The sequence below is a fragment of the Ochotona princeps genome, chromosome 21, assembly GCF_030435755.1.
Source record: "Ochotona princeps isolate mOchPri1 chromosome 21, mOchPri1.hap1, whole genome shotgun sequence".
NCBI classification, from domain to species: Eukaryota; Metazoa; Chordata; class Mammalia; order Lagomorpha; family Ochotonidae; genus Ochotona; species Ochotona princeps.
In genome coordinates this window covers 40,527,775-40,666,533 of record NC_080852.1, presented here as the reverse complement: position 1 = coordinate 40,666,533, position 138,759 = coordinate 40,527,775, and the positions used below count along the sequence as shown (strand labels likewise).

Here is a 138,759-nt window from a genome sequence, read left to right as displayed (position 1 = left end):
GTGAGAGGTTGGGGTGTCAGCGAACAGAGAGCAACTCCATCACACAGCTCATAGCAGGGCAGAATTTAAAACATCCAGATTGTTTATTTCTGGAGCTCTTCATTTCACATTTTTAGACCACGATGGGCCATAGTGAACTGAAGCCTCAGAACGCAGAACGGGACGGGGAGGGGAGGGTACTGGAACGGCTCAATTAGCTAATGCTCAGTCTGCAAGCGCCGGGATCCCATACGGGCACTGCTTCATGTCCCAGCCGCTCCACTTCCCATCCAGCTCCCTGCATATAACCCGGGAGAGCAGTGGACCATCGGGGAAAGCTCGGACCCCTGCCCCCACGTGGGAGACCTGGAAGAGCCTTCCGCTCCAACAGCTGCAGCCATGTGGGGAATGAACCAGTGGATGGGCCATCTTTCTGTCTCTCCTTCTCATTGTAAATCTGCCTTCCAATAAATTTCTAAAAGCAAAAGGTGAAATAGGATAAAAGGGGGCGGGGCACAACACAATATGTTTCAGGGCTGGAGTGGCCTGTCTCGGCCCCCGTTTTCTGCTTGGTATACTTAGCACAGACTGGCATTAAGCAGGCCCTAAATGCCCACCAGTTACTGGCTGCTTTTTTCCCTGAAGGGTACCTAGGCAACTGCCTATCACTGGGGTTATGTGTGACTTCTTACGTGTTCCTTGGGTTAATTTAGTTGTTTTTCTAGTTTGTTTTTTTCACTTTGAGGTTTAGCTCCCGACTTTATCTGTATTGACATTTGTATATAATGCTGAGTTTCCCTCTGATTCCTCTGTGATGCGGGAAACTCTCACGCATACTGGGAGTGCTTCAGTCATTATCATTGTCAGAGATGCTGCTGTTGCAATTCTTGCTCCTACTTTTACCTGTGTTGATGAGAGAATGTTTAGTTGTTGCCTACACAGGTCTTGGAAATATCTCAGGTTCTGTGTATCTTCCCGCCCCTGCAAGGCTGCAGCTCCCACTGCTGAGTGTGACGGCCAGGGCCAGGCAGGGTTGTAACATCAGAGCCGAGCCAACCGAAAGCCAGGAGCCAGGAGCTTCTTCTAGGTCTAACATACGGGTGCAGGGTCCCAAGGCTGTGGGCTGTCCTCCACTGCTTTCCCAGGCCACAAGCAGGGAGCTGGATGGGAAGTGGAGCTGCCAGGATTAGAACCGGCCCCCATATGGGATCCTGTCGTGTGCAAGGTGAGGGTTTAGGCACTGAACTATGGTGCTGACTTACCTTGCCAGTCCCCTCCCCGCAAAATTTAAAAAAAAAACTTAAGAAAATGGGGAGCAGGGGGATCAGAGAGAAACAGTCCCAGGAGACATCAGACTTGAAGAACTCCGTGGAGCTGGAAAACACAGGAAATGCAGGAATAGCCACAGGTGCTCGTGGAAAGCTGGGCTGCACACGCAGGACAGGCCCTGGAGCTGAGGCTGATGGGCTCAGGTGTACAGCTTCCCAAACCCCCTGAGCAGCACCCTCTCCTGCCTCCCCACCAGCCACCGCGAGCTCACCGACAGCGCACGCCGCCAAGCCTCTGGTTTCTTGCCACTTACGCAGATGAGTGTGGTGTCTGCAGCTTCCATTCCTGTCTTTCATAACTCTGTTTAAAACAAAATCTTTGTACTTTTATCTCTCCTCTTTATTAAGATACCACTACAATAAAACTCACATTTCAGGCTCGGTAAGGTCTGACAGCTGAACAGCCCTGTGGCCCTAGACACTTCCATCACCAAAATCCTCCGTCCCAGGCTCCTCTCCAGGCTTACCCTCCCGCTCCGACGTCCACATCACAGATTAGTTCTGCCCGCGCTGGGACTCGCTGTGGATGGAGTGTGTGGCAGTGTGTGTCGGCTCATTTAACAGGCCTGACACTTTTGCTAAACAACATTTCCCCAGGATTATGCTCCCTGAGCACAGAGAGGAACTCTGTGGGACAGTTATACCAGCATGGCTGCAAATGAATGTTTGGCTTCTGTATGAGTCCTTATGAGAGTAAAACAGAACTGCACATGCGGGCAGGAAAGGGGGTGGAAAGCAGAACAAATGCCATGGTGTGGAACGGCATCAAAGCCATCATTGTGCAGCCACAGAGGGCACTGTGCCGACAGGTGCAACACTGGCTGCAGACAGGTGTCTGTGCAGGCGTACTCACAGCTGTCCCCTCAGCTCAGGCCACGGCCAAGACGGAAGCAGTGTCCCTCCCACAGCCAGGGTGAAGGTCAAGGGAGCCCAGGGTGCACCATAAGCCTCCCCTGCTGCCCAGCCAGGACACCTGAAAGTGTGCTGACATGGCTCTCAGCACCAGCACCAGGTGCCAACTGCACTCAATGGAAAACGCCAGGATGAATCAAGACAGTACGAGACTCGGGTTTCTCACTATTTGTAACTCCCAAAATTATAGATTTAGTGTTGAGTGAAAAGCAAGATTTTTTAAAACCAAGTTTTAATGAATTAATAAAAGTGCGATAAATGACCATAGAAAATTCACCATTTCACAACCACCATGGTAATAATTTGCCACCGCTGGGAGGAATGTTGCTGAAATACAGGATAGTCCCATGACCTCACATAAAATGACTTTCTGAATATATAGTGAAATTGTATACTTTTTTAAATAAAGAATTTTAATTTTACTTGGAAAATCAGAGAGAGGAGAAACAGACAGGGTGATCTTCCATCTTCTGGTTCACTCCACAAATAACTGCAACAGTCAGAGCTAAACCAATCTGAAGCCAGTAGCTAGGAGCTTCCTCCAGGTCTCCCAAGTGAGTGCAGGGGCCCAAGGACCTGGGCCATCCTCTGCTGCTTTCCCAGGTCATAATCAGGAAGCTGGATCAAGAAGCGGAGCGGCTGGGACACAGACCAGCGCCCGTGTGCGATGCCAGCACTGTAGGTAGGACTGCTGCGCTGTGCCAGTCCCAGAGGTGAACAACAGTGACCAACTAGTAACACAAGCAGGGATGCGCGGAGAGGTGCGGCGTACTCCTGCAAGGAGGGAACCAGAGTTCCAAATTCAAGGACAAGTGGCAAAACAACTGAACTGGGACTCCAAAGATACCAGAGAATTGGAAGTGACAGAGAAGGAAGCTAAAGAACGAAGCCAACAGCAGGCGAGAGCTCACCCTTCATGGCACCTCCGAGCAGAGCAAGCAGAGGAGCCCTTAAACCCCTGGGGGAACCCACATGGGACGCAGCCGGGCAAAGTGTGGCACTGTGGAGAGACATTCCAAGTTCAATCCCCGCTGTGGCCATGCGGGAGGACGTGCTGGCTCCCGACAACTGGAATGCCCTCAACCTACAACCCACCCAGAACCAAAGAACCAACGGGTCTAGGACTCTGCTAAATGCTGTGACTGCGAGTGGGGCCCCTGTCTGTGTGTCCACACATGCACCAAGGGTCTTCCAAACACAGATGAGGTACACAATGACTATGCGTGGGTTTCTGAGATTTTCACACCAAAGAACACCTCTCTTTGTCATTCAATTTGTTAACAGACTTTCCTAAGTCCTTTGGTGTGCAAGTATGTAAGGAGAGGAAGCACTAATGTGTTCATGGGAAAAAGTGAGTCGCTGAATCTGAAGAATGAATGTTGTTGGGATGACTTTTTTAACTCTTGTAGTTTTGAAATTTTTCCAAATAAAAACCTGAGAAAAACGACACTAGAGACTTCACAAAGTATTTTCCATTTGATGCAGATCTGGGGAAGTTTAGACCAACTATACCTGGTGCCAGTCATGACCACAGACAAGACCACCCTGAGACAAAATCCTGCAATTTCAATGCCACCCCAAGAATGCCTTTCAGGATGGGAGGCATCTTTCGGGGCTCTCTTGGGGCTCCAAATCAGGAGACCCTTTCTTCAGCCAGAGGAGACAAGCAGAACCAGGCCGGCTGGGAAGGGGCCCCACTCGCAGTCACAGCATTTAGCAGACTCCAGTCCAGTGTCCAGGGGATGCTGTGTTTGTTGACTGGTGGACGCCGTCACTTTCCCTGGCATGCTAGGTCAGAATGCCCTGAACCCGAAGCAGTGTAGTGAGCAGGACGCCCAGGAGCCCAGCCAGCAGGGGCAGCAGCTGGCCCGAGGCCCAGTTTGAGCTGCAGGCAGGAGAGGCTGTGCCTGAAGGCCCCTCGAGCTGGGACAGCCCTGGAGAGCAGCTCCTTCACAACAACCTTGGGCTCCTGGCTCTTTGCTTCTAAGTGCAAGACCCTGTCTCCTGTCACAGAGTAGCCTCCATCTGCTTCATCACATGACCCAGGCACAGGGACGTCACCCTCTGCCAGGTGCTTCCCTACCTGGGCTGTCCCTCCTGCCTTGGCTCAGTGGACACTGGAGGCCAAGCTTGAGCAAGCTCCTGCTTCCCTCCCGGCACAGGGAGATCCAAGGCCCCCCAGGGCCTCATCGCACAGCTCCCCAGGCCTCCTTCTAGATGGCCTGCCATGGATCCCCGCACTCTCCAAGGCAGCACTTGGCTGAGCAGGAGCACAAGGCAAGGCCAGTGACTGACTGTCCTACGCAGCAGACACCTGCCCCGGGCACCTGGGGAGCCAGCTGGGGCAGAAGCTCTGGGCCCTGCTCTGCTCGGAGGCACCAGACATGACCTTCACCACTCCACGGCATGTTCTTCCTGAACAGGTGGGGAAATCAGGCCATTTACAGAGCTGTTAGTGCCTTTCACAAGCTGCAGAAGAGGGAGGGTGTGCATGTGTGTGAACTTGTAAATGCTTTCTGCTCTGTGTGCTTGTGTGTGTAAAGTTGCATGCACTGTGTTGTGTGTGTGTGTGATTTTGTATTGCTGTGTATGACTGCACTTTGTGCCATCTCTGCAGGGCTACCCTGGGCCCCTGACCCATATGTGTAGTCACCCGGCTTTCAAAAGTCTGTTCCCACTAGTGCAAGAACACTTGAGACAGCTGAGCGAGTCTCCCAGTGGCCTTGTTGTCAAATCAGAGCATGCGCTAATAGCCCCTGTGTGGACACATACCCCAGTGTGTTGTGGGTATCATTTCCGTAGCTTACCAGCCAAGGAACATCACGGCTGCCTTTGAAAGCTCCTTGTCTGATCCTCTCGGAATCCCCAAAAAACTAGAGCTGCTTTTCCTATTCTGCGGCCAGCACACCAACACTCAGGGCTCACCTGCACTGAGTCCTCCTAACAGCTGCTCCTGCAGGCGGTGTCTAGCAGAGGGACATTGCATTCAGAGGGGCTCACCTGCACTGAGTCCTCCTAACAGCTGCCCCTGCAGGCGGTGTCTAGCAGAGGGACACTGCACTCAGAGGGGCTCACCTGCACTGAGTCCTCCTAACAGCTGCCCCTGCAGGCGGTGTCTAGCAGAGGGACATTGCATTCAGAGGGGCTCACCTGCACTGAGTCCTCCTAACAGCTGCCCCTGCAGGCGGTGTCTAGCAGAGGGACACTGCACTCAGAGGGGCTCACCTGCACTGAGTCCTCCTAACAGCTGCCCCTGCAGGCGGTGTCTAGCAGAGGGACACTGCATTCAGAGGGGCTTCCCTCGTCACGCATTTGGTGATGTTTAACTGAGTGTCTGATGGTGCGTGGCTCCTGCGGGGTGCTGCAGACCGAAGGCACCCCACAGAGCTCCTCCTGCAGCAGGCAGCCAGCATGCAGGCAGCCAGCAGGCGTGTTTCCACGGCCACTGGCCCTCTTGAGCAGTAGTTCCCAGACTGCCCCAGAAACTTACAGGTGCAGAAGCCCCTGTCTGCTGCCAGCCCTGCAGGTACCGTCAGCTCAGTCTCCTTGCATCCCTGGCATACTGCAAGTGTCTAATTACCGTTGGGTGACTCATCCAGGGGCAAAGCTACAAGCAGGAAGCGAAGAAAAACTTCAAATCCTTCCTCGGTTCAGGTGCTCGAGGGCTTGGTACAACCTGCAGGCGAATCTGAAACCAGAATAGCAACCAGCAAAGAAATTCTACCAGTCAGCAAAGAGAAGTTTTCAAAATAATGAGTCCATGCCACATAATAGCACACGAAGGCAGTTCTCAGCCAGTAGCCCCAGTCACCCCGTGAGATGCTGGTGGGTGCTTCCTTGGGGCTGGCACTGTGGCACAGCAGGATCAGCCGCCGCCCGCAACAGTGGCATCCCACAAGATGGTGTTGACGGGAGGCTCCCGGCTCAGCCTGGCCCAGCCTGTGGCCATTTAGTGGTGGAACCAGCAGATGGAGGAGGGATCTCCTCTTTCCCTCAGTGCCTTTCGAATAAACCAGCTAACCTTTTAGGAAAAAAAAGAACTATTTTTTAACAAAATAAAAAGCAAGTCCATGATCCAGCACATGTAGGGAAGGCACAGTTAAACAGGGCTTCTTCCTGGCAGACGCCCTCACAGCCCTCACTGGAAGTATGCGCAACACTGAGCAACGGTTTCCAAAGCCACGGGACAGGGTGGCAGGGAGACGGGGTCCAGGATGAGCGGCAGGGCTAGGAACAAACTAAAGCCCTGAGGCTTCTGGGATATCACCTTGAAGGAAGTGTGGCCATGGGCAAATGCACCAATGCAGCCTGAGACCAGGGCTCTGTCACTTCTGCACCTGGCACCCTGCCTGTCTGCACCCAGAACCCCTGAGGGCATAGACCCAATGGGCACCAGCACCAATGCAGCCCGAGACCAGGGTTCTGTCACTTCTGCACCTGGCACCCTGCCTGCCTGTGCCTGAACCGCGAGATCACTGACCCACAGACTTGGCGCCGAGTGGGCAGAGGGTCTTGTCAGGACAACCTCTTGCAGGTGATGACATTAGGTCTGAACCCTCTTTCTTCTGTTTCTCAGTGATTCCACATCAACTTCCATTCCTGCAGGGCCCTTGACTGGGCAGACCAGCCAGCACCTTCAAACAGGGGCACGGAAAGGAACCTACATAAACTTGGTGAGCCTAGCCCGGAAGAAACTGCTCGTGACCTGTTCTTCATTGCTGGGAACAACAGACTGAAAGAAAGTCAGTAAAAGATTCTAGGGTGAGAAGTAGGACTCAGTGAGATGGAAAGATGGACAGACAGGTGGACCGAAAGATTGTGAATGAACAGAGATGGATGGACGGACAGCTGGACAGGCAGGCGGACAAATGGATGGGTAGATGGCTGGCTGGAAGGAAGGCTGAACGGCTGGACGGCTGGCTGCAGAGGAGTTGAGGAAGGAGGTACAGAACCAGCAGCTGTAAATGGGATGGGTCGCTGGCCTCTCCCTAGAGCATCTCCAGCCGTGTGTCGGCCTGGGCCTTGGCTGCTTCGCATGTGCACAGTCCCCTGGTGACGTCCCTCCTGACACACAACCCTGTTTGATCTTGAAGTGGTGACTCACGCTGGGTGGGGCCGGCAGGCAAGCACAGCCTGTGCCCTGTCCACTCCCCCCTCTAGTTCTAGTCCCTGGAAAGCACCATCTCACAGCACCGGTGGCATCACCATGCTCAGGGACCCAAAGACTCCGAGGAGTTGGTATGTCTGTGACCTTGAGGCCCTTGCTTGAAAGCAAAAGTTCAGAAAGCATACTAAAATGCATGGCTTTTTAATTCCGCACTGCCATGACGAGCGTGTCTACCAAAACATTTGGTAATAAAGTTTTACTTATTTACTAATTAGATTATACTAAAAGCAACTGAGCCTAAAACCATTGCATATTATAGTGTGCATTGTGTGAGAATTAGCGTGAAGGAGCCTTCACTGTGGCCTGGCAGGTAAGGCATCCCACGTGGACACTGGTTTGAGACCTGGCTGCTCTACTTCTGATCCGACTCCCTGAAGATGCACTGTGAAAACAGAATATGGCCCTAGTGCCTGGGCCTCTACCCAAGAGGGAGACCTGGAAGAGGCTGCTGGCTCCCGGTCTCAGACCGGCCCAGCCTTAAGTGATAAGTCCATCTGAGAAGGGAAGCAATGAATGGAAATCTCTCCCTCTCCACCCTTCCCCTGTAATTCTGCCTTTCAGATAAACAAATAAATGACCATCGGGGCTGAGACATCTAGGTTCCAAAGGGTAGACCTGAGACACAGTGGACACAGGAAGCTGAATCACCAAGACTGGAAGCCGCCCAGCTGGCCCCATGCCAAGCGCCAAGGTCCCAACACCACCCCGGTAATACTGACGACCACTCCGTGAGTGGAATTACAGAAGACCCAGTCTCTGGGCACACCGCAGCCCTTCCTGGTGACTCTCAGCCTGCAGCCATGACGCTCGGTGACCACACCTGCTGCTGGACTGCACCAGGCCCTGCCCTCCTCAGGCCTTTGCTCTGGCTGCGCCCTCAGTCTGCAGCACCCATCTGCTAGATAATCATTGGCAGCTCCTTGTCACCCCTGGCTCTCAGCCTGACTGCTCCATTACAGGAAGGCCTCGTGCCCTCCACGCCTCTCACCCTGAGTTCCTGTCCTAGCACGTGGCTCTTTCTGCAAGGCAGCTGCCATGTGACTTGCTGACTCATTAACGGTGCCTTCCGTCTGACAGGAGAGAGACCCTGTTTGTATCTCCAGCAGCAGGTACAGTGCGACACAGGGAGGCAGTGGCCATTAGCTGAACTATGTCCGCTGCTCACCCTTCCGCGCCAACACTGAAGCCTGACCACCAGTGGGTGCCATCTGTAGAGGGAATCAGGGTTAGAGAGGTCACGACAGTGGAGTCTCCAGGGATGGCATCAGTGTCACCCCCTGCTGGGGTGGACACAGTGGGGAGCTCCCTGCTATCGGGGGAGGTGCTGGAAGCACAGTGGTCCCCAGGGCTGTGAGCAGGGTGTCACATGTCACATGCTCGGCCTCATGACGCAGACCCAGCAAAACCCACGCCGTCACTCTTCCCCATTGACAGGGATACCCAGGGCACAGTCCCCATGCGCTGCGCGTCACCAGCTCAGAGAATCTTCACCAGCAGACCTACCAAAAGCCATTTTTGTTTGTTAAGCACTAGCCTAAGAGCTTGTGCCTCACAGACAAAAAGCCACGAGGCTCTGAGCATTCCCATGGGGGGTGTGAGGCTCCATGGGCCGGGTCTCTACCTGCGGACCCCGCATGCTTGCATGCTGTGGCAGGAGCGCACTCGGAGAGTTCTGGGCGGCCTGCTGGGGCCACTCACAGCTCCTGGGACACAGACTCACAGGCCACAGACTCACTCACCTTGCACAGAGCCACAGACTAACACCTGAATTGTACTTATTTATTAAGATTAGGTTAGATGGACTTCAGGAGGAGTTCCTCAACCTTGGAGCAACAAAATCCACAGCATCCCAGAACTACTGGAACCACGTAAGCAGCACCCTCAGAGCACGCTCCACATCAGGGACCCCAGGACGACACCAAGTGGCAGTGCCCCATCCCCAGGTGCAGTTAGGGAATGGCCTCTCCCCTTCTCTCCTCCCCACTCCCAGATGCAGGAAGGAAAAAAGCACTGGAAATAATTGTCTCATCTGCTTTCTCCCATTCCTCGACCCTCTCCACCCTAATCAATCAGTGGTCCATATGAGTGTACACTTTTCTCAATTGTGTAAACATCATCAAAAATAAAATAAATATATTTTTAAAAAGAAAGTTGTTTTAGGTTATTCCAGGAAATGCCATTGTTTGAGGGGAGGTAAAATTGTTCTTACAAAGAATAAATAATATTAATGGACCTTTAATGACTCCTTAGCATGCACCATACAGTGGGGAAACTATTTTAAATTAATTGTTTCATCCTGACAATGAACCTATGAAATGCAGTCCTCTGTGGCCCCATTTCACAGGGCAGCAGACTGAGACATGGAGCAAGAAGGCAAGTTGTGCCAATAATATCTGAATAAATGTGGTTTAAATACTTGAGAACAAATTATTTTCCAACGAACACATCCTTGGTTCGGGTGCCCTGAGCAAGGTAATTTGAGGCAATCCTTATCTATACATTGCACAGTGACCCTCAAGCCCCAGCTGCTCACACATCTCCAGCTCCAGGAGGGTACAGGCTGAGCCTCCAGGACACACAGATCCAGAACCTGCACCTGGCTCCCGGAACTCCGCAGAGGAGGGGTGAAGCCTCCGGAACGTTCTACAGCCAGAACAGTACAGTCCTGCACTCTGGCAGGCCCCAACCCCAAAGCAGCATTGTGCGCACAGTGCTGGCCAGGGCTTCTGACAGACTCCGCCCCATCACTGATTGTCCTCTAAGTGCATCCACAAATGCACACCACCGCTGTCTGAGTTCCGCTAATCTCAGCAAAGCACAGAGAGGCAGTTTCTGTGAATTTCTGACCTCCCTGGACCCTCCCCAGAGGGCTCTGTCCCCCAGACCTTGTTGCAGATGTCCACTGTGCCACCAAGTACACACTGGTGTGGACATCACAGGGACCCACTGCTGGCATCTAGGGCTGCCACATGCCAACTGCTCCCCCAGTCCCCTCTGGTGAACAAGACAAACTGGGCGCTGGAAGGCAAGGGTGGCCGGTGGGAACAGACAACCATGCAGGGCTGGTTTCCCATGGCTGTCAGCTGTTCCACATGGAGGGCCAGGCCCCTGCAGGCCCCCGCAATCCCCCAAACTCTCCCCTATCCTTCCCTCCCTCAGAGCTCAGGCAGGCCTGGTGCCCTAGCCCACACACACTGCCCCAGCACCCAGCTGTAGCCACTTCAAGAAATGCCCAAGCAACTCTCAAGGCAGGTACCTGGATGACTGTGCCAGGGGCCTGCAACACCAACCCACCCGTGCCTCTGCACCTGCTGCCTGGAAGCACCTCCCAGCTCCTTCTAGAACATTCCACATCGCTGGTCTTACTTCAGTCACTTAAAGTCTTGCCTGCATGATAAAAGTCCATTGCCCCTGCCAGCTCAACACTGACCTCCCGCCACCAGTGGTATCTGGGAGCTGGCTGGAGATGCAAGACAAGCCCCCCGTGACAGAATCTGAAACTCAACAAGCATCACGGACCATGCGCAGGACAACGCACGCCAGGGCCCCAGGCACGCCTCGGTCAGTACCTCAGAGCCGCGTGGCTCGTGGCCCTGCCAGCCTGTCCTGCGCCACCTCTCCAGTGTCCACTGCCTCCTGCCGAACCCCTCCGAGCTACGCATCCGAGGGGGCCAGGTGCTTGTTCCCATCCCAAGGGCCCAAGAGTGCCGAGTAAATGGCCCTGAAGAAAGTGACCAGCTCTCCAGGGAGACACCCCAACACTCTGCTCACCTGTCCAGGAGGCAGGAGGAGCCGGCGGCTGAGTGCAGCAGGGCAGCGGCCATGAAGGTCGGAGCGGAGCGCAGGGCCGGACCAGCTTCCGGGGTCAAAGGGCAGAGGGCAGGGCTCAGGGCTGAGCCCCCTCTGCTGAGTCGGAATGGGCAAGCCCACCTGGGCCCTAACAGCCCTCAGCTGCCTCTGATGGCCTGCAAGTCTGCAAGTCTCAGCAGCGCTTGGCCGGCTGTGCCCAAGGGGGCCCTCAGCCCACCAAGTCCAGTCACTCTGGAGGAATGCCCTGGCTGAGGGCACAGCACCCTGCCCCTCCTCCCGGGAACAGTGCGCAGTCCGGCAGAGAGAAGCCCCCACCCCTGGTGTCTGCGGCCATAGGGACAGACCCAGAGGCGTGACACACACCCACCACACCCTCACAGCCACACACACACACACACACACCATTCCCAACCCCAGCACCACACACACACACTCACCTCACCACAGCCCCACATCACACACCCCACCACACACACACACAACCCCCTCAACCCCCCACACCCATACCCATACCCACACACACCCCACCATATGCCCCCACACACACACACACGAGGAACAGGCGTGTGGAGAAAGCTGCCTGCACAGAAGCAGAGAAGGGAGTGGTGGTCTGGGAGAGGGCAGTGTGGAGCTAGGACAAGCCACAGCTGGCAGAAGCCCACCCCCAGTTCTCCCTGCCCGGGTCTGCAGGTCACAGCCAGGTAGTATGGGTTTCCTAAAACCAGGGCACCAGCCTGCAGGCCACCAGGACGCTGGCCTCACACACGTGGTCACCATCAGCCCATCTGTCTTCAGCGTGAGCAACAGTGAGCAGACTCCGGTAACTCGCGCACGAAGCCGACACAAGCTCGCGGGCAGTCGTGCTGCCCAGCCCCCACGTGGGGAGCCCCAGCCCACGCAGGAGCACCTGCCCCTTCTCGGATTAACTATCACGTGCTTCAGGTTCTGCCTTCCTGCACACAAAACACCCAGCATGCAGTGCCAAGGAGTGCAAGAGGCACCTTGTGGTTCAGATACTACAGCAGAAGCAACCCAAAGCCCACTGGGTGCCCACTGACGTATTAAAGCACAAAATGCCTGTGAACTGAGGGTTGCGTCGCGGTCTCCTGTGAGAACCCACTGGAGAGGCGCGTCCTCACTTGTCGCACACGGGCTCGCTCCTGGGCTCCTGGTGCAGCCCACACACCTCAGGGGCAGTGAGAGCACCAGGCGTTGCCCACCCGTCCACCTGGGTGAAAGAACGGCTCTGGAACAGCCACTGGAAACAGACAAGAAAGGCAGCGACCGCAAAGGTGGGAACCGATGGGACCGTAAAACAAAGTACGGACGCAAATGAGGCATGAAAGTGAGAACAGAAACAAAGAACAAACAGGATTAGGAGACATAAATAACTATATGGGGGATTAACCCCTGTGGATAACTATATCAAAGGTAAAAATGCCATACACTGGATTTAAAATTTTAAAGACTTGCTTTGGGACTGGCATTGTGGCACAGCACATGAAGTGGCCACTGACACTGGCATCCCATCGAGGCGCTGGTTGGAGTCCTGGCTGTTCTTCCTCTGTCCAGCTCCCTGGACAGTGTGCCTGGGAGGCCCACTGGGCTCCTGTACCCACTCAGGAGCTGAGGACGCCCCGGCTCTGGTTTAGTCCTGCCCTGGTCATCACGACCCTCTGCGGAGTGAAACAAACTCATGAAAGATGGTGTCTCCCTGTCTCATCCCCCGCCCCAAATAAAATAAAATTTTAAAATGTGCTCTTCACAAATATAAAATTCAATTCTAGAGCCCCAGGTTGAGAGCAGAAGGGTAGGAAAAAACACGACACAAGCATTACCTACAGGAAAGGAGCTTGGTTCTAACACCAAAGGAGACCTCGGGATTAGTGTATCAGTGAAGATAAAAGGGCAATGTACTGAAGATGAAAAAACCAGGAAGACCAACAGATCCCAAATGTGAACGAAGCTCAGAACACAGCTGCAAAACGCACAAAGCTAAAGTTGACAGAAACAGACCAATTTACCTGGGCATATCTGAACATTCTTGTGTCAGTAATGGATAGGACACATAAGAAGAGATATCAGGAACACTCTATTACATTTAAACAGCACTGGCGTTTTATAAAACTAATTTGTAAACCCACATGGAACATTCATTGAGACTGACTATATGCTGGGCAACAAGAGAAGTTTTAACAAACACCTAAGAAACGAACCCAACAGAACAACTCTTGTGACCCAACAGTAACAAATTAGAACTCAATAATTCCTGAAACCACATGCTTATTTGAACAGCTGAGATTTAAAAAAAAAAAAAAATAAGGAAAACATAAAATCCAGTAGGAGTGCAGGCAGACTGGCTCACTCTTACAACTAACGACACCAAACAGTGCAGCTGATTCCAGAAAACAGCTGCCGCCTTTGTAAAGCACACAGAGCCGCACACACAGCCCACCGAGCTCCCAGGCACCTCGACACCCGGTTCCCACACAAGCGGCCTGAGCAGCCTGATTTCAACAAGCCCAATGTTGCAATAGCTCAAAAGTGCTTCAGTAGATGGTGGATTAGACAAGCGCAGGGCATACATGCATGGGCGACTACGGCACATCAAAAACTCCTGCTGTTTATACACAAAACTGCTTGACTAGATCCCACAGGAATCATGCCAGGTTGAAAGTGAGGCGCTGGCATCCCCGTCCGAGGGTCTGGGTCTGACCCTGGCCCAGGCTGGCACTCCAGCTCCCTGCTCTGGCCACCCTGGAAGGAAGCTGAGGCAGCTCAGGTGCTCGGGTCCCTGCCAGCCATGTGGGAGACCTGGACTCTACTTCTGGGCTGCTGGCTTTGGCTGGTCCAGGCCTTGGCTGCCCCAGGCATTTGGTGCAATGAGCAGTGATTGGGAGGTCCTGGCTTCTCTCTCTTTCCAATAAATAGAATCAGTTTATTAGAGAATTTCATTGGACCCAGCCCAGTAGCCTAGTAGATAAATTCTCACCTTGCATGCACCAGGATCCCATATGGGTGCTGGGTCAGGTCCCAGCTACTCCACTTCCCTTCCAGCTCCCTGCTTGTGGCCTGGGAAAACAGTCGAGGATGGCCCAAAGACTTGGGAGCCTGCACCTGCATGGGAGTACTGGAAGAAGCTCCTGATTCCTGGTTTCTGATCAGCTCAGGTCCGGCCACTGCTGCCACTTGGGGAGTGAACCAGCAGATGGAAGATCTTTCTTTCTGTCTCTCTTTATCTCTATAAGTCTGCCTTTCAAATAAAGATAAATAAATCGTTGAAAACAAGAATTTCCTTTAAAAGTCAATCCCAAAAAGTCGACTACAAGCTGAATGATTCCATGGACAGAACATTCTTAAAACGATAAAATCACAGCAATGGAAACTTCTGGTTGCCTGGAGCTCATGGTAGGAGACAGGTAAGGAGACAGGTGTTACTGTAAGGGGATGGCAACAGGGAATTCTGATGTGGTGCAAACACTATGCATCTTGATTGTGGTGGCAGTTACACTAATGACACAGAGCTGAGACTACATATAATACAGTTACACTAATGACACAGAGCTGAGACTACATATAACACAGTTACACTAATGACACAGAGCTGAGACTACATATAACACACAGTTACGCTAATGACACAGAGCTGAGACTACATATAACAGTTACGCTAATGACACAGAGCTGAGACTACATATAACACAGTTACGCTAATGACACAGAGCTGAGACTACGTATAACGCAGTTACACTAATGACACAGAGCTGAGACTACATATAACGCAGTTACACTAATGACACAGAGCTGAGACTACATATAACACAGTTACACTAATGACACAGAGCTGAGACTACATATAACACACAGTTACACTAATGACACAGAGCTGAGACTACATATAACACAGTTACACTAATGACACAGAGCTAAGACTGCACGGAACACACACACAAGCCCATGTGGATTGTATCAACACCGACTGCCCTGTGTTGAGGCTGCATAGCTGTTACACTGCTGTGTTACCACTGGGGGAAAATGAATAAGCGACAGATGAATTTCTCTACTGTTTTTATAACTTCCTGTGGCTTTATAATTACTTGAAAATTAAATGAGAAATATCACTTGGAAAAATCACAAATGTTTGCAAATTAAACAATATTCTTCTAAATAACCCAAGAATCAAACACGATGAATATTAGAAATTATTTCAATCTGAATAAGAAAAACACAACTAAATATTGCCGCATTCTATGAAAGCAGTGCTTAAAGTCGTTAGCTTTAAGCATTTTGTTACATAAGCAATAGGGAAATTTAAAATAAACATTACCCTGTGTGAGAAACTAGAAAAAGTAGAGCAAACTCAATATAAAATAAGAAGAAAATTAGAGAAAAATTAATGAAATGTACCAGAATAGAAAATCAAACTTTAGATCTTTGTAAAGATCAATAAAAATGATAAAAGTGTTTGTCAAGACAATCAAGGAAAAAAGAGAAGCATGAATTAACAAAACCTACGTTTCAGAGTGAAAAGGTGCCTGCCACTAACGACATGACAGGTCTGGCTAATGTCCTGCTTGCCTCACTGCCCGCCTCACTGCCCGCCTCTCTGCCCGCCTCTCTGCCCACCCAGCCTCCTGCTCCTGGGAGACAGCAGGTGAGGCTGCAACGCTCAGTGCTCCCCGAGCTCGGGGTGCCTGGCCTCAGTGAGGTCTAGCCCGACTACATGGGCAAGTGGAGAATAAACAGCAGATGGAAGATCTGTGTGTGTGCGAATGTGTCTGCCTTTCAAAGTGAAAACAAAATTTTTAATTAACTGCATTTCTGTATACACTCAATAAACTGAATAATGAAAAACTATTACAGTTAGGTTCAAAAAATGAAAGAGCTGGAGATAAACCTAACAACAAAATAAATATGTATACAAACTCTCCTAAAAATCAAACCCTCCTGAAACCAAAGCAAGGGACAAGTCGTCCCATGCACATAAACAGGAACAGGTGCTCTTGTTCAAGCCTCAGCGCGTCCTGAGTGGAAGACTCAACCTGATTCCTATTAAAATCTTAACAAGCATCTCTGGAGAAAGAAAAATAAGTTGAATCTAAAATGTTTACGGTAACACAAAGGCCCTAAAACAACTAAATTAAGCTTCAAAAAGAGCAAAGTTGGAAGAGTTACACCAACCAGTTTCTCCACTTGCATAAAATCCAGCAGTCAGGAAGCGAGGAGTGGTGGCACCGTGCTGGACCATAAACCACAAACAGAGCCACACACACAGCCGATTTTCAGCAACTGAGGAACAAAACACTGCATCTCCAATTTTCCTGCAAGGCATAAACAAAAACTACTTCAAAACAGATTATAGACCTAAATGCTAGATTAATATCTATCAATTGTCTAGGGAAAAAAACACAATAAAATATCTTTATGATTTGAGTCAAACTTTTCTTGAAAAAGTTACATACACATATAAGCTATCAAAGAAACCACAGACAAAGCAGAACTGATCTCAATTAAAAATTGTACTCATTAAAAGGCATGCTTCATGAAACCCTACATCTGTCACAGGATTTGCAAATGGAATATGCAAGTCAGTCCAACAACTCCACAAGAAAAAGGTGAGGCTGCCTGAGCCAACAAAGTTGGGAGCATTTCTATAAGTAAAAGCAGTGAACCATCCAGTTTAAAAATCAAGCAAAACATTTGGACAAAGACCTCCTGAAAGGCGACGTACCAGGGCCAGTTAACATGAAACACTGCTCAGCTTCCCTTGTCACCAGGGACGTGTGCATTAAAATAATCTCATCCTGAATCATTCAGTCTCCCGGCTAAACTCTTTTCCCATTCTTGCTACACTGAACCCTGGAGAGGGTGAGCACCCCTGCCACTCACAGCTCACCCAGGAGATGCGTATTGGCCACATAGACTTTGACGTTAAACACACACTCGACCTGTGCCATTCATGGCAGTAACCTGCACCCAAAAGTTATTAGCAAGGTTCAATCACAACCATCATAAACCATCACAGCCAGACACCATGCCAACGTCTTCCAAGCAGGGACCAGATAAACTGTGCTGTACCTGCGTGTGCGCACACATCCACAGGAAAGCCCAGGACCCGCCAGGTTCATCCAGGTGAAAACCATCAGGATATGACTGTGGGGTGCGGCCCACCGAGGCCCACCCCGAGCACCCTCTTGGGGAGGAACTACAGGACGCTCTCTCTGCTGGAGCCTTGTGGCACTAGCTCTGTGTCTTCCCTCTCCAGAGACGCCACCTGCGCGTGAGGCTTTGTTTTGGGGGAAGGTTTTCATCGTCTTATTTTACCCGCCAATATATTTTCATGGGCAGCTGCCAGGCCATTTACATTCTTTATTTCTGTACCTTGCTTTGGGTAATGGCTATTTAGATGTACACAAACATTTAGGATCTGTGAGTTTTACTACGTGTCTCTACTGCAATAAAACAATAAAGCACAGTTACTTTTTACCAGCAGCAGAGTGGCTGTACAGTGTGCAACAAAGGCAGACACAGCCACACGCCTTGCAGGATAGGACACCGAGCCGTCCACTCCACCAGCACACAGGCCACAACTCATCCCTGGTGTGGAGCAAGCCGGGGCATCGTTAAACCCCTCAGCCCTCATGGTTTCCTTTCAGTCCAACACAGGCGATCAGAAATACCGGAATTCCTATGTCAGGGGAAATACTGCGGTGACAATGCTCCTAGCTCACACTGGACTGGCTTCTCCAGGGTCATCTGACCTCTTTTAAAAATGACAGGAGGTCCCTCAGGGGTACAGGAGGGAGGGAGGGTGGTGGAGGGCTGCAGCCCAACCAAACCTCCACTGCCCCAGGTTTCATGGTCTTAACATGTGTGTGCGCACGCCAAGCCATGATAAAAACTGCTTCGGACGGGAAGATATGATTAGAATGTTGGAGAACCCACCAACAGGCAGCAAGAGACCCGGAGGCCAGAACACATGCCTGGGGCTACTGCCCCTCCCCGCTGCTCCACTGGTAGGGCTGGGAGTCATGGGCGGGTGGGGTGGGGACGGGCAGTAGCAGCACCAAGTCCCCACCCTGTTCTGCAGAACAGAGAGGATTACATTGTGCCAGGACCGCCCAGCCTGGCGCTCAGGGGTCACTTAGGGACCATGGGAACGGCTCTCCTTGGGCCTCGGGGCTGAGCAATGCACATTCCCTGCACCCCGATCAGGTCGCCAGGGACAGTCCTGCTGTCCAGTGATGCTGGGGGCTGGCCCCTGATTCATCCCAACCCACACAAGCCTCTCCCCACATCACCTTCCAGGAGTGCTTGGCACTTGGCGAGTCCGCGAAGCGAACACCGACTCCTGCCTTATTGAAGCTGGTAGAGCATCACGTGAAGGACCCCAAGTCCTCGGGCTCCTCTGAAAACCAGCAGGCGCCCAGCTCCACAGGTGTGTCCACAGGAGCAGGCGCCGCACGGAAGCAGCATGATAGCTAGATAGCTCGGGTGCAAAGACATGTGACAGGGCAGGAACTGTTTTGTTTACACTGATTTGCAAAATAGCTTTAAGCTATGGAGAGGACAGTGTGGGCTGGTTGTCAAAGCTTGGAAGCACATTTGCAGCAGAAAAGCTGCGAGCATTATCCAGGGCTCCCAACTGCAGCGCAGGTGACAGCCAAAGGACGTGGTCACCTGAGACTCGAGGCCGGCGGCGGCGCGTGGCTCCCCTGCCCCGCCCCCGGTTCGCTGCGCCTGGGACGCGGCACGGAGCGGCCACCCTGTGCAGCACGCAGCCGGGGATGCAACCCCTGCCTCCACGCCGGAGCCCGCAGCACCGGCCGCAGGCGGTTTCCCACGCCGGCTAGGGGAGCTGGGCGCCGAGGAAGAGTGCCCGGCAGCGCCAGCTCCCCGCGGCCACCAGCAGGAAGCGCGCGACGCTCCGGGGAGGGGGCCGTGGCAAAGCGTGAATCCGCTTCTCCAGGTCGTCGAGGACAGCACCGGCGGCAACCCGTCCACGTGCGGAACGGCAGGCGCACAGCCCGCCGCGACCGTCCCCGGCCGGCCCCGCAATGCACACCCCGTGGGGTTGTAGCTGCAGCGGACGCCGGGCTACCCGACCGGCACGCACGCCGCTTCCTCTGCGCAGGGGACTAGAGAAGCATTAGACACCAGCCCACACCTTCCCTTGCTCGACTGGCTCCTTTCCCTGTCACCGGTAGTCCCGAGGTCACTCCCACACCCTCCGCCCTGCCGGTCCCCGTCCGGTCCAGGGCGGGGTGGGTGTTTGTCCCCAGGCAGCGTCCCCCCGCGACACGCAGTGCGACTGGCGAGGGGCTGCTGCCCGCAGGCCGAGCGGCCGGGGTTCCAGGCGCGCGCGTCCCGACCGGGTCCCCGAGCCAGCGCAGGGCGCGGCCGGGCCACGTGAAGCACCAGGGCCTGGGCGCAGGGCCGGCGCCGCCGCGGTTGTGTAACACCGCAGCCGGCGGGCAGGCGACCCGGGCGCGCGGAGGCAGAGCACGCGGGCACAGCGCCCAGTGTCCTCCTGCGCTCGGTCGGCGGCGCGGGGGCACCCGCAGCGGGGCTCCCGGGGAGGCGAGGGGGCTGGGGGGCCGCGGCGCGCCCTGGGCTCACGCCCGGCGGGTCAGGTGCGCGCGGCGTGCTCGGCGGCGGCCTCGGCTGCCCCCGCGCCGGGCCGCCCGCCCGCTTCCCATGGGGTGACATCCGCCCCGCCCTCGGTCCCTCCCCGAGGCGGGCAATTCCTGGACGCAGGGGCCCGGGCCGTGGGGGCAGGGACGCGGCGCGGAAAGCGAGCCCGGCCTCGGGGGAGGGCAGGGGGCCGGGCGACTCCCTGGGCTGCGCGCCGGGCGGGGGAGGAGGAAGAGGGCCGGGCCGCCGGGCGCGCACAAGGGATATTCCTCTCCCGGCTTGAGTCAGACGCGGGCGGATCCGTCCTCCCCCGGCCCCTCCCAGGAGACGGGAACTTACTTCATTTCCCTGGGGCAGGTTCGCCCACGTTGCCAGCCCCTCCCCCACCGCCTTCCGCGCCCCCCACCCCGCGGGGCCGTAGCCGGCCACGCCGCCGCCCCCCGCTTCGGGGAAAGGAGGCCGCAGCCGCAGACACCTGGGGGCCGCGGGGGAGGGGGCTCCCTGGCCGCCGCCAAGCGCCGGCCGACTCGTGAGACTCACGTGATGGAGGCGGGGGAGGGCGGGCAGGTCGCTCCTTCCCTCCCCGGCAGCGGCCAGACGTGCCTGGAGTCACAGGGTAGAACACGTAGCTCCAACCCACCCACTCGCTCCCATTTAACCCAGCCCGCAGCCGCTCCACTACTCCGCAGCTCGCCCCCCCACCCCGCCCCGCTCCTCATTCACTCGGCTCGCGCGGCGCGGACGGCACGGGGAGCACTCACTGCGGGGCTGCGCCACGAGCCGGAGACCCGGGCCATGCACGCCCCCAACTGAAAGCAGCGCGGCCGAGACCCTGCGCAGAGACCCTCGAGCCCAGCTCCTGGACGCTCTCGGCCGGACGCCCCGCTAGACGCAGACAGCCCGCAGCGCGCAGTGGCCCCGGCTCGCCGCGCCATGGAGAGGATCCCCAGCGCGCAGCCGCCTCCTGCCTGCCTGCCCAAAGCGCCCGGGCTGGAGCCCGGAGACCTCCCCGGGTAAGTGGGCACTCCCCGGGTGCGCATCCCGCGGAGGGCGCCTGCAATCCCAGGGCACGCCGAGTCATGACCACCCCTTCCCGGCCCCTCTGCGCAGGATGGATTTCGCCCACATGTACCAAGTGTACAGGTCGAAGCGGGGACTGAAGCGGGGAGAGGACAGCAAGGTGAGCGCACCCCGGGGACCCCGCTGCAGTCTCTTGCGTGCGCCGACTTCCCGAGCAAAGTTTTCTGGCTCTGGGGAGGCGAGCGGGTGGGCTCGGTACTGCTGCGGAGCTACGTGGGGAGGACGAAGCAGGAGGCTTCCTTGGAGGGAGACCCCCCGCTGGTGCGCCCGGCGGGACTGTGCGTGCGCGCAGGGCAGCGCTTCCCCTCAGCCCGGAGCTCACCGCCCGTCACCTGTGCGCCTCGCAGGAGACCTACAAGCTGCCTCATCGGCTCATTGAGAAGAAGAGACGTGACCGGATTAACGAGTGCATCGCGCAGCTCAAGGACCTGCTGCCCGAACACCTCAAACTTACAGTAAGCGCGCAGCTGGAGTCGCTCCAACCCCGCCGCTCTGCCCCGGGGCAGCGGGGGTCACTCGCCACCTGCAGGCCCTGAGCAGAAGTACAGACCCGAGCCGGTTCCCCGCGGCCGAACGGAGTGGGAGGGGAGTGGGGCAGCCGTCCCTGCGGCCCCCCAGACAGGCCAGGGCCCTCGGAGCCCCCAGAGGCCGCCCTGACCGCAGGCGGCCATACTTTTTAGCGTTGGAGACTTTCTGCCGGTGGCTTGCAGGCGCCGAAAAAGAGAAAAGAATTAAACCTCATTTCCCTTCTTGGCATTTTATTTTTCTCAAATCAGGGGACTTGTCTGTGGACAGTCCTTTGTGGACAGTAGCCTTTTGGCTCGGCAGCCTTTGCTTGGGAAAAGGAGGGCGGGGGGAAGCTCAGCTGGGTCCTGGGTGTGGGGGAACCTGCTGGCTGCAGGAATACCAGGTTCTCCTCGGGCAGCTTGCATCCAGTGTGGAGTGAGCATGAGTGGTCCCTGTCTTCATAAAACCGTAGTCTAAGCCCCTAAAACTACACATAGCCCCCCAGGATGGGTTCCCGTTCCTTTACTTCAACTCCCCTCGGTGCCCAGAAAGGTCCTTGAGGAGGGACTTGGGTGTCGTCCCCGCGAACACCCTCTCTCTTCTGGTTGCAGACTCTGGGCCACTTGGAGAAGGCGGTGGTGCTGGAGCTGACCCTGAAGCACGTGAAAGCCCTGACTAGCCTGATCGAGCAGCAGCAGCAGAAGATCCTGGCCCTGCAGAGCGGTTTCCAGGCTGGTGAGTGCCAGCGTGAGGCTCGGGAGGAAGAGGGCACCCACCTGACACTAGGTGCATGCACACCTGGGCTTTCCTGGGACTTCAGGCTTTTCCCGGGGGCTGCCTCTGCACCACCTGACGTGGACAGCAATCCGTCGAGGGCATTTGGCTGCAGAGGCCAGTTCCGGGAGTCTTCCCCACAGCCTGGGCAGACACCAGGGCTTGGGACCTGCATGGAGGGTGTTTCCCACCTGTGCCCCTGGGTCTCCACTTGGGCCAGGTTGCAGGGACAGCGCTGGAGTTTGCCTGGTCACTTGCTTCCTTATGCTATAATCCCGACCGTGTTTGGTGTGATTCCCTGAGCAGCCACTAGGTTATCCTGGGGAATTGCACAATGCTGGTTGGTTTATACTGAGTTCCAGAGAAACCACTCACCTTGCGTTCTCCCGGCTGTTCCCAGAGAACCCCATGGACTGGGGAGAAGTCTCCTACCCACTCTGTCTGGTATACCTCCGAGCCTTGCTTTGCAAGGCCGAGGTGACAGGAATCTCACAAACCCAGGGAGGGTTGCTGGCTGTAATTCTTGTTTAAAATGCAGGGATGATATGCCTGCTTTCAAGGGGCAGCATGAATAAAAGACGTGGAAAAGGCTCAGAGGCCTAGTTCAAGGGAGTGGCGTGCCAGCACCTTGTCTGAGGCGCTGTAGGAGAGGGAGAGGTCGCTGCTTGGTCTTCGTGCATTTTGCAGGCTCTGTGCCCTCCGTGTTTACTTGGGTGAGATTGCCACACACGCTAACCCTCGGGCTTGTAAAGACCCTGGAGTGATGGCCACCCTGTGCCTTGCCGCGCACACCAGCAGGAGCAGCCAAACTCTCCCGTGAATCGAGATGTCCTGATGTGAAGTCATGTTCTCTGACTTGCAGCGGGGTGGATCTTTCTGCTTTTCTAATTCTCAGAGCACCGTCCTCACAGGCGGGAGCACACCTGAAGAGGTGCTGCCTTCCTGAATCCCTACACGCGTGCACACACACACACCCGTACCCGTCCCACCTTCTGAAGCGTTTCTTTCCGATGTGTTCCCCAGGTGAGCTGTCGGGGCGGAGTGTCGAAGCAGGCCAGGAGATGTTCTGTTCAGGCTTCCAGACCTGCGCCCGGGAGGTGCTGCAGTACCTGGCCAACCACGAGCACGCCCGGGACCTGAGGTCCTCCCAGCTGGTCGCCCACCTGCATCGCGTGGTCTCCGAGCTGCTGCAGCCTGGCCCTCCCAGGAAGCCAGCCGAGCCAGCTCCCAAGGCTGTGGACTTCAAGGAGAAGCCGGCGTCCCTGGCTGCTGGCTCAGAAGGCCCCGGAAAGAACTGTGTCCCTGTCATCCAGCGGACATTTGCGCCATCGAGCGGCGAGCAGAGCGGCAGTGACACAGACACGGACAGCGGCTACGGAGGCGAGTCGGAAAAGATGGACAGGCGAGGTGTGCAGCCCCACACGGGCAGCGGCCGCCACGGACGCGGGTTTGCTGCAGGGGAGAGGGTCAGCGCCATCAAGCAGGAGTGTGAGGAGCCACCCACCAAAAAGAGCCGCCTGCAGTTCTCGGACGATGAGGGCCCCTTTGGCAGCAGTGGGGACCTCCTGGGCTCGCCCTTCCTCGGCCCGCACCCACACCAGCCCCCCTTCTGCTTGCCCTTCTACCTGATCCCCCCATCGGCCACCGCCTACCTGCCCATGCTGGAGAAGTGCTGGTACCCCACCTCGGTGCCTGTGCTGTACCCTGGGCTCAACGCCTCAGCCGCTGCTCTCTCCAGCTTCGTAAACCCCGACAAGCTGCCTGCACCCCTGCTGCTCCCACAGAGACTCCCCTCGCCCCTGCCAGCCCACCCCGCTGTGGACTCTTCGGCCCTGCGCAAGCCCTGAAACAGATCCCGCCCTTAAACTTGGAAACCAAAGACTGAGCTCCCCAGTCCCCGGCGGAGGGATGTGGGACCTGCCGCTTCGCCGTCCTTCCACCTTCCTTTCAAAAACTCACAGTCCAGTCTTGGGGAGTGCCGCCCGGGCATCTCGGGGCGTAGAGGGGATCCAGGGTGAGTGCACACGTGTGTGCTTGTGTGTGAGTGCAGGACAGGAAAGCACCCTGTGGCACAGGGAAGATGGGCTGGGCTCTCGCCCCCAGGGGGAGGGTGGGGGCGTGAAGGCAGCACCCTCTTGCACACAGAGCTCCCACCACTGGTGCTGGGCGCCACACCTCAGCCTGGGAGCCCAGTCACTGGCCTCGAGGACAAGGTATTTGGCACAGGGCTTTCCAGAGTGTGGCTTCCACCCGAACCCACACCCAGGACCCCACCCTTCCCCCTCGCGGCTGACGTGACTCAGCAGGCAGCTGCACACCTCAGACCCGACTCCCTGCTGCTGCAGGGAGGGTCGCCAACATTGGCACCGCACGGGGTGATGTCGCAGACACTGGCACCACTTGGTGGTGGTCTGGGGTGGTGTTGCCTGCCCCACCTCAGATGAACACACAGAATGTAGCTACCTACTCAGGCTGTCCTCACCACTGGGCTGCCAGGGCTCTCAGGGCCGCCCCTGTGTACCAGCTGAGCTTCAGGGGCATGGGGTGGGGGAACCCTGGACCCAGGCACCGCCGCTGGCTCTCGCTGCCCAGGGAACCGGCACAGGGCCCAAGAGGTGCCCCCTGGTGCACACGGCCCGGTGACAGTGCTACCGTTAAGCAGAGCTGGGTCCAGGTTCCCAGTCTGTCCCAAACCCTCATAACCAAGCTTAGGCTTAGCCAAGCCCTGGCATGGCACCACCTTTGGGGCTGGTGACACAGGGAGGGTCCTCCTTCTGAAGAGGACCCTGTCCCCCTTGAAAAAAGTGTGGCTTTAGGGCCAGAGCACCTGTTGTGACTGGGCCAGCCAGCACCCCACCCAGCTGCTCAGGAATGCACTATATGCTTGGTCTGATCGCTCATGTTCTAACTTGTTTTTATTTTGGTATACAGTTGTTGCCTTTATTTGTAAAGCTGTTATATATTCTATAAACATTTAAGAGGAAAGTCTCCAATGTTTATAATTACTTGATCTACAAGGTAAGAAAAGTGAATGTTGCTGTTTTTCAAAGAGCAATAGTGGTTTTTCCTCTCGGAAGAGGGTACAGTGTTTGTTTTAAAGCCTTCCGAAAGGTGTGAAAATGTAAATATTTTTATCTACGCGTAAACGTTAAGAAGTCCTTTAGAAACACTTAATAAAACAATCCTTTTCCTGTGGAAGAGAGAGACGATCTCTGGGTGAACTGATTTGCTCGCCGAGCCGCATCCTGGCCCACAGTGCATTTTACTGATTTTCTTCAACATCCTGTGTGCCTTGGTTGGACTAAGGGGAGGCATCATAATTTGGTTAGTGTTGGTTAGTTTTTCTTCTTCACTTGTGTATGCCTGGGCTTTGCGCTTGCTCTGTCCCCTCCAGGGCAGCTGGGGCTGGGTCACACGGGAGTGGGCAGGGGGCGCCTGCTGTGAGGGGCTGGGCCGTGCGTAGTGGAATCCAGGCATGGCTGCACGGCAGGGACCGGTGCCGCCTCCCGTCCTGGAGTCGCCAGGGGCAGCATTCCATCACTGTTCTCTGCATCCTGTGCGTGTGAGCGTGAATGAACATGGGCGTTCCATCGCCAAACTGTCTAACTGAAGCGGATATCCCAGGGGAACTGAGAGGGAGTGACCAGTCCCGTCCTGAGGTCTCTTCTCACCTGCAGAACACATCTGCCCAACAGAGCTGCGGCCACGAGCCTGGCCCTGCCTGCTGCAGCCCTGCTCCCCAGCTTCCAGAACCTTCAGAGTCCGGGGCCCCTGCAGGGAAGTGGTTCCCACCTATTGCATCCACACACCTGCCCTGTCCTTGGGGGCCAGCAAATAGAGTGGGCTGCGTGCAAGGGCAGTGTGGTGCCCTGTGCTGGGTGTCAGGCCTGCCCACACCTCTTTCCCACCACACAGACACAGGCTGCCTGGGCCCTGAGGCAGGCAGGTGGCCCGTTTCCTAAGCGCTGCCTCCGTTCCGGCCGCCTGCGGCGTGGCGGGGGGAGCAGCCAGACCTCTCCACCGAGGAAATCGGTGAAGCCCAGACAAGTCAGCTTCCTGCTGCTGACAGAAGCTGCTGTTGAAATCCAGGCCAGGCTCCTTGCTAGGCCCTGAGTCAAGGAGGGCCGCGGGGACAGAGGAAGTGGCTGGAGCCACCTGAGCTAAAATAAGCTGCGAGGGTTCCAGGCGCAGTCAACCCAGAGTGCCCCTGCGGAGCCGGGCCTGGCCACGGCCGCTGGTCTCCTCCTCGCAGCTGTTGCTCTGCCCCCTAGGCCCCCACCACAGCACCCTTGACCCGGCTCCCAGCCCCATGGGGCGGGGGTGGGGAGCTCAACCCCCCCACACCTCTCCCCTAGGGACCCAGGGCCCTGTTCCCTCGGGGTGGGGCAGGGGTGTGGGAACAGGGCAGACGGGCGCGGCAGGGGACCCGGGAGGTCTCACCCAGCGCTGACCTGCCTCGCCAGTGGACACACGTCACGTTTCCGACTGCAGCCCTTTCATGCGCGGCCCGCGGCTAAATGCGGCTGCCGGTTCCTGGAAGCAGACGTGCCTGGCACAGTGTCAGCAGAAACCTGATCCCATGGCGAGGCTGGGCACAGCCCCCAGAAGCAGGGCCTGGCAGCAGCTGGTGGCCCGGGACCAGGGACAAGGAGAGCAGGAGGGGGGAGGTACAGGGCCAGGGCTCCCTGTGGCTAGTACCCAGTACAGGCTCAGAGAGGGCAGTTGGCTTGCCCAAGGTCACACAGCATTAGCAGGAGGCAGGGTTTTTTAACGGGGGTGGAGGCCAGAGAGGTGTGACAGTGTTGAGGAACTGCTACTGGCCTGAGCAGCTCTGGGACCCACGTGACCTGTGTGTGAAAGACGGGGGAGGATGTAGCCGCCAACCCCAGCGTGAAGTTGTTTGCTCCCCTACAGCCTGACTAGCACCCCATCCCCAGCCAGAAGCACCCCTTCTTTAGAGACCACCCTCCTGGGAGGCCCAGGACGCCGGCACCTATGTCCCAGGTCCCTCTGTGCCAGGGCTCCAGACCTGGGCGTGGCAGGGTGGGCAGCCCAGGCACCGCGACAGGGTGCTTGGGGCAGGGCGGGAGTGAGGCCTGGAGGAGGCCCAGGCAGGAACCCAGCTCCCCCTCTCCCCGCCTCCACCACATGTCCCTGCTGTCCACCCGCAGGCCTGGTCCCTCCCTCTAGCTGCTGACGCCCACCCCAGGGTAACGAGAGTCCTGGGTTTCAGGCTAGAGCTCACCTCAGGCCCGCACAAGGGACAGAAAAAGTTTCTCCTGCAGCAGGGCTGGGGGTACTGCTGCGGGGTGTCTGGGGCTGGTATGGCAGAGCTGGGTACAGACAGGAACCCCACTGCCAGCAAAACCAAGCCTGGAAGGCACCAGCAAGCATGGGCACTGCCTACCCCTCCATGGCCGCCATCCCCAGGCCCAGAGCGGGGCTGTGGCCATGCACAGCCACCCGTGTTTAGTCCAGGCCATCTGTTTGGGCCAGAGAGCACCACAGAACATGAGTCGGCTCGGGCGCTCCCTTTGGCAGCAGACGCAGCAGAAGGTCCGTCCCGTGGCAGGGCCCTCCAGTCTTGTGACACGGCTGGACTGGGGCCCAGGAGGCTTCCTCTGCTGCTGACCGCCTGGGCCTGGCTTCCCAACAGAGGCCGAGGTGGGGCGGGAGCGTCACCGTGTGGTTAGGCTGGCCAGGGGGCCAGGGCAGCTTTACCTGCTGCACCTCTACACGGGCTCTGCTCTCCTACCCCTACCCCTGTGGGGACAGGACAGAGACCTGGGCTGGCTGACCAATACATGGTTTGGGAGCTGAATTTCAAGGGTGAGATGTATGTGAGGGTCTGGGGAGAGAGAGGGCAAACCGCCCTGTTTCCAGGAAGAAATACATGCTTCTCTTGCTTCAAATAAAGTAGCTAACGTGTTGTGTCTTTCCACAGCTGGAAAGTGGACAGAAGTGGCAAAGGAAGACCCAACCTAGAGACCAGCCAAGGCCCTGAAGAAGCGTTCCTCCTGAGGAGAGGCACACGAATGCTAACTGCAGCGACCGCTGGGTCCGCAGAGCTGACGCGAGTGAGAAGGGGGAGAGTGGAAAGGCTCCAACTCGGGGCGCAGGGGGGAGGTGGGACCGTGGGGGTGGTCGCTATGGATAGCAGCTGGGCGAGCCTTCAGAGGCTGCACAGAGCATCCAATGGCCAAGGGATTGCACACACGAACTCCCACCCATGGGCTGACACAGGTGGCGGTCACCCCCGTGTCCAGGAGCAGGTCACTGGACGGACACACTATGGTGTCCCACAATGGGACTGGCTGTGCAGGGCACCAACTCACCTCAAGACTGCTCTGTAGAGTGCCAGGAGCCGGGGGAAGGCTACATACCGTGTGATGGCACCTGTGGACAGAGTGGCCGAAGGGACAGAGAGGGACTTGGGAGCAGACTGCATGTGTGAGGGAGCCGCGCCCTCCCTTCTCTGCTCTGTTCCTGCTCTCACCCCTCCAGGTCCCCCTGGGCTGCCCTTCCCCCCAGAGACCAGCAGGTCATCCTCAAACAAAGAATAGCATGGGTGCAAAAAAACAAAAAACAAAACAAAACGGTTTTTTGAAAGCCACAGATTTACAGACAGAAAAAGTGTGAGCGGAGCAAGCTGCCATGTGCTGGTTTTCTCCCCAGATGGCTGTAGCAGCCAGGGCTGGGAGCCTAGCTGAAGCCAGCAGCCTCCGTCTGGGTCTCCCACGTGTGACTGTCCACTGCTTTCCCAGGTGTGTCAATGTGGAGCTGGACTGGAAGTGGAAGGACTGGGGTTTGAGCTGAGCTGGCTGCCCTACAGGCAGTTGGCACTGCAGGCTGTGGCTGAACCCACTACACCACAACGCCAGCCCCGGGGATGCTCTTAGATGCCCTCTGCCTCAACTGCTTCGGTGTAAGGTGAGCACCAGAGTCCCCAAGTCCCTGAGTTGTGGCGGGGATCAAGTGGCTGCACCTGAGACTCCCAGAGCTGTCTGGCCCGGAGCCAGGGGAGCTCACACGTGTTGTTATCACGATCATGATTAACTGGATCGGATTTACATAAGGAAAAGGCCCAGCAGCCAGTTGAGCCAGACGTTAACCTTGAAGAACTCTCGCGCTCCGCTCCTGTGCTTCCTTGTCTAGTCTGGTGGCGGGCACGTGTTGTCTCGGTTATGGGCGATCCATCACAGCACAGGATGCAGAGCTCTGCACGCAGCTGGGACTCCGCCCCCAGGGCCCCCGGGGATGTGATGTGGCAGGGAGACGCAGGAGGTTCCTTCAGCTTTGTCAGTTCAGCCTTGGGCAGGGCCAGGTCTCGCCCTCTGTCCTGTTCCTGGAAGGGCTGGACAAGGCCCCTTTCTGCTTGTGTTCCCAGCAGGGACCTCTGCACTCAGACAGAACTGAAATGTTGCAGGCACAGAGCCAGTACACTCCGCGGGCTGGGGGGCTCTGGAGACAGAGCCCCCGGCTCAGCCTCTGGGCTGCCCTCAGTGCCCAGAAATCCAATTCTTCCTGAGAGAAATGAAAATCTGCTGGACGTCCCTGGGGGAGGCGTGCTGCTGGCCTCTCTGTGTCCTCAGCTCACCCAGTGGAAACCTTGGGATGCTACAGCGCCTGCCATGAGGGCTACCAGGTCAGACACAAGGGAGCCGCTCAGACCCTGATGGGAAGAAGGGAAGAAGTTGACACTGGAGTGCCCGTGAGGGACCCAGCATCCTTTGTAGGACACGGAGGGAGAGCCTCGTCCCTGCCCACCAGGTCCCTGCCCGCCAGGTCCCTGCCCACCAGGTCCCGCGCCTGTGATCTCGTGCAGCCGCGGTGAGGCTGAGTCACCCAAGGGCACACTGCTAGCAGATGGCCCAGACAGGACAAGTGCAGATGCATGACTCACAAGTCCTTGTTGGAGAGCGCTGGGCGTGGAAACAGACCCAGACAGGAGGAGGGCAGAGCCATACAGCCCCCTCCCCCCCGCCAGGACGCCAAGTGATCTGCCCGTGTTACACTACACAGGATGAGCTCTGGAGCAAGGGCTGGGCCCTCTCAGGGCTCCTCCGCATTCACTGCCAGGGTTCCCACCCAGAGGGAGGGACTCTGCCCGTGGAAGGTCACAGCAGGCCACTGTAGGCCGGTGCAGCCGTGGCCAGCAGCCTGGGCTCCCCATCCCCGTGGCTCCTCTCAGACGCAGGCTTTGCAGGCATGGCAGCTGCTTTCCAGGCGTGTTCCGGGCACCGGGGTGTGCAGGAGTGAGTCAGACTGTCACGGGGAGAAGGTGCTCACCAGCCTCCACGTCACCCTCTCCACTCAGCCCTTGTCCTGGGCCACCCAGATGAGCAGAAGCAGAGGTCCCAGGGGACCAGAAGGGTCACAGCTCCCAGGCCAGGCAGGCATGGCAGCCCCGGGTGCCTGGAGCCCTGGAGCTGGGGGCAATTGGCCTCCTCCCACCTCCCACTGCTTTCTTGAAAGACGAGGCCTGCAGGTTGGAGAGGGAAGCGAGCTGCATTTTAAACCAAGTGTCTTTACCTGCCCTGAACCTCTGCGGGCCTGCTGCCAGGGTCAGGTTTCCGAGCCGTTCACCTGGGACTACCTTTTCCCTTCTCCCGCGGCCTAGCCAGGGTAGGTCTTCCCATGGGAGCAGGAGAGGCCAGTGCCACTGGGCAAAGCTGGCGATGGGCAGGAGCAAGACCCCTGGGCGTGACCTTAACTGTTCCACCCCTATCCCCGACAGGTCTGTCAATCACCAGGCACCGACACACCCGTCACCTTGTCTGCATCCAGGACTAGGGCCTGGACAGAGGGTCCCATTCCTGTCCCCAGAAGCTGGCAGTCTGCGTGGGGACACAGACAGCCCCGTCGACACCAACAGTGCCCAGGAAGGAAGGCAGGTCAGGAGGGCACATCAGGGCAGGGACTGCTGTTCTGTGCTGGGGCGCGCACTGGGCCCCTTGACAGACGCTGCAGTCCCAGCCCCAGTACCTACCTAGGAGAATTTCCCCGGACGTAGGGGCTCCATGGGGGTCACCAGGGAGCGGGTCCTGACCCTGGCAGAAGGAAATTCAGACAGATTGGGGAGAGACACTTCCTGGCCAAGCACAGTCCGAGATGGTAGCCAACCCAGAGCCCAGGTAGAGTATGTTGAGACAGCCATGGATGGCATAGGTAGCCCAGGAGCAGCCAGCCCAGCCAGCCAGCAGTCTGGTGGGGGACGCCACCTCAAGATGCTGAGACCTTGAGGTGTAAGACCCCCTGGGGGCAGCTCTGGCAAGTGGGTCCTGCAATGGGAGAATGAGGCAGGAGTGAGAAAGGCCATCCTTTTGTAACACACTCCAAAATTCCTCTGTCTTGAATGAGGGGAAGCAGGTCCTCCGGCAATGATAAAAGCAGCAATAAAAATAACAAGCACCTACCCAGGCACAGAAGGTACAGATAAGCCCGGGGGTGGGGGGATGTGGTCAGGGAGGAGCAGGCTTGGAGCCTGCCTCCCTAGCAGACAGGGTAGCTGCCCTACAACCTGGCCTGAGCCGTGTGACTTCAGACAAATCGCTTTCTGCCCCTGCACCTGTGTTCCCACCTCCTCCATGATCCAGAACATTCTGTGATGCCGTAACTAGCCTCCTGAGTGTGCAGGGCAGGATGAGCTGACAGTCTCCCAGGCCCATTCCCTTCTCTGAGGCCAGGGTCCGCGTCAGCCACCTTAGCGCTCCCACCCAGCAAGGTGGAGAGGAGCTGATGGCCCTGCAACTGTGAAAGTTCTGACTTCAGGGACGCTCTGGCCACCTTCCGTTCTGTAGCCAGCCTCACGGCAAGGCAGGCTCCTCGTCACCTTTCTTCTCACAGAACTGCCCAGGATGGTGGTCCAGGTCCTATCGGACGCCGCCTGTAAGACCAAGCAGTCGAGACCACCCAGCCGTACCTGAATCAAGTCAAGACTGGGAACAGATTTCTGGAGACCAGGGCTAGCCGGGCCACTGACAAGAGGTCTGCTGGGGGGTTATGTTCCCCACAGCCCCCACTGCCAGGGAAACAACCTCCGGGGTCTTTCCAGAAGGGTTGGAGAGACACATCCCTTCAGAAATGGCCATTAGACAAGAGTGCTCCTGCACTCCTGGACACTGCAGGATGCCAGCGCTCCTGGGAGGGTCTGTGTTATCCCTGGGACTCCCGGGGACACTTCACACACGCGCACGCGCACACATGACCTCATTTCCTCCTCAAGGCACCTGGGGTGGGGGCAGGACTGTGAGAAGGAGGCGTGGGGAGCTGTCCAGAGTCACAGCGCAGCGTCACACCCTCAGTGCCTGGACACACATGCCCCCTGGGACCCAAGAGCTTCACTCTCTGAATCCATTAAGCACCTACTGTGTGCCTAGGGACATGGCAGGACTGCAGAAGACAAACGCCCCGTGCTCCCAGGACTTCCATTACAGCTGGAGACCACTGTCTCCGTGGCTGGGTGACAGCCTGGTGAGCCCCCAAAGCCATGCATTGCTGGGGTTTCTATCAATGCTGTCACTCACAGCATAGTCCCAGATGAGGCTGGCATGTGGCTGCAGCAAGCTGAGTTACTGGCACCAGCAGCCCACGGGAGCTGCAGTTCAAATCCCAACTGCTCCACGTCCCATCCAGCTCCCTGCGACTGGCCTGGGAAAGCAGCAGAAGGTGACCCAAATGCCTGGGCCCCAGTACCCATGTGGGAGATGTCCTGGCATTCCAGAGTCCTGGCTTCCGCCTGGACCAGCCAGAGCTCTTGCGGGCATTTGGAGAGTGAACCAGTAATTGGAAAATCTCTCTCTCTCTTGCTCTCTCTCTGTCCCTGCATTGCCCTCTCTGTAACTCTGACTTTCTGATAACTGAATACATCTTAAGAGATGATAAAGGAAGGAACTCACATTCCTGGGAAGCTACATAAGGTCAGCTGCTGGTGTTTTTCCCCGGGCAGGTATGCGTGGAGCCCACCTTTGTGTAAAGGATGCTGTCCTGGGGGTGTGCCCACTGGTCTCCTTGCCCTGTGGCAGGTGCTGAGGGAGGCGGGAGCTGCACTACCAAAGCACCAGAGGCCAGGCTGGCCACACGAGACCAGAGGGAGAGCTGGGGTCAGCGATGACCTCTGCCCTCCTGGTGATCTCTGAGTGAGAGTCCCAGAGCACAGGTTTCACCCATCCGTGGGACACGGAACCAGCCGGCACCAAGCTCCTCCATGAGGCGGAAGGACACAGGCCCTGGCCATGCAGGAAGGTCTCTGAGAGCCCAAAGGATGCCATGACATCACAGCTATGCGTGTGGGTTTGGATTCGCCTCCCCAGTCCCACTTCTGCCTGAGTTCTCCCACTATTTTTTTTAAGATGTTTTCATTTTCATTGCAAAGTCAGACATACAGAGAGGAGGAGAGACAGAGAAGATCTTCCATCCGATGATTCATTCCCCAAGTGACCACAACGGCCAGAGCTGAGCTGATCTGAAGCCAGGAGCCAGGAGCTTCTTCTGGGTCTCCCACATGGGTGCAGGGTCCCAGGCCTCAGGCCATCCTCAACTGCTTTCCCAGGCCACAAGCAGGGAGCTGGATGGAAAGTGGAGCAGCTGGGACCTGACCCAACACTCAAATGAAATCCTGGTGCGTTCGAGGCAAGGACTTTAGCCGCTAGGCCACCATGCTGGGCTTCTCCCACCTTTCTACCTCCTGTGCCCTGGAAGCCTCTCAGCCACGTTCTTTGAGATTCCAGCTGCAAGGGGCCACAGGGCCCTGATTGGGTCACCCACGTGGAATAATTAAAAAGCACCTTAATGATTCCCTAGACAGAGTTCAGTGGCAGCCGGAAGAACACAAACACCTGGTACACTGCCAACATCTGCCGTCCACTGAGAAGCCAGGGCAGGCACCTGTGCCCTGGTTAGCACACCTGCCTCCTACATTGGGTGTCTGGCTGCTGCGAGCCGGTGTGCCCCCTCCCTTTCAGATAAGCTGGGGGGATGCGTTTCTGGTCCATGGCGCAGCTGGAGCTCCCTGCAGCCCTCTGTTTCCATGAAGCGGGCCATGCTTACTGAACATGAACACGGGGCAGGGCGACTCCACACCAGGAAGAACAAGGGAAGTTTTGCCTGGCACAGGGTGTCTTCTGGAGCCTCAACAATCCTCCCAGGATCAGTCTCCCCAGCCAGCCCACATATGGGAAGTGAGACCCCCACCCCTGCCCCTCAACAGACAGCCCAGGGAGCAGGCAGCCTCTTGCTAACTTGTGGTCCCGCAGGCAGAAAAAGGGAAGTTCGTTCACCGATAACCATCGCCATGAACTGCTCACCCTCCGCCAGCCCGGCCAGTTTACAGGAAGGCTTGACCCTATTTCTACATCCTGAGTGCTGAGAGATTTCATCACCAGGTCAGACACAACAGAGAGCTGGACGGCAAGGTTCAGCGACAAATGGCATTGGCTGTGGGGTGGCAGCAGAGACACCTGCTCAGCCGTGTGTCTGTTCCTTTATCACACATGCTGATTCCTGCCCAGCCCGGTGTGCTGGGCGAAGAGGAGGGAGTGGTGACAGAGCGTGTGTGATAGACACTGGTTTCTGAACAATCACTCCAAAAGGCGGTGTGCCAGCCTCGCTGTGAGTGTGGCGAGGAACCAGCTCTGGTTCTCAGCCCGCCCCTCCCTGAGCCTCCAGTTCCCCATCTCTAAAATGGAACTACAGTGACCGAGTTTCCACCTCCACAAGAGTTTGCTGCTGCTTGGCCAGGTGCCACTTGGACCCATCCCTGAGCCCCTTCCCTGAGCCGTTGGTGGGAAGACGCGTGTAAGGTTGCCCGCGAGAACCCGGGGCTGCTGTCAGGAATGTCTGCTGCTCACACAACTCCAAGAAAGCTGGCGAGGAGGGGCCCAGGAAGCTGTGGAGGGACAGTGTCCCCAGGCTTCTGTGGGTGAGGGTGGGGTGCAGGAAGGGAGAGGACCCAGAGGTTCTAGGGCAGGAGGCTGAGCTGGGCTAGCCATGTCCTGGTCTTCTGACCTGTACCTGTCCCCGGGGCTGACTGTCACATCCCCGGAGTTCATCCCCTCAGGCCCAGACAGGCTCCTGAGCTGGTGGCCAAAGTGGCCCTTTCTGTCCTGTGACACACTGTGCACAGAGGGGACACCAAGGCATCACCCTGCCCGAGCCTGCTCCCAGCCAAGACCAAGGCCTGGGCCAGAAGGTCAGAGTCTGACTTGGCCACGGAGACCTGGACTGCCTGCTTCCATGCAGCTGCTGCTACCAACCTGACCGCAGCTCCTGGCCAGCCTGCCCCAGTTCCCACCTTGCCTGCTTCCCGCTCTGCGAACCTCCAACATCCCCCCATTCTGGTCCCCACCCCCCAGGTTCCCTGACTGCTACCCAATCTTGCTACTGCATCACCTCCTAAAACACACCTTTCCACCCCTTCTGCAGCCTCACTCTCAACTCCAAGCCCACCACCCTTGCTTCACTCATCTCCCCTTCCCCCACCCCAGGCTTCCTCCCCTCCAGTCAGCCTGACCTCGGCCGCGTTCCACCTGCCTCCTGCCCAGGAACTCGCACAGGTGCACCTGCGGCCACCACCCAGGCTCTGACCATGTCACATGACAGGGCCTCACAGATGCTGGCCGAATCCAGGGAAAGACAAAAGGATGCGGGCTGGATCTCAGATTCCCTGTCAGTCAGACACACTGGTCATTCTTCACATCCAACCAGAGCTGACGGGCCACTGTGGCAGCTCGTGCCCTTCTTCCTATGTGAGGAGGCCAGGTCACACTGCATTCTGTGGCTGTCGTAGCTGCAGTGAAAGGAGAGAAGGGAGGTGGCTGGAGGCACAGTGACAGACACCGAGAGCTCACCTCTGCTGGCGCACAGTAGCTGGCGTGGGACAGGAGCTGGGAACTCCATCCGGGTCTCCCATCCAAAACCTGGGCCACTGCCTGCTGCCTTCCCAGCTGCCTTAGCAGGCAGTCAGGTGGGAAGCAGAGGTGAGACACAATTTCTGGCACCCCGACATCACATGTGGGTGCTTTAGGCCGTGGCTTAACCCACTGTGCCCAATTGCTGCCCCGTCCCCCACCCAAGAACTGCTTCTAAGAGGGAGATGAATGGGCACAAGGCTGCCAATGACCGCGGGCTTGTAGTGGGCCGGACCCTCAAATCTGAAGCCATTGGAGCCAGGGTAGATGCCTCTAGCCGAGTATCAAGGATCCTGGAGCTGGAGGAGGGGGGCGGCAACGGGCAGCTGGGTGCAGAGGGCAGCTTTGCGAGAGCATGCACGGCCAGTCTTGTCCTCTGGAGTCACCTCTGGCTCCACTCACCCCGCCAGGGTGGCTGTCATGGCTACCTATTCTCTGGTAACAGCTGCGGGGCCGCAGGGACTTCCCGGCTCCAGCAGGCAGCACAGTGGGAGCTGAGGCATCCTTAACCTAGACAGGCTGTGGTGCAGACTCCGGCCCAGGAAGCCCCCCGGCCTTCAGGGGGCTTGTGTCTGCTGGGCCCACCCCGGCTTCAGCCAAGGGCCTGCAGCGTGCCCAGAACCAGGACAGCCACATCAGCCTGGCGACAGGCTTCCCTCTGGGCAAGTTCTGTTCTGCTCTGCCCAAGGGGGTCACAGGGGCTGGCAGGGATCCCAGCCCCAAGGCTTGATTCGGACATGGCCTGTCCTGCTGCCTTATGTGCCAAGGGGATGCTGGGAGGGTTAAACGGCACAGTGGGTGACATGGTGCTGTGAACACCTGGGGGGGCAAGTGGTCCTTCTCTGTGCACACAGCCTAGAGCTCAGGGTACGAGCATGGATGAGGCAAATGGGTCAACAGCCATTGCCGTGCCTTTCTGCAGCCCCAGCATCCACAGTTGATGGGTGTGGTTATGTGGGTTGCTCACTGCCCAAGAGCACTGAGCATTACCAGGGGCTGAAGTCCAGACTGGGATCTGGCCCACAAGCAGGGGTCTGCAGGATTGAGTCTTCCCAGAGCACCTCCTGGTTCCACAGACGTATGTCTATATCCCCTGACCAGACACACAGCCCTGGAGTCTGAGCGGTCAACCTGGGCATGACAGGGTACATCCCCACACATAGTGCACACACACCTGCTCCCTCCCCACAGGCATACTGCATGACCCAAGCTCCCTGAAGAAACCACGTCCACTTGGTCTCCACGCACGCTGCCCCAGAATGACTCCTCCAGGGTTGGGTCAGCAGAGTTCAGCAGCCTGTGCGACTCCTCCGTGAAGTCTCCCAGGAAGCCTAGGCCCCCTCCATACCCCAGCACATCTTGCTCACTCTTGGCCCCCTGCCCTGCGCCCGCTCCGTCTGAAATCCCTGACTCACAGGTCTCGCGTAGCTGGCCATTCGCTGCCCTCCCTCCCCTGCGGGACAAGGGGAACCAGAGATGGCCACCATGTCTGCGGGAACTTTCTGCTTGTGCATACGCAGGGAGGCAGCAGGTGCTGGCGCGTGGGTCATGCCAGCCACACTGGCGGCCTGGATAGAGTTGCTCAGCTCCTGCTCTCGGCCTGGCACCTGAGCATTAGCTGCTATCTGAGCCAACAAATGTAGATGTCGCTTTCTCTCTGCTGTTCAAATAAGTGAAAGTGAATTTTAAATACTACTATTTATAGATTTATTTATTTATTTTCTTAAAGTCAGAGTGAGAGACAGAGATCCTCTAACTGCTGGTTTAATCCTCAGATGGCCACAATGACCAGGACAAAACCAGGAGCCAGGAGCCTCTTCCAAGTGTCCCACGTGGGTGCAGGTTCTCCTCTGCTTTCCCAGGCCACGAGCAGGGAGCTGGATGGGAAGTGGGGCAGCCAGGAATTGAACTGGCTCCCGTACGGGATGCCGGCACTGCAGGCAGTGGCTTTACCCCCTCTGCACAATGCTGACCTCAAAATTTTAAAAACTACAAAGCTTGCTTCAGGCTGTACACACCTCACACGTGTGCAACAGAGGAGCTGCACGCTTTGACCTGAGGCCCATCCCTGAGCTGTCTGAGGGTTAAAACAAAAACATTTACAAATCCTCAAAGAAACGCTAAACACTCTGGTCCCCAGGGTTTGGCTAGCAGCTGAGCACCATGCCCACCCATCTGTCGTTTCCTCAGTCTGCCTGCCGTGTGCTAACGGCTGTCCGTGTGAGTGGCCGTGGCTGGCACAGGGAAGGCAGCAGAGAGCAGGAGCCGCTGCGGCCGAGGAGCCCCAGCTGGGCGCCGCTTGTCATGTGCCTGCAGTCTGGACTTGCCTATGTGCTGGGAACTCCCCTGCTGGGAACACTTCCAAGAGGTTCCCCAAGTCTTGCTTGGGTGAAGGTGAACCCCTCATGGCTCCCGAATCTGCCAGCAACCAGCACATCGGGACCCTGGCTCTCTGGGATCTATGGGGCAGGGGTGCCCAGGTGGCACTGGACAGCTGTGAGCACGTGCAGCCACTGTGAGCAGTGCCAGCTCATTCATTTTGAATTCCTAATTGCTTTGCAGAGACCATGTACTTCATGCTGTGACTCCAGGGCTACCAAGTCACCCATGCTACCGTCAACCCACATAGGACTGGATTCCTTTCGATAACAAAGCCAACTTTCCCTAATTACTCCTTCTCAAACAAGCCGGGCTCACTCCAGGGAAAGCATGTTTTTAATTTAGGAAGGAAATACTGCTCAATGCCATCACCAGGACTCATGGGGTCACACTCAGGCGCCGGGCAGAGCCACCCCCTCCCCAGGGGTGGGCTCATCCTGGGGTTGAAGGAGTGGCAATTGCGGGACCAAGCTTGGGATGGGCGGGACCTGTCACTGCTGGTGGCGCAGCCAGCCCAGGCACAGCTGGTGCACCGCAGCGCCAGAGCAGTGCCGCTCAGGAAGGGAGGGGCCTGTGTGGGAGGCAGCACTTCTGCCTGAGGGTAAGGACTGGCCTCTCTGGTTCCCGGGTCATCGCAGCTCCTGGGAGCCAACCCCAAAGACCGCAAGCCCTTGGCTGTGGGAGACAGTGTAAGGACCACCTCATAGATGGAAAAAGTGCGGCCCGGCCTGGGCTTGAAGGAGGCGGTGGCTTCTAAGAATCAGAGGGTTTCCTCCAGGAGCCTTCCCCACCCTCAGCTTGCAGGGACCCCTCCTCGGGGAATGGTGGGGGTGGGGGCCAAGGCCTCGGCTCCCCTGCCTTTTCTGTGAACTCCACCCTCCGCCCTCGCACCGCCTTGGCCATGACCTTGCCCTGGAAGGTCGCGCCGGGATGGGGGCCCACGCCTCTCACCTCAGCTAGTTCCTTCTCTTCTTTCCTGCACCGTGGGGTTCGTGTTTCACTTCTGCCCGGCCGGGGTGGAGCTGAGCCAAGCATCTCATTTCTGACAACTGTGGCGGGCCTGGCGGGCAGTGGGGCTCTGGTTCTGGTCCTGCTGTCGGGTGGGTGCCTGCACCTGGCCAGCCAGGCTTCCTCCCCCAGGCCCTGGGGAGCTCACAGCCGCTCCCAGGGCGGGGAAGCTGACCTCCCCCGGCCCCCCCACCGCCGTTCCCCTGACGCCGTGAGAAAGGCCAGCTGCACCCAGTGTCTTCTAGGTACAGAGGCCTCGTGGGACTCCCCTCTGGGAGACGGAGGCTCAGGTGGCTGAGGGTGGAGGCAGGGTTAGAGCCCAGGCATCCCCACCGCGGGTCCCTATGGCATCTGCAAAGGTCACAGTCAAGTGGATTTAAAACGAGAGCTGGAGGTAGGCGCTTGGCCTGGTGGCTGGGGTGCCAGCAACCCCGGGCTCTGCACCTGCTCCCGTGCCTGCCTCCAGCTTCCTGCCAAGGAGGCAGGCAGGTGATGGGTCAGGGGATCAGGTCCCTTGCTGCCCACAGGGGAAGCCTGGAGAGTCCGCAGCTCCCTGCCAGTTCCCAGTCACTGTAAGTCAAGCAGAGATGCGACACGTTCTCTGTCATTCTGTCTCCCAAACAAAAAAAAAATGTTTTTAATTGAAAGTATGATTTTCTTTTGGTGCAAATCGATTTCTGAAACTCAGGTAGCTTTTTTTTATGGGTGCCTTCCACCCATAAAAAAAAAAATAGCATCAGAATAAACTTGAGGGCCCAGCACAGTAGCCTAGCAGTTAAAATCCTTGCATTGCAAGCTCTGGGGTCCCATATGTGTGCTGGCTCTAATCCTGGCGGCCCTCTTGCCTTCCAGCTCCCTGCTTGTGGCCTGGGAAAGCAGTCGAGGAAAGCCCAAGGCTTTGGGACCCTGCACCCGCGTGGGAGACCCGGAAGAGGTTCCGAGCTCCTGGCTTCATATTGGCGCAGCACCAGCCCATTGCGGCCACTTGGGGAGTGAATCATCGGACGGTAGATCTTTCCTCTCTGTCTCTCCTCCTCTCTGAATACCTGATTTTCCAATAAAAACATAAAATAAATCTTTAAAAAAATAGATAAAGGGCCCGGCGGCGTGGCCTAGCGGCTAAAGTCCTCGCCTTGAACGCCCCGGGATCCCATATGGGCGCCGGTTCTAGTCCCGGCAGCTCCACTTCCCATCCAGCTCCCTGCTTGTGGCCTGGGAAAGCAGTTGAGGACGGCCCAATGCTTTGGGACCCTGCACCCACGTGGGAGACCCGGAAGAGGTTCCAGGTTCCCGGCTTCGGATCGGTGCGCACCGGCCCTTTGCAGCTCACTTGGGGAGTGAATCATTGGACGGAAGATCTTCCTCTCTGTCTCTCCTCCTCTGTGTATATCTGGCTGTAATAAAATGAATAAATCTTTAAAGAAAAAATAGATAAATGAACTTGGATTCCTACTCTTGGAGATGTTGTGGAGCTCCTTGGTTCTCCCTGGCCCCACCCTGGGTCTGAGTGGCAACTGCAGGTGCAGGCCTGATGCCCTGTGGGCTCCATGGGAGCAGGTGCTGTCCCTGGGCAGTGGCCTGTTTGGCCAGTGCTGGGGTCACCATGGCAGTCTGCTCAGCCTCCTGCCCTGCCAGGACTTACTGTGGGGAAGGGCACAGTGGCTGACCCCATCCCCAGGGCTGGACCAGCAGCTCCTGCAGGCACACCAGGCCCAGACAGCAGAGGCCCCGGGGTGACCTGCAGTGTCCTCCTGTGCCCGCCCGCTGTCCTGCTTTCTTCTGATAACAGCAGCAGCTGCCAGGTCTGTGGGCAGCAAGAGGCCCCCGGGGGCTGGCAGGGCGGGTGGGGCCGTGACTCATAGCCGCCAGCCAGCCTGTGTCTGGGCGGGGTGGGGTGGAGAGCAGGAACTCCTGTGAGCCAGCCCAAGTGGGAGGAGGAGAGGGAGGGAGGCAGAGTGGGAGGGGAAAAGACAGGCAGGGAAGGAGAGGGAGGAGAGAGAGAGGGATGTGAAGGTTGGGGTCTCCCCTGCCCACCCCAGACAGAAGGGCCCCGCACAAGTGTGTCAGTCCAACCCCAGCGTCAGGAGGCACGGCATAGGCAGCCGAGGCTGGCTGGGGTTCCCATTGCCTGGCAGACATCCCTGCCTCAGTTTCCCCATCGCTTGGTCACAGGACTCTGGAAACTGGGGTGTCCCTGCTGAGTTTCTTCCACAGATTCCTTCCAGTCCCTCGGGGTATGCACTTCCACTTCCAAGATCAACTCAGCTTTCACTTCTGTCTTCAGGGAACCACCTGTACAGAGAGCTGGCCATGGGGGGGGGGCACCCAGACGTGACCGAGACCCCAGGGTCCCAGGCTCTGTTGGGGGAGTTAGTAACGGTCTCTGCCTCTGAGAGGGGCTGAAAGAGCTCAGCAGCAGCGCCACTCCCAGTCACAGGTGGCCACCTTCCAAGAACAACCAGAAGCCCACGTTGCTTGTGCAAAGTGGCCCAGCCGTTACAGGAAGCTTGCCATTGTCCAGACTTTAGAAGGCCTCATTGTGGGTGTTGAGCACACCACTCTCGCTTCAAAGTTCAAATCTGAAATTTCCCAAAGTGCCCTTGGGCCCAGCTCAGGCACACCAGCACTTGGCTTGGGTCAGCGGGTGGTCCGTGGCTGACCTCAGCATAGAGGAAGCGGCTGCGTGGAGAGTAAGGAACAGTGACTGTGTGGGCGATAAGGGTGGGGACCGGCTCAGGCGGGGTCAGGAGCTGGTGGGAGGCACCAGGGAGGCCTTCCTGGAGGAGGGCTGCAGCCCTGCCTGCCAGATGATTCCAGAAATGGCAGCAGGGCTGGTGGGAGCCTTCTTCCTCGTTGCTTCCCGGGCATGGGGTGTTTTTGGAAACACTGTGGGATTCACCAGCAACAGGATGGGCTGGGCCCCGGCATGTCTTTCTCCAGCACACAGGTTAGGTAAGCTGCCAAGCACGTGCAGTTAGCAGGTGCCACATAAGCATTTGCACACAGCTCTAGGGACTCCGTAGATGCCACTGGGAGGCAGGACCACAAAAGAGCAGGCACGGGTGGCAGCAGAACTAGATGTGCAAACGGGCATCCAGGGCTGTGGGCAAGGTGCCACTGTGGACACCCAGCCACATCCCACCTCAGAGCCCTAGAGCTGAGCCAGGCTCCACTTTCCATCCAGCTGCCTGTCAACACACACCCTGGAAGCAGCAGCGGTTAACCACGGGACAGCAGCAGGGCGTTCCCCGCTCAGCCTAGCCTAGCCCCCACTTCTAAAGGCAGCTGCGGAGTGAATTAGTGGCTCTGTCTTCCAAATAAATGAAACAATACAGCAGAGCTTTTTAAAATCTGAAGCTGGCCACTGCGCCTGAGGCCTGGACTGCCTGCCCTGCGGGGGTTGGGGGTGAGGTACTGCCTCTCAGGCTGGGGTGCAGGAGGTAGGCACAGTGCCCTGGGCCACACCCAGGAGCTCAGCTGGCCCTAGAAGACCAGAGGTGAGAGTTACACAGGGAGAAGGATCAGTGGAACTTCGACTCCCCCCCTTGGCCTCTCTCCACCTCTCAGGAAGCCAGCGGGGCTTTCTCCTTCTCCTAGCTGCAGTGGACTCCCAGGCCCAGCCCAGGGGTCCCCACACCTGCAACAGGGTCCCGCCCAAGGAGTGGCCTGCCGGAAGAGGAAAAGGCCCAGATCGTTGGCTCCCAGACTTAATGTGAACAGTGGGGACGCACGCGCCTGGTCCCAACCCTTGCACACCCTGGGAGGACCCAGTTGTTCTATTGGCCTCACCCTCCCACCCTCTGGCCTCTGGTGAAGGGAGAGGCCCAGGAGGTGGCTCTCTTGGCAAGAAATCCTGGGCCTGGGCTCCCTGATCGGTCCCAATTGGGGGTTAGGGGCTGGTGCAGCCCTCTGAACCCCCTCCCCGACTGGTGCATCAGGCACCGAACGCTGAGCAGTTGGTCAGCCAGGCAGGTGGTATATGCTTCCCAGGTTCAGGTGTGAGCGGGCAAGGCCACCTGCTGAGACCCTAGTGTGCCTGTGGGTGTAGTTCTCACCTCACTTCAGGCTGTGGGGGTCTCATTGGATTCCTGGCTGCTGACTGGCTCATGTGGTCAGGGGACACTCACGCAGGCACAAAGATTTCAGAGACCATGGGATGCCTATCGGCATTTGGGTCAGAGTCACCCCTAGTTGTGCTAGGGGACATGGAAGGGACGGGGGCACAGCTGGGGTGGGCCTGCCTGCCAGATGCCAGCAGCGCCCACCAGCAAAGAAGAGCTAGCCAGACACGGCTCCAGTTGTTGCCTCACCTCCCTTGGGGTCTGAGACCACAGCCGTTCACGAAATATGTAAAAGTAAACCACACACATAACCTTACATTTTCTAGTAGCCACATTAAAAAAAAAAAAAGGAAGAGGAAATTTGCAGGAAACCATTTTGTTACAGATACATTTTATTTTGCCCCCAAAGATCAGTACTCCAACACCCTAAATGGTATGCAAAGGAAGGGATGATGCCCTGTTCCCAGCCCATGAGCGGTCCAACCAGAACAGCATAGCTTCCAGTCGGGCAGGACCCCACGGCCATCCCAAGACCTGCCCCCTGCAGGCCCCGCAGTGCCCACCCTACCATGAGAGCCCCGGGCTTGGACATCAGAAGGTGGCTTGGTGAGAGACTCGATGTGTGCCTGTGTGTGAGCCCGTGGGTCTCAGTCTCCCCAGTTGTGTAAGGGGCCTCATCCATGCTGCCTCTCAGAGCTAACAGCACTGCATCCCCTCAGCTTGCCCAGCGCCCCACAGTTCTACCTCCTGGGTGCTGAGGCCCTGGGTCGGGAGGGGTGGCTAGCAGCTTACTACCAGAACACTGGCCCAAGGGGAGACCCGGAGGCAAGGGCCAGCTGGGCAGAGAGCAGGCCTGGGGAGAGGCCTTCTCTTCAGCGGGGCAAGTGGGTGCACACAGTACCCGCAGCAGCTGGGGCAGCGTGCCTGCAGCCCGGGTGGGCTTCCTGGTCCCAGGCTCAGAACATGTGAGAGAAATGTCTGTCACAGAGCTGGAGGGGCCCCTCCCTCACAGGGCCTCCTGCCCAGGCACCCTGGCAGCCCATCCCTGCACTTCCAGTCCCAACATGTCGAAGGGGAAGGTGTGTGTCGGCAAACCACAGGCTGGGCCTGGCATTCCACTTCCTCTGCCTCTTTTATCAGGCCCTGGGTGGCTCCCCTGGGCAGGCAGGTGGCCCAGGTGAGCCAGAGGTCAAGCAGGGCTGCAGCCCCAGCCTTGGGACAAAAGGTGCCCCCTCCCCCTGAAGGACACACAGGCAAAACAAAGCCAGGGCCAGAGCCTGCCGAGGGGCACGGAGAACCCCCACTTGCTTCCCCTTCCAAGTGAGCCAGCCAACGCTGGCCAAGAGAGATGCTGGGGTGGCGGTCATTCCACCAGGGTGAGGCTTCACACACCAAAATCCAGAGTGCACCACGGTGACCACTCCAGCCCCAGAGGCGGAGTGCGGAGGCGGCACAGGGCAGGGATCCCGGGAAGGCAAAGCCAAGGCCCCAGGAAGGAGCCTGTCGCCACCTGACACACGGTGGGCGTTTTCCCCGCTGCTCAGCCTCTCCTCTCTGGCTTCCATTCTGCAGGAAGGGACACCTGGAGCGACCTGCCTGCCTCACACAGCCAGCTCTGCACACACTCCACCGCCCACTGACTCACCGAGCTGCACAGTGTGCAAACCCATGGACCTTGCCTCCCACTGGGAGGGACACCTGCTGTGTGGGCCTGCCTAGCAACCACTGGGTTTCCTTCTACAAACAGCACCTGTCCCTGCCTGCAAGGTTCCCACGGCTCTCCCCCAACCCTGCTCCTAGGGGTAGATGTCTGACCCACCCTAGGCCAGACCCAATCTGGTCTGGCTTTCCCATGGGGTTGCAGCCTCAGACTGCTGCAGGGGGTGATGCCTGGCTATCCTCCGCCTCAGAAGGCAGAGCCAACAGGAGGGTGACAGATGCCCGACACCTTCTCGTGGGCACCTGGACACGGCTGTGCCTGAAGCGGTTAACCGGGTAGTCTCCTCCCCTCTAGTTCATTTGAATCCAGTGTCTTGTCTTGCAACCAAGAGTCTTTACTGACTAATTCAAGGCTTGTCTGACACCCAGGTTCTTGTATCTTAAACCATACCAGGTTGACTCAACAGCGCAGAGATGAAAAAGACAAAACAAATACAGCAAATACTTTCTCTTTCTGGCTTCCTTTCCTCTTACACAGACTCACCTCTGCTAACAACCGCTGAGTGTGCAAGCGTGTCTGAGAAAGTCCTCCAAACGCCCGCTTACTCATGACCTGGTGCCCCATTCCTGGTGTCGCCGCCACTGCTGTCCACAAAACACACAGCCAGTTACATTTTTTAAAGAAAAAATTTATTGGTCTGAAAGGCAGAGTGACACAGAGAGTGGCAGAGACAGACAGCCGGGACGGGAGCTCCCGCCTGTTGGTGCACTCCCCAAACGGCCACAACAGCTGGGACTGAGCCGCCGCCGAAGCCAGAAGCCTGGAACTGCACCTGCACGTCCCTCCCACGCAGGCAGCAGGGGTTCAAGCCTTAGGGACATCCTGCTCTCCCGCTTTGCCCAGTGCAGTAGCAGAGCAGCCAAGACTTGAACCAACATCCCCAGGGGATGCCAGTGTGCCAGGGTTGCAGGTCCCATCAGGTTCCTGTGCCGTGACAGAATCAGCGAGAGCTCAGTGTCAAAGGGAACAGTCTCTGCTGGACGCCTCCAAAGACGCCAGCCATCCCACCATGCGCTGGTCTCCGGGGTTGTCTGCAGATGGTCAAGATAAGAAACAGCCCCAGCACCTCCGGGATGCTTGGCATTCCAGTCACCCCTCTGCTTTGCAGGGAGACCTGGACTTCAAGTCTTACAGGAAGACCAGGCCCTGGCCGGCCAGCTCCACAGCGGCCAGCCTTGGCTGCGGTCCTGGGCCTTCACAACCGCCCTGGGGGCGTCAAGCCTCTGAGTCACCCACAGGAAAGCCTCCCGCTGAGGCTCACAGCCGTGAAGCCAGCTGGTGACCTGGCCGCCTCCAGCCATGAGGCAGACACTACCCCACAAGCGACCTGACCTGCCAAACGCGTGACTCACCTTCCCAGGCCAGATCCTGCTTGGCGGGAACACCTGAGGAACGCCAGGCTCCTGGGTGCAGTGAAAACGCACGGTTGAGAGCTAGTTCTGCAGGGGGTGGCAGCCCTGGGACACGTCAAACAATGGTGGTGGACTCGGCCAATATACCAGTGAGCGCCTGGAGAAGTGGCCATGGCAGCTTTAACACCTTAGGTGCCTCCGCCCCTGGGCTCGCTCGGGCTCCAAGAGCCTGTGCATTAACCCCAAACGGACGTTCTGTACCCATCGAGCACCAGCTCCTAAAGTGCTCAAGGGCCCGGGTCAGGAGTCAAATGCGGTTCACTTGGCAGCGGTCTCCCACTCTAAGTGCCCTTCCTGCTAAGCCGGAGGGTGAGCGCAGGGCCCCCTGGGCGCGCACGGCCCCTGACGCCCCGGGGATTCACGGGGAGAAGCTGCAGGTGAGGGAAAGCCAGGCGAGCCGTCCCCCCCACGCCCCCGCAGCCCTTATTTCTCAAGGGTTTTCCTGAGCCGGCCCCCACGCCCAACCCGCAAGCACGTTCTTGCACCTCCAGAACTGCCGCGTCTGCTGTGCAGGGCGCTCCCGGGGCTGAGTCCAGACGCGTGGGTTCCTTGGGTCACCTCCGGGGCTGCGAGGCTGATGGGTCGCCATGGCAACGGGGGGGTCATCCAGCGCAGCCGCCCACTTTCCGCCCCCCAGCAGCCCAGGCGGGCTGGGCCGGCTCGGGGCTTCCTCGGGCTGCGGCTTCCGTCCCCTTCCGGTCGCCCTGCCCGGCTCTCCCAGCCCGAGCCAGCAGCTCCAGGGCGGCTCCCGCCCACGGGCCCCGGGGGAAGTGCGTCGGCCTGCGCCGGCGGTCCTCCCCTGCTCCCCAGGCTCGGCGCCCAGGGGTCCCCGGTGCGCCCGCGCCCCCGAGCCGCACCTTGCGTCTGGCGAGGAGGCCGCGGCCCGCCGGGAGGTCTCCATCGCCCTCTGCTGGGCCGCCCTGAGGCTGCCTGCGAAAGTCCTGCTGGGCACCCGGGCGGGACAGCGTCTCCCCGCAAAGCAGTGGGGGGGAAACGAAACTCGGAAAGAACGAGGAATCCAGCGGCCACCCCATACGCCTGCACTGCTGGGCCTCCGGAGCCACAACTGGGGAATGGCGGGGTGCACGGGTCATTGACGCGGGCCTCTGAGGGCTGCATTCACTCAAGGCAGGCTGTGTTACTGCCACACATGGTCTTGTGCCACAGGTTTACTGTTTTAAGTGAATTACACACGTATTAAGAGTCATCAGTCACCTTTATTGGTAAAGCCCAATGGACTGTGCGTTCTGGGACCCGAAGCTGGACCGAGGCCTCCCTGTGGTCATGTCACCCTGTGACTGCAGCCCGGTTCTACTCTGCCCGCCCCGACCCTCCCTCCGCTGAAAGCAGTTGGGGTGCAGAGCTGTTCCAGCCTGTGCCCCCTCAGGGTGCCTGTGCCTTGTGGCATGGTGGGGAATCAAGGAAAATGGGTGGACAGCAGCTGACAGCATCAGGGAGAGGTGAGGAATAGCGCAGCCAGGGCTGCCTTTGGGAACAGTCCGAGTTTCCAGTTGCCCGGGCCACAGCAGTTCTGGGAGCGGGCACTAAGTCAGGTCCAGTGGGGGCTGGCTGGTTGAGCTTGCAGAGACGCTCTGCTGACTCAGCGGCTCTGCCCGCATCTGCTCCAGGCGCGCCCAATCGCTTGGATGGTGGGAATTTCAGTTTGTCTTGAAAAACCTGTGCTGGAGTGGGAGGGTGGGAGGCATAGCTCTAAATATGCCACCCAGCAATTTCACCATGCGTTGGAAAATACATTTAAAACCAAACTACTTGTAGCTGCTTCTGCTATCTAAATCGGGGCTGGCAGCGTCATTTACAGCAGTGGAAAATGAATCTCTAACCTGGGTCTTTCCACTCGCGGAAGGGAAGGAGGGCTGACGTCAGCCAAGCTCGGCTCAGGGGCTTCTGCGGCCAGAGGACGTAGCTGGGTCGTGCAGTCCAGGCCTGGGGGCACCCTGGCTGAGTGGGGCCCCGGTGCTGCAAAGTCCGTGGTATGGGTTCTCAACATCGAAGCACAGGCCCTGGGTCCAATGGGCCTCACTGGACTTGTGCCTGGGCTGTTAGTCCTGAGCAGGCAGCCTGGTACAGGGCTGTGCCTGAGCAGGAAGGAGTGTTGAGATGGGAGAGGGGACATTCAGTGGGCCTGCCTGGGCTTGTGCCCGGGCAGCCAGCCCTGAGCGGGAAGGAGTGTTGAGATGGGAGAGGGGACATTCAGTGGGCCTCCCTGGGCTTGTGCCCGGGCAGCCAGCCCTGAGCGGGAAGGAGTGTTGAGGTGGGAGAGGGGATATGCAGAAGACAAGACCAGAACAGGAGTGACACACTTGACAGGCCAGCGACCTGGGAAGCGGCTGGGGCCTGAGCAAGGGGACAGGAAATGGTTTCTGGTTCCAGAGGCGGGGGTGGGGGCAGGGACTGTCCCTCCCGCAAGCCAGGGGCTTTCTGTGGGCACTGAGGGAAGCAGCAGAGGAGGCAGCAGTGGCCCAGCACCTGGTGTCATCCTAGGGTACCGGTTGGTGGCTCGCCCGGTTAAGCTGCTGCCTGCAGTGCCAGCATCCCCTATCAGCTCTGGCTCAGGTCCTGCCTGCCCCACTTCTGGCCCAGCCGCCCGCTAATGCAACTGCGAACAGCAATGGAAGCTGGTCCAAGTACGTGGGCTCCTGCCACCCACATGGGAAACCATAGGAGTGAACTAGTCAATGGAAACTCTGTTGCTCACCTTTCAAATATTCAAATATTCAAGAGTCCCTAACCTTCCCTGGGCCTCTGCTTCATTATATTGATCTTTTGGGAGGAAGAAACCATCTTACCTTATTTGAAAGGCAGATCTGTCGTTAGCTGGCTCACTCCCCAAAACATGTACAACAACTGAGGCCGGGCCGGACCAAGGCCAGGAGCTGGGAACTGAATCTAGGTAGCCCATGTGAGTGGCAGGTACCTGCTGCCTCCCCGGGTCTGCAGGAGCAGGAAGCTGGAATCAGAAGTAGAACTGGACCTCAAAATCTGAGCACTCCATGAGCTGGGAAGCAGGTGACCCGAGTGGGGTCTTGACGATAGCCCCAAACATGTGCCAGCTAGCACGAGCCCTGGACCACCAGGAGAGCAGAGCTAGCATGGCGTAACTAGCTGAGAACACTCCGATGATGGTATCCTCACAGTAGTGGCCGTATACTGCCAGCCCCACTAGAGAGGGGATGAGAGTCCCAGAGGGAGAAAGGACCGTGGCCCAGGTTGCTTGGCTGGCAGCTGGCCGCACCAGGCTGGATGGCTCTGCACATCGCGGCCTGAAGCGCTCTGTGGCACGGTATCGTAGCACTTGCTCTGCACGAACCAAGGGAGAGCCTTTGTCACTGCTGCCTTGCACGGTGCACAGCAGGCTGGTGTACCGCAGACCCGCTGCACAGCATTCTGGTCTCTCCTTCGGCAGGCCACTTCGTGAATGCCTTAGTGATGGCCAGCTCCGTGTTGTGAAAGGGACAGAACTCAGAGGAGGGCCTCAGAGCAGGACCCAGGCTCTGGCACCCTCACAGAGGTGGCAAAGCCCTGGACAGATGTCTGTCCCAGGGCTCATGGGGCAGGCTCTCTCCTCGCAGGCATTGTGGGGGCGTGGCAGAGAGGAGGCACAAAGACCACCAGAGAGCTGACCCTGGGCTGGTAGAGGCTGAGTCGTGTTCCGACGCCTGTAACTGCACACAGAACATGCCAGCATGGGTACAGAAAGCAGCCGAGGCCACTCCGTGTGTGTGCGTGTGTGACCACTCTGTGTGTGTGCCTGTGTGGCCGCACGAGCTACCTCAAACATGCCAGTGGGAGAATCCAGTGGAAAGGAGTTCATGTTGTGGGAGAAAAAAAAAAAGCTTGATGGATTTAGAAACATTTTTGGCACCAGCACTGGGGTAGGCTCGTGGCCCGGGAGTTAGGACACCCACATCTTACGTCTGAGTCCTTGGCTTCAAGTCCCAAGTCTGGCTCTTACTCAGGTTTCCTGTTGATGGGGACCCTGGAGCCACTGCGGCTGCTGTGGTTCTGGGTCCCTGCTGCCCAGGCGGGAGACCCGGGATGCGTTCCCGGCCCCTGGCTGTGGCCGGGCCCCGCCATGGCTGTTGTTAGTGGGAGCAAAGATAAATCTGCCTTTGCTACTCTGCTTTCAAATGCATCTTGTAAAAAAAAAATTGCCCCCAAATAAATTCTTTCTCTTAATCCCATTTTCCCACAAACTAGAGCCCCCTCATCTGCCTGTACATGGACGCACCCAGATGGACATCACAGACTTGCATGCTTGTGCGTGTAAGCTCCAGTGAGACAGTCAGCACACACTTTCTCACACTCTGATTCGATTTCTGCCACCGGAAACATGCGTGATGCCATCCCCACACTCAGGACAAGTGGCCTGTCACTGGCAAGGTTACCTCACGTCCTACCGCCCATGTCTCCTAGCCCCTCATACCTCAGCAACCACGGACCCGCCTCTTGTCCCACTTTCTGGGGCTCTGCTGGCACTTCCTGGCACTGTGCAGCTCACTGTGTTCCATAAGTGACATCGCAGAGCCTGCCCACTTCCAGCTGGCCGCTCGTGTGCGTCACGGCCGTGAGCTTCCTCGCTGGGGCTTGCGTGCACAGCTCTTCCTTTCCCTTGCTGAATCGTGGCCCATACTGGTTTGAGGCCGAGAGAGCTGGGCTTTTGGCTAGACTGTGGGAGCTGGAAGGTCAGCCATGCTACACACATGGGGGTGGCCACGGAAGAGGAGCCACTGGACGTGACCCAGTTTCCCAGTCCTCCGTGACCGCATCTGTGAAATGGGTTAGCAGTGCAGTGCCCTGGGTGGGCATGCTCCACGTGTATGCCATAGAATGGTTGCTCAGTGCAAGCTACCTAAAACATCGCTGGTCACATCTGGCAGTTCCAAAGACCCCTGTCACACACAGCTGTGGACCACCTGTGTGTCCCAGAGGTCCGAGTGCCTGCAGGGGACAGTATGGCCCAGGCACTTCGTCTCTTGGCCCCCCGGATGTCCTCAGGCACCCACAGTGGGGTTGGGGCAATGGGGAAGTAGCCAGCAACCCACTGCCCTGAGGAATAGGGGACAACAGCCAGCAGCTCAGGCAGACACTCAGATGATGGCCCTGTCTGCAGCGCCTGGCCATGTGTTGCGGCAGCATGCACTCAGCAAGACCTGGCGAGGACACGGAGGCCTGCCTGGGCCGACCGCAGAGACAGCCGGTCTGCAGGAGTGCTCTGCGCGATGCTATCTGCCCCAGCTCCACGTTATCATCCTGCAGGGCAGACGCTGTGTCGCCAGGACAGCCGTGTCTTCTTGCTGGAAACTCCCCTCGGGCCCAGCCTGCGCCCAGTCCTTCCAGCAGCACCTGCATGGAGTTTTATTTGTGTTTGCAAGCAGGTCTCTCTGGACTCAATACCCTTCCATGTTTCTTCTGTCTTAAATATAGAGCTACTTTTTTATTTGGAAGGTGGAGTGACAGATAGAGGAAGAGAGACAGATGGAGATTGGTCTGTACCTGCTGCCTCACTCCCCACACTCCTGCAATGGTCAGGACTGGGCGCAGTCCTGGGAGCCGGGAGCTCCACGGGATCTCCCACACCGGGACAGGGCGCCAAGTCCTTAGGCCATCTTCTGCCACCTTCCCAGGTGAATTTACTGGGAGCTGGATCGGAAGTGGAGTGGCCAGGACTCGAGTGATGCCACACAATGCCATTATTTCAGTGGAGCGAAGGGATTCTCCATGGGCTGTGAAGGCCTGCACAGGGGAGCACAGGTGGGGGAGCCCTGCTGTGTTCCCATAACCTCTCCTTGCTCCTGAGTCTTTGTCCTGAGTCCCTCCTTACACAGCGCCTGGAACCACACGCACGCCACCCACTTGAGGCTCCCAGGAACAGCGGGCCCAGGAGCTGGGGCCAGCTCTGGCAGGCCATGTTGGGTTGAATTCACTGCAGCTCGTCCCAAGACATGGCAGGACTCCAGGGAAGCTGAGGGCCTACACACACACACACACACTCAGAGAGGTCTGGAAAAGCAGGGAAGAGCCCCAGGCATGGTCAGCTTGCTGGGGTCAGGGAGGAATTTGGGCTGGCAGGCCAGATGGGAATAGAGACCTGCTGGCCTCCAGGAGCATGGAGCAGGGGACCAGGGGACAGGGCCTGGGGGTCCCTGCTCTCCCAGTTGCGACAGTGCTTCCTTGTCCCTGTGCCCTGGGCTTGGGCTCCTGGAGACGAGAGGAAGCTCTTGCTATGTCAAACACAGATATCTGTCTCAGCCTTCTTCCTTTGCTTCCAGGCCACTGACCTGAATGAGCTCGGGCTCGGGCTGGGCCTGGGTGAGTCAGAGCTGTGTCTGTGTACAGACCTCTCAGAGCCCTTTTGGGTTCGAAGTGTCAAGACTTGTCTCGATTTGGCTAAGGTGAGAAGCTTGCAGTGCTGCTGAGCAGGGGAAGGGAAGAGGAGCTGTGATGACCGTGACTCCGAGGCCAGAGGCTGCCCCCACCCCATCGGTCAGAATGGGGGCCCAGTTTTGCTTGCCCCTCCTGCCGGTGGGCCTTGGCAGCCGCTGCACCTCTCCAGAAGGCACCTGCTGGCTCTCAGCACCCATGTGGACCACAGATGAGCCCAGCAGTGGCCATGCCCTCTGCAGTGGAGGACTGGGGCTGGACTGGGTCCCACACAGCTCCCAACACCCAGGGACCAACATGCTTCCCCAGGCTGGAAAAGGCAGGACACCCAAGCAGAGGCCCCATCCCAGGAAATCAAGCCCAGAAAACTTGAGTGAGAATCTTTGGCCTTCACCCAGGGAGGAGTTCGTGTTCAGAGAGTATTGATTTTAGCTTCAACTCGATGTGCTTTGCCACTGGAAACAGTCCCAACGATCCCTCACAAATATAGCTTGTGTATCATCAGCACGTTCATTAACTTTTCCAGAACCTCACAATCAGATCTACCAGAGCAGGGCCTAAGAGAATAGTGGGCGGGACGGCTTCACACACACCGTGTGATGACCAGGGCACGTGGGCGGGGGGGGGGGGGGGCGGCTCAAACCTGCAGAGTCTTGCAAGAATTCAGATCCAGGTGGATACCGAGCCCAGTGGGTTGAGCCCCTGCTTGCAACGCTAGCATTCCATGTGGCTGCCAGTTTGAGTCCCAGCCACTTCACTTCCAATCTAGCTCCCCACTAATGGCCTGGAAAAGCTGTGAAGAAAGGCCTACATGCTTGGACCCCTGCATGGGCAGAATGGATAAAGTTCCTGGCTCCTGGCTTCAGCCTGGCTCAGCCTCAGGTTCTTACGTCCACTTGTAAGGTGAGCCAGTGGATGGAAGATCTCTCTGTCTCTCCCTCTTTCTCACTCTGCCTTTGAAATAAGTAAATAAACTTAGTTTGAAACTATACAGGTCTCCCACCCGAGGCTGTGCGCTGTCATGCCTCCCTTTGCAGGGCTCCGGGGCTGCTCTGTGTACCTGCAGCTTCCTGAGGCGAGCGTGTGGGGGAAGCTAGACTCGGGCTCAGCGCCCGGGGCTCACACCCACGCACTCCCATAGAGGCTGCGTATCCACTGGGTCAGACTCCCCCATCTCCTCACTTCTCTATGATTACTGGATTCGGACGCTGCAGACCACTCTGAGAAACACTGGTCCAGCTGCCTGATGTTGGACATCAGGTAGTACTGCTTACACTCCCAGGAAGCTTGGTGGACTCAAGTATTTACATAAGACTGACTGAATCCCCTCCCCCCCCAAAAAGATTCATTTGAGCCCACCAATGAGAGTCAAGAAATGAGGTGGATTTTGAGCCCCCAGGCTGTGGTCTGCAGGAAAGTGATTGCTTCCAGGGCCTCTGGCAAAAATCTCAGGGAAGCCTCTGACTGGCAAGTCCAGGCCACATGATGACCCCCAGGCAGAAGCTAGAGGCAATGACAGGGTGTTGTTGTGGGGTGGGAGGAAGATGCTGGCCAATCAGAGCCAAGAATGACTGCCACTTCCAAGCAAGGTGCTTTGTGAGGGTCTCCTGCTGAACTGGAAAGACAATGAACTGTCATCGCCTGACAGATCTGAGCGTCATCCAAGGCCCAGCCCAACTGGACCCTGGGGGAACCAAAGCAGCAGGTCTGAGCTGGAATGATGCCCCGTGGCTAAACACACAGCCTGTGTGTCCCCCCAGAAACTGACCGTCTGTTCTGTCCTGCCTCTGCAGACATCCCGGGTCACGCGCTTCGCCTTGCCTCCCAGTCATCTCGCATGTGGCTGATTCTGCATGTCACTACTAGTTCCTTCATACAGACTCATAGTCTAAACAGCCTTGACCACTAGGGAATGAATTCAAAGGAAGAGTTTTAGGGGCAAAGGCTATGGTTTGACTCAGCAGTAGCAGCTGCCACCTACTGACCACCCACAGGGTCAGCACTGCCCTCAGCAACTCTCACGCTGCCGTCCTTGGGTCTCCACAACAACCCTGGGGCGGGGTGTGAGGCAAGATAGTGTCCACTGCCCAGGGATGGGCACAGACCAGGCCCTGAGCACATGCATGGATCAGGTCACCCCTGACAAAGGGAAACGAGCCTTGCAGGTGTGGAATTCAGCGGCTCACTCGCTGACCCTGAGATGAGAAGATGATCTTGGGTGATTGACATGAAATCCCAAGTGCTTGTGAAATGGCAGAGGCAGGTGCGAGTCAGGAAGGAGAGAAGTGAGGACGCAGCTGCAGTGTGGCAAGGTCACCAGGGAACTGCAGCCAGAAGGGGCTATGGCCCTTGACCTCAGCCTCCTGGGACTCAGGTTGGGAGACTCTGGAACTGCTGCTCGCATGGGTGTGCTGGGTGAAGCACCTGCCTTCAGGGTCGTGAGCTACAACAGCCACAGGGACCCAAGGACCATGGAGGTGGCCGCCAGACACCCAGCAGACTGGGAGAGCGTGTCTGTGGAATACGGAGTGACTTGCTCACAGCATAGCTGGAACCTGAGTTTGGGCAGATTTGACTTTCCAGCTCAAGCTCTGTGCCTGTGGGCTGGGTTATCCCAGTACTGTGTGTGCGAGCGAATCCTGCCGTGCACAACACAGATGCCCAGGCCCATGTGCCTGGTCCTAGGGGACTCCGGGAACCTGGAGTAGGACAAGCTCAACAGGAATTATCAGGTGCCAGGCACTTCCCATAGGTGCTCTTAGCTCCTGGAGGAGACTCAGCAATGAAGCAACAGGTAAGCTCGTTTTGGAACCAGAGAACTACCCATGAATAGGGTTTTTTTTTTTTTTAAATAATATGCCTTTTCTGGGGCTAGTGCCATGGTATGCAGGTAAAACACTACCTCTGATGCCAGCATGCCATGTGAGCACTGGGTAGAGTCCTGGCTGCTCCACTCTGGATCACCTTCCTGCTGACACACCAGGGGAAGCAGTGGAGGATGGCCCACGTGCTGGGGACTCCCAATCCACCGAAGAGACCTAGCTGGAGTTCCAGGCTCCTGGCTCCTGCCTGGCCAAACTCCTGCGTTTGGGGAGTAAGCCAAAGGATGGATGAGCTCGTGTGCTCTCTCTCCCCTCCTCTCTCTGTCACTCTGCCTTTCAAATAGATAAAATAAATCTCCAAAATCATACTGTGCATTTTTTTAACTATCTGAAGACAATTCATGCAGGGAACCCAGAAAGCTAGTTTTGTGCCATGGTGAATGCGCCCCTGGCTTCCATCTGCCCAAGGCCATTGGAAGCCTCTCCCTGCACTCTCCTGACGAGGAAGGGTGAGCCAGGCGGCTGGGCCAAATCTGCCCCTAACTTCTGTGCTGCTGGTGTAAGCCCAGAACCTTAGGGCGAGCTGCTGTGAGCTGATAGGACCCCCAAAGGGCCTCAGTGGAAAGCAGTGACGTCCAATGGGCCTGAAGCGCTGTCCCTCATGGTCCCAGGACACCAGCACGCATCAAGGGACAGCCACACCAAGGACAGAACCCCACCCTGAAGCCTCCTTGCCTGTGGCCCTCGAGATTGCCATGCCTTTGGTGTTTGGGTGGCCACTCCCAGAAAGGAAGCTGACTTTGCTGGCCCTGAAGCCCAGCCCCATGCTGGTCCATTGCCCAGGCCCCTGCGTTGGCTGGCAGTGCCTGCCACGGAGTTGCCTCGCTCAGCCCAGGTGCCAAGCTCACTGCTTGTCGGCCGCAGGGGCCTCTGTAGTCTGGGAGGCTGTACTTCCAGATGGCTCAGGTAGGGCAAGGAGCAAAGGTGTGGCCGGCCACAAGGGCAGGGACAAGCTCTTACCTGCAAATCACACGGCTCTCACATGCATTGCCTCGGCCAGAGGAACCTTCCTGCAAAGCAGGCCCACTGAGTGTCACCCAGCCCGGGCCCAGACAGAGTGGGTGTGTGGAGGTGAGGAGCCCTGGCAAGCCACTGCCACGTTGCTGCTGCCGCCTGCAAGTACAGACAGCTCTTTCTTGAAGCCATGTCAGGCTCTCGCCAGCTGGAGCCCTTCCGGGGCACCCCAGTTCCTCCCGTGTTCTGCATGGCCTGCTCCTGCGGCTTCTTTCCCTATGTCCCGCGCAGAGGACAACACCTGGTGACAGAAAGGAACGCGCGCCTGTCTCGTTTCTGTTTCTCCACGGCACAGCTGTGTCCTGTGCTCTAATCAGGAGAGCAGGATCGTGGGGCTTTATTCTAGGGGCCTGGCCGCCTGCTCCCCAGCATAAAGCCTAGAGGAAAGAGAACCAGAGGGGTGTCAAGTCGTAGCTGAGCAGAAGGCACAGCGTCCCTGCCCCCAGCCTGGACACTTGCTGGTCCTCGGACCCCAAGGTCCCACTGCCGCCCTTGGTCTGTGCACTCCCACAATGGAGCATCCATAGTAACTGTTTCTAAATCGCCTTTGGGGAAGGAAGGGCAGGAAGGGGTGGGTCTTAGCCTTGGGTTGCCCTCCATCAGCCCTGGCCCAAACAAGATTTCCCAGATTAGACTGGTCTGCCACTGACTCCCGCCCTGACATCAGCCTCAAGTTGCTTTGAGCAGTGGACACTCCCCTCTCTGAGGCAACTCGATGAAGGAACAGCTGGCCTCGCTGGGAGAGGACGTGGCAGGCCGAAGCAGCTCTTCCTGGCTCTCCCAGGACCCTCCTCCAGCCTCTGGCGTGGCTAGCCACGCCTGCCTAGGAAACACACGCCTCCTCTTGGGCTTGCTGGGAGAGGCCCTGGCAAGCCACAGGGCTGCAGGTGGAGGGATGGGCTCTTAGGAGGGAGACCCCGGGGGTGGCAGAAGAGAAACGCCCCCTGGCTAGCGGCTCTGCAGACTCCAGATCACTGCTCGGGATGCTTGGGTCCCACTGTCACAGTGTCTAGGTCCAGCCCTGCCTCCTTCACGTCACATCCCAGCTGCCTGCTAATAATGAAGTCTGGGAGGCAGCAGGTGCCTAAGTGCTTGGGTCCAGTGGGAGAGCAGATGGGCGCTCATGGCTCCCGGCTTTGGCCGGGCTGAGCTCTGCGGGCTGTGGATCTTTGGGGAGTGAACCAGCGGATGGAAGATTGATCTCTCTGCCTTTTAAATAAGTCAAATGGAAATAAATAGCTAGAATTCTTCCAGGTGGCTGCGCACAGGCCCACTCAGCCCAGAACACACACCAGTATATGGGGCAGCCGGGAGTTAAACTGGGGCCTAACTGGCCGCACGCCCAGAGCTGCCTCCAGCCACGTGAGGTCCCCTCACGGCCCCGGGTTCTGAGGGGACTCCCAGCTGGCCGACTGTAAGGGCTGGAGGAGGCCAGTGATGGAGAGCCGTGCCTGGGACGGACATACGCGTGCAGTCGCTCCCTGTCCGGGTTTTTCAGAGGAGCCATGCTCCACCCCCGTGCCCGAGGTCGCTTCAGCTCAGCAGGTTTAGAAACAGAAAGACTTAACACTTGACTCTCGGCTCGTGTGCGTCACACCAGCCTCGAGTGGGGAAATGGCCTTGTTCCAGGAACCAGTCTCAGAAGTCAGCATGTCACATCCCAGCTGCACCTGAAATCCTGCTTGGGCTGCTGTGACTACTCTGCCTACAATGCCAGCACCCCTTTTGGCTGTAAGTTCGAGTCCCAGCTATTCCCACTTCTAATCCAGCTCCCTGCTGATGACCTGGGAAGGCAGCAGAGGACGGCCCAAATGCTTGGGGCCCTGCACCCATGGGAGACCTGGAAGAAGCTCCTGACTCCTGGCTTCACCTGGCTCTGCCCAGGCTGTTACAGCCCTCTGGGGAATTGAACTAGCAGACGGAAGACCTTTCTGAGCCTGTGAAATGGGCAGTCACCATAGCTCCCATGGCACAGTGAGGGCCTGAGGCGCCACTGAGCTCACTGAACTCTGTGTAACTTTCAAACAAATCAATGCATCTTTCTGTAAAAGGAGCCCCTGTGACGGTGTAGGGAGGACAGATGGTGCCTGTGGGCCAGGACCGGCTCAGGTGCCCCTGTCCACAGAGCAGCTGCCTGAGCGCTGGCCCCTGAGCAGAGGTTTCTTCCTGAGTGAGAGCCCCCAGCTGGAGCCACGCTGTCCACCTCACAGCGGGGCATTGCTGCCGTCTCTGCGTGAATTGTCACAGCCCCCACACGCAGCAGGCGTCTTCGCCACAGGTCAGCGCAAGCAGGTGGACACCAGGCTTCCCTTGTGCCCACACCGCTTAGTCCCAAAGAGAATCTGGAAGCTGTATGGGTTGGTGAGGCCTCAGTTTTCCGCATCTGTGGGGTGGAGGCCATTGCAGAGTGTGTTCCATGGAGCTGTCAAGGTTATGTGGACATGGTGTGTGTGAAGCACTGAACAGCAGAGCTGTGGTCTCCTGAGTAGCTCAAGCCTGGGCAGGGGTGAACAGCACTCCAGGGCTCGGGGGACCTCAGGTGGCTGAGCATCGCGTTGGAGGATGAAGTGATCCCTGAAAACCAACACTGGCTTCTGGCATGTGACACTGAAAACAGGACTCAGCCGGCTAGCTTGGCCGGAAGTGGGAGCTGCGCTGTGGAGGAGGGAGGAAGTTGGTTGGTGGCTCCTGTGTCTGCCTGGTTCCAGCAGCAAGCATGCTGGAGGGGAAAGGCTCCTGGGCACAGCCCACAGCACCCCGCTGGGCGGCAGGGAAGGGGACCACCATGTCCTTGACGCCTTGGCCGTGGTCACCCAGGAGGCCAGCCGCCCCTCTGCTCCCTACTGGTTTCCTTCCACGGACACTGCAACTTTCCCCAGGACCCCATCCTGGCTCTGTGACCTCAGCACAGGTTCTGCGTCCTCCATGTGCCAGTCCCTACGTGCTGCCCACCAGCCCCCTCTCTGCTTGCGGCTCATGGCAACCGCCTTGCCGGGCTGCCCATACTTAGCCCGTCTGGCTCCAGTCCATGCTCGAGTGTCTGTGCGGTGGTGGTGAGACCCTGCTCTGCAGCCGCTCAAACGTCACCCACTGTGAGCTCAGTGGGACCTCAGGGCCTCGCTGTGTCCTGGGAACTGTGGTGACTGCCCATTTTACAGAAGAGGATGGTGGGTTGCTCTCAGCTTGAATGGTGGGCCCAGGGTCGCGCTTCTAGTCATCAGGGGAGCCACATTATAGCTGCTGTGACTCTCCGGCCCAGAGCCGCAGTCAGGGCAGGCCTTTCTGGGGGCAAAACCCCGGAATTCATACCTGAGGTCGTGCAAAGGTCCTGGGGCAGGAGAGGGCCCCGAAGGGGCCATTGAAGATGCCAGGGCTCAGTCCCCAGCCAGGGAGGCCTCAGGCATCAGTGGTTGGGTAACAGGGTCCCAGGAGCTGCTTCAAGCAGGTTGAGTTTCAGCCTCAGGCGACAGAATTGTTCTTCCTCGGGTTTTCAAAACTCTCTGGCTACTGTGTGGAGTTGAGGTGAGGAAATGACACAAGTGACCGTGGATGGATGGATGCCTGCCGGCATGAGGAAGGAGCTAGCGAATGTGTGCATGTGTCTCCCAGGGGTAGAGCCTGCAGGAGGAGCAGGTGGAGTGACAGCGAGCAGGGAAGCGGATGGAGGCCCTGGGAGAGGCGTGAACCCCTTGGGCTGGCTCCTTTGGAAAGTGCACGCTCAACCAGTGAAGATACACCCATAGGTGTAGCAGCAGAGGGGGCTGTCTTTTCCAGCAGGAATCCCCTCCCAGAGCAATGGCAGAAGGAACTCAGGGCAGAGGAGGGAGAGGGAGAGAGGGAGGGGAGAGCCTGCAGGGGAGGGAGAGGGGAGAGAAGCAGGGCAGAGTCTGCAGGGGGGAGGGAGAGCCTGCTGCCTGCAGGTGCCTCTGTGAGCCTACAGTTGCGTGCTGAGCACACATGGGCCTTGCACGCCACCTGCTGGCCACTTCCTGGCCTTGTCCAGCACGCCCCTACCTCTGTTCAGCCTGACAGGTGACGCTTGCACCTTAGATTTTCAGCCTTGCTGTGCTGCGACAGCAGCAACACCTTTGGTACAACCTGCCCTTGGCCTTCCACCCCAAATCCCAGGGGACCAACGCGTGGGTTGAACGCCCTCCTCTGCCAGAGTAGGGTAAGCACAGCGGGTTCTCGGGGTGACTGGGGAGTCTCAGCCCCTGGGATTGGGGACTAGCCCAGGCTAAGCAAACAGAGCCAGGCAGGTTCTGGGGCGGGTGGGGAGGGGTTTTGCTTCTGCAGGGACCTGGGCCTGGGCATGCGCTGTGTGACCTTGAGGGACTTGACCCCTCCGAGCCACTGTGTGTTCAGCGGTGGCACAGACACCCTGAGGTGTCTGTGAGTGGAAGCAGACCCACCCCCAGGGCCCGGCTGACAGAGGACAGGACGGCATTGTGCTGCACCTGGGCACCAGCATCCTACAGGAGTACAGGTTGGAGTCCCGAATGCCCCACTTCCAATCCAGCTCCCTGCTAACGCGCTTGGGGAACAGCAGAGTGTGCCCTGACAACTGTAGTCCCTTTACCTGCAAAGGTCTGAATGGACTTTTTGGCCTTGCCCAGCCATGACCACTGCAGCCATGTGTGAAGTGAACTGGCAGAGGAAGCTCTCTCTCGCTCTCTCTCTCGCTCGCTCGCTCTGTAACTGCCTTCTAAGTAAAATTTTTGGATAGTACGGGAAAGTGGCTATGTTCAGTCGCACTTTCTTCAAGATTTCTTCATTTGTTTGAATGAATTACAGAGAGAGAGGAAGACACACAGATATCTTCCATCCACTGGTTTGCTCCCCAAATAGCTGCGGGGGAATCGAAGCCAAGAGCCAGGAGCTTCTTCGGGTCTCCCACAAGGGCAGCAGGGACCCAGGCACTTGGGCCGTCAGCTGCTGCCTCCTGAGGTGTACGTTAGCAAGAAGCTGGATTGGAAGCGAAGCAGTGTGACCAGAACCAGGCATGCCATTACAGGGCTAAGGGTGTTGCAGGAGCAGCCCACCTGTCCCCTGCCTCCCCAGCCACCAAGGCAGCGTGGGGCCTGCTATTTTGCAGGTCCCGACAATATCAAGGAGAACAAAGTCCTGACTTAGTGGAACATTCCACTCGAGCACAGGCAGAGGATAATTTGCACTGTCAGTGCAAAGTTCACCAGGGGGAAATGTGCTCAGAGGCGGGGAGATAGAGCGGAGACGCGAGCTGATTGGAGGGCGTTGGTGAGTGACAGGTGAGGAAGGGCTGTCAGGCTTCCTTCTCAGCCCAGGCCTGTGGCGCCCACTTCACAGGAAGGACATGGGGGCCTGAGGAGTTGACCTGGAGTTGACCTGGCTCCACGGCACAGCTGAGTCCTGGGCCCCTGGTCTCCCTGTGAGGAGCTACCGGGGGTGCTGCTGGGGTCTGGCACCAGAGGACGCCCCTCTCTGCTGGCGTCCAGCACCAGAGGACGCCCCTCTCTACTGGTGTCCAGCACCAGAGGACCCTCCTCTCTGCTGGCGTCCGGCACCAGAGGACCCTCCTCTCTGCTGGAGCCCAGTAGAGAGGAAGAAGCAGAGGACCCTCCTCTCTACTGGGGTCTGGCACCAGAGGACCCCCCTATGCTGCTGGGGTCCAGCAGCAGAGGACCCTCCTCTCTGCTGGAGCCCAGTAGAGAGGAAGAAGCAGAGGACCCTCCTCTCTACTGGGGTCTGGCACCAGAGGACCCCCCTATGCTGCTGGGGTCCAGCAGCAGAGGACCCTCCTCTCTGCTGGTGTCCGGCACCAGAGGACCCTCCTCTCTGCTGGAGCCCAGTAGAGAGGAAGAAGCAGAGGACCCTCCTCTCTGCTGGTGTCCAGCAGCAAAGGACCCTCCTCTCTGCTGGGGTACGGCAGCAGAGGACCCTCCTCTGCTGGTGGGTTCCGGCACCAGAGGACCCCCCTCTCTGCTGGTGTCCAGCAGCAAAGGACCCTCCTCTCTGCTGGGGTCCAGCAGCAGAGGACCCTCCACTGCAGCTGGGGTATGACTGCAGAGGACCTTCCTCTGCTGCTGGTGTCCGGTAGCAGAGGACCCTCCACTGCAGCTGGACCCCAGCAGAGAGGAAGCAGCAGCACCCAGACACAGCTGGCAGGCTGCTTACGTGTGGGTCTGGGCTGCTTTAGGAAAGCCGCAGTTACTAGTGATGGCTGATGGCGACATTGACAGCTGTGACTTCCTGAGCACCTACTGCGTGCCAGCCAGGTGCTTGTCATCCAGACTAACTGCCATGCTGCTAATGACAGGGACGCCGGGGCTTCCTAGGGTCTGGCTTGCTCAGCAGAGACAGAATCATACCCCCTACCACAACGGTGCTCACAGTACTGTCGGTACGACTTTCCCAAGAGCTCACTGTGTTTGATGTCACTAACACAAAACACATAAGCACATACATCTGTTTGTATAATGCGAGGAAATGTGCAGGTGTCTGGGGGTGACGCGGCCCCTTGGGGCACCCACACCCCGTGTCAGATAATGTCCTCAGCTCCCAATCCTTCCAACCCACACCCCGAGAGGCAGCAGCAGGTGAGCGCCCCAAGTCCCTGGGCGCCAGCCAGCTCAGATTGGGTTTGAGCCCCACATTCCCGATTTGGCCTGGCCTAGGCCCACCTACTGTGGGCACTGGGGGAGTGAACCAGAAGAGAGGAGTTCTGTGTGTCTGTGTTTTTGGCCATTTAAAAAATTTTTAAAGGATTTTATGTTTTATTAGATATACAGAGAGGAGGAGAGACAAAGATCTTCCATGCTTTGATTCACTCCCCAAGTGGCTGCAACAGCCGGAGCTGAGCCAATCCAAAGCCAGGAACCAGGAGCCTCTTTCAGGTCTCCCACATGGGTGCAGTGTCCCAAGGCTTTGGGCCGTCCTTAACTGCTTTCCCAGACCACCAGCAGGGAGCTGGAAGGAAACAGGGTTGCTAGACTTAGAACCGACACCCATATGGGATCCCAGTTCGTTCAAGGCAGGGACTTTAGTTGCTAGGCTGCTGGACCAGGTCCAGAAAAACTGGCCCCTTGTCTGCATCCCTAAATCAGGGGAATTCAAGTATTGGCCTGATGGGCAGGATAAGACATGGTTGAAGAGTCAGCTCTGGTATGCGGGCTATCTCAGATGCAGCGCAAGCAGCTGCAGTGGAAGTGGGTGGGCCCGCTGTACACGGCCTCCAGCCCCGTGGCACCGGCGGGGAAGGAGATGGGACTGGGTGCTGCTGGTCCTCCCTCCCCCTGCCTCACGCCTTGGCCTGCCCACATTGTTTGGCAGGGAGCCGGGTAGGATGAGAAGCAGCAGGACTCGAGAAAGCTCCACTCCAGCATGGGATCCTGGTGTCCCAGGTGGTGGTTTGACCCACACTGCTGTAACACCTGCTCTATGATCCTCCACCACCTACAGGACTGAGCACAGGAAGCCAGGCAAGGAGTGGGTTAAAAAGATGGATGAGACACAAATGAGGAAACTTGCAGCCACAAGTTCTCGGAAAATAACCCAGAGTCTGTTTCGGTGTAATAATTTTTTGAAATCCACACATGTGCAGGGCCTTCCGACAGCTCATGGAAAATGCTGCATATTTTACGGAAAAACTTTCCCATGCATGGATCTCAGAAGGGTCTGTACCGAGACTCCTTTGTCAGTCCTTGTCTGTCCGGTCCATTTCCCACAAGCTTTCCGCCGTGTCTCCCCTCCAGCGCCCAGGCCTGCCTCCACCGCACCCTCTGATCCTCCAAGCCGCTGCTCAGGGGGCCACTTGGCCCGTCGTGGCCCTTACATTAGTGGCTCTGGACATCTGCCCCTTGCTTCGGGTGGACATTCAGATCATAAACTTGCATAGTTGTGTTACGGGGTGCAGGCGAGAACACAGAAATGTCTAAGGTTTATTAAGGAGTCTTTATTAGCCAAGCTTGGTGATAACAGAGCATACTAGAAATAGCAAATCACAAGTTTATACGGTGATCCAACCAAACATAACCCCAAGAGGAACAAATGGTCATTACCCTCAAGTCCATCCGTTAAGCTGAAGACCTATATCCCAGCTTCCAACAATATCAGTTATCCTAAGAGATGTGCAACAAATAGCCTGGACACACCTACAAAGCTGCAGACACTCACCTTTCCCTGGCTTCTCTGCCCACATTCCATCACTGCTAGGCCTCACCTCTCCTGGAACTCCTGACAGCACACAAACCAGAAACAACATTGCTATATCCATTGTCCCACCTAAGCCGCACACAGGGACCATGCTCTGGGGATTACCTGTCCTGGGTCAGGCAAGAGTCAAGGTGTCAGAGTAATGGAAACACCTGACCAGAAAGAGAGCGAGCCCCCTCCCCCTGCTTCAGGGGCCTTTTAAAGGGGCTTGTGAGGGGAGAGGTTACACAACAATGCAATACAGTCTCCTCTCAGATAGGTGAGTCACAGGTGGGCAGGGGGGAGTGGCTGAGGATGGAATTAACATTCCATTGCTGTTAGGACCCACCTTCAGGACGGAGGGCAGGGACACAGCCATATTTCATTTGCCCACTGTCAGTGGGTACTGGCTGTCACTGGCTGCACCCATAACAGCTGCTGAGAGGGGGAGCTGGCACACGGCTGCACGCGGTGCTGTGATGGTGGTGTGACAGACGACACAGGGTGAGCCTCGTGTAACCTGTGGGCTTCAGTGGACTAAAACACGGTCACATGGTGGACCACTGGGTCAAACATGACAGAGGAAAGGACAAGAGGACACTTTGCATTCTGCTCAGTTTTCTAAAACTTCCCTTAAAATGGGTCTTTTTGTTAGAGACAGGGACCTTCCACCTTCTGGGTCACTCCCAGGATGGCCAGGGTGGACCAGGAGCTAGCAGCTTCTTTGGGGTCTCCCACATGCAGGCAGGGGCCCAAGCACCTGTGTTGCTGCCCTGCAGTGACGGACTTACTGCCCGGAGCCACTAACACGCGTGGACTCTGACTGATGGTCGCAAGCCAAGGTTTATTAGTGACATCAGACTTTATACAACGAAGGTCATATGGGGTAAGGGAGGAGGTGTTGAACTTACAGCAAAACCCATCAGCTGTTTCTATACCTTTGATTTGTATATTCCACTCAGCTGTTCTCATACAAATGACATCCATTTAGTTCTAGGAATGGTACACGCTCAGTTGTTCTCACACAAATGACGTCCAATCAGTTATACAAAAGCAATCCATTCAGCTGTTCTCATGCAAATGTTATCCAATCCATTGTAATCCTGTGCTCACTGACCTCCTAGGGTCAGTGCCCTTCTACATACCTGGGCATTTCTCCACTGCTTCCTCTGGCACATTGGCAGGGAGCTGGATCCCAAGTCAGCAGCCAGGACATGAGATGCCAGCACAGCATACAGCCACTTCACTCACTGCGTCACAGTGCTGGCCCCCAAAAGGCTACTTTTGAAAAATTTATCTCCCTTATCGTGCAGGAAGTCCAGGCTGCCGTATGGGAAGACTAGAAACAGGAGGGCCCTTCCACAGTGCCGTCCCTGATGTGGGCAAGGCAGGGCTTCAAGGAGGGCTAAGGAGCTGAGGACAACCAGTGCCCATGGCCATCCCCTCCTGGCCAGCGCTCATGCTGCGTGCCCATGCCCGTCCCCTCCTGGCCAGTGCCCACGCTGCGTGCCCATGTCCTTCTCCCTGCTGATCCCACAGGGCTGAAGGCTGGCACACCACACAGCAGCTGAGTCTTGCTCTCCATCAGGGTCCGGATCAGGACCCTTGGGAGATGCCCCAACCTGCACCGCAGCCCTCCATAAGGCCGCCCACTGTGACTCCTAAGTTGGACCTCTGTCTGAGTTTTTGGGCTGTACTCTCGGTTTAGCTGGGGGTCTCTGGGGCTGCAGCCCCATCACACCTGGAGATGAGGGTGGGGGCCGCGCAGCTGTTCAGAGCGGAGGTCAGGCCTCGGCTCTGGCCAGCATTTAACCCCTGCAGGTGCAGCTGATCCACCCAGCCCCTACACCCCTCATCGCGCCAATTTCCTTCTCTGCATGTCTTTGGTGATGGGCTTGTCACTGAACAGCGTTGGCTCCTCCAGGAAACGGGCACTATCCTCCAGAAAGGACATGCTGGCCACCTGCTCCCTCCTCTGCCCGGCTGCAGCGGGCACGGGTGGCAGGCCGGGTTCTCGCCTACACCAAGGCCTGCATTGACTGGCCTGTGTGTGGGTCTTGCCTGAGTTCTCCCAGGGCCATTGCTTGCAGGATGACGGGTTAGGGCTGCGACCCGGCTAGTGGCTGCAGGCTCCCGCCCACCCCGGGTGCCCTCCCGCAGCCCATGGCGCGCCGAAGCCCACCCAGGGTCCCGGGTTCCCCGCGTCTGCACGCACAGCCCCTCGCAGGGCGGCTCCTGCGCTCCAGTGCCCGGCCGTTCACGCTCCAGCCACCAGAGATCCCGCTCGGGCGGGCAGCACCGGTTCACGTCCAGGCCGCGTGAGTGGGCGTCCACGCGAGGCGCGGGGCGGAGGCGGGCAGCCGGCCCGAGGCCCCAGCAGGAGGCGCTGTCGCCGGCGGCCGCGCAGGTTCTGCCGGCGCCGCTCTTCACGGCGGCGCGGGCCACCTGAGCGCTCGGCTTCCGGGCCGGGCCGTCACCTGACCGCACGGCTTCCGGGTCCGGCCGTCACCTGACCGCACAGCTTCCGGTCCGGGCCGTCACCTGACCGCTCGGCTTCCTGGCCGCCGCCGCCCGCGTCCGCCGCGTCCGCCCGCGTCGCCGGGCCCCGAGCAGCCGTTGGGGTCCGGGCCGAGGCCCGCCCGTGTGGAAGCCGCCGCCATGCTGGCGCTCATCTCCCGCCTGCTGGACTGGTTCCGCTCGCTCTTCTGGAAGGAGGAGATGGAGCTGACGCTGGTGGGGCTGCAGTACTCGGGCAAGACCACCTTCGTCAATGTCATCGCGGTGAGCGGCCGGCCGTGGGGCGGGCGGGGAGTGGACGGCGGGTGATCGGGGCGGGCAGCGGATGGTCGGGACGGGCAGCGGGTGGTTGCGGTGGGCAGCGGATGGTCGGGGCGGGCAGCGGATGGTCGGGGCGGGCAGCGGATGGTCGAGGGGGCAGCGGATGGTTGGGCAGTGGATGGCAGGTGACCGGGGCGGGCAGCGGATGGTTCGGGGGGGCAGCGGATGGTCGGGGCGGCCAGCGGATGGTTGGGCAGTGGATGGCAGGTGACCGGGGCGGCCAGCGGATGGTCGGGGCGGCCAGCGGATGGTTGGGCAGTGGATGGCAGGTGACCGGGGCGGCCAGCGGATGGTTGCGGTGGGCAGCGAATGGTCGGGGCGGCCAGCGGACGGCAAGTGGTCGGGGCGGGCAGTGGATGGTTGGGCAGCGGACGGCAGGTGGTCCGGGCAGCCAGCGGATGGTCGGTCTGGCAGTGGACGGCAGGTGGGCGGACGGCCTGCTGGCCAGGGCTCCCCTCCCCGCTCGCCCCGTGAGGGCACGCCGGCCGTCCGACTGGTTTGGTGATTCAGACGCGGCGTGTGACTCTGGCGAGGAAGGGGCCTCCCGAGGGGCGTGCCTGTGCGTGGGGAGCGGCCAGGCCGGCTTCCCTGGGTGGGAGACCCGCCTGCCAGGCCCTGCGTCTACTGCAGGCCGGGGTCTCTGCTGTCCCCTCACGCGATCCGGTGCTCCCCACTTTGGCCTCAAAGCGAGCTAGCTGCTCGGTCGTTCCCATTAGACACAGGTTCTCTTTTGTTTGCAGTGTGACGATCCCTTGTTTTCAATGTGGCTGACACATGTGTTAAGTAGCTTGATGTAGTAATTCTGTGTTGTGCTTATAGATACAGATTAGAACACCACACAGCGTCCGCGAAACTGCATTAATTATGGGTTTCCAAGTAAAAATACTAGTTTTTTTTTTTTTTAAGATTTTTATTATTATTGGAAGGCCGGATATACAGACAGGAGGAGAGACAGAGGGGAAGATCTTCCATCCGATGTTTCACTCCCGAAGTGAGCCGCAACGGGCTGATGCGCGCCAATCCGAAGCCGGGAACCAGGAACCTCTTCCAGGTCTCCCACACGGGTGCAGTGTCCCAATGCATTGGGATGTCCTCGACTGCTTTCCCAGGCCACAAGCAGGGAGCTGGATGGGAAGTGGAGCTGCCGGGATTAGAACCGGCGCCCATATGGGATCCCGGGGCATTCAAGGCGAGGACTTTAGCCGCTAGGCCACACCGCCGGGCCCCAAAAATACTAGTTTTAAGGAAACAAAAACATACTTTACTATGGCCTTTAAGATTCTGAAAGGAAAAAATATAACTCTTAACTTGATCTGATTTCTTTAGTTTTTTTTAAAGATTTATTTTGTTATTGGAAAGTCAGATATACAGAGAGAAGGAGAGACAGGAAGATCTTCCGTCCTTTGATTCATTTTCCAAGTGGCCACAACGGCCGGTGCTGAGCCGATCTGAAGCGAGGAGCCTCTTCTGGGTCTCCCACGCGGGTGCAGGGTCCCAAGGCTTTGGGTCGTCCTCCACTGCTTTCCCAGGCCACAGACAGGGAGCTGGATGGGAGGCAGGGCAGCCTGGATTAGAACTGGCGCCCATATGGGATCCTGGAGTGTGCAAGGCGAGGACTTTAACCGCTACGCCACCATGCGGGCCTCCATCTGATTTTTTTCTTTTGTTGAACTTTATTTAGAGAGCTAGAGAATGAGGCAGAGAGAGAAGAAGAGCACACACCCATCCCTTTGTTGGTTCCCCAGTGGCTGGTTCTAGGGAAGGCTGGGAACAGTCCCTGTGTCCAGTGTGGAGCTGTGTCCAACATGGACAGAGAACTGTATCCCACGTGGACAGCTGTGGCCCACACAGAGAGCTGTGATGCATGTGGACAGCTGTGGCCCACTTGTAGGGGCATCCTGGCCGCCTCTCAGGGCTGGCTGTCAGAAGCAGCTGGACCCAGGCTCCACCCTGGGCACTTAGCTGTGGGGTGCAGGTGCCCTAACTGCTGGCCCCATGCTACCCAGTGTTCTAGGATTCTGTGTGCATGTGTGTATGTTTTCTAGGATTCTTACAGAGCCTTTTGAACTTGAGGAAAAGGGAAGTTTAAGGGTGATTTAGATTTTTTTCATAGAAGTAATGTGTCCAAAATATTAAGTTCAGCCTTGTCTTAAAAAGAAAGAAAAGCGACACAATGGCGGAAGTCTCTGCAGTGTTTGTAGGCCCAGGCAGTCTTGGAAAGCTAGCTGCATGTTCGCGTCTGCCAAGGGACTTGCCAGGTGAAAGCCCCTGGTGAAGCCAGTGTTTCTTTTCTAAGCTGTAGTGCTTTGTTTGTTTGCAGCATCGCTGTGTCTGCCTTGCTAGTTATGGAAGAGTTGCCGGCTGGTGTTGACCGGTTCAAAGCTGGTGACAGTGAACTGCCTGTCTGATTTGTTCTCCTGAAAGCGGAGGAAGCTCAGATGCAGGGCTGCTGGGTCTTGGCGTCATTCTGCTGCCACGCCCCACTGAGGCTGGTGTTTTAGGTGGAGGTGATGGATGGAGCGGCCTCTTGTCTGGGCATGCCAGCAGAGAGCACCCAGCCTTCAGTGCTCTGGTTGGTGTGCGTTGCAGCTCCCAGAGGTGCTTGAGTAAGAAGTCATGTATCATGTGCAATGTGTATTGAGCAATGCCTATTTTTAACTGGGCTTCTAGGATAGGTTATGATATGGCTGCTAGGAAATAATAGCATTTGGCAAATGCTGTAAGGTAAGTTTGATGCTCATTATAAGTGGATAAAGACCATGTAGGCATCACGATTTGTTTCATCCCACGCTATGCCTCCGAGGTGTAGGTGGCCAATCTCGGGTCTCTGTGAAAGCCCAGGTGGACTTTCCCCTTACTCTTGTTTTTCATTGTTATTGAAGTCTTCCTAAGTCACTGCTGAAGTTACTTGTTGATTGATTTCTTTTCATTTTACTTGAGAAAGCTAGAGGGGCACCTTGCACCCACTGGCTCACTCCCTGGGTGCCCGTGAGAGCCAGGGCTGTGCCGGCTGGAAGGCAGGGGCTGAGAACCCACTCCAGGTCTGTGTGGGGCAGGGGCAGAGGGTCTGTGGCTGGAGCTGTCTCCTGGGCGAGATGTGGGGTGTGGCGTCAGTGCCCATGCCAGATGCCCACCTTCTCCTAGAGTCAGTGCCTGTGCCAGACGCCCACCTCCCACTTCTGTAGGTCAGACGCAAGCCAGTCATCTTGCTGTGAATTGGGAGATCTTAATCCTTGAAAGTCTTTTTCTGTAGTTAGTTTTCTTTCTGAATTTGTGTGGATGACATTATAAATTCAGGTCCCGTCAGCGTGTTGGTTTACATTGAGAGCCATTGTGTGTGGGCCTAGTCACATGTGCACCCTTGTCAGGCTGTCCCACTCCGTAGTTCTCAGGCTCATTCTATGTGTCTGGAGTTGTGTTTTGGTCTGTTACCGAGTACTGTTTTGACTTGATTTTGTCCATTCACCTGCTGATGGGCATGTGGACAGCTTCCAGTTCTTAACAGTTACAAATAAAACTGTGACAAACAACAAAAAAATCATGTGTGCATGCACTTATTATTATAAGTGTGGGTGCAGGGCCCAAGCACTCGGGCCAGTGTCTGCTGGTAAGTGGGGCAGCTGGACTTCAGGTTGATGCCCTCGTGGCCTCCAGGCGGAAGCCTGTGTGGTACACTACAGCTCTGGCACCTGAAGACAGATTTTAGAGAAAATGGTATGTGTCAAGTTGAGATGTTTAGCATGTGTAACACTGGAGTGCTGAAGCCATGGCTACCTGGTGCTGATGTCGGCTGTGTCCGCGTGTGACTGGGTGGTGCTGATGTCCGGCTGTGTCCGCGTGTGACTGGGTGGTGCTGATGTCGGCTGTGTCCGCGTGTGACTGGGTGGTGCTGATGTCGGCTGTGTCCGTGTGTGACTGGGTGGTGCTGATGTCCGGCTGTGTCCGCGTGTGACTGGGTGGTGCTGATGTCGGCTGTGTCCGTGTGTGACTGGGTGGTGCTGATGTCGGCTGTGTCCGCGTGTGACTGGGTGGTGCTGATGTCCGGCTGTGTCCGCGTGTGACTGGGTGGTGCCCTGCCAAGGAATCCTGAGGTTTCACCCTCCCCTTCCCAGTGTGTTTTTCATGTGGACCAAGAATCTTACAGCCAAATGTTCTCATTATGAAGATGCTAGTGTGTGATAATGCATTTTAAATGACTGTCTTAGAGGATATTTCACCACTTAATGGAGGGTTAACATTTTTCAGACACTAATGGATACTCATTGAGCAGACATCCAAATGTACTTTGTGTACCATGGAATTGCTCAGTGCTACTTTTATGCTTTTATTCATATTTAGGATTTATTTATTTCTGTTGGAAAGTCAGATATACAGAGGAGGAGAGACAGAGAGGAAGATCTTCCATCGATTGATACACTCCCAGAGTGGCCACAATGGCTGTAGCTGAGCCAATCCAAAGCCAAGAGCCAGGGGCTTCTTTTAGGTCTCCCGCATGGGTGCAGAGTCCCAAGGATTTGGGCTCTCCCCGACTGCTTTTCCAGGCCACTGGCAGGGAGCTGGATGGGAAGCAGGGCCACCAAGACATAAACTGGCACCCATATGGGATCCTGATGCGTGCAAAGCAAGGATTTAGTCACAGAACCATCGCGCTAGACCTGCCTTGTGCGTTTTTCTAAGCCGTATTTATTCTCTGGGGGTGTGCTCTGTGGTGGTACCGTAATGTACGTGGCAGTTCCCTCATTGGAGACGAGTGGTTTCCAAGATGCAGCTGCATTTCCTGAGGACGTGTCCTGGGGTTGGCTTTACTGCGGCACAAGACTTGAACGTGATGCAAGTCACAAGGCCAGGTTGCTTTCCAGAACGCACGTGCCCCATGAGAGAATCTGGGCAAATGTTGCACACAGCGCTGAGCTTGAGTCCCTCTGCCAGGGCGTTCCAGGGTAGCACTGAGCGCTGTTGAGGCAGTCCAGAGGTTGTTTTTAGCTTGTCCTGTGAGATGCTGCTCTGTTTCTGGTCACTGCAATTTAAGATATTCTTAGTGTTTCTGTGGCTGCCGGAAGACATTTTTCAGTTTTCTTTTTCTCGAGCCTGGTAGGCAGATTGCGTAACCACAGATGCAGCTCTGACCTGACTGGTGGGCTGTGTGTTTCAGGATCCCACCTGTGTGCATTGCAGTTCTGACCTAACCACGGACTCGAGTGGGATGCTCCTGCTTTAGTTTTTTAATTGAGCATTGCTTAAAATAATTTTTTCTAAACAAGAGCCTGAAAAGGTTTATCTTGCAAGTCACTTTTTGAAGCTATAGCATATAACTATTTTTAAAAATTTTGAACTTGGGAATCATGTAAGAATTACTTCATGACTCTTATGCACGTTTGTTAAAAATTAAGGAAAACAGTGTTGGCCTGTTGGCTGAAGATTCAAAATCAAATGATAACAGAAGATGTTAGGTTTTGCTAAGACATGGTGAAGCCGAAGTCGAAATGTCTTAGATTTGGATCTAATGTCATCATAGTCTTTCCATTTCTATATACTACATTGATAGTCTCATTCATATCCAGAAGGAACTTTTTTCATTACAAAAATCAAAAAAGCTTTAGGATTTACTTGAAGACAGTTTCTAAGGATATGTATCTTTTAAAAACATTGTGGTCCTGGTGAAGTAGCTGTAGGTTTCAGGTCTCCAGGACTTGGCCTTCCCTCAGCTGGGTGAAGAGGTGACCCGCAGTGGCCCCGGTGGCTCAAGACTGAGATGCGTCCTGTTGGGTTCGCTTGGTAGCAGTCAGCTCGAGCCTGTCTGAGTCCTGTTGCTGGGGAGCTCCATGCTGAGCCTACGGACGTGTGGGTTTGTGTTTAGGTAACTGGAGAGTTGATGGCGCATGGGGCAGAGCTGGACACCAGGTGGCTCAGACCCTGACCCCATGCTGGTGTCACCCCGCCTTTCAGCTCAACAAATCTTAAATGAATGAACCGATTAGCGGCCGGCAGGGTGGTATAGTGGGCTAGGCCTCCTCCTGTGGTGCCAGCATCTCCTATGGGTGCCTGTTTGAGTCCTGGCAGCTCGACTTCCCATTCAGCTCCTTGCTCATGGCCTGGGAAAGCAGCAGAGGACAGCTCAAGCCCTTGCGCCCCTGTACGCACGTGGGAGAGCTGAACACAGTTTATGGCTCCTGCCTTCAGATGCGCTCAGCTTCAGCTGGTGCAACCATTTAGGAGTGAACCAGTGGGTGGGTGCCTTTTGTCTCTGTGTAATTCTGCCTTTCAAATAAAAATTTTAAAAAATCTTTTTAAAAAAATAGGTGCAGTTTTATCTTTATGGCTGCGTACCTGTGTTTGAATGGGGAAGTGTGAGCTAACATTCAGAGGGGTTCCGAGTGTCGTGGCCTTGAACTTGAGCGATGTGCTTCGTGTTGTGCGTCCCTGAAGTGGCGGTGAGCATCGCCCCGCGCTGGCGCGGAGCACTCAGTCACGTGGCCGTGCTTGTCACTGGCCACTGGTCATTATTAGCTTTTACATTCAAGTCTTGCTTAAATATACTTTAAAAATTAGTAGCTTCTGTTTTGGAGGTAAGCTATTTATTCTGTTAAATCTTGGGAGATTGTATAAATATGTGTTAATTTATTTGTTGCATCTGATAGCACAGGGAAGCTGATGGGATCAGCTGGTGGTTGCCCAGATAGTCAAGTAATTCTTGGTGGGCCTTCCTTTTAGGAGTTAAAATTAGTTCGGATATGTGAGAGCATTTCAGAAAATTTCTGGAAAAGTAGAGTTGTGATGGAATTTTATTTTAGTACACAAAATAATTTGAAATCCACGCCTAGTTTAGTAATATGCATCTGCCATGCACTTTCTAAAGTTCATTTGTTGTTCTCTTCCCCGTGCTTTTTGTCCAAGGTTTACTTACTTTGTTTGAAAGGGAGTCATGGAGCGAGAGGCGGAAAGTGGAGCGCCTGGGACCGCTGCAGCAGCCGGGCCTGGGCTAGCACCTGTGTCCTGGGACCTGTGTCCTGGCCTCCCTCGGGCCGGCAGAGGCCCAAGTGCTCTCTGGGAGCTGGGGAACAGGGTGTGGGTGTCCGCTCTGCGATAATGCTGACGCCTGCCTCCCACTACCTGCGGGTCATGGTGTAGTGTTCCTTGCAGTAGTCATTATGAACACAGTTGAAATAGTTGTCTCTTTCCTTGTCTCACTGTTGTTGCCCACTGGCAAGGCTGTGGACAAGCCCTGAACGCTCTGTTGATACGACTTATCCGCATGGTGGTAATTTTGGGTCTTGCTGCTTGAGAGGGAGTGCTGCCTTCTTGTACTTGGAGTTGACATTCTTAGGTGTGGATCGGACACACGAGGACTCCCGTCTTAGGTGCTGGTTGAGAATGCCTATGTAGACCAGGAAAGCAGCAGCTGGTCAGTGACTTTGTGAAGAGGCGGGGCTGTGGCGGCCCAGTAGGAAGGACTGTGTGACCCTTGGCATGGTGCCTGCCTACTAGAAGTGAGATAATCTGTGAAAGTATGCTTAGATTGCACGTGTCGGTTTTCCCATGTGCACTGTGGTGGTGTAACTAGCTTCAGCTCCGAGTAGGCGTGGCCTGTTGACACCCCCGCCAGGCAGTGTGCTGGGGGCCTCCAGCCCCACTTCACTGCTCACCAGGCCTTGCTGTCTCAGAGTTTATTTTGTCTGAGAATATTTTAGTGTCAACACATGGATGGTGTTTCCCGGCAGTTCTTACCAGAGGTCAGGCAGAAAAGGGAAATACCTTTTTGTCCCCCATCAGTTACGCCTTTCAACCCACCAGCTATTGGCTTCCTTATTTGGACATTGTTTGTTCAGTAGCTGACTGAGAAATAAAATTTCTAAATATTTGTTTCTTTAAAAAAATATCACCTAGTCAATCAGGACAATCACTTATTTGTGCGACACTGAAGTGGAATCAGTGCTGTTTTAAGCTGCTTTTATCCTCAAAAATGCAAGTTCACGTGCTCTTGGTGGCAGTGAGAAGACCTTGGAGTGTAGACACCAGGGGATCTTGTGTCATCCACTTGATTTGTCCACTCGGCTGGCTCATGGACACTTCAGGCTCAGTCACTTGGAAATGTAATCCAAGAGCCAGCATCTAACTGTGTCCTAAAAACATGAAATCGAGGAGCTCTTAGAGGCTTTCATCTGAGCACGGGGAGATTTTCTGCTGAGAGCTTTTGGATACTAGGGCACCATCTCTGGACCCTGCAGAATAACCGGCCCAGCAGTGGCCTGCTGTGGCATCATGGCTTTTGAGTGTCTCCTGCCATTGCTGGGTAGACCAGATGATTCCACGGGCCATATACAGCCTACTTGCTGAGCGTTTCCTACCCCTGGTTGAATGAAGGCTCCTGTGTTATTTTCCACTCTTGAGTGACTGAAATATTTGTTTAAAATTTTGCTGTTTGATTTTCTTGTGGCTTCTAAAAGTGAAAATAGTGAGCCGAACGGCTTCACTAGTAGGAGGCTTTGCATTTTCCTGTCCCATCTGTAGTAGATTATCTTTGTAAAGATTGTTTATTTATTCAGAGACAGTGACATAGAAACAGGGGAGACAGAGGGGAGAGAGGCATCTTCTGTGTGCGGTCCACTCCAGAAAAGCCTGCAGCAGCCAGGGCTGGGCCGTGAGGGGCCAGAGCCGGGCACACTGTCTTGTTTAGGGGTCCTAAGTCCTTCAGTGGTCTGCTTTTCAGTGTGGCCAGGAAGTAGATGCGTGACTTCACTCTGGCACTTCAGTATGAAAAGTGAGTGTGCCAAGCAGTGGTCCAGCGTGCTGTTCTACAGCAGCTTATCTTCCTAAGAGAGACTGGATCCTATCGGTACAGGCATTCGGCACACCAGGTGAGCTGCCCCCTGGGCTGGCCTTATCCTCCTCCCTTGTGGGACAGTCAGGCTTTTCTGCTTTAGATCCTGCTTCCTGCTACGGCACACCTGCGAGGCTGCAGGTCATGGCTTGAGGACTGGGCCCCTGCCTTCATCATGGCCCAGCCTGGCTGGCAGCGCGTTTGGGGAATGAGCCGGTAGAGCCAAGGCCCCTGCCTTTGTGTCTTCCATATGAAAATTTAAAAAAATGATTGATCTCACATCTGCAATTTCCAAAATATTTACCACCATCAAAAATTGCCTTATTTCTTTGCTTGTTGTCTTTGTTTTATTATGAATGGCTTTTTCCTGTTTAAAGATTTCTTTATTTGAAAGGGTTAGAAGGACAGAGGCTTTCCATTTGCTGGCGCACACCCTAATGGCTACAGAGGCCAGGACGGGGCCAGGCTGCAGCTGGGGGCTGGGGTTTACCTGTTCTCCCCTGGAGGTAGCAGGGGCCCTGTGCTCAGATCATCCTCTGCTTTTCCAGGCACGTGAACTGGGAGCTGAATCGAAAGGGGTTGCTGGGACTGGGAGCTGGCGTTGCAGAGGTCAGCTGAACCCTCTGTGCCACTGTCCAACCCTGGCTTTTTCCTCCTCACTGCTGTGTCTTAGCGCTAAGGACACTGCTCGGCACACGGTCAGGTCTCTGAAACCTGAATTTGTGAGTGAGCAAATGTGCAACATGTATACCCATCCCAGCTGTGTGCAGGGCTCCGTGATACGTGATTGAGAAATGTGACTCAGTTGGGGTTGTGTGCCCCAGCTTGTGACTGGCCCTGAGTGCCCGTGGACTCCCCACTCCCCTCTGAAACATGGCTGCAGTGGCCTGAGTGCCCCTGGGCTCCCTGCTCCCCTCTGAAACGTGGCTGCAGTGGCCTTAGTGCCCGTGGGCTCCCTGCTCCCCTCTGAAACGTGGCTGCAGTGGCCTTAGTGCCCGTGGGCTCCCTGCTCCCCTCTGAAACGTGGCTGCAGTGGCCTTAGTGCCCGTGGGCTCCCTGCTCCCCTCTGAAACGTGGCTGCAGTGGCCTGAGTGCCCGTGGGCTCCCTGCTCCCCTCTGAAACGTGGCTGCAGTGGCCTTAGTGCCCGTGGGCTCCCTGCTCCCCTCTGAAACGTGGCTGCATTGGCATCGGTGAGGCTGCTTGCTGACTCCTGGTGAAACCATGGCAAGAAGGCTTGTTGAGTTGGTTTGGGGACTAGAATGGAGTTCATTCATTTGACAAGTTTGCCAGGTGCTCTTAGATCTCCTCCTTCGTAGGCTGCCGTGTCGGTGGCGGGCAGGAGAGAGAAGGTGCCGAGAGAGGTAAGTAGTTGATGGCCTAAGATGTTGTGGACTGAGGCTATGTACAAGAGAAGAAGAAAAAAGCCTGAAAAAGCAGATCGATCGGCTCTTCCAAGGCCTTGCTTGGTAGTGTCTGACTGGAGTGAACTGTGACTGGTTCCTGATGGCTTAGATCAGTCACAGTGTGCAGGCCGTCCAGGCAGTGCGGTGGCTGAGGAAGAGCTGGGGAGCGGTGGGGAGGAGGGCGTGGCCTTGTTAGACTGGCAGAGTGAGCGCAGTGTAGCAGGACAGGGAAACTGAGCCATGGAAAGCCTTTCCGAGGGCTGGAGTCTGTGGCAGCTGTCCTGTCCACACAGAGCAGTTAGCAGATGGAGAGCGGGTTTGAGGGACGGGGAGCGAGCATGATCAGTGTCACAGAGGGGTGCCGAGGGAAGGCGGTGTGTGCTTTACAGAGCGACGCAGCTGAGAGCTCTGCTTCCGCCCGTTGAGTGACATGTGTGCGCAGCTGGGAAGCAGTCCCGGGCTCCCTGCAGCCATGTGATTTGTCCTGCCGGTGTTTGGTTAGCTGGGGCAACCCGCTGCACACTGCACTGGTCTTTATGGAGTGTGTACCTCCATGCTGCCAGGTTGGGGGGGTAGTTTTAGCTTGGTCGAAGAGTCAGTGATTGCCTGAGGTTTGTTGCTGTTCACAGTAGATGACTGACAGTTTAATTTGCAGTATCTCAGTTGAGCACCGGGTTCGTTTTGTTGAGCAACCTAATGTTGCTTTCTTACTTGTATACAAATAGTGACTATCATTTCTAGTAAACAAATGGCTGCCTGAGTCATCAGACTGGAGTGGAAGAGAACTTCAGGATTGTGAAGTGCAGATTTGCGATTAAGCCTGGGTTTTGCAACCTGAGTGCTTAGCTGTGTGTGTTCCCTTATGTGAGGTGAGTCATGCGGTGCTGTGGTCACCATTACTCCCTCAGAGCAGTGGACCAGCTGGTGATGGCGCATCCCTGGGGAAGGTGGGGCTCGCTGCCAGGCGCCCCTCTGATGATGGTGAGTGTGATGGATCTAGGTCGCTCCCGGGTGAGCGCTGAAGTCGGCCGCGGTCTAGGAGTCCCTGCGGTGGGACGCCCGGGCAGCATCCATGACTCAGTACTGCCTGCATGTCATGTGAAAGCAGGGTCTGGCTGCAGCTGTGCTCGTCACACTGAGCGGGCACCTGGAGAGGCGTGACCTCAGAGAGCCCGGGTGGCCGTCCAGGCAGTCCTGCACGTCTGTGCTGCCCCCCACTGATGGCACGCCCTGCTGCTGTGTAGACGCTGGTCTGCAGGGCTCTCGGCGTGAGTCATGTAGCACTTGGTGAGCACTGCACAGAGCAGTGCCGTTATGGAGCAGGCCAGGTGTGCCTGTGGGAGGCAGAGGAGATGTCAGAGAAGCAGTGCAGAGCTCTAGGGCAAAGCGCAGGTGCCTGTGCTCCAGTCGGCCTGGCTCTGGCCTTGTTGCCGGAGGCTGTGTGGCAGACCTGTTGTGCCAGGTTCTTACTGACCTTCTGCAGCCTCTGGCTGGAGACGGGGAGGCCCCAGGCTGATGCTGCCAGCTGGGGGCTGGGCAGTGACTCACCGTGCTGACTTCACTGAGAGCATTTCTTACTCTGAGATTTCACTCAAGAGTCTGAGCTTCAGGAGTCTCACTTTACCTGTCTTCTAGGGGACAGTTTCTCAGTGTTGCCTCTGGTATTTGTCTGTGCTGACTGGAACAGCTGCCCGGAAGTTGCAGTTCCAGCAAGTGGTGATGTTGATTTGCCAGGAGGTGGAACGAGGCAGAGCCAGAATAGCGTGTATAAAATGCTCGTCACCAGCTGGTGTCTTCATGGCCCAGGAGAACTTCAAGGAACAGGAATCTGCGGAGTCCCTGGGTCGGGCCTGGGGGGTGCAGGTGTGGCAGTCCATGCCCGGTGTGTGCCCGGTCCCGGAGCACTGAAGCAGGCGTCTGCTGGCTCACCTTGCTCTCGGCCTGCTTGCCTGCTGTCCGAGCTGCCTACCCCATTCAGGATAGCATCAGCTGGTGTTGCCCACCTGGCCAGCTTTTCAAGTTAGCACCTTGTTGTGAGTTCAACAGGAACTAAGTTTCTCCAAACCCCTTCGTGGATTAAATGCCAACTCCTTAGTCTTGTCCTGAGCTCTGTGAGGGAGTTGGGCTGGGTTTCCAGACTGCTTACACCTGAGCTGGGGTTACACTGGGAAGGAGCAAGCCAACCAGGGAGGCCGCTGTACATACTCAGGTCAGTGAGGTTTGTGCGGGATTCTGACCGTGCTACCTGCGGCAGTGGCACCTGCCTGAGGCCTCCCGGTGCGGGATAGTACCCCAGCATTCAGCCGGACAGAAATGGACAGTGTGGGCTGTTGGACAAGTGACTACCACCTCTTATTAAGGGCTATGTTAACTTTGGTCATCTGTGCCTGTTGGTTTATAGACTTGGGGATTGGTGTTTGTTGCATTGTGTGCCTTTTTGAACACTATGTCTATTTGTGTAACAGGTAGTGCTGGATTTGTAGAACCAGGCAGGAAACACTCTTGCCTCTTATTTTCCTGAGAGGCTGTGGGATTTGTGTTCCTCTTCCTGTGTGTTCAGTAGAATTCATCTGTGCCTTGAGATTTCTTTAAAGAAGAGTTTAAACTGCTCACTCCTTGTTTTGTGAAAAATCATTGTAGGGCCCAAGTGCTTGAAACAGCACCCCCATTTTCAGGGTGCGTTACCAGAGCTGGCACCTGGAGCAGTGCTGGGCTTGAACCAGACCCTTGATAGGATCCTGATGTGCCAGCCCCGTGCCAGCCCCGTGCCAGCCCCACCGCCGCACACTGTGACGACACTGAGCAGTCTGCTCTTGTGGACACGGATGGCTTTCCTTTTTTTTTTCTTGCAACTTTTTTTTGTTGTTGTTTTTTGATACAATTTAGTTGGCACTGGACTCTTCCCTGGTCTTGAAACTTTTTTGACCTGTGGATTACTTAGCCAAGCTTTTGGTTATTTCCAGATACTTTTGCATGAATGTTTTTAGTTTAGCCCCATTGTGGAGGGAGAATATACATTTTTCCCTCTTAAATTTGACTGATTTGAAAGGCAGAGCTCCAATCGACAGGGAGGGAGGCAGAGAGACAGATTGTCTGCTGGTTCACTTGCTGACTGAGGTTGGTGCTATGGCCTTGCTGATGCCGGAAGCCCAGAGCTCAGGTCAGGTCTCCCTCCAGGGTGCAGGAGCCAGGCCCTGGGGACACGTGCCGCTGTCTCCCAGGTGCATTGGAGCAGTCGGGACACTAACTGACAGCCTCATAGGATGCCTGCGTCTTGAGCATCATGTTAACTTGCTGTGCCAGACCTGAAAGTAAACTTGCTATGACCCAACTCTGTATGACTGTATCTAACAGCCACAGTTTATGGCCCAGGATGTGATTTATTTTGTCAGTGTTCGATCTGTACTTGGCTGTGTATTCTGTTTATAAGTGAAGGGTTCTGTAACTGTCAGCTGCAGTTAGTGGGGTTCAGGTCCACATCTGCTGGTGTTCTCGTCACTCTGTAATCGATGTGATAAAAGTTCTGACGTCTCAGGGTAGATGTGGATTTGTTAATTTTGGCTCCGCTTGTTTTTTGTCTGGTGTTATTTTATTTTAAGATTAATTTATTTTGCTTGAAATTCAGAGGCATTGAGAAAGAGGGAGAGACAGAGAGAGATCTTTCATCTGCTGGTTCCCTCCTCAGATGGCCACAATGGCCAGGGTTGGACTGGTTTGAGGCCTGAAGCTTCTTGTAGGTCTCCCTGTGGGTGCAGGGGCACAAGGCTGTGGGCTGTCCTCTGTTGCCTTCCTAGACCATTACCAGGAGCAGCGGGGGCTCATGTGGGATGCTGGCAGTGTGGGTAGCTTAGTCGCAAGATTTTATTTACTTTTATTGGGAAGGCAGATATACGGAGAAGAAGAGACAGGGAAAGGTCTTTCCATTGGTTCAGTCCCTAAGTGGACGCAGTGGCCAGAGCTGAACTGATCTGAAGCCAGGAGCTTCTTTGGGTCTCCCACATGATTGCAGGGTCCCAAGGCTTTGGGCCGCACTCGACTGCTTTCACCGGCCACAGGCAGGGAGCTGGATGGCAAGTGGGGCAGCTGGAACACAAACTGGCACCCATATGGTATCCCAGGTGTGCAAGGCAAGGTTTTAGCCGCTAGGCTGTTGTGTTAGGCCCTCTCTCTTTGCTCTTAAAGAGGGTTTCTTGTGAATGTTTGACAGTCTTCCAGTGAGTGCTTGCTTACACCATTTCAGTGTTGTTGATGTTGAGTATGAAGGTAACATAGTTCAAACAGAATTGGAAGATATTTCTTTTCACAATGGGGGAAACAATCAAAAAACTATAAGCAGAGCTGGGTCAAGCTAAAGAAAGTGTTAGAAATAAGAGGTACTATTTAAAGGCCAAATATAAGAGTGATAAGAGTTCCAGGACGTGTAGAAAGAGAATCTGGGTTTAAAAATGTATTTAATGAAATAATAAGGGAAGATTTCCCTAATCTGCATAAAGAATTGGGAAACAACATCCAGGAGGGGCACAGAACTCCCAACAGGGTTGACCAAAAGTGATCTTCACCACAACACATGATAATAAAGCTCTCTTCAATCGAACATAAGGAAAAGATCCTTAAATGTGCATGTGAAAAAAAAAATCAACTGACATATAAAGGAATGCCAATTAAATTCACAGGAGACCTCTCCAAGAATTCGCCTCTTCCAGACCTGCCCTACAAATGATACTTAAAGATGTTCTTTTGGAACCACAGGCTTCCTGGACTGGTGCCGGAGTCCTGTGACCTCGGTCACAATCAAGATGTTGTATGATTTCTCTATTGAGCCTAATTGCTCACAACTCCCCCCACCCCCGCCCAAAGCCAGGGAGCACTTGTTGCAGGGTCGGGAGGGGAGATGTGCTCTAAAGCCACACCCTGCTGCCCACTCAAGCCTCGCCTCAGCTGGTGCCTTTGGTTCCCTTCTTGCAAGGAATGGCTTCTATTCTGTTGCTTTACTAATGCGTAGTGAGGCCTAAGTGTCCTGTTCCATCATCACGCTTGGTGCAGTGCTGAGGAAGACGAGGGCTGATGGCCGCGATGGGATTGAGAGCTTCTGAGCTTTTCTGTCTTTGCAAAGCAGTTTGATAACCAAAACCTTAAATACATTTCTTAGAGAACAAAACTGAAGAGTTCATTCAAGCAGGAGTTTCCCCGCTCGGTTCCCAGGTTGATTGTGGTGGCTTGAACTACTGTGGAGGAGGGAGGTTTCCTTGCCTGCGGTGTTAGTAGGTCACCCTCTGTATGTTCCTTTCAAAGAGCAGTTGTGAGGTGTCACCCGTTTCCAGTGACCCTGGAAGGCAGGAGGCTCTCCTGTGTCCTCACCAACCGCAGCCTCTGCCGTCCTCCCCCTGGCCAGCTCAGTGTCCGCCCGGCCTGGGCTCTTAGGGCACTTTCAGCAAGGTGTTGTTTCACGAATGAAACAAACCAGCAAGTAATCTTCCATCTCCTGGACTTGCAGGCTCGCTTTGTGCCTGAGCTCTCTGGTGGTAGGTAGGAGTTGGTGCGGGAACCTGGAGGCTGGGGTCTGCTTTTGCCTTGGCCTTGGGACACTCCTGTGTTTGGGGTGGAGGACGGCCCTCCCCGCTGTGGTGGGTGAGTGAAGCAGAAGCCGTCGAGGTAAGAGCTGGCAGGTTCTAACGCAGCTCTCTGCCTGCACGCTTTCCTAGAGGTCGGATGACGGGGAGTGGTTGTCAGGTGCCAGGTTGGTGCTGAGAGCCCCTGCCTGTGAAAACACTGCCCTCTGTTTTATTTTATAAACTTATTGTGAGGATTAGACGAGTTGATATTGGTTACCATCAGTATTTATTGGCATTATGATGTGGGGGAGGTTAACGCCTCCTGTTGTGCAGGCCTGGCTGTCTCACTGCCAGTGTCGCTCCTGCTCATTTGCCTGGACAGCAGCACAGGCTGGCCTGAATGCAGGCTGGCCCTGCACCCATGTGGATGACCTGGAAGAAGCTCCTGGGTTCTGACTTCTGCCAGGTTCAGCTCTGGCCTTGGCAGCCATTTGGGAGGAGGAGAGGGTCACCAGTGAACGGAGCTTGTACCTAAATGTTTTGACATCAGCTGCTTTGTGGTGTAAAAACACCGATTTCCTAATACTGTACGGTCAGTGGGACGTTGCCTAAGGCTGGCCTCTTCAGAGAGGAAGGGCTGCCCAGGGCCTGTGAGGATGGTGGAGGCTGCAGCCAGCACTGAGCTGGTAGCTGGGCAGGAAAGATGCTTGCACGCCCATCTCCGATGTCAGGGCGCCAAGTAAACAGCTCAGGTGCTTGTGGAAGGTCAGGTTTGGTGTATCCATTTTCTCTGTGCCCGTCAGCACCACCTGTCTGCAAAACTTCTTAATCTTCCACAATTCCAGACAAACCCCAAGCTCACGAAGCCCTCATTTTCTGATGTCCTTTCTTCCGGCCTCCAGCCTCCACCGTTTGGGGAGACTAAAGGAAGTTCATGGGAAAAGTGCGTCATGAGACCTCTGCGTGGATCTCAAACTTTTTGGCACAAGTAAAACTCCTAGTTCTGTGTTCTGTGGAGTTCTGAAGTACCCTCAGAATCTCTGCCTTCATGAGTTGTACTTCAGAGAATGGAATTGTTAAGTGTTTGTCTTTTAGGGGGTTGTGACTGGCTAATTTCATTTAGTGTTTGTCTTTGAAATGTGTCAGAAGCTGAGTCATTTCCATTTTGTGCTCTCACCGTGGTTTGTTGAGCAGTGTGTGGGCGCTTGTTGCCTCTGGCGTTGGACTGTTGTCCGGAAGAGGAATGGCTGGATCAGATGGCAGTTTGCCTTTCGGGGCCTGAGGAGCTGTTGGTTTTCATGGCACCTGTATAACTTTCCTCTTGCCAGCAGTGCTGGAGGTCCGGGTTTCTGTGCACCCTGGCCAAGGCTGGCCCTCACCTGATCTTCCATGGCCTGCAACCTGTGTGGCTGTTCCCGTGTCCCCGCCTCGCCTTTCCCAGTGACGGTGCTGTCGAACACCTTTCATGTACTTCCATCCATTGGACTTCTCTTGTGACTAGTTTGATGTATTTCCTTTTGATATCCTTAGTAGATTTTTGCAAATACGTTGTATATGTGAAATATTTAGGAATTATGTATAATTAAGCGAAAGTGGTGATTTGAATTTGTTGACATTAAAAAAAAATCAACCTGGGTTCCACTGGATTTGGGGTAAGACAGAACTAGAGGGAGTTAGTCGGCGCAGTTAGAGATGAGCACTGTGGGCAGTGGGCGAAGGGTGTGTGGGCCCGAGGTCCCGGCAGGCAGTGCCCCACGGCTAGGCTCTGTTGGGAAGTTCACCTTGGGCTGTGGACCCAGCGTGTAAGCCACTTCCCTGAGAAGCTAGCAGTGACAGAGTAAACACTCACCCAGGCACAGTCGTGGTGGGCGGCGTGCTGACGTGCGTGGGAGGCCTGGGAGGCTCTGACATCCCGGAGGGCTGTCGGGTCACACACGGGGCCGGCCCCCGGCCAGGCCTGCGCCCTCCAAGGCCTGCTCGGGTACTGAGCACAGTGGGACTCCACACAGAGGCCGTAGGACATGCATTCCTGGTCGGCTGTATACGACAATACCTGTTGTGAGGTGCCTGGTACACGGGCTTCGGGAGGCCTGGGCCCAGGCCAGAGCTGTGGGTGTCACTGCCGGCCAGTGGAGACAGAGTGGACTTTTATATTGATGATCGCTTACCCACTTGGAAGAGGATAGAGTCAGTTCCAGGTGGGTGAACATTTGACACTGGAAAGGTCATACTTATGACCAAATAGTACATTTTGGTCTGATCATATCAAGGTGAGAAGCCAAAAAAGGAACAAAATGGGTGACAAAAGCAATATTTTGTTAAGGGTTGTTAAAAGACAAATGTGGAAAAGCCGTTCAACATTGAATTTTGAGTTATTGTTAAATAATATAAATGTTGTAAATAGAAAATTGGTTTACTTTTGATGTTTTAAACTATTTAACTGTTTAACTGTTTAAACGTATCTTTGAAATAATAGAGTATGATTTGGTATGAGCAGAATCCTGTCTCAGAAGTGAGGGCCGTGAGGACCGCACTGACGAACACGAGTGCCAGGGCACTGGAGCTGCTGGGAGGCTGAGCCGGTGGGTCGATTCCCTCCTAACTGGCATCTCTGTTTGCTTCAGTCAGGTCAGTTCAGTGAAGACATGATCCCCACGGTGGGATTCAACATGCGGAAAGTCACCAAGGGCAACGTCACCATCAAGGTACGTGAGGGCCTGTGTCCTGTCCTGCTGCAAGGGTTCACTGCAACTGGTGCTTTGCTTCCATCTCCTTCCTGGAGTATTTTGCCTTTTGTCAATAGTGTCCTGTAAGGTCCTCGCCTTGAACATGCCAGGATCCCGTATGGGCGCCAGTTCTAATCCCGGCAGCCCCCCTCCCATCCAGCTCTCTGCTTGTGGCCTGGGAAAGCAGTCAACGACGGCCCAAAGCCTTGGGACCCTGCACTTGTGTGGGAGAGCCCGAAGAGGCTCCTGGCTCCTGGTTTCAGATCGGTGCTGCTTTGGCCACTTGGGGAGTGAATCAACAAACAGAAGATCTTCCTCTCCTTCTCTCATTCTCTGTAAATCTGTCTTTCCAGTAAAAATAAATAAGTTGGGCCATCCTCTGCTGCTTTGCCAAGCCATTAGCAGGGATGGGAAGTGGAGCAGCCAGGACTTGAACCAGTGCCCATATGGGATGGCATGGCCCCAAAGATTACGCCTTTGCCTGGGACACGCACATCCCGTATTTGAATGCCTGGGATTGAGGTGCACCTCTGCTGGTAAGCTCATGCTTGGGTTGCTGCCCTCCACGTTGGTGACCTGAGCACAGAATGCCAGCTGCTATCTGAGCTGGCCCAGCCTCAGCTTCAGTTTTGGGCACTGGGAGGGTGAACCAGGGAAAGGAAGGCCTTCCCCACCCTCCTTTCATGTTCACGCTGTCTCTGACATACACAGACAGGTCTGTCTGTCTGTCTTTCATTTATTTTTTAAATATAGGCTGAAGGTATAATGTTGTTGAACATCATTTTTAAATGATGAATTTGGCCTTAATCACGGGCAGTGTTTTCGCTTTAGTTATTTCTTATTTATTTGGATCAAATCATTGGGGAGCATTTATGTCTGTGGCCGGGACCCTGTCGCAGTCACTCTAGTGATGCCCGGTGTGGCACGTGACTCCTCATGCCTGCCCCGTGTGTCGCGGCTGCTCTGAAACCCTCTAGGCTTAGCCCTTTATTTTGCCAAAGGCCCAGACGTGGCACCCACACAGTAGATACAGCAGCAAATTCCTGAATAAAAATGGAGTTTTTGGAAGGCAGGGCTGGAGACAAAGACAGGTGTTCCATCTGTCAGCCGTGTCCTCGGGGCGCCACAGGCAGGGCTGGCCGGGCCACAGCCAGGAGTGTCTCCCGGGAGTACCCGGCGCACGCCCGAACACGTGGGCCGTCCTCTGCTGCTTTGCCAGGCCCATCAGAGGAAGCTCGATGGGCAGTAGAGCAGCTGGGACATGAACTGGCACCCAGAAATGAGATTTGTCCGCTATGCCACAGTACCAGCCCTGCAGTAAAATTGTGCAGGGGAAACATCTGTGTAGGAATGTTGGCTCTTTTATTTATACAATTTAGAAAGATTGGACATTGGTGTAGTAAATATTATAGATTCTGCTTTCTCTTTTGGCGTCCAAATCTGAATACTGTGTGATTCTATAAATCAGTTTTTATTTATTTATTAAGATTTAATTAATTAATTAATTAAAAATATGGAACGCTTCACAAATTTGCGTGTCATCATTGCGCAGGGGCCATGCTAGTCTCTGTATCGTTCCGGTTTTAGTGTATGTGCTGCCGAAGTGAGCAGAGTTAGAGACAGAAGTGTCCTGTGCTTGCTGGTTCACTCCCCAGATGGCTGTTGTGGCTACAGCTGGACAAGTCTGAAGCTGTGTGCCGGAAGCTTCTTTCCGGTCCTTCACTTGGGTGCAGGCGTCCAAGGCCTCGAGCCATCCTGCATTGCTTTCCCAGGCCACAAGCAGGGAGCTATAAAATGGAGTACCCAAAACATAGATGTCACCCATTTGGGATGCCAACACTGCAGGTGGAAGAGGAGTGTGCCGCGCCAGTGTCTGGCCCCTGTAGGTTTTAAAGGCATAATTTTTTTTTTCAAAGAATCCAGTCTTTTCTCACTGCTGTATTCTTTTTAATTTTTGTAAGATTTATTTATGTTTTTATTGGAAAAGCACATTTACAAAGAGAAGGAGAAACAGAGAGATCTTCTTTCCCACTGGTTCACTCACCAAATGGCTGCAACGGCCGGAGCTGAGCCAATCTGAAACCAGGAGCCAGGAGCTTCTTCCAGGTCTCCCATGCAGGTGCAGGGTCCCAAGGCCTTGAGCCACTCTCGACTGCTTTCCCAGGCTACAGGCAGGGAGCTAGAAGGAAAGTGGGGCTGCCAGGACACAGACTGGTGGCCATATGGGATCCTGGTGCAAGGCAAGGACTTTAGCTGCTAGGCTATGGCGCTGGGCCTGTCCTGGGTATAATCTTAAGGACAAGTACTTTTGGTATTATAAACATTGGTTAACAAATGCGAGAGTCCTGCTCATGGACCAAATCTTCACTGCTCAGCAGCTTTAGACTTCGAGGAAACGTGCTAGAAAGGACTTGGGTTTTAGGAAACCCCCCTCCCCCAGAAATTCTCAGACGACACTTGAATAAGTGTGTGTGGGAGAAGTGCATCGGCTGTGCCACTGAACTGGCTGTGGCTGCCGGTCCCTTCCGTGACGTGTCTGGATGCCCGTTGAACAGCTGTCCTTGTCTTGCTTCGCAGATCTGGGACATCGGAGGACAGCCCCGGTTCCGGAGCATGTGGGAACGCTACTGCAGAGGAGTCAACGCCATCGTGTGAGCTGGCTTGTTGGTGAAGTCTGCTTAGAGAGGGGTCACTCCCGGGCCTTGCACGGGTCCATTGGTCCCTCGGGCATGCAGCTCTTCCCTGCAGACCTCTCAGTGCAGCTGCAGGAGCTGGCAACGACGCAGTAAGCCCTTGAATGAGTTCTGGCTTTATCTGTGCGGCTGAGAGCTAGCAGACAGAGCTGCCGCTGGGCAGTCTAGCTGGGCAGTGTCGGCCTCCCGGGGCAGTCTAGCTCAGTTCACGAGTGCTGCGCTTCCTTACCAGCCAGGCCACTTGAGGCAGCTGGACGTGTGCGGTCCAGCCGCCCTGTGCGCCCTGCTGAGCACCTGCTTGTTGTTACAGTTACATGATAGACGCTGCGGACCGTGAGAAGATCGAGGCCTCCCGGAACGAGCTCCATAATCTTCTAGACAAACCACAGCTACAAGGAATCCCAGTAAGGATCTCGCATGGTCACTGCAGGCTTGGGCAGGGCCTCGGTGCGGCGGGCCCTCGGGTGGGCCGTGGGCACCACGTCTGCACCTGCTTCTGGTGCGGTGTGCATGGGGTTGGGATCTTTTAAGTCTGAACACTTTCGGGGGAAAAATGTGATTTCTTTGGGGTCCGTCCTGGTGTTTGGGTGAATCCGGAGATGTGGTTCTGCAGATAAGGAGGGCTGGTCTGCACTAACATGTTCTATATGCCATACTGTCTTTGAACTAGTAAGCCAATGTGTTGGACTGTGCCATAGGTGGGGTGCCAGCCTGGCATCATGGTGAGGAACTGAATAGATACTCCAGTGAAAGGGGCATGGGCCAGTGGGGAGAAAAAGAGGTCACAGAGGAGTCCGAGTGCACGGCTGTGAACTCTGCAAGCAAGGAGCTATGCAGAAGCAGCACCGAGGGTTCTGGAGTCTGGAGCTGTGGAGGGGCTGGCAGGCCCATGGCCGCCCGCTGGCCGGAGAGGCTGGCAGGCCCCGTGGCTGCCCGCTGGCCGGAGAGGCTGGCAGACCCCTGTGGCTGCCCGCTGGCCGGAGAGGCTGGCAGGCCCCTGTGGCTGCCCACTGGCCAGAGAGGCTGGCAGACCCCTTGGCTGCCCGCTGGCCGGAGAGGCTGGCAGACCCCTGTGGCTGCCCTCTGGCCAGAGGAGCTGGCAGGCCCCGTGGCTGCCCACTGGCTGGAGAGGCTGGCAGAGCTGTGGCTTCCTGCTGGCTGAAGGGTCAGGCTGGTGTAGGAGGAGACAGGGTCTAAACGGGAGCTCTGCTTGCCGTTCAAGGACGGCTGGGGTGCAGGGACAGTGAGGAAGCCGTTTTATTTCTCCTGGCAAAGTATAGCACTTTGAATTAGGATGTGATAGTGGACAGGATAGGGAAATGAGAAGGATCCAAAAGGGACTGCGGAGCAGAGCCCCCAGACTGGCTGATGGGGTGTGTGTGTGTGTGTGTGTGTCTGTCTGTGTGTATGCACACACAGTGGTGCCTGGTCCTGCCTTGAGCAGCTGGAGGGAGTGGCAAGCTCTCCTTGGAGCTCAGGATTGCCAGAGGGGCTGAGTGCTGAAGAAGCCAGCTGCTACTATGCTCAGTGACCATGCAGCCTGCTGAGGCTCCTGGGGTCCTCCTACACACAGTTGGGCCTCTTAAGGACCTGTGGCCATTGGGTTTAAGTTTATCCTGTCTATTTTCAGTCTTGTCACAGTTGCAAAGGGTTGAAAGCTGGTTTAAGTAGAAAGGAATTCACTGAAGCAGCACTGAATCTCTGGGAAGGCTCCACATAATCAGGCTTAGAAAGCAGGCTGGTGTGGGAGAACCAGACATGTGCCCCACCGGCCCCCGGGCACAGCAGCTGAGCTGGGAGCTGAGCTGGATGCTGGTCCTGCAGTGTCTCCGTGCGCCCTGTGTCCTTGCTCTCGTGTGCTGCTTGTTCTGCGTTCCAGTACAGTGTGTGTGCTCTGCTGGAAAAGGAGGCTGGGACAGAGAGCACAGGAGAAGCCAGCAAGCCACAGCATGGACAGCTGATCCCAAATGACTGCTGAACAGTTAGGAATAGCTGGGGAGAGGACATAAGGTGGATAGCAGAGTCTGGGTAGGGAAGCCCGGCCGAGCAAGGGTGCTGGGATTCGCCTCTTGCTTGCCAGCACCTTAGGTTCTGTGTGGAGTTGAAGTGACAGTCCAGGTGCTTAGGTGGCACTGGACTCCTATAAGTGTATGAAGTGGCCAGTGTGAGCAGATGGTATGGGTTAGAGTCAAGGATTCGCATGTGGTTGTGGGGTTGTTGGGAAGCTGAGTGTACTCACATGGTGTTATGTGGAGTAGAAAAGCTGTTGTAGGTAGGAAGGTGGGGCGGTGCCTGCATGCGCCCAGGTCAGCATTGGTGCCCACAGGTGTGTCTCCTGGAGCAGTCTCCCTGAGGCCCACACCACCCTGTCTCATCAGTGAGGTGCTAGGGGGCGGACTTGAGGCAGGGAGGGACTTGCATGTTGGTGTGACTAGTGGCTAATGTGTGAAAAATGGTTGCCCTGCCTTGGTTGTTTAAAATCTATCCGCATTATGGAAACAGTTTATTAAGAAATAACAGCATGCAGAACATAAACTTGACTGATGTGAAATAACAATTGTCAGCCACCTTCTCCATTGAGGGCGTCCACCTGGAGGGCATTATGTGAACATGAGGCAGGATAATTCAACAGGTGCCTGAGTGTGGCACATGCCAGGTGGGATGGTTCACCAGGCACTTGAGTGTGGCACATGCCAGAGCGCACCTGGATGCTGGTGTCTTCAGCCACCAGTCGGGGTGGTGTGCCTCGGTGACACTGTGTGCATGAACACTCACTGTTTGTTTCTTCCTTTTTAAAGGTGCTAGTACTTGGAAACAAGAGGGATCTTCCCAACGCTTTGGATGAGAAACAGCTCATCGAAAAAATGTACGTCTTGAGAATGAGGGGTGCTGTTGGGGGCTGAGAGCCCTCTGTCCTGCGGAGTGAGCATTGCACGTTGTTTAGCTGTGATCAGAGCCTTGTTTCTGGTGAATAAACTTGGTTTCCCTAGTCGCAGTGAGACAAGACAGCAGGTCGGATGAAGTGGCCGTGTTAGTTGTCCCGGCTGTTTGAAGCACATGCTTACTTTGTCACTTCTGCTGCTTGCAGGAATCTGTCTGCTATCCAGGATAGAGAAATCTGCTGCTATTCAATCTCCTGCAAAGAAAAGGATAATATAGGTAAGGAGTGGCTTGCCCTGGACCTGGTGCTGCTGCCGTCCGTTGGCTCTGTCTCTGTGGGAGTGACTCCTCTTGTGGGCCCAGGGAAGAAAGCGTGGCCATCCTTCCTTTCCTTTGAGCACAGGCCAGCACCCTGAAGCTCCTCTACAAATAAGCAAAAGCTGTGAAGTGGTTGGCATAAGCATCTATTGCTGGTGCTTTAAAATAAAAAATACCATTTTTGCATGAGTCGTCTTCAGGTGTTCTGAACACTGAACGGTGTGTTGGCACTTCATTGAAAGTACAGGCCATCGAATCTACTTACTGCCAGTTCATTTCTTAGAACTGCAATCAGAAAGTCCCGCCAAATTGGCGACTTACACAGCAGGGACCTCCCCTCCCTGGCTCGGGAGGCTGGCTGAGTGGCCGGGTCCCTGTGCAGTGTGTGGGGTGTCCAGTAACTGCCTAGAGATCCCACTGCCATCCCCTGGGTTGCACAGCCCCCAGGATGAGCTCATGCTAAGTAGTCCGTTTTCCAAGCAGTCGCATTCTGAGGGCTACTAGGGAGATGCTCTTCAGGGCAGTGTAGGATTAGATGTGTAACCCAGCATTGGGTTGAAGACCTGTGAGAGCGCTGCTTTCCATGCCTGCGGTTGGTCTGGTTGTCCTAGGGAGGTGGGGGTGCTGGCACCTGGTGGTGAAGTCCTGGGATGCCACTCACCACGGCAGCAGAGGACTTGCCTGGGGGGCAGCGATGGGGTGGCAGGTGCAGGACCCGCCCCGCCTGGGCCACTGTCAGTAGGACTTTGTGCTGCTTAGTAGACCTGTGCGTTTTCCTTGCCTCCTGGAAAAGAAAACCCCTGGACACTTGGGCGGGCAGCGGGGGAGAGCAGGTGGGCACCTCCGTCGGCATCGGGGGCTGACCCTCACAGTGGCTGCGTGCTGTGGTGGTGACCGGCCTTGGGACTCTAGAACTCTCGGTGGACTGAAGGTTACCCGTCAAGGCAGCTGACCCACCGAGCAGACTGAGAACGGGTAGCTCTCAGTGAGCATGCCCATTTGTTTGGAGCGGGGAATGCGCTGCCAGTCACGTGAATGAATAAACGTCCTAGGTGGTCAGGTCCCTGTGCTGTCCTTGTTCGGCTTTAGTGGCAAGTCTGTGAATATACTAAGTTCATCCAAGAAGCATTTTGCTGCACACTGAAATATACTTGCAGCTTCATGGTGTGGCCAAGAGTGCCTTGCTGCCCATACCGAGTGGCCTCAGAACACCGGGCGGGGCAGCCCAGCCTTGCCTGGGTCACCTGCATCATTGCCATGCTGTCTCTGTGTATTTCACCCCCATAATACCGTTTCCTTTTCTCCCTGAATCTAGATATCACACTTCAGTGGCTTATTCAACACTCAAAGTCGAGGAGAAGCTGAAGTGTCTCCGGGAGTCTTCATCCTTCTTGGCTGTCACCCTAGAATTACTGTCCGTTCCTCTGAAGTCCTTCCCAGAATACGGCCCTTCCTGAACCCGAGAAATTGCCTTTTTCAGAGTTTGTTCCTCACGCGCACTGCTGAAGATGCATCTCCCTAACCCTTCATCCAGAACCCGCTAGAGTTGTCATGATAAAGTCAGCACACACGGGCCTCTTGCACGTCCCAAGACAACGTGTAGAGCTCCTTTCTCTGTTCTTTTTTTAGAAAGAAAAAAACCACAGCCACACTGTCAGCTATCTCAAATCAAGTGAACTGCATATTTCGGCTCTGGTCTTCGAGGGCCAGATTTTGTATTGGTTTATCAGTTACTGACTGATGTTTCCCTGTGGAACCCGGTAGCCTAGTGGTGGCCCTGACTCAAGGCAGCGTGCAGTCTCCGGTGCTACCCGGAGTTTAGGGAACCTTGCGGCCTGCCTCCCAGGGCTGTGGGAACAGTGCCCGCCTCCCTCACCGTGCGTGTGGCGTGTGGAGCCGCAGCTGCACCCCCGTGCAGCAGGGCAGCCGGCCGAGGGTGCGTCCTCACAGCTCTGCCTTTGCCGGGGGCGCAGCAGCAGGTGGCGCAGGCTGCCTGGTGTCTGTCCACTCCACTCCTTGGTTTCCCCTGGTTCACTCACTTTAAAGGGGATGGGAATTGGAGATTTTCTCAAGAGCTTTCCTGAATCTAGAGCATTCAGCCAATATAATAAAACCTGTTACGAATGTCAGACTCGGTTCACACACCCGTTTGTTCTGTCTGTCTCCAGTCACTGGGCCAGTGCCGCTGCATGACACTCTAATTATAATCTCTTGGCTTTTTATATCTGGTCATGAAGTTGACTTTCGGCACAAAAGATATTTAACCACAAGTTCTTTTCTCTTACCAATATAAGGTTTGGCACTCTTTGTCCAGTGCCACCAGACATCTTGACCAGTGTGACAACTCTAGAGCTGCCTGCTTCCCTGTGCACTGCTGCGCAACATCTGCTGGCTGGTTAGTAATCCCACCGAGGGCCGGCAGCTGCTGCAGGTGCCTGCTCGCCTCTGCGGCTGTTGTGGCTCCCGGGGGCTGCTGCAGTGGGTGTGCTTGGGGACCCCTGCTTCCCCATTGCCTCCCTGCACGTGACTTGTTTCGTGTGTCCAGTAGGACTTCGCAGCCTGCGTATTGAGCACTCGGAGTGTGGTCAACAGCGAGTTCTTTTAGCACATCCAGTTTTAGTTTGTAGACTACCACGCCTTAACACTGTTCTTTTTGTACAAACGCACCGTGTTGCACAAACACTACTTGTTTTTCATGAGTGGAACTGCGGCTCTTCGAGTCCCGGTTCTCTGAGGCGCCCTTGGCCGGCGCGCAGATGGTCCTGTGCGATGGGTGGCCAGCTGCGGCCCTGCGGCTCGGCACCAGTGGCGGGTACACCGCGCAGGAGGTGCCAGCTTGCTTGTGCCTACGAGGAGACGTCGGACTGTGAGGACTGCATAGGATTGTTGAGTGGCCTCTGGCTGACCCTGGATGTGTTCATGTCTGTCCTTTGCTTTTGGTATTTCCAAGATCTCTTTAAGAATACTACCAGCCTTTCCCTGTGCATAACCTCTGCATGTGAAAACAGTTACTGAACTCTGTAAATACGTACATTTTGTATTTAGGTGGATGCAGTTTTTGTCTGTTTACTGCTCTTCTCAGCTTTATTCAATAAACTTGCATTTGGAGGGTTGTACTGTCCATCCTAACGGCAGGTGTGGAGATGGAAAGGGGGTGACCACGCAGATGACAGACTGTGCTGGAATGCAGTCAGCCCAGGCCTTAAAGAGCTGCGTCTGTGGGCTGGCCAAACTAGAAAGAAACTTTTCTGGTGGCCACACCACAGCATTGCCTGTGATTAGTGTGGGTGCAGCAGGGGGCACTTGGGTGGGAGCAACTGAATCACGGTTTGGCCGACTGAGTCATAAGGCAGGTGTTTCTGCTGACTGCAGAAGGGAAGTCTTTTTTTTTAAAAGATTTACTTATTGTTATTGGAGAGTCAGATACACAGAGAGGAGGAGAGACAGGAAGATCTTCCATCCGCTGATTCACTCCCCAAGCGGCCACAGTGGCCAGAGCTGCACCGATCTGAAGCCAGGAGTTTCTTCCAGATCTCCCACGTGGGTACAGGATCCCAAGGCTTTGGGCCGTCCTCGACTGCTTTCCCAGGCCACAGGCAGGGAGCTGGATGGGAAATGGGGCTGCCGGGATTAGAACTGGTGCCCATATGGGATCCCAGCACGTGCAAGGTGAGGACTTTAGCCACTAGGCAAAAATGTAAAAATACATACCAGCTGATTAGACCACAAAAACTCAGTTCATTTTTTGCTAATATGTGTTCTGTACCCCAAGTTTGTGTTTCATCTCATCGCAGCTTCCATGCTGTTCCATGTTGGGGTTCCTGTCTGTTCCCCCTGCACCCTTGCCAGCTCTGATGTGAGCTCTTCCATCCCTTGGACCACCCAGCTGTATTCTGAATTGGTGCAGTATTTAGTCGAGCAGCCCCTGGGGAGCTTTCTCACCACACTCCTACCAGGGGAGCAATGAACATGCACACTAAGCTTGATTCCCTAAGTCTCTGCTTTCAAGAATTGAGGCTTCAAATATGAGTCCCTTTTTCTCTGTTAGGTCAGTTGAGTGCAGTGGGCTTGCAGCTGCTCTAGTGTGGGTGGTTTTATGGCCAAGGCACTGCTGGTCTTCTCCCGTGGAGGGTTGAGTCATTGCTGCCTCTTGCTGGGTATGGTGGGTGATCGTGGGTTACAACTGGAGCGGGCACATCAGCCTAGCAGGTGCCACGTGCCATCCAGATTTGTTGGATGAGACCAGCGTGGGACACTGGCACGTGTGGTGGTGCAGTGGCAGGTCATGACGAGCCTTGCCGTGGAAGTCTACAGGGTCTTGTACCCAGCTGTGCCTGCTGCGCGTGCTTCCTGCTGGTTGGTAAACATGTTCCATGCAGTTTGTTCACAATGCAGCTATTCAGAGACCGTCCCTTGTCCCCAGGCAAGGAACTGCGTTGGAAGGTCATCTGACTTCATTAGCAAGTCCTGTCTACCTTGCTCTTCCTGTTTCAAAATCCCAGGACAGCTGGCTCCTGGGAAATAGATTGCACAGTGGGGATCAGGAAAGGCCAGCTTGGCCTTGGAATCATAAATGGGAGGGATGTTGGAGTTGTCACCACAGTCCCCTGGGAGTGCTGGGCCAGCTGAGGAGGCACTCTGAGGGACCTCAGCTTCCTTCTAGGGCCCAGCATGATGGCTTAATGGCTCAATTCTCACCTTGCAAGCACCAGGACCTCATGGGTGCAGCTCCGTGTCCTGGCTGCCCCACTTCCCACGCAGTTCCCTGCTTGTGGCCTGGAGAACTAGTCGAAGACAGCCCCAACACTGGGACCCTGCATGCTTGTGGGAGCTCCGAAAGCAGCTCTGGCTCCCGGCTTTGGATTAACTCAGCAATGGCTGTTGTGGCCATTTGGGGAGTGAACCAATAGATGGAAGACCTTTGTCTCTAAATCTGATCTGCCTTCCCAATAAAAACAAATCTTTAAAAAAAAAGTGGGTGGGGGGAAGCCAAAATTGAAAAAAGTTTATTGGAAGAATAGTTATAGGAGTGACAGATCTTCTATCTGCGGTTCACTCCCTGAACAGGCAGGGCTGGGCCAAGGTAAAGGCAGGAGCTGGCAGCTTCTTTCTGGTCTCCCACATGGTGCAGGGTCCCAAGGTGTTGGGCCAACCCCTACTGCTTCCCCAGGGATGTTAGCAGGGAGCTGGATGGGAAGTGGAGCAGTTGGGACTGGAACTCGTGGCCACGTTGGGTGCTGGAGTCACTGGTACCAGCTTTACGCGGCTGTGCCACATGGTGGGCTGCTGTAAGTTTTTCAAGAGCACAGGAAATGGTTTATTCTGGTATACATGGTGGGAAAGCACCTAGTACCACAGGGAGGGCAAGTGGTTTTTAAAATCAGCTTTGTGGGGCCCGGCATGGTGGCCTAGCGGCTAAAGTCCTCGCCTTGCACGCGTTGGGATCCCATATGGCTTCTCTCTGTAAGTCTGCCTTTCAAATAAAAACGAAAGAGCGAAAAAAAAAATCGTGAATGAAATTCTTAAGAGTTTCCTTAAGGCTGGGGGTTTGTCAATGGAACCACACTCACTCTAAAAGGGCTTGTCACTTTTAGTTCAACTGAGGAGAGAGGGCTGTGTAGATGTGGGGCTTGGAGCGGCCACCTGTCCTGGCTTGAGACCCAGCTGCCGGTGCTGTAGCTACACTGGTGGGCAGGGCAGGAGCCCAGGGCCCATGCTGTAACTTGCTCTGCTGAGTCTTGCTGCAAGGAGGTTCCCAAGTTTCCTGTGGCAGTTCCAGGAGGCCGCGTGTACAGGCGTGACGCCAACCAGGACACCTGTGCTCCTCCCCCTGACAGCTCTGGCCGCTAAGACTGTGTGCTGCTGTCCCCCAGTGTGCAGCCACGAAAGGGCACACGCCACGTCGGACCTCACGCCCGCCTTCCGTGCGGGGTCCTGGAGGGGTGCCCCGCAGACCCCGGCTCCAGCTCCCTACTGCCCTCCCTGCCTGGCCCACCTATCCCTGGATGCTGGGGGACAGAGGGAAGCCCAGCCAGTGTAGCCGGAAGGCTTCTGGGTGCCCGGCTTGCCTGTGAACGCCACAGGACAACCAGCCGTCGGGTGGGCCTGGTCTGCCTGCCCGCTGTGTCCCTCTTGCCCGGGGGTGGACCAGATGAGCACATCACCTAAGCCATCAAGTCCTCCTGAACTTTAGGGTCCTGGGCGCAGGTGCACGGGGTGGGGCCAGGGGTAGGGCAGGTCCCCCACCGGGACGGGCAGGCCCCGGGACGGGAGCGACGCCCACCGGGTCGGGGGTCGGGCAGGCCCCGGGGACCGGCGCATCCCTCGCCACAGCGCGGACACCGACAACGGGCAGCCCCGCGGTGCCGCACGTGACCCTCGGGGTGGAAGCGGCTCCCCCTGGTCCCGGCCGGCGCTCTCAAGGTCCACCCCGTCTCCGGCGACCTCGTCCTGACCCTCCAGGGACACCGGGCCACGTCTCCGGGCGGCGGGCCGCGCTCCCATTGGCTGCAAGTTGGGTCGTCCGGGGCCCGAGCCACCCGGGCTCGCCACGCCAGCCTGCCGGTCGGCGCTCGGCCCCGCCCAGGGGGCGGGGTCTGCGGCGGGGCGGGGTCAGGTCTGGGGGCGGGGCGGGGCCCGGGGGAGGAGCCGGGGCTGCGACCCGACTACCGGGATGGGGCGGGGCCAGGTCTGGGGCGGGGCGTGGCCCGGGGCGGAGCAAGGTCTGCGACTACCGGGATAGGGCGGGGTCCGCGGAGGGGCGGGGCCAGGCCTGGGGCGGGGCCTGCGTGATTGGCGGAGCGGAGTGGCTGGCGCCGCCGCCCGGCTCCCGCGGCCTATGGCGCAGCAGGCAGCCCGGGCCGCGCCCCGCCAATCCCGCCCCGGCCTGCGGCGCGCGTCCGGGCCGGCCGGGCCCGCGGGGCTGGGGGGCGGGGGACAATGGGCAGTTCCTGGTGCGTCACCGGGAAGTTCCTTAAAGGGGCCGCGCGCGGGGCGCGGGCTGGCGGGCGGCGGGCGGCGGCCCCGCGCTGAGATAATGCCCGCGGGGCCCGCGGCAGCATGCAGTGGCGAGCGCTCGTGCTGGGGCTGCTGCTGCTGCGGCTCGGCCTGCACGCCGCGCTCTGGCTCGTGTGCGGCCTGGGGCCCAGCCTGGGCTCGTACCCGCGCCCCCCGCGCCCCGGCGGGCCGGGCTCCGCGCCGCCCGGGCCTGCGGGCACGCCGTCGGGGCCCGCGCGCGGCGTGTGTGGCGCTGCGCCCTGGGGCCGCGGCGGGCCCGACGAGTACGAGCGGCGCTACAGCCGCGCCTTCCCGCCGCAGCTGCGGGCCCGCATGCGCGACCTGGCGCGGGGCATGTTCGTCTTCGGCTACGACAACTACATGGCGCACGCCTTCCCGCAGGACGAGCTCAACCCCATCTACTGCCGCGGCCGCGGCCCGGACCGCGGGGACCCGTGAGTGCGGGGCGGGCCCGGGGCACTGTGCGGCAAGTCGGTCAGGTGTGGACGAGGCCCGGCGACGCCCAGGCGGGGGCTCGCTCTCCGGGCCTCACCCCCGATGCCCACGCCGAGGGCTCGCTCTCCGGGCCTCACCCCCGATGCCCACGCCGAGGGCTCGCTCTCCGGGCCTCACCCCCGATGCCCACGCCGAGGGCTCGCTCTCCGGGCCTCACCCCCGATGCCCACGCCGAGGGCTCGCTCTCCGGGCCTCACCCCCGATGCCCACGCCGAGAGCTCGCTTCCTGGGCCTGACCGTTGCGCAGCTGTGGCAGGGGAGACAGTTGTGACCGCACCCCCGTGCCGCGGGCAGCGCTGCCACCTCCGCTCGTTTCTTTTTGAAGAATTCACATATGTTATCTGGGAATCAGACCGTCGGAGGGGCGAGGAGAGACAGGCCTTCCACCCGCTGGCCCCCACCCCCACCCCAGGAGGTCACAACAGCCAAGGTTGAGCCTGGCGGAAGCCAGGAGCCAGGAAGCTCTTCCAGGTCTCCCGTGTGGGTGCTGGGGCAGGCGATTCCTACCAGCTGCCTCTGCTTTCCCTGGGACCTTAGCAGGCAGCTGGATTGGAAATGGAGCAGCTGGGTCTCGAACCTGTACCCATATGGGATGCTGGTTCAGCAGACGGAGGCTCTACCTTCTGTCCCATAGCCCTCGCCCCCTTCTGCCATCAGAAGCAGCCCTGAGAACCTAGGGGCAGCTGGGGACCCCGTCTGTTTCAGGGTGGAGGTGCAGGGCTTAGTATAGGAGGTCTGTGTTCGTGTGTGGTGGGCTGGCACGCTGGGCTGCCCTGGGCCCCGGCCACTCGGCCTGCAGAGCTGGGCTTCTGCGTTCCCTGTTCCTGTAGCTGCTCTCGACAGTTGGAGGACCTGGACACGTCAGGGCTCCGCGCTCTGCTCTGAGGCTCCATATCGCTTTGCTGCTTCTCCGGGGAGCAGACTGGCAGGGGGCTGGGCTCACGGCCGCTGGTGGCCTGGGACGTTCAGGAGGCTGTGCAGGTGGTTCCCGCCCCATCCCCCGTCCTGGCTGCCGTGGGTGCAGGCGGACATGGCATCTGTAACCCAGGGCACTGTGACTGTTGCCAGCCCTGGGACGTGTGACTGTTCTCGATTTCCCAGGGGGACCTGCCACAGACTGAGCCACTCTGTCGCGTGCTGGCATGCAAGGACTTGCACCCCGTGTCCCTCCGAGCCTCCTGGGATGCAGGGAGGGCTGCCTGGTGGCCCTGGGCTGTGTGCACCTGCTGATTTCCTAGCATGTGGGTTTGAACTTGTTGGCTGCTTAGTCAACCATTTCCTGCCGCAGGCCAGCATTTCCTGTGTTTGAAGGTAGTGGTGGGAGGAGCTAGTAGTTGGTGTTCTACGTGCTGGTGGAGAACTTGAGCTCTGTAAACAAAGTCCAGTTCTGGCCCTGAAGCCTGTCCGAGCTGGGCCAGCCCCGCTGTCCTGCCTGCCTTGCGGGTGGCACAGCGGTCACGGTCGCCTTGTGCTGCTGCCCAGGAGGCATTAGGGGAGCTCCCACCTGGCTTCTCACCCAGGAGGCGGGCACCCGCGTCCTTGGGCGTTGCACCAGGAGGGCAGCAGTGGGAAGCAGAGCAGCTGGCACTGCCTGGACACAGCCCCCACCCCGCTTCATTTTCTGTCAGAAGTGTTCTATGAGTGTCGGTCTGGCTTTGCAGGGACGGCGACACTTCAGTTCTTAAAACCCTGGCTAGTGGTAGCAGTTTTGGTGGCCGCCTGGCCCCTGCATGAAGTCCCTGAGTGACAGGGAGCTGGGTGGAGCTGCTGGTGGAGAGCAAGTTGCCCCGTAGTGACCGCTGAGGCAGGCCCCCATCTTTTGCTGCCGAGGGTGCCTGTGGCAGCCTGCTCCCTGTCTGGGCACTGGGCCTTGTGGTTCAATGTTTAACCCAATGGAATGCTCACGAGTAGGCGGGGTTGAGCAAGAGTACTTCCTGTGACCTTTGACCCCTACCACCCACCTTGGGTCCTTAGCTCTCCACAGCTCCTGCTCCAGGTGGGGTGGGGCGCGGCAGTGTCTTCTGGTTTTCTAGATTGGGCTGGAAGGAGTCCCTGCTGTGCGGGTTGCCCAGCTTGTAGGGGGGAGGTATCCCCGGCTCCCACACAGCCCCATCCCTGTTGCTTGTTTACCTGTTGCACACACCCTGCACACTGCTGCCATGCCTCCAGGTGGTTAGGGTGCCTGCAGTTCAGATGAGAGCAGGTGCTGAGCTTGGCTTTCTGTGTCAGAAGAAAAAGGCCCGTGATGGGGGAGGAGCTTGTCTCCAGCCGGGTCCTGGCCTCATTTCCTTGGGGTGGGTGGTTGTGTAGGTTGTGCCTTTCTAGCACTTGCAAAGTGCCTAGAGCCAGCTTTGTGGGTAAGGTGACCTACCTCCTGTGAAACCCATCTCCTGGGGCACTGGTTCTAGTCCCGGCTGCTCCACTTCCCACCCGGCTCTGTATTGATGCACCTGGGAAGGCAGTGCATAATGGCCCAACTTCGTGGAGCTCTGCCACCCAGAGTTCCCAGCCCCTTGGCCGTGGCCGCTGCGGCCCTCCCGGCCCCTGTGTGCGGCCTGGCCGTGGCCGCTGCGGCCCTCTGGGGAGGGAGTCTGTGTGTGGACACCATTCTGTTCTGGCACTCTGTCTTTACGATGTGTGTGTGTTCAAACAGGACAAGTTGCTGAGTTTCATTTCAGTTTCTCTTCTTTTTCAGTTCAAATCTGAACATCAACGATGTGCTGGGGAACTACTCGCTGACGCTGGTGGACGCCTTGGATACACTCGCAGTGAGTGTTCTGGATCCTCAGTTCACACGGTCATGTGGGGGTAGGGACTCATGGGCCCTACCAGGGGCTCACTGGTGCCCGCAGGGAGTCCAGGGCTGTCCAGGAATAAAGGAAGGAGGCCCCCCAGCCGCTGCCAACCATGTGCATATGGTGTCTGACTTCCCACTCCAAGTGTATGTGAGCTGCTGGTGTGATGCCGGCTGCAGCCCCTCACCTTGTGGTTTCCCTTGGTGACTTGGGGGGCCCCAGAGCTTGGCTGGGGTGCAGCCACCTGGTGGCAGTGCACTTGTTCTTCGTTTGGGAGGGCGTGCGGCCTGGGGCACTGTGTGTCCAGGCAACACTGCACGCCCTGCACAAAGGTTCTCAACCTCTTTGCTGCTGGCCTGGCCTGCCCAGCAGACCTGTGCCACTTGGAACCTTGCTCTGTGCTGCTGGTCTCACTGCTGGGCTCTGTGGTTTCTGGGTGTCCTGCAGAGGAGGTCTTGGCTGCCCCACATGTGTGCTGGGTGAGTGTCAGGGGCAGGTGCTGGGGTGTAGACCACTGCCAGGCAAGGCTGCGGCGATAGAACATCTGCCCAGCGCCTCCCGTGATGTGCTTGTGGCTGCTGTGGGTGTCTGATTCACAAAGATGTGCCCAGATACATGTGGGCAGCCTGATGGGCGTGGGCGCTTGTTGGCCGTAAGAACCGCCTACAGGTCGGCTGGCAAGGCTCACCTTTGGCCTGGTGCAGCTCCGCCTTCCCAGCCAGCTGCTCTTGCCGCCTGAGTCACCTGCCCTCCTTGTACCGCCTGGACGCGGTGAAGCACAGATGTGCGTGTGTGTATAGGGTTCATGTCCGTGTTGCCCATGTCTCTGGGCTTGGTTCCCAGCAGGTGCTTTACTAGAGAAGGGCCCAGTGCCCATCCACCCAGGGAATCCTGCCTTTTCCTGGACAGGAGGGCCGCAGTGCACATGGGCGTTGGGTGGTGCTGAACAAAGTGTCCTTTGTCCCCCACACCCCCAGAGGGAGCCCTCACCATCCTCGGCCTGCCCTTTGCTTGTTGGGGCCATGACACCCGTGCCAGGTCCTGCTGGAGGCAGGTGAGCGCCGTAGTGGGCAGCTCCTCCCTGTGGTTCCTGCTGTTCCGGATCGGCTCGTGGCTGTCTTCGTGGTGGCCCCACAGGTGTTCCTGGCTCCAGCTTTGCCTTGTCTGTGGGTACCGTCATGACAGATGTGGACAGGCTGGCTGTGCCAGCATGGGAGAGCCACCCAGCCCTGACAGCTGCAGGCAACCTGTGGTGCCGTTGCTTCATCGGAGTCCAAGAAGGAGGAAGTGAGAGAGAAGAAAGGGCTGTGTCTGTTCTCTGGGTACAGCAGCATACGGCTGGGAGAGGGAGATCAGGCACCCCCAAAAGGCCTCATGTCTGCCCTGTGGCTGTCTCCCCGACTTGAGGGAGGGATGGGGTGGTGTGTGTGTGTGTGTGTGTGTGTGTATGTGAGAGAGAGAGAGAGAGAGAGAGAGAGAAAGAGATGTCATTCAGGTCCCGGGCAGTTTCAAATGCAGAGAAAGCAGCTTACTGCAGGTTGTTCAGAAAACATTAAGCCCCATTTGTACCTCAGAGGGAGGAGGGTAGCTTAGTGCGCTGGCATGCCCGCACACCCCACGAGACCCCAGGAGACCCCAGGACAGTTGGCTTGTGCGTGGGGGAAAGGTGAGGATGACCACACTTATATAGCCATGGCCCTGTTTCCTCAGAGACACTGAGCTGCTTGTTCGTGCTGTTTGTGGGTTTGAAGCGTCGCGGTTTCGAGCCATGTTCTGAGATGACTTCCTCAAAGCAGAGGGACTCGTGTTCTTGTTGCTTCTGTTTTGTGGTTCCTGGGTCCCTTGTCAGCGTGTGGGCTGTGGAGTGGGTAGGGAGGCGCCTCTGGCCGTCCTGGCAGCGACTTCCCGTGTGGCCTTCGAGAGACCAGACTCCGAGCTGGAGGAAACAGCTGCTGCCCGCTGTGTCCTGCCACAGCTGGCCGGTAGAGGGTCCTGGGCGGGTGGGAGTGGCCCCATGTGGCCCGGCTTCCTCTCCCCACCCCCAGCTGCTCTGAGGTCCCCATTCCTCTTCTGCAGATAATGGGGAACACGTCCGAGTTCCAGAAGGCAGTCAGGTTGGTCATTGACACCGTGTCCTTTGACAAAGACTCCACCGTCCAGGTCTTCGAGGCCACCATAAGGTAGAGCGGCTGGGTTGTGGGCTGGGGGCTCCTTTGCTTGAGACCGCTCGCCCCCAGTGTGTTTCTGAGGAAGGCGATTTTCCTGTCTGCCCAGCAGGGCCCCCACGGCTCCATGGGTGCAGTCTTATCCTGGCGTCCACTTCCGGCCCCCTCTGTGTTCTGGTGGCCTATCCCACACGTGTGCCCATGTGCCCCTCTGGCCTCTTTCTAGCTTTTCCACCATCAGTCAGAGAGAAGTCGGGACGTTGGTTCACAGTGCTGTGGGGCATAGAGACTCCAGAGCAGTCGGCTTGTGCGTGGGGGAAAGGTGGGGATGACCTCACCAGCTGTGCCCCACATGGGGCCTGGGATGGGGGTCCTGTCTCCCTCTTGCAGCCCCAGCGGTGGAGTTGCCCATGACTGGGTCAGCCCCCAAGTGTGGTTCCCTGAGCTGCAGGCATCCCTGAGCCCCCAGGGACAAGCAGTGTCTCCGGCGGTGCCAGCTACACTCTGCCTCCTCCTTGTGTGTCCCACCTCAGGGTCCTGGGCAGCCTCCTGTCTGCTCACAGAATCATAACAGACTCCAAGCAGCCCTTTGGGGACATGACGATCAAGGACTACGACAACGAGCTGCTGCACATGGCGCACGACCTGGCCGTGCGGCTGCTGCCTGCTTTTGAGAACACCAAGACGGGGATTCCGTACCCACGGGTAGGTGCTGGGCACCCCGTCCTGTGCTGCCTCACTTCTGGGGAAGTTCAGTGTGCTCTGGTTAACCTGCTGTGTGCCGGGTGGACGGTAGCTTTCCTGGCATCCTGCTCCGCTCTGGAACGGGTGCTGGTGTCTGTCTCTGTGCATGGTGCACAGCTCCGCGCTGTGGAGCCAGGTGGCCGCTGTTCTTGTCTGCAGCTGGGCCTGTGTGCTGGGAGGGCTCTCATGGCCTGTGCTGCCTGGCAGGCTGAATGTTGACTAAACACACGTTCCAGAACGAGGCTGCACTCCTTGGCAGGGGAGGGAATCGAGCCACCCCGGAGTCCACGTTGGCTGAGCTCCCTTAGGACTGCTCAGTGGTTCTGTGGCTCACTCTGTCTCCTGCCCCATGTCTGATGGCCTGGTACCATGGGGACTTGCTGCGGACCCTGGCGTGGTCGGGTGGCAGGGAGCTCTGGGTCCCGGGGCCTTGCAGCCCCGTGGCTCCCGGCGTTGAACCCTCATCCCTTGCACTGCAGGTGAACCTGAAGACGGGTGTTCCTCCTGACAGCAACAACGAGACGTGCACGGCGGGAGCCGGCTCTCTCCTGGTGGAATTTGGGATTCTGAGCCGACTGCTGGGGGATTCCACTTTTGAGTGGGTGGCCCGGCGTGCGGTGAAGGCCCTGTGGAGTCTCCGCAGCCACGACACAGGACTGCTAGGTGTGTGGGCCTGGGGTCGGTGGGACTGCCCTGGGGTCCTCCCTGGGCTGCAAACCCTGGAAATGCGACCCGAGAGGCTATGGAGTCTGCCACTTCCAGTGGCAAGGCAGAGTGAGAGGTACAGGAGGGAGGGAGAGAGAGAGAGAGATGTTCCGTTCCAAAATGGCCACAACGGCCAGGACTGGGCCAGGTAGGAGCCAGGAGCCTGGAGCTCTCTCAACTGGGTCTCCCATGTGGGTTCCAGAGACCAAATACTTAAGCCGTTGCCCTCAGCACCGGTGCCTAGGCTGGACTCCAATGAGAAGGCGTTGTGTTGTGGCTCCAGAGTCCGGCTGCTGGGCCTGGCTGAGGCCCCACCGACGGGGTGTTTTCAGAACCACCTCTGGGGCCAGTCTCCATGCCCAATTATGAGACCTTTCTTTCTTGTTGGGGGTTTTTGTAGGAGCCATCTGTCATTTGAAAAACCGGGTGCGTGGGGCGGGCTGGCCTCTAGGGAGGGTTTTTCCCAGCCTCCCAAGAATGGATGCTCAGCCTGTCTTCGAAAGTGGTTGTGGACGTGGGACACGTGCTGTAGGAAGTGGTTCATCCATGCCGTCATGGTTCATGCTCAGTGGTCGGCATGTGACTGGCACGGCGTGCCTGTGGTGTGGCGTGCTGAGATGTGTTTACTTCTAGTGCTAAGAGGCCGTCACAAAAGTTTTGCTGAAATTCTAAAACTTACAAGCCAATCCACCCTATTGACCAGCAGTACAAATGGAGACAAGGCTTAAATTGTCACCTACCTCCGAATAGTGGCCAGTGTCACTGAGACTACCACCCGCTTAGCTTTCTGGCCATTCTTGCATCCTGGTGTGTTTCCATGTGAAATCTGCATGGACACATGTGTGCGTCCTGTGTCACACACGTCACTCGTGCCACAAGCCCTGGGAGTGACAGTGCTGTGTCAGGGATGTGTGGACCAGAACTGCTGGGGCTCTGCCTTAGAGTCAGCACTGACCCCGTGTTGGGACCATGACGGGCCGTGCGGTGGCCGGTGGAAAGGATGCGGGTGTAGGGTCAGGCCCCTCCTGCTCTCTACCTGCGGGGTACGAGCATGCTGGAGAGTGGCAAGGGCAGCAGGCATGGCCAAGGCCTGAAGGACTTGTTTGTTTCCGCAGGCAACGTGGTGAACATCCAGACGGGCCACTGGGTGGGGAAGCAGAGCGGCCTGGGTGCTGGGCTCGACTCCTTTTATGAGTACCTGCTCAAGTCCTACATCCTCTTTGGGGAGAAAGAAGACCTGGACATGTTCACCGCTGCCTACCGCAGCATCCAGAGCTACATGCGCCGGGGGTGAGCCTACCGTGCCGGGGGTGCTGGGCACCCAGCGGGAGGCATGTTCTTCCTTGGCTGGTGCTGTGGGTCTCAGCTCCCAGACAAGAGGCCTTTTTCTAGGTGCTGGTGGCAGCTGAGTTCTCCTGAGGAGTGATTGAGCAGGTCCCCAGCATTTCTGTGGCCTCTCCTGCGGGGCCCCCAGGCTGGCCCTGACCATGGGAGGGATGACTGCTGCCAGGGAGAGTTCCTTGGATCTCCATACAGCCTAGCCTCCCCGTGGGCCATCCTGGCTGGTGGAGGGGTGTCCTGCCTCTTACTGTCTGCAGAGATGCCAGGCTTGGTTTTGGTTGCTGGCAACAGATGTCAGCTGCTTACCCTGCATTTCCTAGCCATGCATCCTGGCAGGCATTGGGGAATCCTGGAAGCCCCCTTCCCCACCAACAAGCCTGGCTTGCCATGATCATCACTCGTCTCTGTGCTGAAGTACCTGCTCTGGCGCTTCCCTAGTACCTGCTTCTGTGTTGGTTATGGGGGAAGGTGTGTGTGTGCCCGAGTTTATATCAAAGCACCTTTGGTTGCCTTTGGCTGCGTTTGTCTCTCAGTGCCCAGGCTGAACTGAACCATGGTCCCAGGGTCTTGCCTAATGCTCTCCCCACATGGTGCTGGGGCCCTGCTGGGTTAGAGTCCCTGCCACAGCCACCACCTTGCCATGTGCGTGAGCTCCTTCTATGTGCAGTGTGTCCTGGGAAGGGCCTGGAGACCCTGGTGCACTACACAGTCCAGGCCAAGAGCTGGGCTCTGCAGTGTGTGCCTCTCCTGCTGGCACCTAAGCAAGGTGCCAGGCTGCTCCTCACACCACACTGCTTGGTTTGCAGGCGGGAAGCCTGCAACGAGGGAGAGGGTGACCCGCCGCTGTACGTCAACGTGAACATGTTCAGCGGGCAGCTCATGAACACCTGGATCGACTCTCTGCAGGCCTTCTTCCCCGGGCTGCAGGTACGGGGCTGCTCGGGCTCTGGGAGGCCTGCAGTGCGGCAAGCCTCGGTCCTGGGCGGAGTGACTGCGAGCCCCGTGGCGGGGGGTGGTCCTGGGAGGCAGGTCTCCGAGCTGTGGGCCCCACTGGTTGAACTATGGAGTTGAGTCTGTCCGTGCCTGGTTGTTGTTGGTGGGCCTGGAGTAGGGGGTTCGCTCTGGGAGGTTGGTGATGTCCCCTCTGCGCCGTGGGTGGGCGTCTCAGGCTCCTGCCCTGTGCCGCTGTCCCAGGTCCTGATCGGGGACGTGGAGGACGCCATCTGCCTGCACGCCTTCTACTACGCCATCTGGAAGCGCTATGGGGCCCTCCCCGAGAGGTACAACTGGCAGCTGCAGGCCCCCGACGTGCTCTTCTACCCGCTGCGGCCGGAGCTCGTGGAGTCCACCTATCTCCTGTACCAGGTACCGCACTGGGGGCATGCCCATGTGTGAGGGCCATCCTGGTAGCGTCCACTCACGTTTGCTGGATTCTTGGTCTGTGTTCTCGTTTGTGGCTGCCATCGTTCGCGAGTCCATAGGGCAGAGATGGCCTCTGTGGACAGACGTTTTCTCTTCAGTTCTACTCATTTTCCTTTTATTCAGAGAGCAGAGTTGAATTAGTATCATCCATCCGTCGGTTCACTCCCCAAGCACCTGCAGCAGCCAGGGCTCGGCCAAGCTGAAACCCGCGTTCTAGAACCTCATCCCTGTGTACTATGTGGGAGGCAGAGACCAAGTTCTTTTTTGTTTTTAAAGGCAAGGTTGCGGAGAGACAGATCTTCCATCCACTGGTTCAGATGGCCGCAGTGGCTGGGGCTAGGCCAGGCCGGAGCCAGGAGCCAGGGGCTTCTTCCAGGTCTCCCACATGGGCGCAGGGACCCAGGCACTTGGGCCGTCCTCTGCTGCTTTCCCAGGCCATCAAAAGAGAGCAGGACTAGCTAGAGGGGAGCAGCCAGCATTGGAATTGGGGCCATATGGGATGCTGGCGCTGTGGGTGGCAGCTTTATTTGCTGTGCCACAACGCCAGCCCAGGGACCCGAGTTCATGACCTGCTGCTTCCCAGTGTGCATCAGCTGGATCAGAAGCAGAGAGTGGGACTTGAACCATCACACTCGAGGGCGGGATGCTGGTGCCAAGTACCTGCCCCTCAAATGGGTTTTTAGTCTTATTTGCAAGGACTGACTGTATTTCATCTTTACTCTGGAGGAAGGTTTTGTGCTTACTGTGTTTCAAATTCATTTGACCAGATAGCATGCTTTTGTTTTTAACTTCTGTGTCAGTGTCCTGTGTAAGTCCTTTTCTGGGGCGCTGTCCTTGCCTGTCTGCCCACACGGGAGCCAGAGAGGCTCCAGGCTGTTCTGGCGGCCAGGGTGAGAGTCTGCAGCCCCCTGGTGCAGAGGGCGCCCTGAGCGCTGGTGTCTCAGGGCTGGAGCAGAGTGGAGGCCTCCCACACCTGCGCTTGGCCCTTCCTCCCTGTGCTGTGAGTGGGATGGGGCCAGGGCTTGCTCCCCCGTGGATCTGAGTTTCTGGAGAGTTCTGAGGCAGGACAGTCACTGGAGTTACTCTCGGGCATGGGGCTGTCCAGTGGACCTTGCTTTGTGTCTGCCAGGTGGGGGTTGGTCAGGTGAGCTGTAGCAGGTGTGGTTCTGCCCTGGAGCAGAGGGCCCTTGCCTAGCTGACAGGAAGGAAACGGGTCACAGGTTTGCTGTGATGGGCTTGGCCGCTGGCGACCCTGTACGTGGTGGGGAATCGAGCCTGTGAACTGCGTGGATGAGCCAGTGCCTCGTCTCCCGCCCTGACTGGCTCATGTTCTCTGTCTCAGGCAACCAAGAACCCCTTCTACCTCCACGTGGGAATGGACATCCTGCAGAGTCTGGAAAAGCACACCAAAGTCAAGTGAGTTCCCGTGTTGCTCTGCCTGCTGCGCGTGCCTCATCCATGGCAGGTTGCCGTGGCGCTGTTGGCCGCTTGCATCGTGATGTCTGGAGACCGTGATCGTGGGCTCTGCAGGAATGCTGCTTGCCTCTGCTTGTTGGTGTGTCACTGGCATTTTATCCATATGGACACTGGGTAGGGTCCCGGCTGCTCCGCTTCCAGTCCAGCTCCTTGCTATTGTGCGTGGGGAAAGCAGCAGAAGATGGCCCAAATGCCTGAGTCCTTGCTACCCAGGAGGGAGACCCAGGTGACACTCCAGGCTCCTGGCTTTGGCCTGTGGTTGCTCCATTGTTGCTGCCATGTGGGGATGAGCTAGCAGATGAAAGATCTTTATGTCGGTTTCTGTCTCTGTTACTCTGACTTTGAGACAGAATAAATCTTGAAATGAAAACAAAGCAAGAATTTTAAACCAGACTTTATATAGTTTTCTTTAAAGTTCAGTTCTTTTAAAGGCAGAGTTAGAGGGAGCAAGATCATCTGTCTTGTTCTCTCCCCATGCCTTTGGCATGTAGAGCTGGGCCAGGCCGAAGCCAGGAGCCAGGAACGTCATCTGGGTCCTACTTGGCTGCAGGGGCCCAAGCACTAGGGCCCTCTTACTAGCAGGGAGTTTGGACTGGCACTCCTATGGGATGCTGGCATTACAGACAGCAGTTTAACTATCTGCCGCAGCATTGGCCCCTGTCCTCATAATGAATTTCTTGGCAGTTACCTTCTTGGTTTCACCACTGTTTGGGAAAAAGCCACTGCTGTCCTTCCTCTCAGCCTGCAGCCAGCCAGCCAGCTCACTTAGCAGTGAGGCCTGTGCAGCTGTGTGGTGCTGAGCGAGCCCAGCTCCTGCCTGCTGTGGCACTGGCTGGTTTGGCTGATGCCTGGCCTTGGGCAGGGCTGACTGCACACCTGCTTTGCAGATGCGGGTACGCCACACTGCACCATGTCATTGACAAGTCCAAGGAGGACCGGATGGAGAGCTTCTTTCTCAGCGAGACCTGCAAGTACCTGTACCTGGTACGTGTGCGGCGGGAGGAGCCATGTGCTGGCGTGCTGCTGCCACCCTCGCAAGGGGCAGAGAGACAGGAACCTGTGGTGGTGAAGTGAAGTGCCAGAGGAGGGGACTGTGCCCTTGGCTCTAGGCACTCCTCATGTGCATTGTCTGGGCTGAAACCTGGGCCAAGATGGTCCATACTCACCTGCCCGTGGTGCTGACCGGGAGGGCACCGTGACCTGCCCACGGTCGTGGATGGCTGGGCTGAGCTAGCATGTGCCCCTGCAGGGACTCCTGTCCAGGCATGTGTGGCCACTGTGCCCATGGCTGCTCAGACTCTGTATGCAGCTTGGTACAGGTGCCTGGGGTGGTACAGAGGCGGCAGCAGCAGGGCTGGGGTGCCCAGACAGGACAGAGGAACACCTTTGCCCAGCTTCTGGCAGCAGACTCGGGCATCTGGACTCGGGCTCTGAGAGGTACCCGGCAGTGGCTCCCACGGGCCTGTGTGAGGTGGGCTTTGGAGCTGCCGGCTGCTTCTAGAAGAACCCATGTAATCTGGGGCCACACTGTGCAGAAACCCATGGAGGAGTGTATGGCCGGGTGTGCAGGGGGAGAGAGGAAGGTATCCACAGAGTGCAGCTGCTTCCTGAGTCTGTCAGCCGCGTTGACACTGTCCCCTCAGTGTGTTACACTGCCTGTCCCCTCAGTGTGTTACACTGCCTGTCCCCTCAGTGTGTCAGCTGCCTGTCCCCTCAGTGTGTTACACTGCCTGTCCCCTCAGTGTGTTACACTGCCTGTCCCCTCAGTGTGTTACACAGCCTGTCCCCTCAGTGTGTTACGCTGCCTGTCCCCTCAGTGTGTTACGCTGCCTGTCCCCTCAGTGTGTTACGCGCCCTGTCCCCTCAGTAGTTACACTGCCTGTCCCCTCAGTGTGTTACACTGCCTGTCCCCTCAGTGTGTTACGCTGCCTGTCCCCTCAGTGTGTTACGCTGCCTGTCCCCTCAGTGTGTTACGCTGCCTGTCCCCTCAGTGTGTTACACTGCCTGTCCCCTCAGTGTGTCAGCTGCCTGTCTCCTCAGTGTGTTACACTGCCTGTCCCCTCAGTGTGTTACACTGCCTGTCCCCTCAGTGTGTTACACTGCCTGTCCCCTCAGTGTGTCAGCTGCCTGTCCCCTCAGTGTGTTACACTGCCTGTCCCCTCAGTGTGTTACACTGCCTGTCCCCTCAGTGTGTTACGCGGCCTGTCCCCTCAGTGTGTTACACTGCCTGTCCCCTCAGTGTGTTACACTGCCTGTCCCCTCAGTGTGTTACGCTGCCTGTCCCCTCAGTGTGTTACGCTGCCTGTCCCCTCAGTGTGTTACGCTGCCTGTCCCCTCAGTGTGTTACGCTGCCTGTCCCCTCAGTGTGTTACGCTGCCTGTCCCCTCAGTGTGTTACACTGCCTGTCCCCTCAGTGTGTCAGCTGCCTGTCCCCTCAGTGTGTTACACTGCCTGTCCCCTCAGTGTGTTACACTGCCTGTCCCCTCAGTGTGTTACACTGCCTGTCCCCTCAGTGTGTCAGCTGCCTGTCCCCTCAGTGTGTTACACTGCCTGTCCCCTCAGTGTGTTACACTGCCTGTCCCCTCAGTGTGTTACGCGGCCTGTCCCCTCAGTGTGTTACACTGCCTGTCCCCTCAGTGTGTTACACTGCCTGTCCCCTCAGTGTGTCAGCTGCCTGTCCCCTCAGTGTGTTACACAGCCTGTCCCCTCAGTGTGTTACACAGCCTGTCCCCTCAGTGTGTTACGCTGCCTGTCCCCTCAGTGTGTTACGCTGCCTGTCCCCTCAGTGTGTTACGCTGCCTGTCCCCTCAGTGTGTTACATGGCCTGTCCCCTCAGTGTGTTACGCTGCCTGTCCCCTCAGTGTGTTACACTGCCTGTCCCCTCAGTGTGTCAGCTGCCTGTCCCCTCAGTGTGTCAGCTGCCTGTCCCGTCAGTGTGTTACACTGCCTGTCCCCTCAGTGTGTTACACTGCCTGTCCCCTCAGTGTGTTACACTGCCTGTCCCCTCAGTGTGTTACACTGCCTGTCCCCTCAGTGTGTCAGCTGCCTGTCCCCTCAGTGTGTTACACTGCCTGTCCCCTCAGTGTGTTACGCGGCCTGTCCCCTCAGTGTGTTACGCTGCCTGTCCCCTCAGTGTGTTACGCTGCCTGTCCCCTCAGTGTGTCAGCTGCCTGTCCCCTCAGTGTGTCAGCTGCCTGTCCCCTCAGTGTGTTACGCGGCCTGTCCCTTCAGTGTGTTACGCGGCCTGTCCCCTCAGTGTGTTACGCGGCCTGTTCCCTCAGTGTGTTACACTGCCTGTCCCCTCAGTGTGTTACACTGCCTGTCCCCTCAGTGTGTCAGCTGCCTGTCCCCTCAGTGTGTTACACTGCCTGTTCCCTCAGTGTGTCAGCTGCCTGTCCCCTCAGTGTGTTACGCGCCCTGTCCCCTCAGTGTGTTACACTGCCTGTCCGCTCAGTGTGTTACAGTGCCTGTTCCCTCAGTGTGTTACACTGCCTGTCCCCTCAGTGTGTTACACTGCCTGTCCCCTCAGTGTGTCAGCTGCCTGTCCCCTCAGTGTGTCAGCTGCCTGTCCCCTCAGTGTGTTACGCGCCCTGTCCCCTCAGTGTGTTACGCGCCCTGTCCCCTCAGTGTGTTACACAGCCTGTCCCCTCAGTGTGTTACACAGCCTGTCCCCTCAGTGTGTTACGCTGCCTGTCCCCTCAGTGTGTTACGCTGCCTGTCCCCTCAGTGTGTTACGCTGCCTGTCCCCTCAGTGTGTTACACAGCCTGTCCCCTCAGTGTGTTACACTGCCTGTCCCCTCAGTGTGTTACACTGCCTGTCCCCTCAGTGTGTCAGCTGCCTGTCCCCTCAGTGTGTTACACTGCCTGTTCCCTCAGTGTGTCAGCTGCCTGTCCCCTCAGTGTGTTACAGTGCCTGTCCCCTCAGTGTGTTACACTGCCTGTCCCCTCAGTGTGTTACAGTGCCTGTTCCCTCAGTGTGTTACACTGCCTGTCCCCTCAGTGTGTTACACTGCCTGTCCCCTCAGTGTGTCAGCTGCCTGTCCCCTCAGTGTGTTACACAGCCTGTCCCCTCAGTGTGTTACACTGCCTGTCCCCTCAGTGTGTTACACAGCCTGTCCCCTCAGTGTGTTACACTGCCTGTCCCCTCAGTGTGTCAGCTGCCTGTCCCCTCAGTGTGTCAGCTGCCTGTCCCCTCAGTGTGTTACGCGCCCTGTCCCCTCAGTGTGTTACACAGCCTGTCCCCTCAGTGTGTTACACTGCCTGTCCCCTCAGTGTGTTACACAGCCTGTCCCCTCAGTGTGTTACACTGCCTGTCCCCTCGGTGTGTTACACAGCCTGTCCCCTCGGTGTGTTACACTGCCTGTTCCCTCAGTGTGTTACGCTGCCTGTCCCCTCAGTGTGTTACGCGGCCTGTCCCCTCAGTGTGTTACACTGCCTGTCCCCTCAGTGTGTCAGCTGCCTGTCCCCTCAGTGTGTTACACTGCCTGTCCCCTCAGTGTGTTACACTGCCTGTCCCCTCAGTGTGTTACGCTGCCTGTCCCCTCAGTGTGTTACACTGCCTGTTCCCTCAGTGTGTTACACTGCCTGTCCCCTCAGTGTGTCAGCTACCTGTCCCCTCAGTGTGTTACGCGGCCTGTCCCCTCAGTGTGTTACACTGCCGTGTCAGCTCTGGTCCAACAATGTAAAAATTACAGAGTGGAGCAGTTGCTCAGCTTTAGGTGTGTGCGCCTAGGTGTGGCTTGTGTTCGTCCCTGGTGGCCTGTGAAGGTCTCTGGTGGTCTGTGACAGTCGCTGGTGGCCTGTGTGACTGTGGGCTGCTAGGTGTGGCTTATGTCCATCCCTGGTGACCCGTGAAGGTCCCTGGTGGTCTGTGACAGTCCCTGGTGGCCTGTTTTGGTCCCTGGTGGATTATGTGGCCGTGTGCTGCTAGGTGAGTTCTGTCCTGAACTGTCCAGGGAGAGTTGTTTTGATTGGTGCTCCCCAGGGCTCCAGTGCTCCCTGTGGGTCTTAAATGCAGCCCCAAGGACTGATGGGGGCTCCTGGATTCAGGCAAGGCTGAGCACCTGTTCCCCACACTTGCCCCATGCTATTTTTTTGCTGGTTGCACCTGCTCTGCCTGCTTGTTCCCCCTGGTGCAGGAAGGGGCTCGGCCTCATGGGCCCTCGAGAATCAGCCCAGACTGGGTTCTGACATGAAAGCTGAGTGTTCAAGCAGGTGTTTTGGGCTCCACCGGGGTAGGGGTAGGTGTGCTGTAGTATGCACTGTAGGGTCTGCAAGTCAGGGGGCCTGGTGTCCTGCAGAAGTTGCAGGGACCCCCGTACTGGATTCTTGGCCTGAGCTTGGTATGGCTGGTGGAGGGAGGGAGGTGGGGCTGCTCTGCGGCTTGGGATCCTGATGTGGCTGCTAACCGGTTGCGTCTTTTTTCCTGGCAGCTGTTTGATGAGGAGAACCCAGTGCACCAGTCTGGAACAAGGTACATGTTCACCACAGAGGGCCACATCATGTCTGTGGACAGGCACCTGCGGGAGCTGCCCTGGAAGGAGTTCTTCCCTGAAGATGGGGACCCTGCCCAGGAGGCAGCCACGGGGCCCAGGCCCAAGGCCCAGGAGCTCAGAGTCATTAACTCCAGCGCCAACGTGAGTCATGGCTTCTGGGCCAGCCAGGTGCGAGCGCAGGTAGAAGTGGGGAGGTGATGTGGGAGAGGGATGTGGTGCCGTGGGCAGTGGGCAGCCATGGGGAGCACCCCACTGTGGCTGTGGGCCTAGAGGAAGGAGCACCCAGAGCTTCCCTTCCCTGCTGGGAGCCTCCCAGGCTGTCCTCTTCAGAAACCCACTGGCCTGCCACCCGGTTGCCCACTTGGGGTTGCAGCCGGTGGATGGGGTGGGGGGGGATCCTAGGGATGCCTGATGCGGGGTAGGGTGGGATCCACATGCAGTTGGTGTCTTTGGCTGCTCGATTCTCCTGGCAGTGAGGATGAGGGTGGGCCCTGTGTTAGGTCTCTGGTCTGTCCTTGCACGGGGCAGTGTGCCGGATGGCACCTCGACTTGCTGTTGCCTGCCTGCAGGCTGGGCCTGGGGTCTTTGTTCCCCCTTGGAGCTTTCCACCATGGATGGCCCTGGTGTACTTGACAGGCCAGCACCTGCAGTCTCCCTCGTTGCCTTGGGCCTTGGAGTGTGGGGATGTCAGTGCAGGGGCAGGTGTGCTTTCCATGCCTCTGGCCATGATGGCCATTGGGTGGAGCTCCGACAACCCAGGCGATGTGCCAGGGAAGACCCTCTGGGTGCCAACCGCGTGGATGGAGCCAACTCCGCCTCTGCTCCCAGGAACTATAGCACACGGACCCAGAGGTCTGGGGGCAGAATTGGAAGGAGTCACTGTCCAGGCTGCTAATTGGTGGCCTCGATGCAGTGAAGGGCGCAAGGACGAGGGAAAGCACAGGCCCCCACAGCCTGGGCTGGGCGCAGGTCATATTGAGGTCGAGCATGACTGGGTGGAGGCGTGATGTCTCTTAGGAATGACTCACCAGGGTCTTGGGACCCCTGGCCCCTCTGAGGGGAGGATGTGCCTCTGGTGATCTGAGGGAATTGGGATTGTGCGGGGCCTCACCAGTGGGCAGTGGGCACTGAGACCCCCAGGGGTTTGCTGGCCACCTGGTCCCGGTGAGAAGTTGAGGCTGTCCCGGTCCCCTGGTAGAGGCCAGTGTGGCCCTGCCATGCAAGCCAGCGGACTGCTTGGGCTGGTGTGTGCCCGCTCCTGCCGGACCATGGGCTAAGGTCAGTGTCTGCACCTTATCTTACAGTGCAACCGCGTGCCGGACGAGCGCAGGTACGCGCTGCCCCTGAAAAGCGTCTACATGCGGCAGATTGACCAAATGGTTGGCCTCATCTGATGACCTGCCTCCGCCTCCTGCTCACCGGCCACACGGGACCAGTCGAAGCCAGGCTCACACAGGCAGGCAGCTGCAGGGCAGACCGGCCATGGGTGCATGGGAAGTGCTGTCTGGCCCCCGGCCCGGTGTTCCCTCTCTGTTCAATAAATGCCCTGTGTTCCTCAAGGGTGCAGTGGAGATGGGGAGCAGCTCGGGCACAGGCCGTGTCCTCAGAGGCTCTCCAGCCCCTCACAGGCCTGCGCTCACCTGGGGCCCCGCTCACAGCACAGCCAGTACTGTCTAGCTGCTTTCCTGTTGGACTCTTGCCCCAGGTGGCCTGCCCTGACCTGCTGGGATGGGGGATCAGTCCCAGTCAGTCCTGGATGTCTGGAAGCTTCACGGTGTGGCAGGTTCTACAAGAGGCGAGTGGTTGTTGGCAGAGCTGTGGTCCCCGTGAGGCTGTAGTGAAGGACCTGACTGGCAGGGATGGAGCAGGCCTGAAAGCAGGTGCCTTCCTGAGGGGCAGCGCTAAGGCTGGCCAGCGTCTTATGTGCTGTCCTGGCTGCAGCTGGGGCGAGGTTGGGGCTGTGTGCCAGTCGCTGCCCACGTGCTGTGCCAGTCAGGGCAGGTGGGAGGAGGCTGTGGCACAGGTGCCTCCTGGGCCTCGGGCCTGTTTGAGTGCCTTAGGTGGGCTTTGGTGTGGGCCCCTGTGCAGTGTGACAGACTTGTTGGTGTCAAGCCCTTGGTGTAAGGGTTGTGAGTGTGTGTATGAGGGAGGAGTTAGGAATATTCTGGAAACTGCTTGGTCTTTCAGACAGGTACTGTGGGCATGGACGTGGAGGAGGAGGAGGTAGCTGTGCCAGTGCTGGAACTCCTCTCTGGTTCCTGCTCTCAGCTGGAATGGAAGGTGTTTCTGAGCCTAGGCCAAGAGTGCAGGTATCCATCGGGCACAGCTGGGCTGGGCCCCTCCGGCACCTGCAGCCTAGCGCACTGTGCTTCCGTTGGCACTGCTGATGGCCGTGGAGGGGCGCTATCTGGTACTTGTTGTGTTGAAGCCTTTCTCTTGTGAGCGTTGGTATGGGTCACAGTGATTGGCAGCGGAGCACTGTGGCATTACCCTCCTCTGACTGTAGCCCCATCTCTCCTGTGTGGAGACCTCAGACCACCTGCCGCAGTGAGAACGTCCCACACGTGTCCCTGTGCCTTCTCCAGGTGATTCAGGCGGGTTCCCAGCCTTGGAACTGTACGCTTCTTTCCCTGCTTGGGCTCCTGAGTCACAGGACTGTGCCCATGGCGCCATTATGGCTGTGGTGTGGCCAGGCTCACGGGGTGTGTTGTGTGTCCCGAGCCTCTTGGCTGGCGGGTGCCAGACTCTCAGTGCTGGGCGAGTGTCTGTCTGGGTCTGGAGCGGGTGCTGTGGAGGCTGTGGCTTCTGCAGGTGGTGGTGCCACGAGAAGTGGGCTCGCTTCCCCCCGTGATAGCCCTGAAGGGCGCTGCTGAGGAGGGGCCATCCTACAGTGTCCTGGCAGACCAGGCTTTGCCTGGGGATGCCTGCATGATCCCACTCATGGCTCAGGCTGACTGGCCAGGCGGCCTTAGGTTGTGCTGGTGGAGTCTCTGACACTGTCCGTGTGCTCAGGTGGCCCTGCTGCCGCTCCTCAGGGGCCTGGGGAGCTGCCTTGCCTGGCCAGGCAGATGCTGGGAAGTGTGCTGGCTGTGGGGTTGCCAGCCTCGTGGGGCCCCAGGCTGTGTGTGGGCCTTGCCTGCTGCTTGTTTGCAGCTCTCCCACCAGAACTTGCCCTCAGTGGCCAAGGCCACGGGTCCCCACAGTGCCCTGGGCCCGCCTGTCCTGGCCTGTGTGTGGGCTGTGCTGTGTCGCTGGCGTCGAGTTTCTGGATGGGTGCCCTGGGGCGGGGCTGTGGCTGTGCGGTCCTTCTCCCAGACTCCTGGCCACTTGGTTGCCGTGTGGCCAGTGGTGGCTGTCTGTCCCTGCCGTGGGTCTCGTGGTCCTGGCATGCATTCCTGCTCTCTGGAGGCTGCAGAGAGGCTCCGTACACTCAGGGCTGGCCCTCCCACTCCAGCTCCTGTCCCCACCAGGGTCCTGCTCCCCCGGGGGTCTGGACGGGTCCCTGCAATCTCCCCTCTCCAAGAGATGGGGGAATGATCCTTTCAGTGTGTTTAGTTTTAATCCAGCAAAACATGAGCTGCATTTTATTTATTGTGCACAAGGAAGGTGATTGTGGGCAAACTCGCTGAAGTACTCGAAGGCTTCTATGTCATGTGCAATATGCTTCGCAAGTATAATTGATACTTGATGTTTAATCTGTAAATAAGGAATATTTAAATTAAAAGGGAGCTGTTTTGTAAAAGGACCAAATGTTCTTTTATAAAAATACTAAAAAATTTCCTGCTCTTTGAAATTTGTTAGCATTTTTATGAGTAATTTTTATTAAAGGATTCTTTGCTTTGGGTCGTCCTGTGTGTCCTTTCTGTGCTTAGGGAAGCCCAGGCCTGCAGGACAGGGTTCAGGATCCCTTGCTGGGAGTGTTCCCCTGGGTCTTAGGGATTCTCCTGCGGGCCACTGCCACTTCAGGAGCTGGCCCCCGGTGTGGCCTCCCTCCTACCTCTGGCCGTTGACTTGGGCCGATCTCTGTGGCCGGCGTCTGTCCCCAGCAGGGCACAGGCTGTGCTCCCTGCTCTGAGGCTGCTGTGGGATGTGGCCCAGAGTGGACACACGGTGGTGAGTTTCAGGGAGCCCTGGTGAGATGTGCCCCCCCGGTGCCGGCTCCCAGGAAGCCTGTGCTGTGGACACTGGCTTCCAATGGGGCGCATGTCCTTGGCATCAGGCCAGCAAGCAATGGGACCCTGTGAGGCTGATGAGCCCTGCCAGACAGGGCCCACCAGCAGCTGCCCCAAGCACCTGTCCTGTACCAGCCATGTACCTGGTGAGTCCCACAGCGGCGAGGAGCGGCCAGGACTAGGCCCTGGGTTGCAGACCTCTTGCTCCTGTCCTTGGCACTCAGCCCAGGCAGTGCCTGGTGTTGTAAGCCCTACAAGGTGAGTGGCTGGGCTTGTGGGGGCGTGATCACCTCGTTCTCTACCCTGGGGCTCACAGTGATGGCGCTAAGAGGGTGGAAACTTCACTGGACGTTGGGATTGGGTTGTTAGGGGAGACCCCATGGCTGAGTCTTGGAGGCTTCATAACAGACCCACGAAAGTCCAAGGAGACACCAGTACGCTGTCTGCCTCTGACCCTGGCTGCCAGGCACCCTTTGGGGACTCCGCTAGCAACAAGTCTTCCTTATCCTGGACCCAGCCGGAGTGAACATCTATTCTGAGGTGAGGCTGCCCGGGGTGTTCTTTCACCCCAAGAAAGGTAACTCGTGAGACTTTCGGCTTCTTGGCGTGTGACTCTGCCATGGAGTCACGTGGTTCTGAGCCAGCAGTTTCCTGGAAGTTCCTCTAAGGGTGTCTCACGCCACCCCCTTTGTTCCTCAAGAGCGCTCAGTTACTATAAGCTCGTATGCCTAATAGTCTTTCTACAGAGGTAGCATACCTTTTCTTGTTCCTTTACCTCCTGGGTCGAGCCAGCAAGGGCAGCCCCTAGGTGGCCCCACTGTGTGTGACGAGGTGAGAGGTTCCATGTGGCCCCACTGTGTGTGAGGAGGTAAGTGGGAGGTTCCCATGTGGCCCCACTGTGTGAGAGGAAATGAGAGGTCCCATGTGGCCCCACTGTGTGAGGAGGTGAGTGGGAGGTCCCCATGTGGCCCCACTGTGTGTGAGGAGGTGAGTGGAGGCTCTGCAGCTCCCTGCACCCTCCCACCCCCACAGTCCGCTGTCCCCAGTCGCAAGTTGCAGGTGCGAAGTGTGGCCACCGTGCAGCCAGCTTGCGGCTGCCAGGTGCACAGCTCCTTGGCAGATGCGCAGACTTTCTAGCTAAGACGTCCCTCAGCCCTGACACCAAGGAGGAGGCTGTGCGGCCAAGTACAAGGTTGGTGGAGCAGCTGTGACCCCAGAGCATGTTCGGAGGCTCTGGACTCCCTCAAGTCCTTCCTCCTTGGGGACGTGTGTGCCCTGGCTGTGGCTGCTCCGCCTAGTTCCCGCATCACTGCAGTCCCCACTTGGCCTGCAGGTCACCTGAGGTGCCGCCACCCCAAGTTAAAAGGCCGGTGCTTCTGGGGTGTCTGGCCTCCCAGGAGCTGAGCAGCGGTCACGGCTCTCCGTGGTCAGGCCACAGGCTTTCCCACACAGCCATCTGGTTGGGATTTGCGCGAAGACCAGTTAGGGGCAAGAGTGGGGGCCCCTCCCCAGTGTTGGACCAATCCTGGTGCAAGGCAGGTGCTCTTGCTGCATGCGACACTATACGCAGCCTGTGAGATTGCTCAGGTCCCTGCGCCTACGGAAAACGCATGTGCATGTATGGGGGCACACGTGTGTGCACTGCTCTACTGTACCAGGTGTGGGGCATGGCTGATGTGCCATGAGCAGGCCTGGCCTTCACGGCCGCACCCACAGTGGCTGATGGGCGGCAGAGTGCAGGTCAGGACCCTCTCTGACCGGACAGAGGCAGACGGCCCTGGCCACTCAGTGGGATCCCTGCGGGCAAGTCCCGTTGTGGGAGAGGTACTCTTGCCTGTGGCCGGCCCTCTGCTCCTACTGAGGAGGACGGCCCTGCCCCACGCCTGGCACCTGTGCTTGCTCTCACTCTCAGGCCCATCCAGTGCCGCACAGGAGTCAGCTCGCCGGTGGACAGAGAAGCCTGTGGGGAAGGGAGGGGAGTGGGCAGGCCTGGGCAGGGGCTGAGCGAGGATGACGCGGCGCATGTTGGCCGTTTCCTTTGTGGGCGCAGAGATCTCCGAGGTCTTTCCCCTGTTTGCATCAGCTGCCCACATGCGCCCCAGCCCCGCAGGGAATCACAGCAGGTGCTGCAGCTGCTTGTTCTGCCTGGGGGAGAGATCACATGAGCTTCTGGCCCAGTGAGCCTCCCCGTGGCTCAGTGACTCCACCTGCTGGGGCCCTGGCCTCGGGGTCCCGTCCCAATGTGTGGGCTCCTTCTGGGGGTATCCTGGCAGCCTTACTGGGATTCTCGGTGAAATGTTAGCACAGCTGGCTCCTGAAGTAGGAGGGTTCCCCCTGAGGCAGAGGAAGGAGCTGCAGCTATCAGGGTGCACACCTGTCAGCAGGTGCTTAGTGGCAGGCTGCTGCAGCCTGAGGTTTCTGTTCCCTGGCCCTGCTGGTGCCAGCATCACAGTGTGGGCTGCCCCGAGGAGCTGAGAAGTGGGAGGAGGCCCCCCGGCCAGAAGCCATCAGACAGAGCTGGAAGCTGGCCCTGCCCAGCTTCAGTCTTGGGCTGACAGTGGCCTCGGGAGACAATGAGCCCAACTAAGCCAAGCCTGGCTTCCTGCCACCCAGCGCTGGGCTGCAGGGTGAGAGGGGCCCTGCTCAGAGCAGCAGGACTGCCCCATGCTCTGGGAGGTGCAAGTGCAGACAGGGCCTGTCTTGTGCTTCCAAAAGCTCCGTGTCACGGGCATCCTTCCCCGAGTCATCCTGCAGTCCAGGAGAGCCCAGGCAATGTTGTAGGCAGAGGTCTCTGCACAAGGCTAGGAGTGCTGTCAGCCTCGTGCTCTGCCCAGGCTTGCTCCAGTGGTCTTTGTGCCCCTGTGGGGTGGGAGATACAGGTGGTCCTTGAGCCGGGTGGGGGCTCTGATTCCACTGGAGGCCACCCATGAAGGCACCTCTTGGAACAAGGCTGCAGTAACTTGGACTCACAGGAATGGATGTGATGTGATCGATGTTGGGGTTTGATGGAGGAAGGGGCAGGGTGGACCAGAGCTGCTTCGGGGGCCTGACCATGGAGGCTGGGGTGCGAAACTGAGGATGGAATGCAGGACCATGTCTCTGCCTGCCAGGACACCATCTCGCTCACCCCTCGTCTACTGCCCTTCCCTGCTGGCTCCTCTCCTGGGGACGTGCTTCCTGCAGGCCAGGTCTCACTGGTTCATAGCTGCTGGCATTTGCTGTTATCTCTGTGCTAGGGAAGCGCCAGGCTGCACCAGTCAGGAGGATGGGAGGGCTTGAAGTGGCACCAGGTGAGTGATGACATTCCCACTGCTGCTGGGAAGCAGTGCCAATCCAAGTCCTGAGCGCCACCATCCCAGGAACCTCAGCTCTTGGCTTGCCTGACCGTGATTGCATTGCAGGACCCTCTGGCCCGGCATCTGAAGCTGCAAATATTAGGAAGTTTAGTGTGTCTGTTTTGGGGGCTTCCCACCTTGCTGTCACAGGTGTAAATGTCTCTGTATTTAGTTAAAGGTTTAAATAGTAAAAGGTTTCCTTTTAATATTTGTAATTGGTGGGGCTGACATAATGGCTCAGTTAGCCATTATGGCCAAGCACCAGGATCCCAAATGAATACTGGTTCATGTGCTGGCTGTTCCACTTCCCATTCAGCTCCCTGCTTGTGGCCTGGGAAAGCAGTCGAGGATGGCACAAAGCCTTGGGACCCTGCACTGGGGTGTGAGACCTGGAAGAAGCTCCTGGCTCCTGGCTATGGAACAGCCCGGCTCTGGTCATTGCAGATTTGTGATCTTTCATAAATTTTATTTTTAAAAAAGATTTATTTATTTTTATTGCAAAGTCAGACATACAGTGAGGAGGAGAGACAGAGAGGAAGCTGTTCCGTCCAATGATTCAGTCCCCAAGTGACTGCAATGGCCTGTGCTGCGCCAATGTGAAGCCAGGAGCCAGGAACTTCCTCCAAGTCTCCCATGTGGGTGCAGGGCTGTTCCATAAAAAAGCTTTGAGCCATCCTCGACTGCTTTCCCAGGTCACAGGCAGGGAGCTGGATGGGAAGTGGAGCTTCTAGAATTAGAACCGGCACCCATATGGGATCCTGGAGCATTCGAGGTGAGTACTTTTAGCTGCTACTAGGCCATTGCGCCTGGGCCCTAAATTTTAATTTCCTAAATTGATAATTTTATTTATGTGTGTTTAGGAAGACATAATTAGAGAAGGGGAAACCTTCCATCTGCTGGTTCATTCCCCAGAAGGCTGCAGTGGCTGGAGTTGGGCAGGTCAGAAACAAGAGGCCAGGAGCTGCTTCCGGCCTCCCACGTGGGTTCACGGGCCCAGGCACGTGGGCTGTCTTCTGCTGCTGTCCCAGTTACGATAGCCGGGAGCTGGGTTGGAAGTGGATTGCAGACATAGGATGCGGGCATCGCAGGCTATGGCTTGCTTTGCTGTGCAGGATTCCAGCCTCACTAAGGTTTGTTTCTAAAGGGAAATCCAGCTGGAGGCAGCTGGGTGAAGCTTGTCTTGGGGAGCTTGGGAACAAACACTCACTAGGCCATGGGTTCTGGCTTCTGCCAGGTTTGCTGGGTGTCAGCGAGCCAGCAGGGCCGTTCCCTGTTGAGAGGTGCCAGGTCTGCTCCCATCCTTCCGTGTGTTGGTTACACTGGGCACTCCCTGAGCTTGCAGGGAGACGCTGGTACCACCTTGAAGACGTCTGCATCTTTTGCCAGAAAGTAGCAGCGTGGCACGACAGACAGTGTGTCGTGACAGAGATGTTCCCCTTTTCCCACTGGGCCTGGCCAGGCCTGACCTCAGTGTCCCTGGGCACAGCTCTGGAGAGGTGCTGGGCTGGGGCTGGCACGCAGAGGAAAGCCTCCACCCTTTCTCGCAGTCTCACAGGACAAAGCTTTCCTTCTCTCCCTCCTTATTTCCTTCTTTGTAGTCTCTTGTCTTGCCCAGGATACCCTGAAACTGCATTTCATCTCCTGCTGTGCTACTTTGAGGAGTGGGGCGGCTCTAGAAGCTCCTCGGGCTTCTGGCCAGCTCGCCGGAGGAGCCAACCTGCGTTGTGCTTCACGGGCCCTTTCCCCAGGCAGACCTCGATGGGAGCCAGCACCTGGAACAAACGGGCAATGGTGTTTTTCAGCAGGCAGCCTGTGGGTTGTACCCCATGAGGGTCTGAGCTCTCAGGGTGGCACATTCCCTTGATGCCAGCGGTGGCTCCCAGGCTCCGTGAGGGCTCGTACCTACTTGCTTGGCATCTCTTGCCCCTTGAAATGGGTAGCAAAGGCAGCCAAGTGACCAGATAGAACAAAGTCTGGGATTGGACGGGGGCAGGGGCTGTGGTTTTCCAACTAGAAAAAGGCAGCTGGAATGAGGAATGCGTGATTCACAGGATGGAAAACGCAGCCATCGCCATGGCTGACACCCGATTCTTGGGCTCCTCGGGATTACCTGAGTTTGTTTTGCGCCTGACGTAGCACAAATGGCACCAGGACTTTTTGAAGCAAGGAAGCAATTTCACAATTCAATATTGTGGGAATAGGAAAACAAATAGGCCTTGTCTGTTGGTCCATAATGACCCCCAAAAACACAGCTGTAATTTCAAGGCTGGCCTGTACCATAATTCACTCCTGCTCATTCACCCCCTGAATTTTAAATCTGAGCACTCTACATCTGGCCCCAAATGATCTGTAGGTAGAGACCATTACCTCAGCTCTGTCTGCCAGGAAAGGAAGACAAAGTGGCTGTAACTTGGTGATGTGGTGTGGTGTAGCAGAGCCAAGGAATGCCAAAACCTAGGCTGTGCAACAGGGAGCAAGCTGCTTACTTTCTCTGAAGCTTTGGTTTCTTCAGCTGCCGGGGCGGCACACCTGGAGGGTCTCGTGCAGTCCCTGAGATTTGTGAAAGGCTCGGTAAGTCCTGGTATTTTTTTTGATTGTGCCATGGCTTGGAATAGCAGAGGGCTTCCTGGCTGAGAAGTGTTTCCAAGGAGTGCTGTTTGGATTGGGGAAGGGAAGAGCTTCCAGAATAGTTTCCTTGTCCTTTGTTAAAATTCATGATTTTACCCTTCTGCCTTCAGTACTCCCCCCCCCCCCCCACCCCAGGACTTCTTAAGGTAAATTGCAAAAATGGTGCCGTTTTTTCTTCCACCATCCACAATGTTTGCCGTGTGACTTTGGCTCTCCTTTCTTTCAAGAGGGATCCCCAAAGAGGAAGAAACGCCAGAGGGATCATACTACCTAATTCTAAGACATACTACAGAGCTCTAGTAGCCAAAATGGCATGGCATGTCACTCTTCAGATTCTCTGCCCAGGTCCCAACTAGACTGAGCTGTTCTTTCCTGTTCTTTGTGAGAGGCAAAGAGGCAGAGACGGAAGGACCACAGGGAGAGCTCCTACCCACCGGGAGAGCAGTGGGGTGGAACAGAGATGCCAGGCTTGGACCTAACTGTGGGTCAGCTATTCTGGACAAAGGCACCAAAAGCATGCACTGGAGACAGGGTGATCCCTCAACAACTGGTACTGGGCAAACTGGATTTCCACAGAGCAGTGGGACCCTTCACCCTTAAGAAAACCAATGCAAAATGGATCACAGAGCTAAACATTAGCCCCGAGAAGAAAACATTGGGGAAATAGTGCTGAATAGAGAACAGAGAAGAACAGTGCCAGCCAGCTACTTAGGACCTGGCCAGAGAATCTGAATGTACACTTGACAAAAGAAACACATGGCCAACAAATAAATGAAGACATATTTACTCTGTGTAGGTATGGGTGAATGCAGGTCAAAGCCATAGCAAGTTACTGTCTTACTTGGGTTAGACAAAAAGTAGCGCAACCTGATGAGGAGGCAGAGAAAAGGGGAACCTTCACACGCTGTTGGTGGGAATGCAAATTAGGGCAGCCATAGGGTGGAATTTCTCAGAAAACTAAATGAGGTCTACTACATGACTGGACTGTCTCACTTCTCAGTTTGGAACTGAAGGAAGTTAACATGTGAATGCTCGTGTTCACTGCAGCCAAGACACAGGACCAACGTTAGTGGCCACTGGTGCATGGAAGAACTGAAAACCAGCGCATGGGCGCATGAAAGAGGGTGGGATCCTGACACTCGTAGCCGAGTGGGTGACCCTGCAGATCATTGTGTTAACTAAGGCAGACATAGAAGGGCAAATACTGCTCGGGGAAGTTAAAAACACCGACGTGAACCTAGAATGGCGATGACTGGGAGTGTTGCAAATGGAAGCTAAGACAGAGGCTGGATACGGGGCACGCGGGCACAAGGTTCTAGTGCCCTGCAGGGTGTGGCGGGTCACGGTTCGTGTGTTGGTGCCGTGGGGAGCGCTGGAAGAGGAGAGCTGGCGGGCTCCATGCGTGGGTGTGGGGTGCTGACGGGCGTTCTGGTGGCCTTGCTCTGTGTGCTGACGCATCTCGTCGCAGCCCTTGCAAGTGGACAGGTGCTTCATGTTCATCAGAAACTGCAACTGTGAAGTAGGAGGGTGCTCATGTTGCTTACTTGCTCTTTCTGGATTGGTCACAGACTTTCTTATCAATGAGCTGCTCTGGACATGACGTCAGAGAAGACAGGAAAAGGCCGTGAGCCTGGCTGCTGGCACCGAGTCCCTGCACAGCAGCATGCAGGCGTACTCCACACTGCCGGGAGCCCTTCGAGGCACAGAGTTGGGGTCCCAGCAGTTAGTGTCACTGAGTGAAAAGGCAGGGATAGGTCCTGAGGCTGCAGAACCAGTGTGATGTGCAAGATGGAGGCAAATCCTTCGGCCTTGACGCCGGTGGGGGCTCCTGATGAGCCAGAGGGGAGTGGTGGCTCATTTACCATGGACAGTGGGACCAGAATGGTACTTTGTGGGTCCTAACTATCTGCTCTTTGGAGTTCTAGCTTTACCAGGACGCACCTCTGTTCAAGGAACGATTCACTCCTCCAGTACTTCCGCTGTTGGCTTGCTGTGATGTGGCAGATACCATGCTGGGGGGCAGGAGTACGAATAAGAGGGAAAGTGGGGACTGAGAGTCCCGTGAGGAGAAATACGAGCTCTGTGCGCGCTGTGACAGGGAGGGAATGAATGGACCAGCTCCCTGCTGTTGTCAGGCCAGTGTCAGTCCAGTGGAGAGGCCCTTGAGGTGAGGGCATGCTGGGAGCAGTTTTGGTGGGAACAGTGCACATGAGAGTCAGAGTTGTGCTGTACAATAGCAAGAGCAAGTTCCAAAGCCTGGTACAACGGCTTAGGGGAGTGGGGTTCGTGTGGAAGCCGTGATCCTGGCAAAGGTGAGGTGCGTGTAAGCCAGTCCAGGGCTCCAGGCGTGAAGGAAGAAGTGCAGGTTCCACGACGAGGGCTCTGCCTTGTCGAGAGTCTGCCACTGTTGTTACGCATTTGGCTATTTTCTGGGCAGATTTAAGCTGCTTAGGGACATGGTTGGGATCATGCTGGGATGTGTCAGAAGGTGTCTCACTCAGGCGGGGTCAGCCGACCCCGAGAAGCACGCTGATGGAGGTGTGTGGTGCGCTGGTTAAGCTGCATTGGACCTCCATGTGGTACCAGGAGTGGTTTTATTTTGGAGCAGGCAAGCCTAGAACTGTTTAATTTTATTAATGGCTCTACTTTTCTTTTTTAGATTTATTTATTTTTATTGCAAAGTCAGATATACAGAGAGGAGGAGAGACAGAGAGGAAGATCTTCCGTCCGATGATTCACTCCCCAAGTGGCTGCAATGGCCGGTGCTGTGCTGATCCAAAGCCAGGAGCCAGGAACTTCCTCCAAGTCTCCCACACGGGTGCAGGGTCCCAAGACCTTGGGCCATCCTCAGCTGCTTTCCCAGGCCACAGGCAGGGAGCTGGATGGGAAGCGGAGCAGCCAGGGCACCAGCTGCTGCCCACATGGGATGCCTGTGCCTGGAGATGGAGGATTAGCCAGTTGAATCAATGTACCAGCCCCATTATTTATTTATTTATGATTATTTTAAATTTTCTTTTTTGGTTTTTCACATTCAAATGCGCTGCTGAGCTTGTATTGAAGTTTGCTGTCTCCTTTGTTATCAGCTTCTGGTTTCATCCCAGTGAAATCTGAGCTATGATTTCATCTCCAACTTGACAGGAGTGTAGACACAGGAGTGTAGACACAGGAGGTAACCTCACTTGCCACCTGTCTTGGAGGGCAGTGTGTGGGCCCGTGTGGGGAATGTGCGTTCTGGGTGTGCCTGCAAGGTCCTTCCGGGCTTGTGGGCTGTTCCAGACACTATTTCCTTTTGATTTTCTGGCTGGGTTTTTTCTGGGCGCTGCTGAGTCCCCCCTGAGCGGGCTTCGGGGTGGTCTGCTGGTGGCCGCTGCAGGGTCTTCAGTGGGGACGGCTGTGGGGGTGCACAGAGGCTGCCGAGTCCCCTGTGGAGCAGACCCCCAGGCCTGCAGAGGACGCTGCGGCTCCCACGCCGCCCCTCCCCAGCCCTTTCCGGGTGTCTCGCTCTTCCTGTCTCTCCCACCGTCAGTAGCCGCAGTGCAGGTGGGCTCTGTGGGCCGTGAGTGGGCTGGGCACGCCAGGTGCTCACAGTCTTCTTCCCTGCCTGGGGGGGGCACTGGGAAGGCGCAGGCATAGTCACTCTCTCCCTGCTGCCCCACCAAGGGGCCGTTGGGGTCACGCAGGACTGTGGGAGTCTGTGGGTTCCTGGCTCCGCTGCTGCCCTCACGCCTCCTGCCGGCCTCCCAGCTGCGGGCGGACAGAACCTTGGCCTGTGGGTGGACGCTTCCCGGCTGACGCTCAGCGGGGCGCCGTGGAGCCACGCGTGTCCAGTCAGTCCGCACCAGCTGTGAGTGAGACCATGTTGCAAAGCAAGGAGCAAGGGTTCTTTCTGCGTCTGAGGTGGTGGGAGACAGGCTGCACAGCCCGCCGGCAGAGCGACCAGGTCCTGAGGAGTGGGGTGACACTGGCTGGCTGACAGAGTGGCCAGACCCTGAGGAGTGGGGTGACACTGGCTGACAGAGTGGCCGGGCCCTGGGAAGTGGGGTGACGCTGGCTGACAGAGTGGCCGGGCCCTGGGAAGTGGGGTGACGCTGGCTGACAGAGTGGCCAGGTCCTGAGGAGTGGGGTGACGCTGGCCAGCTGGCAGAGTGGCCGGGCCCTGAGGAGTGGGGGTGCACCAGCTGGCAGAGTGGCGAGGCCCTGAGGAGTGGGGTGACGCTGGCCGGCTGGCAGAGTGGCCAGGTCCTGAGGAGTGGGGTGACGCTGGCCGGCTGTGTAAGGGACAGTGGGGTTCACTGATAAACTGAGGTGGTGAGGAGACGGGCTGGCGAGTCCGCCCGAAACGGGCATTTCTCGAGAAGCTGGTTCCTTTCAGAAGGAACTGATGACAAACCATCAGGCTGAGGAAGCAAAAAAGTTTTTTTTTTCTAGTTTATTTATTTGAAAGGCAGAGTTACAGAGAGAGAAACAGGGAGAAATCTTTGACCTGCCGGTCACCTTTGGAGCAGTGCAGCCCTAAGCTGGGAGCCTGCTCCGGGTCTCCCCCGCACGTTGCTGGACGCAGCCCACGCACCCGGCTATCTTGTGCTGCTTTCGGAGCTGCATTAGCAGGGTGGTGGATCAGAAGTAGAGCAGTGGGGACTTGAACCAGTGCTCCTGTGAAATGCTGGTGCCACGGTCGTGGCTGTACTTGCTGTGCCACAGCACCCACCCTAGACACATGCATTGGCTCAGCGTCGCCCACTGCTGTGCTGACCACAGAGCAGGGTACTTGTTCTCAAATACCGTGGCAGCCAGTGGGGACAGAGCAGGCAATGTGTGTGGCCTTGTCAGTGAATGGAAAGGCAGATCAGATTTACAGAGGGCAGGAGATACACACGGTCTGTCAACAGTCCCAGTACAAATAACAGATTGATGACTTAAGACTGCTTATGAAGGACTGTGCTGTTGTAACATGGGGAATTTCAGACGCGGGGTGGAAATTTGGTGAGAGGGTAGAGAAATCCCAGCCCCTATGGAATTGTACCATAAAATTCAAAATTTAATAAAAAAAAAAAAAAAAAAAAACCAGGCCCTGGTAGAGGCAAGTGCCCAGTCTAGGGCCTGGTGCAATGGCTCGGTGGCTGAATCCTCACTTTGCTAAGTGCTAGGATCCCATATGGGCACCAGACGTGTCCTGACTGCTCCGCTTCCCATCCAGCTCCCTGCCTGTGGCCTGGGAAAGCATTAGAGGACGGCCCAAAGCCTTGGGACCCTGCGCCCACGTGGGAGACCCTGAAGAACCTCCTGGATTCTGGCTTTGGATGAGCTCAGCTCCAGCTATAGTGGCCATCTGGGGAGGGAACCAGGGGATGGAACATCTGTCTCTCCTTATCTCCATAAATCTTATCTGCCTTTCCAAAGAAAATAAATAATTCTTAAAAAAATTGATTAAAGTGGCCAGCCTGTCAGGTGGTAGGCATATGTCTGTGTCTTCCCGTTTTTGTACACAGAACCTTCTGATTGCAGACCAGCAACGGGAGCAAGTTTGAACGCTGGGCAGAGGGGCCCACGGATTGTGGAACCAGGAACTTGGCTGACAACCAGCCTTGTGGTGTCAGCTCCACTGATACGACTGGAGCAGAACCTTACCCTGCTGCCTTGAGACCGAGCCCATGGTGCTGGGAGACCCGCCCGAGAAGCAGCCGCAGACACAGGCCTTGTGGTTGGATGGCCGATGGGTGTTGCTTGGGCTCTGTCTGCCATGTAGCTTCTGGATTTGTGGCTGGGAACACTTTGGGCTCTGCAGAGGGACTTCCTGGGGCAGGCCTGGCTCTGGGAGCCTGAACTTGATGAAATGAGATGATCTCTACTGTAGCATGAATAGCAAACTGTCACCCAGAGCTGCCAACCTTGATTGTGCCCGGGACTTCTCTAGAAATATCAGATTCATCTCCAAGTTGAAGGCTCACTTGTCAGTTGGTAGCTAAGTAAATCTGAGCCTGAGGAGGGCGGTCAGGGAAATGAGTGACTCAGCAGTCAGGAGCCCGGGTGCACTCAGCCTGGCAGCTTCCGTCGCTGCCACCTGCTGCATCCTGTTCCCGCTCCGTGAAAGCAGGGCGACGGCTGCTGCTTTCCAGCTCTGCAGTAGTTGTGACAGACAGGCCTTATCTGACTGGAAATGTGCTCAACTGGGCAGCTCAGGATCGGCTGCTGACTGATGTGGCAAGGTGGATCTGTGCGAAGTGTGAGGTCGAAGGCACAGGTGCAGAGGATTTTCTGTCTGCGGGGGCACTTGGCGACCCTGTGAGTTGAGATGCAGATACACTGGCCCCGCGGGATGCAAGCATAAGGCCATACATTGTCACCTCTTAGAAACCCGAGTCTGTTTTGGGGTTGGAAAAAAGCTGCTAACTTGTTGGTTGTCGCTTCTCCTACCTGGCACACAGCAGGTGTCTAGCAGGTATCTGCTAGTTTAATTCATGAGTGAATGATGGGGTACAGTAGACTTCTGGGGGAAGAAAGAGGACGTGAATGTCTTGTTTTTTTAAAGACTTATATACTTTTACTTGAAAGTCAGAATTACAGAGAGAGAGAGAGAGAGAGAGAGAGAAGGTGACACAGAGAGATCTTCCATCCTCTGGTTCACTCCCCAAATGGCCGTCATGGCCAGAGCTGGGCTGATCTGAAGCCAGGAGCTTCTTCTGGGTCTCCCATGTGGGTGTGGGTTCCCGAGGACTTGAGCCTCCTCCGCTACTTTCCTAGGCCATAAGCAGGGAGCTGGATGGGAAGTAGATGGGACACGAACAGGTGCCCAAGTGGGATGCAGGCACCACAGGTGGATGATTAGCTTACTATGCTACTGCGCCGGCCCCTTGAATGGCGTTCAGTCATGGCTGTGTCTCCCGGCTGCTGGGGATCCTGGCAGTGCTCTGGCAGCCCGAGCGAGTGTCGTTCCTGTAGGGGAGGGGTCGGTGGAACAGGGAGGGTCTTTCTTGGCACCCTCAGATCTCCTCATTGTTTTTCCCTTGGCTTGGTTGAAAGTGATCAGTGTGTTAGGTTAGAAGTGACCATTGATTGGGAAATACTAGGGGTCTTGTCCAGTTAGTTTTTATTTCTGTTTCCCACTGTTTCTGCTCTTCACATCTGAAACCCGAGCTACATCCTACCCAGGCCACTGCAGGGCCTAGCCCCGTCCTGGGCTGGACAGTGTGTGACCGTCCATTTCCTTCCATGGCTGACATACATCCTCAGCCATATTGGGAGAGTCTCAGGAGAGGAGTGTTTGTTTTATGTTCTAAATATTTGTTAGGAGTACAAGAGAGATCTTTTATCCACTGCTGCAGGCCATGAGGTCGGGATGTCTAGGGAAGGTCAGGGTATCGAGGTGCCCAAGGGAATTGGTGTGGTAGGAGGACCCACAGGGCTCAGTGTCCAGTTGTACTCACACACAAGACTGATGGACGTAGAGAGGGGCAAGGCTGGGGCAGCGAGAGGGCAGGCACTGGGCGAGATCTGGGGGGAGGGGGCGCCAGCTCTGGGAAGCCACTCAGGAGTCAGGCCTTGCAGCATGGGCTGCACCCAAGGTTCTATGGGAGGACGAGGCTGGGGTCTTCTCAGGGTCACTGCTGACCCTCTAGGAAGACTGTCACTGCTCACATTCTGGGGCTTCGGGGCAGCTGCACTGAGCAAAACCAGATGGTGCTCCCACCTTTGCTCTTCAAGGCAGGGACCATGGCCAACTCATGCAACCTCTGAGTTCTGGAGCAGGGAATTGCATGTGGTAAACAGCAAGTGCTCAGTGCATGCTTCCCAGGTCACAGAGCCTTGCTCAGAGTCATCAGCTAAACTTGACACCTGACAGCCAGGGTAGACCAGCTGAGAGTGGAGCAGGCGCTACTAAATGTCCACAGCAGAGTGGGATTCCTTGGTTATTCAGGTGGCCGCAGTGTGGGGGTCAGAGAGTGCAGAGTGATGAAGATGAGGGACAGTTCAGACTTGAGCAGGAAGGTCTGTCACTGCTCAGAGAGCCTCCATGCTCTCAAAGGTGAACTGCAGTCATAGTGTAGGAGCTTGGCCCTTTGGGAGGCCACCTAGTAGGGCAAGTGGTGAGTCCTAAAGCTGCATGTGTGCTGGGCGCGCTGTACTGTGGGCTGGTGCTGCCTCAGTGGCAGGCTGCTCCTGGCCATGCTTTGTGCTCACTGCGGCTCGTATCTGCAGCTGCACTAGGCCCTGCCCTGGACGACGCCCTCTGTGGCAGCTCCGACCCCCGTGTGTTTGACATTGCTCCTGAGGGCTTCTCTGCAGTGGCACCGGCCCTGTGACAGGCCTCAGCCTAGGACTCTGGGTGAAGACAACTTGGAACCCTCTGTGGAGGCCTACGTGTCCCTACGGTTCTGCTGGTTCTGCCCACAGCGGCGCTCTCTGAGGCTGCACACAGTTGTTGCAGCTTCCTGGCCAGGCGTGGCCTCTGGCTCCTGGTCTGCTTTCCTGCTTTCCTCCATACCTGCTTCGGTAGGCATCGGCCATCAAGGCTCTCAGGGGACCCAGGGCTCAACTCTGCCTGGAATGTCAGGCTTTCCTTGAAATCTTGGAGGAAGCCACTTTGTGTTCTGAGCATCTGCAAACCCAGCCTCATGTGGACAATGCTCTCAGCATCATGTGGAACTTTACTGCTACCGACCCCGAGTGGTGGCTTTCTAACAAGGATGCTTGGAGTTCAAGGCTATGAAAGTGACTTCAGCCACGGCTGCAACTTTGTGTGTATCCTTACAGCTACCACCGTCATCACCCACCAAGAACTGTATTGGACGTCATCTTGGGGTTACCCATCAGCCGGGAGGCGCCAAGAGGAAAGCCTGCGGTGTTCTGCCCTGCGTTGTGCGTACAGTCCTGCATACAGGAGATGTTGGCGATTCTTGTTGGCTTATGTAGATTCTTCTGACTCCATGTGTCCGTGTCTCCAAAGGGGACGTCTTTAAAGACAAGCCCTGGAAGGAGGTAACCGAGGGAAAGTGGAGCCACCGGGCCTGTGGGATGCAGACATGCAGAGGGAGTGAGCAGGGGGGCGTGTCTGGAGGAAGGAAGGGCTGACTCCTTGGCCTTGCCTCCTTCCAGAACTGTGAGGAAGTTCCTTCAGCCACCTCGCCTGGGGTGATCTACTTTGGCAATGCTGGAAGACTTATGTGGGGAATAAATAGCACATAGCAGATGTGTTGTTTCTGCATTTGAAATGTCACATTTGATGTTCCTCTGAAAGGGAAGTTGAACCTGAGGCTGTTTGTTCGCGTGACCTTGAACAAGTTGTGAGAGAGTGCTGCTGGGTAGCACAAGCTGAATTGACTGTGTTTTATAAGCACCTCCAACATTTGTTGTTTGAATGCTTGGGAGATTTTTGGTTTCCTTGTTTTAATTTTTACAAAGCAGACGAAGAAGTGAGAAACACGAGTAACAAGAAAATTATGAAAGCAATTAACACCTTGCATCCTGACTGGGAGGTGCTGGCAGCGGTCTCTCTGCAAAGCCTGTGAACGCAGAGGGTTTGTTGCTCCTCTCCTCTGAGAAGTCACCTGATTCGTCAGAGCCCCAGTTTGTTCATTAACAAAAACAGTTAGGATAATGTGTAGGGGTGCGCTGTCAGCCATATGAGCGAGGCACACTGTACTGTCGCTCGGGTCGCGCCTGGGCCCATGCACGGTTCACACCGCTCAGTCATTCTCAAGCTTGTCTGGATTCGGCCCTAGCAAAGCCAACTGCCCGTGAATGCCAATGACCCTCGGGTGTGTTCTGTGACCTTCTGCATGCTGCGCCACACCGGGAGGCTGTCCTGAGGCGAAGCACTTCTGCAGCCATGCAGTTCTCCTTGTCCCCTTGGGCGCTGACCAGGCAGGTGGTCCCTCAGCTGTCCCTTAGCCACCCCAGGGGACTGGTTCCAGCTCCCACTAAGACATCTAAATCCACAGAGCGTGGGGTTCACACAGAGCCCACCTGCACCTCCCACAGAGCCGTGCTCTCTGACCGTGTGCTTTTGTGGGCTGTGGCATCATCCACATGAGGCTGGGCTTGCTGCCTTCCGGTGCGCATACAGTGTCTGCTGGTCAAGCGGCTGGCTTGCTGTTTGTGTTTCCTGTAACTTGGGGTGTTTCTGACTCAAGTGAATCAGCAGCGCGCACCTCTGGGGTGCAGTGTGCACTCCAGTGTACACGGGGTCCTGCCCGGATCAGAGCAGGCATCGCCATCCCCACGGTAACCGCAAGTTTGGAGCCCTGGAGGTCCTCCCTGACATTCCTGGTTCCTGTGAGCCGCTGCCCCCGGCGCTGCTGTGGCCTGCCAGGACTTGCTCCTTCCGTCCAGCTGTGTCTGGGGGTGCCGGATCCCCTCTGCTCCCACCCGGCTATGCTTCCAGGCTCCGGTAATCACTGTTTTGTGAAGATGAACTTGTCTTCAGCTTTCTTCTGTAGGAGACCATGTGACATGTGTCTTTCTGTACTTCCTCCTCTTAATATGATGGTCTCCAGCTCCCTCTGTCCTACTGCAAGCAGTAGGATATTATCATTTTTTCTCTTAATCACCAAATAGTATCCTGTCCATCTTCACAAGTGGCACCAAGGTTGGAGCCCAGACCTGAGGAGAGCGGGCAGGGGCTGGCAAGCCGAGATAAGCAAGGAATGTGTAATCCTTCCTCCCTCACCTTTTAACCTCCTTGTGTTCCTAATACTTTGTTTTCTTGTAAGTATTGTGAATGGAGATTTTTCATATTTTCTTTCTCAACAAATTCCTTCCTGATGTGTAAGAAAACTGTTGGGCCTGGTGCAGTAGCCTAGGGGTAAAGTTCCTATCTTGCACCCGTCAGGATCCCATAGGGGTGCTGGTTTGTTTCCTGGTGGCCCAGCTTCCCATCCAGCTCCCTGGCTGTGGCCTGCGAAAGCAGTAGAGGAAGGCCCAAAGCCTTGGGAGCCTGCACCTGTGTGGGAGACCCAGAAGAAGCTCCTGGCCCCTGGCTTTGGATCGGCTCAGCTCCAGCCATTGTGGCTACTTGGGGAGTGAATCAATGGATGGAAGATCTTCTTCTCTGTCTCTCTTGCTCTCTGGTATATCTGACTTTATAACAAAAATAATTTTTTTTGAAGAAAGCTGTTGAGTTTTGTATGTTGATTTTGCATCCTACAACTTTACTGAATCAGCCCATCAGTTCTTTTTATGGCGTTTTGGGGGTTTTCCTGTATATAGAATCATGTCTTATGCAGAAACAGAATCTCCTTAATAGTTTAAATAACCTCTACATCATTCATGATGCCTCCTCCAAAGTCAGATCTGTAACAGGAAAATGCACCCATTCGATGCAGACACTGTCCTGAATCTTCCCTGAAGGTGTTGGTTGACTCTGGGTGTGGAACGCATGGATGAGGACCACTGTGTCTGCAGTACCCGGGTGGGTGTTGGAGACCAGCTGGGGAGCTGCATTCCCAGTGCAGCCCTGGACCTGAGCCTGGTCCTGGCTCCTGGGAAGCAGGTGATGGCCAAGTGGCTGTGCTCCTCACACCCCGTGTTGGAGACCTGGGTTGAGTTCCAGTCTTCCGGAACGCAGTGTCCCTGGGCATCTTGGACATTTTGGGAGAGAACCAGCAGATGGGAGCTCTGTCTCTATGTCTGTTCTTAAAGAAAAGGGAGTTTTATGTCAGCCACATTTGTCAGCTGTGCCTTCAGAACCCTGGGCATGGTGTTTTAAGTGCGCTGGGCTCTGCCATAGCAGAGGGGCTGGGCCGTGTCCTGGCCACCCTCCTTCCATGTAAACACCCCTCAATTCTTGAGCTGTGCCTGTGACTTTGTGATCCTTCCTGCTGTGTGTCCCTCGGCTCTGCCTGCATCTGCTCTGTGCTGGAGTTGTGGGTGCGGCTGCACAGTTAGCTACACCAGGTGTGTTCAGGGGCTGCTCGGCCCTTGGTGGGGCAAAGGAGGCTCACATGGAATACTACTGCTCTCTTTTCTCGGTCTCAAAGACAGTCCGCTTTTGTCCCAGGTGAGCTGTGCTGACCCACCTGGAGACGCTCAGGCAGAGCTGTCCCCTGTCTGGAGACGGATGGCCTCTGGAGGGCAGTGTGGTCCCAGGAAAGGAAGGCGCCTGAAGCATCCCCGTTGCCACACTGAGGAAGCACTGTCTTCTTTCCCTTCATTTGTATTCATTTTAAAAACACGTGCATTCAAAAAAATGAAGATATGCCAGCTGAAGCTGAGGAGTCTAGCAAGAGGAGGGATGGGGTCTGAAGGAGGAGGGGGCTGTGCACCTGTGCAGCAGGGCTAGCTGGACCTGCTAACCACACCCTGGCATGAACCAGGCAGTATGGGTTATCACCCCTCTTTCTAAACCACGGCTCAGAGAGAGTAAAACATGGCTAACGATCATGCAGGGAGCCAGTGGCTGCAACTGAGGCCTGTCCTCTCCGAGACCAAGGGGCTCCTGGTTAAATGAGGGCTGTGGGGCGTGTTTGGCATATTTGACAGGAGAACACACCCAGCATAGTCAGGATGACCCCCTCAGTGTGGACAAGAGGACTTAGTGTAGACAGGAGGATTCACCCTGTGTGGATGAGAGGACTCATCCAGGGTGAGCAGGAGGAAT

At 56.7% G+C, this 138,759-nt stretch overlaps 3 protein-coding genes and 1 non-coding gene across 5 annotated transcripts; 3 read left to right on the top strand and 1 right to left on the bottom strand.

Moving 5' to 3' along the window:
• Positions 1-19,815: 19,815 nt before the first annotated feature.
• On the top strand, positions 19,816-25,393 carry BHLHE40 (basic helix-loop-helix family member e40). The gene is made up of 5 exons (XM_004581275.2): positions 19,816-20,843; positions 20,941-21,010; positions 21,258-21,365; positions 22,029-22,152; positions 23,215-25,393. Exons 1-5 carry the CDS (start codon positions 20,764-20,766, stop codon positions 24,036-24,038), a joined length of 1,206 nt encoding a protein of 401 aa, XP_004581332.2. The 5' UTR covers positions 19,816-20,763; the 3' UTR covers positions 24,039-25,393.
• A 42,249-nt stretch (positions 25,394-67,642) lies between these two features.
• On the top strand, positions 67,643-94,259 carry ARL8B (ADP ribosylation factor like GTPase 8B). The gene is made up of 7 exons (XM_058678640.1): positions 67,643-67,926; positions 86,382-86,462; positions 89,061-89,134; positions 89,487-89,580; positions 91,975-92,042; positions 92,265-92,335; positions 93,690-94,259. The coding sequence occupies exons 1-7, from the start codon at positions 67,804-67,806 to the stop codon at positions 93,737-93,739; spliced, it is 561 nt and encodes a 186-aa protein (XP_058534623.1). The 5' UTR covers positions 67,643-67,803; the 3' UTR covers positions 93,740-94,259.
• LOC118760338 (U6 spliceosomal RNA) lies at positions 87,991-88,094 on the bottom strand. The gene has a single exon (XR_004996726.2). It is a non-coding gene; the product is annotated as a U6 spliceosomal RNA (small nuclear RNA).
• Positions 94,260-99,359: 5,100 nt separating the features above from the next.
• EDEM1 (ER degradation enhancing alpha-mannosidase like protein 1) lies at positions 99,360-117,588 on the top strand. 2 transcript variants are annotated; one of them, XM_036497542.2, is made up of 12 exons: positions 99,360-99,825; positions 102,582-102,654; positions 104,758-104,861; positions 105,380-105,551; positions 106,070-106,253; positions 107,411-107,585; positions 108,443-108,563; positions 108,831-109,001; positions 110,401-110,474; positions 111,422-111,518; positions 115,967-116,170; positions 117,334-117,588. In XM_036497542.2, exons 1-12 carry the CDS (start codon positions 99,434-99,436, stop codon positions 117,421-117,423), a joined length of 1,857 nt encoding a protein of 618 aa, XP_036353435.2. In that variant the 5' UTR covers positions 99,360-99,433; the 3' UTR covers positions 117,424-117,588. The 2 variants fall into 2 exon arrangements, with proteins under 2 accessions (XP_036353435.2, XP_058534531.1); XM_058678548.1 differs by having other exon boundaries at positions 115,967-116,197.
• Positions 117,589-138,759: the final 21,171 nt, after the last annotated feature.

Excerpts from the sequence above, each read along its gene's own strand:
- EDEM1 (XM_058678548.1), top strand. The coding sequence starts at position 99,434 with ATGCAGTGGCGAGCGCTCGTGCTGGGGCTGCTGCTGCTGCGGCTCGGC. Across the intron at positions 105,552-106,069 it reads CGGGGATTCCGTACCCACGG|GTGAACCTGAAGACGGGTGT; the intron begins GTAGGTGCTGGG and ends CTTGCACTGCAG. Across the intron at positions 110,475-111,421 it reads GAAAAGCACACCAAAGTCAA|ATGCGGGTACGCCACACTGC; the intron begins GTGAGTTCCCGT and ends CCTGCTTTGCAG.
- ARL8B (XM_058678640.1), top strand. The coding sequence starts at position 67,804 with ATGCTGGCGCTCATCTCCCGCCTGCTGGACTGGTTCCGCTCGCTCTTC. Across the intron at positions 67,927-86,381 it reads CCTTCGTCAATGTCATCGCG|TCAGGTCAGTTCAGTGAAGA; the intron begins GTGAGCGGCCGG and ends TGTTTGCTTCAG. Across the intron at positions 89,135-89,486 it reads AGAGGAGTCAACGCCATCGT|TTACATGATAGACGCTGCGG; the intron begins GTGAGCTGGCTT and ends TTGTTGTTACAG.
- BHLHE40 (XM_004581275.2), top strand. The coding sequence starts at position 20,764 with ATGGAGAGGATCCCCAGCGCGCAGCCGCCTCCTGCCTGCCTGCCCAAA. Across the intron at positions 20,844-20,940 it reads GAGCCCGGAGACCTCCCCGG|GATGGATTTCGCCCACATGT; the intron begins GTAAGTGGGCAC and ends CCCTCTGCGCAG. Across the intron at positions 21,366-22,028 it reads CCGAACACCTCAAACTTACA|ACTCTGGGCCACTTGGAGAA; the intron begins GTAAGCGCGCAG and ends TTCTGGTTGCAG.